Raw genomic sequence first — 130,000 nt, 5'->3', positions numbered from 1 at the left:
AAAGGATGCAAAGAAAAGTATGTTTAAAGCATTTATAACTCAAAATTTTGAGAAAAAAATATAATTGATATTAATACATTTGGGAGAGAATGAATGTAAAAAATGTAGAGAAAGTAAGTACAGCCTGTACTGTGGTCACCTTAAACTCTTTATTGTGGTCCTTGAGAAGTAGAATAGCATCACTGAAGTATCCTGATGAGTACAGATGGGCCAAGCGATCATGAGTTGATGTCAGTGGGGTCTGCCACGAGGTCCAGTCAGAATTGTTAGTGGACAAGTCCTTTACATTAACCTCAAAAGCAGCCGACTGCTCAAGCTCGATCTCGACTGGATCTATAGAGGTCCCCCTACAGTAAAAAAAGCCAAGTTACTCTTTCTTAACAGTGAATATATTTGAGGAGATCTGAATCACACCAGTTAGTAACACAGAAACTGTAGTGTTAAACAAACAAGGGTTACACAAATAATTTTGCATAGAAAAACTACGGTTCAACTCCTAGTCACATGTCTTCTTTCATCATGTAATGAATCACTTCAGCCATGTATTTACCTAGTTGTATTTTCAGGAAAGGGGAGCTATGCTCATGGTGTCCTGTCTTCATTTCTCATTTTATCTAGACTGTTTTTAAATTCGTGTATTGTTTTTGCACACACCACTTTCTCATCTAACTTGTTCCAAATGTCTATTACTCTGTGGGGAAAGCTGTTCTTTTTCAGATCTCTTCTATAACTGTCTTTCTTGATTCTCTTTCCGTGTCCTCTTGTATTTCTACTATCCCATTTTATTAGATCCTCTCTATCAATAACTTCCATGCCTTTCATGATTGTATAAATAGTTATCAAGTCTCCTTTCTCTCTTCTTTGCTTCAATGTCTGTAGCTCAAGTTTTGTCAGCCTATCCTCATATGATAGTTCTGAGGGTGTTGGTACCAATTTCGTAATTACTCTTTGTATTCTTTCAAGTTTTGTTATACATTTTTTTTTGTACTTGGTGACCACATCGTTGCTGCATATTCCAATTTTGGTCTTATCAAAGTGACTAGCATTTTTTTCATCATTTCTTCATCCAGGTATGTAAATGCGACTTTGATTGTTCTTATTGAATTATTGGTTTCTCCAATTTTTTTTTTATATGTTTCTCAGGGGACATATTATTCATAATAATGAAACCCAGGTCCTTCTCATTTTCCACTTTTTTTTTTATTTCTTCCTCTCCCAGTTTATATGACCCCACTATTCTTTTATTGCTTCTTCCAAATTCCTTCATACTATACTTCTTAATATTGAATTCCATCTCCCACTTCCTACTCCATTCCCATACTTTATTGAGATCACTCTGCAGCGACTCACTATCTTCTTCAGTGTTCACTTTTTTCAACAGTTTTGTATTGTCTACAAAGAAGCTCATATAACTTTCAATTCCTTTATCCATATCATTAATATATATAGGAAACATTATTGGGGCCAGAACTGTTCCTTATGAAACTCTACTAATTATTTCATCCCAATTTGAGTGTTTGTCTCTTATCATTACTCTCATTTTTCTTTCATGCAAGAAGTCTTCCATCCACTTCAGTAGTTTGCCCTGTATTCCTCCTGTAGTTTCTAATTTCTTTAGCAATTTATTATGTGGCACCTTATCAAAAGCATTTTTCAGGTCTAAAAATGCGCAATCAGCCCAGCTATCTCTTTCTTGTATTATATCTATCAGTCTTGAATAGAAACACATCAAGTTTGTGACACATGATCGCCCTTGTCTAAATCCAAATTGTGTTGTATTTAGTACTTTTTTTTCCAAATGCTTTACCGATCTAATTTTGATAATTCTTTCACAAATTTTAGCTACCGTACTTGTAAGAGAGACCAGTCTATAGTTAGTAGGGTATTCTTTGTTTCCTCCTTTATATACTGGTACTATATTTGCTCTTTTCCAATCTTCTGAAACTTTTCCTTCTCTCAATGAACTGTTTATTACATTATGTATTTTGTCTGTTAGTTTGTTCCTGCATTCTCTCAAAATCCAGTTTACCATTTCATCTGGTCCATGCGATTTTCTAACATTAAGATTACTCAAGTGATTAATTCTTTCTTTCCTTGTTACTTCTATCTCTTTCATAGGGGGATTTTCTCCTCGCACTCCACATCTCTAAGTTGTATGTTCTCGCTCGCAAACACCGATTTAAAAGGCATGTTCATAATTTCTGCCATTTCTATTTCCTCTGTGTATTCAACTCCTCCTTGCCGTAGTTGATCTAATTCTTGTTTGTTTTTCAGTTTGTTGTTTACAAATCTATAAAATAGTTTTGGTTGATCTTTACACTTTTCTATGACATCTTTTTCGTATTTTATCTTTGTCTTCTCTGCACACTTGTACATATTCTCTATAGCTAGTATATAATTTCCATTTTTCAGGTTTTTTTGTCTTTCTTCCATTTTATCCAAGCTTTATCCCTTTTGTCTTTAACTCCGTACATCTTTTGTTGTACCAACACTTTACATATCCTTTTTCTTGTTTTTGTCTTGGAACATACATCTTTTGCTATGGACTCTTCATTCTCTTTATTATTATTCTTTAATTCCTCATCCTTTACTTCTTTTAACCGTCTTTTTAATTCTTCTATTTCTTTATTTAGGTTTTGGTTGCTCTTCTTTAGTTCTTCCAATCTATCAACTCTTTGTGTAATCCGTGGAAGTTGACTGAACCTAACCTCCCACTGTTCGTTCTTTTACTCTAGTTTTTCCTCTAGACTTGCTAATCTGGGGAGGTTGTCATCTCCCTCATTGAATCCATGGTAATAATTATCTTCACCTTCCATTGCGCTGTTCTTATCTATATTTCAAATTTTTACATTTTTACTAACCTCTTCGCTTTCACCTCTATCGTCTGCGCATCTTTTGTTGACATTCCTTCTGACTTCCGGGGCCCGTTCTTCCCCTTCCTTATTTCCTTCCATTTTACTCAGTAATCCCTCCCCTTCTCCTTTTTTTCACCTTCCCACTACACCACGAACTTTCCTCTTCCCTACTGATACAACACAGGTATGCCCTCGTCGTTAAGATCCGCGTTTTTTTTTAAGTCCAATCTTTAATGTCACTCCGTCTGTCGAGTGTATTTACCTAGTTGTTTTACCTAGTTGTATTTTACGGGAAGGGGGAGCTATGCTCGTGGTGTCCCGTCTTCATATCTCATTTTACCTAAACTGTTTTTAAATTCATGTATTGTTTTTGCATACACCACATTCTCATCTAACTTGTTCCAAATGTCTATTACTCTGTGGGGAAAGTGGTTCTTTTTCAGATATCTTCTATAACTGTCTTTCTTGATTTTCTTTCCGTGTCCTCTTGTATTTCTATCATCCCATTTTTTTTATATCCTCTCTATCACTAGTTTCTATGCCTTTCATGATTCTATAAATAGTTATCAAATCTCCTCTCTCTCTTCTTTGCTCCATTGTCTGTAGCTCAAGTTTTGCTAGTCTCTCTTCATATGATAGTTTTGAGAGTGTTGGTGCCAATTTCGTAATTGCTCTTTGTATTCTTTCAAGTTTTGTTATACATTTTTTTTTGTACTTAGTGACCACATCGTTGCTGCATATTCCAATCTTGGTCTTATCAAAGTAACTAGTATTTTCTTCACAATTTCTTCATCCAGGTATGTAAATGCCACTTTGATTGTTCTTATTAAATTATAAGTTTCTCCATTTTTTATACGTTTCTCAGGTGACATATTATTCATAATAATGACTCCCAGGTCCTTTTCATTGTCTACCTTTTTATTCCTTCTTCTCCCAATTTATATGATCCTACTATTTTTTTTTTTTTTTTTTTTTTTTTTTTTTGCTTCTTCCAAATTCCATTGTACTACGCTTCTTGGTATTGAACTCCATCTTCCACTTCCTACTCCATTCTCATACTTTACTGAGATCATTCTGTAGTGACTCACAATCTTCTTCCGTGTTCACTTTTTTAAACAGTTTTGCATCATCCGCAAAGAAGCTCATATAACTTTCAATTCCTTTATCCATATCATTAATATATATAGCAAACATTATTGGGGCCAGAACTGTTCCTTGTGGAGCACCACTTATCACTTCATCCCAATTGGAGTGTTTGTCTCTTATCACCAATCTCATTTTTCTTTCATGCAAGAAGTCTTCCATCCACTTCAGTAGTTTGCCCTGTATTCCTCCTGCAGTTTCTAATTTCTTAAACAACTTCTTATGTGGCACCTTATCAAAAGCTTTTTTCAGGTCTAGAAATACACAATCAGCCCATCCATCTCTTTCTTGTATTATATCTATTAGCCTTGAATAGAAACACATTAAGTTTGTGACGCATGATCGTCCTTGTCTAAATTCAAATTGCCTTGGATTTAGTACTTTTTTTCCCAAATGATTTACACATCTAGTTTTGATCATTCTTTCACAAATTTTAGCTATCTTACTTGTAAGAGAGACCGGTCTATAGTTTGAAGGATCTTCCTTGTTTCCCCCTTTGTATATTGGTACTATACTTGCTCTTTTCCAATCTTCTGGAACTTTTCCTTCTTTCAATGAACTTGTAGTGGTTTGGTTCGAACAAGCCAGGGAAAATGAAATTCACTTTGGTCTCTTATTCTAATCTCTTTGGTAAAACCACAAGTAATAGCCACTGGTTAGTGGATCTGATCAGTCGTAGCTGGACGGTGAGCCTAACGTCAGAGGCGGTGGCGGCTGATGACGGCGAGGCTCGATGGAACTGCTACAAGCGACCAGCTGCATGGTTGTGTGCATCTGAGCGCCTTGGCTCCGAAGCGGGTATGGTACCAACAGGAGGCAGTATCCTGTCGTGGAGCGGGGCTAGGTGGTGGTTGAGGGGGGGGTTCCCTTCTCGGCAAGCAACTGGTTGAGCAAGGTCTTCATGTCGGCGACTTCCTGCCGTAGTTGCTGCATACTTTGGTCACTGGCACTATATGACATGGGAATGTTTTCACTCACAGCACTATGGTCGGTAACACCTGGGTTGTCACTACACTTTGCACGAACACTATGCACTGGTTTGTGTACCGAGGTATGTCGCTGGAACAACCTATCTGCTATTTCGCAGTATTGTTCGTCGTCCTTATCGCCGGGTAAAGCTTCCAGGTGTAAGTGGAGGGCGTCCGGCATCTTGGAGAGGTGAATGGAGCGGAGGAGTTCCTTGGGCAATGCCACCTTTGCACGGGTGTTGAGGTTGGCCATACGGGTGTATAGCTGTGAGGGGGTGGTGTCGCCGAGTTCGCTCTGCTGGATATCTCGGTAGAGCTGGTCGTCAGGCCTGGCGCATAGCTTCCGTAAGGCAGTCTTGAGGGCGGCACACTTGCCTTCTTCCGGAGGAGAAGAGACGGCGTTACGGACAAGGGCGATGACGTCCGTTGGTAGAGCGGCGATGTACGCGCCGAAGGCTTGGTGGTCTGGAACGTCACCTTGAGTGGCTAAATAGGCTTCTGTGTGAAGTAGCCAGCTCTCCAAGTCACGGGAGAAACTGGGAAGTTTCACTTGTGAATTTTCCATAATCCTGGTTGTCTTTCACCGGGGTCACCAATTTGTAGTGGTTTGGTTCGAACAAGCCAGGGAAAATGAAATTCACTTTGGTCTCTTATTCTAATCTCTTTGGTAAAACCACAAGTAATAGCCACTGGTTAGTGGATCTGATCAGTCGTAGCTGGACGGTGAGCCTAACGTCAGAGGCGGTGGCGGCTGATGACGGCGAGGCTCGATGGAACTGCTACAAGACTGGACGAGATGTTGTTGCTGCTGCCGTGGCTATTACCATTCTGTCCTGACTAGCCGCCGCTGCCCTATTTAAGGGTCGCTCGCGGCTCAGCGTAGTTGGCAAGAGAGGTCGCTAGCCGCTCGAGAACCATTTGCTGGCTCCTGATTGGCTAGCTCATATTCACCTCTTGCCAACTATGGGAAGTGTGTGACCGCCTGTGGCTGCGTCACTACAAACTGTTTATTAGGCTATGTATTTTGTCTGTTAGTTCATTCCTGCATTCTCTCAAAATCCAGTTTGCTATTTCATCTGGTCCATGCGATTTTCTGACATCGAGATTACTCAAGTGTTTCATTATTTCATTTCTTGATACTTCTATGTCTTTTATAGGGGGAACTCTCTCCTCGCATTCGATATCTCTTGGTTGTGTGTTCTCCCTTGTAAACACCGATTTAAAATGCTTATTTATAATTTCTGCCATTTCTATTTCCTCTGTGTATTCAACTCCCCCTTGTCGTAGTTTCTCTAATTCTTGTTTTCTTTTCAGTTTGTTGTTTACATATCTGTACAATAGTTTTGGTTGATCTTTACATTTTTCTATGACATCTTTTTCGTATTTTATCTTTTCTTATCTGCGCACTTGTGTATATTCATTTCTATAACTAGTATATATTTTCCATTTTTCAGATTTTTTGTCTTTTTTTCATTTTATCCAAGCTTATCTCTTTTGTCTTTTAACTCCCTACATCTTTTGTTGTAGCAGCACTTTACATATACTTTTTCTTGCTTTTGTCTTGGCACATACTTTTCCGCTCCTTTATAAGTTTTCGTCAAAATACTCCATTTCTCTTCTACTGTTGTTTCCTCCTTGTTTATTCTTTCCCAATCAGTTTTTTGAAAGAATTATTTCATTTTGTGAAAGTTTGTTTTTTCATACATCAATCTTCCCTTTCTATATTGTTCGTTTTTTCATGTATTTTTCCTCATTTAGTTCCAGTTCAACCAATATGTGGTCACTTTTACTTATTAATGTTTTATATTCGATCTTGTCCATTATTTCGGGTTCTGATGTGATTATTAGGTCTAGTCTCGATGGTTTTTCCTCATTCCTAGTATTCTCATGTATCCATTGCGTCATTGTATGTTCAATAATCATGCCAAGTAATACATTTCCCCATAGGTCATCTCCATCCTTCACTGTCATCTTTTCCCAGCAGATTTCTTTACAATTAAAGTCACCCATTATAATCATTCGTCCTCTATCTTCCATTATCTTACTTAGTGATATCCTGGTGTCTTCCAACATATTTTGTGTTCTCTCTCTTCCCACGAAGCCGTTTTAGGGGGCACATAATTTACTACAAACTTCCTGCTCTTCCTATCCTTGTCCTCCACTTCCATCGTAATCATCTCTACTCTATTCCTTCCATATGTGACAGTCTTCACATTTATATCCTTCTTAGTCAGGAACATAACTCCACCCCCCTTGTTTTATCTCTCGGTTTCTAATCCAACAATTATATGCACCATGTCCTACACTGTTGGGTGGTAGTGGACCTTTAAATTTTGTCTCTACAATTCCCATTATGTCCGGTTCTTTTTCCTTCAGGTAATCATTCAGTTCGTTCAAGCCTGTTGTTAAGCCATCTATATTTGTGTAAGATACTTTTAATTTTCTGTTATTTCCATTGTATTTTCTGTTTCCCTTTTGTTTTTCTCTGCTATGAACCATTTCCTCACTTTCATATTCACTACTCTCCAATAGAATATCTCTTTTTCTGTCTTTGTTTTTTTCTCGTTTTTTTCCTTAGCTTCTTGTCTTTTTGTTTTCTCATCCTCTCTTTTCTCTTTATTCATTTCTCTTTTTATCCATACCTGTTTGAATTGCTCACTGTCTGCTAGTTTCCCTGTTTTTGCTTAGATATAATCTGCTGTCGTTTGTGACCTGAATTTAACCTTAATTGGTCTCGTCTTATCAGTATTGTATTTTTCGAGCTTATACATTTCTTCTATTTGTTTCCCTATACCTGGTTCATCTTCTTGAACTACCTCTAATATACTATTTACTTTTTGCTTTTCCTCCTCTATTCTTGTAGTCCTATTTAGATACTTCTCTTCCATCCCTAATATAATTATACATTTCTTTTTATCTGCTAAGTCTCTTACTACATTCTCCTGTTTCATCACTTTAATAACTGTGCCTTCAGTTTGTCCTTCATCTGTTGTTTCACTATATCTCTAAATTAAGTTTTGTTATTCTCCTGAACCTTTTTCCAACCCTGTGCTTCTTTTGCTATGGACTCTTTATTCTCTTTATTATTTCTCTTTAATTACTCATTCTCTTCCTTTACTTCTCTTAACTGTCTTTTTAATTCGTCTACTTCTTTAGTTAGATTTTGATTCTCTTTTCTTAGTTCTTCCAGTTCATCAACTTTCTCTGGAACTAGAGTTAATTGGTCCAACCTAACCCTCCATTCTTCGTTCATTTGTTTAGTTTCTCCTCTAGATTTACTAGTCGGGGGAAGGTTGTCCCCTCCTCCCTCTTTAAACCCATAAAAGCAGTTATCATCTCTTTCCATTAAGCTGCTACTATCTATATTTCTACTCTTCACACCTCTGCTTCCTTGATGTTCGTCTGTATATTCTTCCCCCCGTTTGTTTACGATTCTCCTAAGATCCTGGGCCCATTCGTCCCCTTCCTCATTTCCTTCCATTTTCCTCAGCGATCCCTCCCCTTCTCCTTTTTCTTCACTCTCCCACTACACTACGAGCTTTCCCCTTCCCTATTAATACAAAACAGGTACTTCCTTTTCGTTGTGATCCTCGAAATTTGCAGTTTTCTCTGGAGTCCAAACTTCGTTGTCACCTCTACCGACGTGTTTGCGCGCGCGCGCGTGTGTGTGAAGAGAATCACCATTAACGGCGTATAGCAACCGAAATAATTTCCGACAGTCGGCCCGAGAATCCAACACTAGCAAACCGCAAGTTGTGCGGACATTTGGGACCAGGACATAAACCCACTCACGAAATCGGTGGCGTTCTATGTCCTGGGTAAAATCCTCGTAGTTTGTTTAAGTCCTGGGCTCAAACGTCTGCATATGTGCATGTTAATTTTTAGATCTTTACATCCTTGTTTTCAGTAATAAGTTTAGCTTAGTTTTCTTTGCGATATGTATTTCCATTCCCTTTATTTTATTTTATTGGTGACCCTTCTTCACAATGGCGGTTATTAGAGGAGCGGAAGGTCAGCGTTAGATAGTATGCTAACATCTAATCAGTATAATCGAGCTTACACTAATTTCAGACTTCATTCACAACCTCAGCCATTATAACATAAAAAAAAAAAAAAAAATTCTCATCATACATACAACCTTACCAAGCAATAAGCCACCGTGATTACAAAGACTGAGCGTCCCTAAGGGGGCCTAGGTGGAGATCCATCTCAGCTGCATCAATAATGACGGAATAACTTCATTTAAACATCAGACATTCATGAGCTAGTTACCTTTTTTTCTGATTTTTTTTTCATAATGTAATCCCTAGACAGATGATTCAACTTGTATATCACAGTATATGTACACAAGCATGTATCTTCAGTTTTTAACTGTAGTTTTGGTTGGTGCTGTAACAGTACATTAAAGACATGAAATAGATTGCATGGGAAAAGACGGTTTCTTTTGTGATTGCAAAACACCACTGGCTTGTGACAAAGATAAACACAATCTACAAAAGCGTATAACTTACATGGCAATGGCATTGAGGAACATAAGGGGAATCAGCCTGGCCAAAATGGGTTCCATCGTGAAGTATGCCCTCCAAATGTTGGTATATCTGGTACAGCAAAGGAAAAAAATTATTAAATATTTCAATGCAGTACACAACCGCACAACCTAAAATTACCATGTTATCATAACCCGTCTCACAAAAAGTCAGAAAAAAGACATTTATATTTACTGTATATATTATATATATATATATATATATATATATATATATATATATATATATATATATATATATATATATATAATACAGAAACCACAGGGGAATTAAAGTTCGGAATACTAAAAGTTTTCGTCTATTGCGACATCTTCAGAGTATTCCGAACTTTAAGTTCATTGTGGCTTCTGCATGATCATTTAGTCACGTGTTTTTTTGTGATTATTTTTGCAATGCATATATATATATATATATATATATATATATATATATGTATATGTATATATATGTATGTATGTATATGTATATATATATATATATATATATATATATATAATATATATATATACACACACACGCACACACATTTATTTTAGGTGCTGAAATGGTTTGGGAATATGGAAGGAATGAGTAATGAAAGTCTAAGAATAAATGTGGAAAACAAAAGTAGATGGAGAGAACTTGAGATAAAAAATGAGGTAGATAGATGGAGTCAAGGGGTCATTAGATGCAAGAGGAATGTCTGTCGAACAAGGAAATAGGGAGTGCAAAAGAATGGAATGAACTGAGAGTTGTGAATGGATGAGGAAATTATGCAGTCCGAAGTGATATTCCTGACTGTTCTGTAATTTTATTTTATTCTATTTTATTTATTTATTGAGTGAATGAGGGGGAGAGAAGTCTCTATATAACGAAGAAGAGGGGGTAAACCAGTTCCCAATGTTGAAACCTGCTGTGGAAGTGCTGTCTTGTTTTGCTGCCTCTGAATAAGTAGTGGGGGGGAGGACAAGACCCTTTATTCACAAGGAGATAAAATATAAAGGACAACAGATGGATGTGTGAAGGGTGGGCGTATATTTCGGCTGGGCCACCCCCTTTACAATGGGTAAATAGCTTTATGGATTATGTGGTATAAGTATGTATGTTTGGTTCGTTAACACACCCTCCCCCACCCGCCCCCCGGTGAAACTCCTGAGATCCGTGTGGCCACGATCACGACATCCTGCTCAGGCAGCTAAGCATGTGATTCACCTTGGATCACGTGTTGGACTCGTGATCGACAGCTATTTCCCTCCCGGAAGAGAGCTCAGAGCTCGTATGTCCGATCTATGGGTAATGCTATGACCTTACACGACTCGAAGCGCAGCGATACTGAAATAATTTCAGCCCTGGGCAGGATTCGAACCAGGTACCGCCGATACCTCCGTACTGACAGTCTGAGACTCTACCAACCGCGCCACCGAGTCGTGTTCCTTACCTCAGCTGTTGCTGGGGAGAGGGTGCATCTCCAGCACGGATGGCAGTTTGTGGGAATTTTCCACAAACTTGTGGGAGAAATCCGAAGAAATATACGTAGAATTTGAAGAATCATATGTTGCAATGAACTTATTTGAATATATAAGAATTCTTTTTGTTGGGAAAAATGTGGAAATCCTGATTTCGACGTGGGAATTTTGGGGAAAAAATCTCATTCATTTGTGGGAACTGGCATAGATCACAGTGGCAACACTGGTCTCCAGTTTCACGTTGTAAACAGCTTCTTTGACCTTCACGCACCGGGGAGACTGCGCATACTGTATACGTATGGCTTTTAGGACCCAGCCCGAAGCCTCGTAGGAACATTACCCCTTCCTCGTTTCCAGGAGTGTATTCGAGGCGTCCACAGAGACCTTCTAGAGCAGCGTTTCTCAACCAGGGTTCCCCGGAACCCTAAGGTTCCGCAAAAGGTCCCTAAGGGTTCCGCGAGAACAAGTGAGATAAGCTAATGCACCTTTGATTTTTTTAAATTTAATTTCATATACGTAATATAATTAAACACGCACGACATATTCTTGGTTATTGCAATAATGTATTACAGACATCCTATCTAGCCTACTATTACGATGAAAATAAAATGAGAAGGATATGGTATATATATATATATATATATATATATATATATATATATATATATATATATATATATATATATATATATATATATATATATTGTTCAGGGGTTCCTTGAGACATGCAATTTATTCTAAAGGTTACGCAAGGGTAAAAAGGTTGAGAAACGCTGGTCTAAAGTCTATACCAGGGGTCTCCACACTGTTAAGACCATTGACCCATTCATGGAATTCTTAATTGCTCATCGACCCCATCCCTGTAATATACAGATAATGATCTATATATTAATACGCTTGTAACTATGTGTGTGTGTCACGCGGTGACGTCACGGCAATGAAGCCTTCCAAAATTGCTGACGACTGATTGGCTGCGAGCGGTGACGTCACGGCAAAAAGGAGACGACTGATTAGCTGCCAGCTAAGCGACAGTGGTGACGTCAAGGCAATAGAGACGACTTATTGGCCGAGAGCGGTGACGTCACGTCGCTTCAGCGCGTCCGACACGTCACGGTGCAAAGGAATCGAAGTCGTTTTATTCTGGCTAAAGACAGACGATTTTATTTACCCATTTATCACATTCTTTCGATAAATTAAATATTAAAAAAAGGCATTTATTCAAAGTTTAACGTGTTACTTCATGTCGCGTTGCTTTCTGAGCTCCTGACAGAACCTCACGAAAATAAGTAGATAAATAAATAAATACTCGTAGATAAATAAATAAATAAACAGTATTCAAACGTCTATACAAGCTTAATCATAGATTACATGAAGATAATCAATCGTCCATAAATGTTTATTGTGACATGACATAAACGATTAAAAAAATTATTGCCTTTATGATTGACCTAACGAGAAAGAGAGAGAGAGAGAGAGAGAGAGAGAGAGAGAGAGAGAGAGAGAGAGAGAGAGAGAGAGAGAGAGAGAGAGAGAGAGAGAGAGAGAGAGAGAGAGAGAGAGAGACGACGGGAAAATTTGACGACAACGTCGGGAGACTTTGACGACTCCTTATGGAGACTGAAGACTCCTTCGGGAGATTTTGAAGACTCCTTCGTAATACTTCAAAGTGGAATTTCGCGGGTCCTATGTGACATGATATAAACGATGAAAAAAATTGATTGGCTTTATGATTGACCTAACTAGAAAGAGAGAGAGAGAGAGAGACGACGGGAGAATTTGACGACAACGTCGGGAGACTATGACGACTCCTTTTGGAGACTGAAGACTCCTTTCGGGAGATTTTGAAGACTCCTTCGTAATACTTCAAAGTGGAATTTCGCGGGTCCTATGTGACATGACATAAACGATTAAAAAAATTGATTGGCTTTATGATTGACCTAACTAGAAAGAGAGAGAGAGAGGGCGGGAGAATTTGACGACAACGTCGGAAGACTTTACGACTCCTTTTATTAAAGACTGAAGACTCCGGGAGATTTTGAAGATTCCTTCGTAAATCCTGTGGAATTTCCACGGGTCCTGCTAGTAATAATAATAATTATTATTATTATTGCTATTATTATTATTATTATTATTATTATTATTATTATTATTATTATTATTATTATTATTATTATTATTATTATTATTAGTAATAATAATAGTAATAATAATAATAATAATAATATAATAATTAATAATAATTATAATTATGATAATGATAATATCAGTTCTTTTTCATAAAACATTGAAGACCAACTGGAGGTGCAGCTCCGATGGAACTAATACTCCAGATCAGGCTCAAGATATTTCTTATCAACATCAACTGCCTTTCTACCTTTCAATATATGGAGAGCTATCAACTAGTGAGTGTTCCACGCCAACACGGAAACTGTTCCACATTAATACAGAATAAACAAAAGTTCAAATTTTATCTCCAGAGATATATTTTGGATCCCAAAAACCGTTACCAGCCACATCCCTCCGTTGCTCTACGTTGTCTACAATAATTGCGATTGATCAAGTTGCATGTCCGCGTTCTTCTTCAACCCTGCGACTTAGGCACTTGTGCGCACTTTACTACGCATTAGACAATGCAACAGGACAAGAAGGTTGCACAGTGTCTTTCTGGGTGACTTTTAATCAAATAATCAATCACAAGTGAATTATATCAAGACAATGATAAGATGCCACGGTTATCTTACGAGGGTATGTCCAGCTACGTGAGTAAAATCAAACTGCCATTGAGGTGCCGTGACGAGTCTCGTTAAATGTGAATTTGAATAGATAGAAGAAAACTTCACTTACTTTCCTTCAATAATTCAACAATGTGTCTAACATTTAGGTTTAATTTATCTTAGTTCATCATTTATCTTCTCAATATATATCGCAAATGTAATTCGCTATTTGTAGATTCGGAAAAAAGTGTAACCGAAGTCGATTATAATCAAACGAATTTACAACAGTTGGCAAAGATCAGTCCATTGCTTCTTCCCTCTGCATGTTGTCAAAAGCTTCGGTAAAGTGTAAAATTTGTATGGTGGGATATTAATCAGTCAGCGTGCTAAATACAACGAAAATTCTGTTCTCTCGTCTCCGCTATTCAGATCAGTTCTGAAAGTTACCATCAGTGGCGGCGCCCGGGGGGGGGGGGCTTTAGCCCCCCCCAAAAAGTGGCCAGCCCCCCATTAGCTCCCCCAACTGAAATGAGCAAATTGAAAATTTAAAACACTCATTGAAATAATTTTATTAAGTGGAATTTTTAATTGCCAGGGCTAAAGATTTGTCAGCCATCAGTGCTAGCACAACCATTAACCCCCTTCCCTTCTGAAATGAGGATGATATATGTGTATTATCCTATTACTATTAGCCCTCCCCAAAAATTTGCTCAGCCACCCCTTAGCCTCTCCAACTAAAAATTCCTGGCGCCGCCGCTGGTTACCATACATTGTAACATTATCATAAGTTAATTATACTGTCAATTTTATAGGATGGAAACACAAACCTGTCGACAAGAGTGTTGACTATATTTATATGGAGAGCTGATGATCAATGAGTGTTCCACGGCAACACAGAAACAGTACAGACAAAAGTTCAAAATTTATCTCCAGAGAGATTTATTAGAAGGTACCGAAGACCTAAGGACTTGGTGATATCCCAACGGACCAGTCGGGCAACACTTTCACGAGTGGAGATTATGAAAAATAAATAATGCTGATAACATTTATACTGTACTCCACTCTGCTGTCCTATTTCATCTTTACCGCCTCAGCGCAAGACTGTTCCCAAGGTGAATAGCGCCGATTATCGTGAAAAAAATATCTATGAAAGTATTGTAATCAAAGCAAGTAGCCTTGTACGAGTATGTGTTTACAAAGACAAGTCGTGAGGCTGATGAAAATGTTCATCACACCAATCAGACTGCAAAACCTTGCAGTACTTTCACAGGTCCAAGATCGAGTGACTTCCTTAATTTCTTTATAGTGTTTTCATAACAGTTGACCTATAAATTCCAACTATGACTTTTAAGAGACAAATTCATTTTGTGATTTATGAATTAGTTTTCTTTGAATACGAAATATATCTCAATGCACCTAGTTTTAAAGTTTTCAGTGAATTCATTGAAATTCATGACCACGGTGGCAACGTGCCTCTTCTGCGTTTTGTGTATTTTTCGTTCTTGACTATTTTGTATTCATCTATAGTTTCATAATCTCGGAAGTATTGCTACTATAATTATTCTTCATGCAGTCAATCCTTAATGTCAGCGTAAGTGTAAATGGGACCAAGGTAAAAGGAATACTACTATAGTATTCGTTTTACCTTGCATGGGAGAGGGATAATCATTTTCGCTCCCCTCTTTATCCGTTCCAAACCCATTGCACAGAAATCACGCAGAGGCGGTGCAATGCACAAGCCTAGCATGTACAAAGTTTAGGTTCTCGTGATTACTTCCTCTGATCAAATCGTTACATAGTGACGCGACTCTTAACAATTTCATGAAAAGTCCAGCAAACTTCTACCGACCGCTGATGAAACGATTTAGATACCGATTCATACGATATAGCATGTTACATCATTTATATATATATATATATATATATATGTATATATATATATATATATATGTATATATATATATATATATATATATATATATATATATATGAGTGGAAGGGCGGTGAGCTAAACACAAAGAACAGTTGGACTTCGGGAATGTCCGTGTAAGGACAAAACGTCAGTGAATAAAAATCCACTCGTTTGTCTTCAATATATATATATATATATATATATATATATATATATATATATATATATATATATATATATATATATATATATATATATATATATATATATATATATATATTAAGATAGCAGGGCAGGACACACAGTAATGTATTTATATTGCACAAAATTAGGTTTGAGAGGGAAACAGGCAATAGCTGCTTTGCCAACAGTGGTAACAAATGGAATTGACTTAGTGAGCGCTGACACAATTTGTTGTTTTAAGAGATTAGATAAATTTATGGATAGGGATGAAAGGTGATAAGGGACATGGAACTGCCTAGTGTAGGCCTTAAGGTCTCTTGTAGTCCCCTGAATTCTTATGTTCTTGTGTACTGTACCGACAAGTTTCTTGTCTGAATTTTGTATACAGGATAAGTATTTTCGATAGGACAGGCTATTACTTAAACTGGAACGTATTTTTCATAACCACATAACTAAAACACTGTTAGGTACCTGCGTACACATATTTTCATAAATACTATTATTCAAAACATTATTACGTACCTTATTGGATGATGATAATATATATGTACATGTAGGATGGGTCGTAGGTTTCTTTTGCGTATAAGATCTCGAAGACGTAGGTTCCTTGCAAGGGTGCCTGATGTGTTATCAGATGACTTGAGACGCTGTCCTGCTTCGTAGTGCTCGGGAGAGGCAGAGGGTGGGTGGAAGGGTTGCTAGATATCAGGGAACTGCTAGATCAGTGTCAGTATGTCGCCCGGATTTTTGCTTACATTTCAAAATGCCCAGTCAGCAAGAAGCTCACTGCTACCAAAACATTCACATACTCCAAGAGTGTGTGGCTGGGAATGAGGCTGTTGCATCCTGTCTAAGTCATAACAATTATTCGTATAATTACGCAAATTCAGTAAAATGGCGTAGGAGAGGAGTAGAGTTTTCAGTGTGGGGTATCCAATAAGTAGTGGTGGGCAGGTACCGGTAAAGTTACCGGTAACAACCTTAACGATACTTTACTGGTAAAAATTCTGGTTCCGTTAACCGATAAGCTATACCACAACACTCAGAGAGCGGTACGCGCGTCTCGGCTTGGTGGTACTGACGGGACCAGTGTCCCAATAATTTGCCAGTAAACTTTTACCATTAAGCGAGTATGTACCGCTAATGTCTCGGTAAGCGCGTCTCGGCTTGGTGGTACTGACAGGACCAGTGTCCCGCTAATTTACCGGTAAACTTTTGTAAACTTTTACCATTAAGCGAGTATGTACCGCTAAGGTCTTGGTAAATTTTTACAATTAAAACCGTTTTTCGACACTTTTTTTAATTTCTCCAAAAAATTAATGTTATTTCAGTGGTTACAGGTCGTTTTGCTACATGGCCAGTTCGCTACCAACCATTTCGCTACATTGCTCGGTCGTTTCGCTACATCCTTTCGGTCGTTTTGCTATATTGTTCAGTCGTTTCGCTACATTCTTTCGGTCGTTTCGCTACATTGTTCGGTCGTTTAGCTACATTTCGCTACACTGTTTTTTTTTTTCTCATTTGAGATACGACTATGATAGAAAATACAATGTGTGCAGATTTATAAAGTACCTGTAAAATTTGGGCGTTTCGCTACATGGCCAGTTCACTACCAACCATTTCGCGACAACCGCTACATTGTTCGGTCGTTTCGCTACCTGGCCAGTTCGCTACATTGCTCGGTCGTTTCGCTACATTCTTTCGGTCGTTTCGCTACATTGTTCGGTCGTTTCGCTACATTTCGCTACACTGTTTTTTTCGCATTTGAGATACGAATATGATAAAAAATACAATGTGTGCACGTTTATAAAGTACCTGTAACCCTTTGAGCATTTCGCTACATGGCCAGTTCGCTACCAACCATTCGTAACATTCTTCAGTCGTTTCGCTACATGGACAGTTCGCTACCAACCATTTCGCTATATTATTCGGTCGTTTCGCTACATTGTCTCGGTCGTTTCGCTACATTTGGCTACCAATTGACACTTGGATTAAGGCGGCGGTTTGGAGTGCTCCGACGAGATGGGGTGGTGACTACATGCCGGTGAATGTGTCTGGTGTGTGTGTGTGTGTGTTACTTATAAGTTGAACTGGTATTTTCTGTCACACATTTACAATGCGGTTAAAGAAAGGAAAAGGAAAAATTATTCATTGATGTTTGATCTCTTATACAGTATTTTGTAACCATTATTATTACTAGCAGGACCCGTGGAAATTCCACGGGATTTACGTAGGAGTCTTCAAAATCTCCCAAAGGAGTCGTCAAAGTCTCCCGACGTTGTCGTCAAATTCTCCCGTCGTCTCTCTCTCTTTCTCGTTAGGTCAATCATAAAGGCAATGATTTTTTTTTTATCGTTTATGTCATGTCACATAGGAGGAAATTCCACGGTTATTCAACTTTGAAGTATTACGAAGGAGTCTTCAAAATCTCCCGAAGGAGTCTTCAGTCTCCAAAAGGAGTCGTCAAAGTCTCCCGACGGTGTCGTCAAATTCTCCCGTCGTCTCTCTTTTCTCGTTAGATCAATCATAAAGGCAATAAAAAAAATTGAATCGTTTGTCATATTACAATAAACATTTATAGACGATTATCTTCATGTAATCTATGACTAAACTTATTTATTTATTTATCTACTTATTTTCGTGAGGTTCTGTCAGGAGCTCAGAAAGCAACGCGACATAACGTAACACGTTAAGCTTTGAATAAATGCCTTTTTTAATATTTCATTTAGCGAAAGAATGTGATAAATGGGTAAATAAAATCGTCTGTCTTCAGCCAGAATAAAACGACTTCGATTCCTTTGCACCGTGACGTCGTGTCGGACGCGCTGAAGCGACGTGACGTCACCGCTCTCGGCCAATAAGTCGTCTCCATTGCCTGACGTCACCACTGTCGTTTAGTTGGCAGCCAATCAGTCGTCTCCTTTTTGCCGTGACGTCACCGCTCTCAGCCAATAAGTCGTCTCCGTTGCCGTGATGTCACCACTCTTGCTTCGCTCGCAGCCAATCAGTCGTCAGCAATTTTGGCAGGCTTCGTTGCCGTGACGTCACCGCGTGACACACACAGTTACAAGCGTATTATATAGATTATTATGATTATCATTATTATCATCATCATCATGGTTTTCATTTTCTTTGTGTGTGTGTGTACGTGTGAGGTCATAGTATCACCCATAGATCGGTCATATATGAGCTCTGAGCTTTCCTCCGGGAGGGAAATAGCTGTCGATCACGAGTCCAACACGTGGTCCAAAACCATGGTGAATCACACACACACACATACAAATACACACACAGACACACGCACACACGACTCGTGGCTCAATGGTAGAGTTACCGGCTGCCACTACGTCTGTCCGGGTCCGAATTCCTTCCAGGGCTGAAATTATTTCAGTATCGCTTCGCTGCGGGTAGTTACTCAAACTCTCGTGGTCAGGGAGTTGACAGGTGTATATGCGTGTAAAGTCACATCATTACCCATAGATTGGTCATATATGAGCTCTGAACTCTCTTCCAAGAGGGAAATAGCTGTCGATCACTAATCTAACACGTCATCCAAGACCATGGTGAATCACACACACACCACGAGCATAGCTCCCCTTCCCGACACGACTCGTGGCTCAGTGGTAGAGTTACTAGCTGCTACTACATCTGTTCGGGTTCGAAATCCGCCCAGGGCTGAAATAATTTCAGTATCGGTGCGCTGCGGGTAGTTACACAAACTCTCGTGGTCGGGAAGTTCGTAGGTCTGTATCTGTGTAAGGTCACAGCATTACCCATAGATTGGTCATATATGAGCTTTGAGCTCTCTTTCGAGATGGAAATAGCTGTCGATCACTAGTCCAACACGTCATCCAAGACCACGGTGAATCACACACACACACGCACATAGGCATACACACAAAACACGACTCTTGGCTCAGTGATAGAGTTAATGACTGCCACTACGTCTGTCCGGGTTCAAAATCCGGCCAGGGCTGAAATAATTTCAGTATCGCTGCGCTGCGGGTAGTTACTCTAACTCTCGTGGTCGGGGAGTTGGTAAGTGTGTATGCGTGTAAGGTCACAGCATTACCCATAGATTGGTCATATATGAGCTCTCTTCCGAGATGGAAATAGCTGTGGATCACTGGTCTAACACGTGATCAAAGACCATGGTGAATCAGACATACACACAAGTAATAGACACTTGGAACAAGTTAGACGAGAAAGTAGTGTGTGCAAAAACAATACATGAATTTAAAAATAGTTTAGATAAAATGAGATATGAAGACGGGACACCACGAGCATAGCTCCCCTTCCCGTAAAATACAACTAGGTAAATACACACAACCTGCAGTCGCCGGCACGGTTCAACCACCGGACAAGCAGGTAGTGGAAACGGTTAGGAACCACCGACTCAAGTGTCAATTGCATTTAAACTTACAAGTTGATTAGCTAGTTTGTTCCACGCATTTACAATGCAGTTAAAGAAAGGAAAAGGAAAAAGTGTTCATTTGGGTTTGATCTCATATACACTATTTTGTAACCATTATTATCATCATCGTCGTCGTCGTAGTCATCATCATAGTTTTCATGGTATTTGTGCGTGTGCGCGCGCGTGCGTGTGAGGTCACAGTATTACCCATAGATCGGTCATATATGAGCTGTGAGCTCTCCTCCGGGAGGGAAATAGCTGTCGATCTTGAGTCCAACACATGATCCAAGACCATGGTGAATCACACACACACACACACACACGTCGGTCGGAGTGGCAGCGAAGTCTGGACTCCGGTGACTTCTACAAGTTTCAAAGATTACAAGTACCTGTGTTGTATTTATAGGAAAGGGGAAAGCTCGTGGTGTAGTGGGAAGGTGAAGAAAAAGGAGAAGGGGAGGGATTACTGAGGCAAATGGAAGGAAATGAGGAAGGGGAAGAGAGGGCCCAGGAATAACTCAGACGCTATGTAAACAAGAGACGGCCTGGCGGTGAAGTCGATGTGATTAGTAAATATGTAAAAATTAGAAATATAGATAAGAGCAGAGCAATGGAAGATGAAGATAACTATTTCCATGGATTTAATGAGGGAGGATATGGCAACCTCCCCCGACTAGTAAATTTAGAGGAGAAACTAAAAGAAATGAATGAAAATTGGGAAGCTAAGTTTAACCAAATGAAGTCAATTACTCAAAGAGTTAATAAGCTGGAAGAACTAAAGAAGAATCAAAACCTAACTCAAGAAATAGTAGAATTAAAAAGACAGTTAAGAGAAGTAAAGAAAGAGAATGAGGAATTGAAGAGTAATAAAGAGAATAAAGAGTCCATAGCAAAAGAGGTAAATGGTTGGAAAAAAGTACAAGAGCACAATAAAATTGAATTTAGAGGTATAATGAAACAGCAGATGCAAGAACTGAAGACACAGTTATTAATGTGATGAGGGAGAAGAACATAGTAAGACACTTAGCAGATAAAAAGAAATGTATAATTATATTAGGGATGGAAGAGAAGTATAATCTAAATAGGACTACAAGAATAAAAGAGGAAAAGGAAAAAGCAAATAATATATTAGAAGTAGTTCAAGATAAACCAGAAATAGGGAAACAAATAGAAGAAATGTATAGGCTCGGAAAATACAAAACAGATAAGACCAGACCAATGAAGGTTAAATTCAGGTCACAAACGACAGCAGAGAATATCTTAGAAAAAACAGGGAAACTAGCAGACAGTGAGCAATATAAAAAGGTATGGATAAAAAGAGAAAGGAATAAAGAGGAGAGGATGAGAAAACAAAAAGTCTAGAAGCTAAGAAAAAAAAGAGAAAAGAACAGACAGAAAAAGATATTCTATTGGAGAGTAGTGAATATGAAAGTAAGGAAATGGTTCATAGCAGAGGAAAACAGAAGGGAAACGGAAAACACAATGAAAGTAGCAGAAAATTAAAAAGTGTCTTACACAAATATAGATGGATTAATAACAGGCTTGAACGAACTGAATGATTACCTGAAGGAAAAAGAACCGGATATAATGGGAATTGTACAGACAAAATTTAAAGGTCCACTATCACCCAACAGTGTAGGACATGGTGCATATAATTATTGGATTAGAAACAGAGCGGTAAAACAAGGGGGAGATATGTTCCTGACTAAGAAGGATATAAATGTGAGGAATGTCACATATGGAAAGAATAGAGTAGAGATGATTATGATGGAAGTGGAAGACAGGGATGGGAAGAACAGGAAGTTTGTAGTAAATTATGTATCTCCTAAAACGGCCTCGTGGGAAGCGAGAGAACACAGAAGTATGTAAGAAGAGACAAGGATAACACTAAATAAGATAATGGAAGATGGAGGAAGAATAGTTATAATGGGTGACTTTAATTGTAAAGAAATCTGCTGGGAAGAGATGTCAGTGAAGGGTGGAGACAACCTATGGGGAAATGTACTACTTGATATGATTATAGAACATACAATGACGCAATGGATTCAAGAGAATACTAGGTATAGAAATGAGGAAGAACCATCGAGACTAGACCTAATAATCACATCAGAACCTTAAATAGTGGACAAGATTGAATATAAGACACCAATAAGTAAAATTGACCACATATTGGTTGAAATGCAACTGAGGAAAAATACATGAAAAAATGAATATAGAAAGGGAAGATTGATGTATGAATTTTTTTTTCTTTTTATAAAATAAAAGAATTCTTTCTAAAAGCAGACTGGGAAAGAATACACACGGAGGAAACAACACTAGAAGAGAAATGGAATATTTTGACAAAAAATTATAAAGGAGTGGAAAAGTATGCTCCAAGACAAAAGCAAGAAAAAGAATATGTAAAGTGCTGGTACAACAAAAGATGTAGGGAGTTTATAGACAAAAGAAATAAAGCTTGGATAAAATGAAAAAAAGACAAAAGACCTGAAAAATGGAAAATATAATAGTTATAGAAATGAATATGTACAAGTGTGCAGAGAAGAAAAGAGAAAATACGAAAAAGATGTCATAGAAAAATGTAAAGATCAACCAAAACTATTTTACATATCTGTAAACAAACTGAAAAACAAACAAGAATTAGAGAAACTACGACAAGGAGTTGAATACACAGAGGAAATAGAAATGGCAAAAAAAAAACCGAGCATTTTAAATCGGTGTTTACAAGGGAGAACATGCAACCTAGAGATATAGAATGGGAGGAGAAAGTCCGCCCAATGAAAGACATAGAAGTATCAAGGAATAAAATAATGAAACACTTGAGTAATCTCAATGTCAGAAAATCGCCTGGACCAGATGAAATAGCAAACTGGATTTTGAGAGAATGCAGGAATGAACTAACAGACAAAATACATAGCCTCATAAACAGTTCATTGAAAGAGGGAAAAGTTCCAGAAGATTGGAAAAGAGCAAATATAGTACCAATATATAAAGGGGGAAACAAGGAAGACCCTACTAACTATAGACCGGTCTCTCTAACATGTACGATAGTAAAAATTTGTGAATTACCAAAAGTAGATGGGTAAGGCATCTGGAAAAAAAAAAAAAAAACTAAATCCAAGGTAATTTGGATTTAGACAAGGATTACAAAGGATTACAAAGGCAAAGCATGCCGACAGGAGACCTTTTGATCCATATCTAGGTCGGATGCAAAAAAAAAAGAAAAAAAAATCATATTAATAATAAATTAAAACTATAACAATGTAAATAACAATTAAAATACATAAATAAATGCATTGGTATAGTTGAATAACAAACAAACAGGTAAATAGTAATTGATAATAAATTGACATATAACTAATAATAAATGAAAATCAGACACAAATTATAACAAAACAAAAACAAATAATATAACATAAATTATAATAATTACAGCATCTTACTTAGGTATTTATCTAAATGATTCTTAAAGCTTCGAACTGAACTACATTGTACTACCTGTGCAGGAAGTTTATTCCATTCATTAACTACACGGTTGGCAAAGTTGTTTCTACCTACTTCCAAATTGAATCTATTTCCGGACAGTTTGAGACCATTGTTTCTTGTCTGATTCTCATTCAATGTGAAAATTTGGTCACTTTTGATGTTGTCAATTCCCTTTAAAATCTTAAAGACCTGTATCAAGTCACCTCTGAGTCTACGCTTTTTTAGGGAAAACAGATTCATGTGCTTAAGTCGATTTTCGTATGATTTATTTTTGATATTTGGAATCAGTTTTGTGGCTCGCCGTTGTATTTTTTCCAGTCTGTCAATGTATTTAATGAGATTCGGTGACCATACGGAAACAGCATATTCCAAATGTGGACGAACTAACGATTTATATAGCTTGTTAATGAGTGATGGACTTTTGAAATCAAAAGATCGCGCAATCAATCCCAGAATCTTATTTGCTTTCTCAGAGGCTGAAATACACTGCTTGGATGATTTGAGGTCGTTACTGATAATTACGCCGAGATCTTTTTCACTATCCACTTTTGTTAACGAATTTCCAAATAACTTGTAATCGTACTTGCTGTTATTTTTACCTATGTGCATTACCTTGCATTTACTTGTGTTAAATTTCATTAGCCACTTTTCAGACCATTGCTGTAATTTATCTAAATCTTCTTGAATATCTAATTGGTTTGAGTGATCATTTGCCACTCCGCACAGTTTTGTATCATCAGCAAATTTGGAAACAGTAGATTTTAGTCCATGGTCTATATCATTTATATATACTATGAATAGAAGTGGCCCAAGAACGGAACCCTGAGGAACTCCACTTGCAACACTTTTCCATCCAGAAGTTTTTCCATTTAAAACAACTCTCTGTTTTCGACCATTCAACCAATTACTAGTCCAACCTAATAGGCTACCACTTATTCCATGCAAAGCTAATTTAGTAAGTAGTCTTTCGTGTGGGACGGTATCAAAAGCTTTTGCAAAGTCTAGATATACTAAATCTATATTGTTTCTTTTGTCATAATTCGAGACAACTGTGTTGTAGAATTCGAGTAAGTTAGTCACGCAAGAACGTTTCCGTCTGAAACCATGTTGGCTATCATTTATCAAACGGTTACTTTCTAAATGATATTCGATAGCATCTCTGATGATAGTTTCCATTATTTTTCCTACGATCGAAGTCAAACTAATAGGCCTATAGTTATTTGGTTTCTTTTTGTCACCTTTTTTGAATATGGGAGTAACGTTAGCTAGCTTCCATTCTCTTGGGACATCTCCGGATATGATGGATTTCTTGAAAATAATTTCTAATGGAACAACAATCTCATTTTTCATTTCCTTTAAGATTCTTGGATGCCAACCGTCAGGCCCTGGTGTTTTATTAACTTTGAGTTTGTCTATACACCTTTTAATTTGTTCTTTTGTTATATTTACCGTAGTGAGTAAGTTTACCCCAGACTTTTCACAGGTTTCAGTTTGGAATTCACTTTGAGGTGTTTCGTTTACGAATACCGAGCTAAAATAATTGTTTAAGAGATTACACATTCCTTCATTTGAATATTCAAGTTGACCGTCAGCAGATAATAGTGGACCAATGTGATTCCTAACAACCTTTTTATCTCTAATGTAACTATAGAATTCTTTGGGATTCTCTTTGGATTTCTCAGCGATGTTCATTTCGTATTGTCGTTTTCTTTTTCTTATTGTCTTTTTTAAATCTCTCTGTATTGATACATAAGTTTCATAGTCATTAGATGCACCCGAGCACTTATATTTCTTATAAGCCTGTCTCTTTTTAGCAATACTTTTTTCAGTTTCTTTGTCGAGCCACTTTGGGCGAGCCTGATTTGGGGGACGTCTGTCCTTAAAAGGAATGTAAGTTTGAATCATCTTAGTGAGCGTATTTTGAAATATTTCCCACATCTGATCTACAGGCCTTTCGTTTAATTTTGCCTCCCAATCTGTAAGCTGAAGCTCCTGACGTAGTTCTATGAACTGAGCTTTACTGAAATCGGGTATTTTAGAAGCACAAGTATCTATTCTAAAATTGTTTAGGAGTTTGAATCTGACTAAGTTGTGATCGCTATTTGCAACAGATTCACCGACTTCTACATCAGTTGCCATGCTTTCGCGGCTAGTGATCAATAAATCGAGTAAGTTTCCATATCTTGTGGGCTCTTTTACATGCTGAATTAAGTAATTGTCACCAAGAAAATCAATCAAGCGACTACCTATATGGCCATGTTCAAGGGTCATCCAATCAATGTCAGTAAAATTGAAATCACCCATTATCAATAAATCCCGGTTGCAGAAACTAGACAGTTCTTGAAATAACAGTTTGTCGTCTGCTAATGATAATGTCTTTGGCCTATATATTACACCTATATTCATTTTTTGTCCATTTGTTTGGGTTAACTCAACCCACAAACTGTCATATGCATCCTGTTTCACTTTCTCTAAAACACAAGCATGAAAATTGTTTTTAACGTACAATAGAACACCCCCACCTTTCTTGTGGTTTCTATCCTGATGAAAGTGTTTAAATCCCGCAATATTAAATTCAGCTTCGAACTCTGTACCATTTAACCATGTCTCAGTTATTCCTATCATATCGAGATTTTCGCTTTTGACATACGCCTGTATTTCTTGAAATTTGTTCCTAATACTACGAGCATTAAAGTACATAGTTTTAAGAAACTCCTGATTATTTCTTTTTGACACATTTTGAGTTTCAATATCGTGTCTTATATTATCATTTTGTTTTTTATTTATGCCTTGCTCTATATTATTATTTGGTCCTTCATTGACATTCAATGCCTCATTAACATTTCTCCTATCAAAATTAACATTTCCCCCATCACGGACATCTGGTCGATTACGGTCATCCGATCTATTTTGTACATTTTGTCCCCCTACGTCACCGTGATTCACGCCGGCCTCCCGTCGTTCAGTGACATTATGTCCGGCATCCCTTTCTAAAATTATATTTTGTCCTCCAGTGACATTATATCCTACCGTGATATATTGCTCTCCACTATAATTACATCCCATCGTGATCTTTTGTCTTCCACTGTCATTACATCCTATCTTGATATTTTGGCCTTCATTGACATTCTGTCCGGTATCTCTTCCTAAAATTATATTTTGTTCTTCACTGACATTATATCCTACCGTGATATTTTCTCCTCCATTATCATTACATCCTATCGTGACGTTTTGTTCTCCACTATCATTATTTCCCATCGTGATCTTTTGTCCTCCACTGTCATTACATCCCATTGTGACATTTTGTCCTAAGACATTACATCCTAATGTGTCATTTCGTCCTCTAGCGATATTACATCCTATCATGATATTTTGGCCTTCATTGACATTCTGTCCGGTATCCCTTCCTAAAATTACATTTTGGCCTTCAATGACATTATATCCTACCGTGATATTTTCTCCTCCATTATCATTACATCCTATCGTGATATTTTGTTCTCCTTTACCTTTATTTCCCATCGTGATCTTTTGTCCTCCACTGTCATTATATCCCATTGCGACATTTTGTTCTATGACATTATATCCTAATGTGACATTTCGTCCTCTAGCGACATTATATCCTAAAATTATATTTTGTCCTATACTGGTACATTGTTCTACATTAATGCTATACTCTACACTGTTTTCCCAAGTACATTCTATTTCCCCTTCCCTTTGGCCTTCTACCCTAAAAAAGGAGCTGGTTCATTACAAACTCCCACAATGAGGTTTGTAAGAACATCTTTGCCTCTGCGGGTAAGGTGGATCCCATCAGAAGCGTAAAGGTCATGGCGCCTAGAAAAGAGATACCAAGGATCAAGAAAGTGGTATCCCAATTGTGTGCACAACTGCGATATCCTATCATTGATCCCTATGGCTCTACTGTTCCAACACGAACCTGCGTAGATCCTCGGGAGGATCCCACAGACTACGTGACGGCTCCCACGTTCCTTCATCTCCTGAAGGAGGACCTTGTAATTCCGAACAAGCTCCTCTGATCTCACCCTACCTACATCGTTACTACCCGTATGTACAATCGTAACCGTGTTCTTCCGTCCTTGCTCCCTGATGGACCGGGTACAATCAACGATCCCACGGCCCGGTTGACATACAAGCTTGCAACGTCGCTTAGTCTTTCGCTGCAGGATGTCGTCATAGCCTCGAACCATGGAGTCCCCCACCACCAAGAACTCCTGGTTTTCAGCCACTTCATCCTCCAGTAGAGCAAAACGATTGACTAGAGCCAGCGGTTGCTCCACAGGGCACACGTCTACCGAACGCGGGCTCGACAAACGGGACCCCACGGAGCGCCACTCGCTCATGGCAGTGACAGTAGGTGAAGAAGTGGAACGCTCTTTGGGTTGTGGGGAGGGTTCACTCTTCTCACGGAGCGCACTCCTGAGAAGCCGAATTTCCTCCTCACACATCCTGAGACGGACCTCTAGGTACACGCAACCTTCACAAGCCATTTCGCTCCCCCTTTAGCAATAAAAACGGCAAAGAGAAAATACAAATCAACAACAACAAAAAATCAAAGCGGTCTCTAATAAACTAAATACGCGAAGCTTACTCTGCTTACCTTATACTATTTCTCCTACCTTTGGAATACGGTAACAGAAAACTGTTTTGAAATTAAATAGAACCCTGCACTTTATCTTATATCTGTAACTGTATAGCGCTATACGTATACAATTACAAAAACACAACACAATCACTTAACACTATTCGGAGATATAAAATTCACAGGTATTCACTAGCTGGTGTCTGTGCAGAAAAACGAGGTCTCTAGCTGAGGTCACGAGCGGACTGAGCTGAGGTCACGAGTGGACTGAGCTGAGGTCACGAGTGGACTGAGCTGAGGTCACGAATGGACTGATCATGCGTCACAAACTTAATGTGTTTCTATTCAATGCTAATAGATGCAATACAAGAAAGAGATGGATGGGCTGATTGTGCATTTCTAGACCTGAAAAAGGCTTTTGATAAGGTGCCACATAAGAAGTTGCTTAAGAAATTAGAAACTGCAGGAGGAATACAGGACACACTGCTGAAGTGGATGGAAGACTTCTTGCATGAAAGAAAAATGAGAGTGGTGATAAGAGACACTCTAATTGGGATGAAGTGATAAGTGGTGTTCCACAAGGAACAGTTCTGGCCCCAATAATGTTTGCTCTATATAATAATAATATGGATAAAGGAATTGAAAGTTATATGAGCTTCTTTGCGGATGATGCAAAATTGTTGAAAAAAAAAAGAGAAAATTGGAGAAGATTGTGAGTCGCTACAGAGTGATCTCAATAAAGTATGGGAATGGAGTAGGAAGTGGGAGATGGAATTCAATATCAAGAAGTGTAGTATAATGGAATTTGGAAGAAGCAAAAAAAGAATAGTGGGATCATATAAATTGGGAGGAAAAAAAAAAAAAAAGTAGAAAACGAGAGACCTAGGAATCATTATTATGAATAATTTGTCTCCTGAGAAACATATAAACAAGATTTCTGGAGAAACTTATAATTCAATAAGAACAATCAAAGTGGCATTTACATACCTGGATGAAGAAATGGTGAAGAAAATACTAGTCATTTTAATAAGACCAAGATTGGAGTATGCAGCGACGACGTGGTCACCAAGTAAAAAAAAAAAAAAAAAAAGTATAACAAAACTTGAAAGAATACAAAGAGCAATTACAAAATTGGCACCAACACTCTCAGAACTATCATACGAAGAGAGACTAGCAAAACTTGAGCTACAGACATTGAAGCAAAGATGAGAGAGAGGAGACTTGATAACTATTTATAGAATCATGAAAGGCATAGAAACTATTGATAGAGAGGATCTAATAAAAGGGGATAGTAGAAATACAAGAGGACATGGAAAGAAAATCAAGAAAGACAGTTATAGAAAAGACCTGAAAAAGAACAGTTTTCCCCCACAGAGTAATAGACATTTGGAACAAATTAGATGAGAAAGTGGTATGTGGAAAAACAATACACGAATTTAAAAACAGTTTAGATAAAATGAGATATGAAGACGGGACACCACGAGCATAGCTCCCCTTCCCGTTAAATACAACTAGGTAAACACACATAGACACGACTTGTGGCTCAGTGGTAGATTTACCGGCTGCCACTATGTCTGTCCAGATTTGAAATCCACCCAGGGCTGAAATAATTTCAGTATTGCTGCACTGCGGGTAGTTTCTCAAACTCTCATGGTCGGGGAGTTGGTACATGTGTATAGAACACCGCTCTTATCCTTTACAGTAGTCCATATGTCTCTCCCACAATCCTGGCCTTTTTTTGTGACCTCACACTTTTTGTTGTTGTTGTCGTTCCCTAGACTGTCTGTCCGAGCAGTCCTGTTTGGCCCCCAACTCTTGGGGTTGGGGGGTGGTCCCACGACGTAGGCGCTGCGGCTCCATGACCTCACACTTTTTGTTAAACCAGCTGTTTGTGCTCCTTCCTTCACCTGTCTTTGGCACATGTTTGTTCACTCCCCATTTGTAAATGTCAAGATTTCCCGTTTCCTCCCTATTCCCATGGTATTCATAAATTCCTCCCTCTTTGCTTTAATCTGCTTTCCTAAAATTGAGTCTACTTTGCCTGTCTGATTCATTCCTTGGTTCTATTTCCTCATCCTCCAGCTGAAAACCAATTGTTATATGGTCACTTTTTTCCTATAGGGAAAACGTAGTTCAGTGAGCTGACGATTTCTGGCTCTTTGGTTAATAACAAATATCTTGTGGGAATGTCATTTCCACTTACCCAAGTCATATCCTTTATCCACTGGGTCAGTGTTCTCCATTGCTATACTTACAGATGTCAAAATTATTAAGCTAGACTGATTTTTTTTTCTGTAAATGGTAGGCAGCATAAGAATGATCTAAGCTTTTATGGAATTTCATTGAAAACAATTCTTATATTTTAGTAATTAATAGAAACTGTGATCAATGTTTTTATTTTTTTTTTAGAAAACTAGAAGCTTTGATAAAGATTGTCTTATTAACTTATTACTTTATGCCTAAAAGTTACACCATACTGGATTTTCTTTGTGAATACCTAAATCTTTGTCAATAATTGTATGGCTAAAATCTAATTTTACCCTTAGACACATAATTCAACAAGACCATTTAGAAAAAAGTAAAAATACTGTAAAAAAAAAAAAAAAAAAAAAAATTATGTAGAGAAAGAAGTTTCTGAGTTATAGGCATAAAGATGACAAAAAAATTGTTACCGAGATATTGAGCTGAAAAACAAAAAAATACTCTATGAAAAAAAAAAAAACTATTAGCAAAATAGATGAAAATGTATAGATTATGATAACTTAGATATCATAAATGATGTGCAGTGTTTTGTGATATTTTTTTTACATTATTGTATCCCATATTTTTTAGTCTTTTACTGTGGCATTACAGAAATATTGATTCATGTTAGGGTTTTGTTTCACCCGGGATGAGCAACTTCTCAACATTCAACACAGTCCTTAGTTACATAATGATCCACATTAAAAACTTAAAACACTTGAGTAATGTACAGTGAAATGTTACTTTGTGTTTTTGCCTTCACATCTCACTGTCACTTTATGTTGACAGACATGATATTCCCTACTAAGAAAAACATCAAATGTAAATGTCAGAAATCTAGTCTTATGCTATGTCCCTATAGGGACATCACCCACCCGAGATACTTTTTTTTTTTTTTAATTAAACATAGTAAATGATGATGTACGACACTTCACCAGTACAGTACTTTGTGCATACTTCAAATTTTTCCAAGTTTTTGCAAAACTGTCAAACTACAAATATTTTTAGTGTACTGACATCCTTAACAGAGTATTACCCTTGGTACCTTACTTTACTGATTGCTTCCCATTCCTCCCAGTTGACCTCACTGTAATTAAAATCTCCAATAGGGACTAAATTACTATTTTGTTCAATAGTTTTCTTTAGGAAGAGTGGTGTATCATAAAACTTTTTGATATTCAGCTTCATTCCAAGCTCTTGTCTTGGAGGGGACATCTGTCACCATAAAATCGCTTTTATTCTGACCTTTAATACTAATTTTTAGGTGGATTGTTTCAGTCTTGCCATCACTCAGATCTACTTCCACCTTCGTCACTTCTCACCGCAAGCATTACCACTCCATCTTTTTTATCCTGTCTATTCCCCAGGTGTATCTATTGCTACCCAACTGCAGATAAAATATTTTAGGGGAGTTTGTCTCTATTAGACACAAAATATCAGGCTAGTTTATCCTTAAGTAGTCATTCATCTCCAACCTGGCCAATAAGATATTAGCATATGCTCCTCTAAGTTTCCTTTCCAAAATTGCCTTCCATTTTTTTTTTCTTTTAAAGAAACAATATCCTCACTTCACAATTGACAATTTGCCAAAAACTACTGGCTTCCTCTATGAGCTTTCATTAGCATCTTCCCTAGTCCAAATATATGAATATGTATATTTATCTAACTTAAGTATATAGCAAAAGAGCAATGCTTGCTCCTACTCTCCAATTTATTATACCTAGCTTCAATTTCATGTACAGTTCCAACTTAATCTATAACCTTGATTTCCAATTATCATATTAAAATTTGAACTCTTGTATTGTTTGAGCTTGAGATATATCACCTAACCTATTGTATCTATGCATCTACATCCTTTAGACAAGTGGACTTTCTTGTTCCCATAACCAAGTTCCCCCATCCAAAACCAATATTTCTCTTCTTTCAGTGTGATCTATTCTCTATAGTGACCTGAACTCTGTAATCGTAACCCTCTTTCTCTTTGATGTAATACTTTTAGTCTTTCCTCATATATTTTATCTGCCAGGCTGGGAACTAGATTGTTGCTGCTAGGGTGGCCAGATGTCCTCCTTTTGAGCACTTTGTCCTCCATCTGGCGCAACCTCCTTTCTTGGGGTGTGATAAAAATAAATGAATAAAGAATATATAAATAAATATATAACCCTGGGTATACAATTATGTGGGAGTACCCAGGCCAAGGTCAACGTCGGAACTCGGCAGCCGAAGTAGACAGGAACTGGACAGGACCAATGTTGAGAACGTGTGATTGCATGATTCACATCTCATACATTGGGCTGCAGTCCTGAGGTGGCCATGGTGCAGTGTGGTTTGGCAATTAATTTATGAGATTAAGGAGTCTGAAAATGCCTAAAAGAAAGACTTTGTTTAACTCTGAGCCAAAGAGTTTGGCCATCAAGGTGAGGATATAACTAGGTTTTGTTTCTGTTGTAACTTAGTAAGAATACAGGTATTTGTTTTTGTCGATTTCATTAGAAGTGAAATTTACTTTCAGTCTACATATATATATATATATTACTGTATATTATAATCATTGATATGCAGTGTCCTCCTTTTAGGAAATGGCCACCCTAGTTGCTGCCCTTTATATTCTCTTGATCTTGCTAATATCTTTCACTCCGTGTGGGGACCAAATACTACTGACGCATATTCCAGTCTTTGACGTATCAGGGTTCCTATTATTTTTTTCATCATCTCTTCATCCATATAGTGAAAAAGCTACTATAATCTTCTGAAGCAGTCCATAAGTCTCACCCACAATCCTGTTATGTCTGTAAGGTAACAGGTTGTCTTTTATTAACACTTCCAAATCTTTCTCTTTTTTTGCTTTAATAACGGGTTCTCCTTCCAAGGAATAATCTAAGGATAGTCTTTCACAGCTATTGCCCATTTCCAGTTCTTTGCATTTCTTGGTATTGTAATTCATATCCCATTCTTGGCTCCATGCTAAAATAGTGCCTAGATCTTTGTGCAATAGTCTACCATCTTCCTCATGATTTTTGGATCATCTATAAAGGTGTAGGTATAGCTTGTTTGTACTTTCCATCATGTCACTGACATAGACAAGAAATATTGATGCATGCCCGAAGGGATTTCTCCCCATCATCTCCTTTTCTGCATGGGGGGACGGAGAGGGGGGGTCGCCGAATTTATGAAGCGGCCTTGCTGTGGATGTGCTGTGTCTTGTGACACTGCTTCTGACCCAGGGCAGTGGATAGGATGCAGGGATGACCCATCATCCAGGAGGTGCCAAGATAAGAGGGAGGGAGGAGGGTGGAGGGGAGTGAAATATATAGGAAATGGAATGGGTGGGAGTGGTTTCTATGCCTTTTTATTTTTGGCTACCCCCCTTGTGGGGGAAAAAAGCCTTTGGTATATGTATGTTTGTAATAAACCTTGTGGAATTCTGCTTGTTACTGCTCTTCATCTTATCTTTTACTACTGTCCTCATGTATGTTCCCTTTGAAAAAAATTCCATCCATTCAAGCAGTTTGCCTCTCAAGTCTTCCAATTCCTGTACAAGTTGACTGTGAGGTACTTCATCAAAAACCTTGTTTAGGTTGTGGTATACAGTCCACACACCTCTCTCCCTATTGCAGGACATCAATCAATCTGAAGAAAAAGCTTAAGAGGTTTGACACACATAACCTTCCAGATATGAAACCAAACTGACTGACAGTCAGAATGTCTCTTCAAGATATTTGGTCCATCGGTCTTTCACATTTCACTACTGTGTTGGTCAGTGATATCAGCCTATAATCTATTGGCACCTCCTTATTTCCACCATTGTGAATTGGCATCACATTTGCCCTTTTCCAATCAACCAGCACTGCCTTCTTTCAATAAACATACGAGACTGAATCTTGTCTCCTAGTTTTTCCCAACATTCTTTAACATATGATGAACAGTAACTGCAATACACATCATATAATGCAAAGGCTTTTCTTCAGTCTATATTTTGCTTCCATATGTCTTAAAATAAAGTTTTGACAACTCAGGGTGAACGAATCCACACATTACACCTACCCACCCACACATCCTTTGTTCTCAAGACATCATGGAAGGGACAAGTCAGCCACCTCTGCATGACCCACAACTCTCTACTTCTCGTTGTGCAAGATGTAAAATAACCTACACAAAATACATTCATATGAAAAAGAAACTGTGGACAACTGAAGCAACATTGGTGAGGAACATCTGTCTGTCTCTATACCAAGAGCTTTCTTCCCCCTTACAAGGGAAGTACTCAAGTCAAAGGCACATACCTACTCGCACCCATTCCACTCCCCTTCCTCCCTCTCATATCTCCTCATGAATGACGGGTCATCCCTGTATCCCACCCACTTCCCTGGGTCAGAAGTAATGTAGCAAGGCCACTTCACTTAATCGGTGACCCCTCCTCTCTCCATCCCCTCATGCAGAAAAAGAGAACAAGGGGAAAAATCCCTTTGGGCTGCATCAAGATATCATTCACACATATGCACTCCCTACCCGCTATCCCCTGCCTTCCTTGCATAATAGTATCATCTATACACAGCAACTCTCCACTCATCCCTATCTCCCTTGCTCAAAAGATATTTCCTTCTTTCTCAACAACCCCTTCACCCCATCCATCTTATCCTTGGTTGTCCCCTCAAGTTCACTCCCTCCATCTCTGCCTTCCACACTTCTTTTACTAATCTTTGTTCACTCATTCTTTCCATGTGTCCAAACCATACTCTTTCATCACCCTTATCTGTCACCTCCTTCTCCACTCCCACTCTTCTCATCACCTGAGGAACAATGTGTGAAAAAGTAGTAAAGTTCTCTGTCGCTCACCCATTTATGACCACTGCTCACTGCCTGTCCCTCATAGTGACAAAATGTGTAACTTCACTACACCATCACACCTAAACTAGGGCAAATAACCAATGATTGGTTTTCCTATACATTTCCATGCAATCTTACAGTAAAACTTTCTTCTGAGAATGTTGTTTTTTAACCCCAAACAATTACACACCAGAGGTATAACTTACAAAACCCTACGGCGCAGTTATCCGATTAAGTATCCAGTTTGAGATCCTGTCAGGTCCTGAAGCTTGTCACATCCAATGATCTCAAAAGATTGAGCACTTCCTTCATTTATCTCTTCTGAATCTGGATTTTTTCTCCCCTCATTTAATCTATACCTTTGATTTCCAATTATCATATATAGATTTGAAGTCTGTATTGTTTGAGTTTGCATTATATCATCTAAGTTATTCCATGTATTTATGCATTTATAGATGTTTGTGTGTGATATGATGGGCCTCGTGTACTTGAAACATGTACAGCCTAGGTCAGAGAGAGAAATTGTATGACCCATGGTAACCGCATGCTGTGCTGGGCAGTGGATTAAGCCCCATATTTAGGCAAATAATTTTACTAGGTGACATGCAAGTATTATTTTTTTCATACATGATTTGGCTGATTTAATTAAGCACCCAGGTAAAAAGGTTGCCCGCCCTTTGTCTATTTTTTCTTTTTTTTTTAAATGTTGCTGGCTTGCAGATGAGGGAGGGCAGATGTTGGTGTATTTCTCTCTTTAATAGAAAAACTGTAAAGAGTGTGGGACGTAATGGAGTGAGGGGTGTTCTGAGAAGAGTGAATGATTATTGAGTCTATTCCAGGCACCACATACCCTTGAGGTTCCACCTATAGGTGGAGGTTTCCAAGCTGCTCTTGGTGGTGAGCCAATGGACGATCCTTCAACTGGAGATAAGATTCTTTTCAGAGTCCATCTTCCTTCCATCGCCACAATGTCCCCATTTGAAAGCACAATTCCTTGATGCCATGTTGGAGTTCAATGCTGTCAAGAGTTGTTTTCATGTTGTATTCAGTGGCGTGTTTGTGTGATGTAACGTGATGTTAAGGATGGTTTCAGGGTTCTTAACAAAGAGTTGTGTGCCTATCACTCTCAAGTACTGCTTCATGGGGAGAAATTTCAATTCTGATCCTAGATGTTTTATTGGGGTTGTTTTAGAGCAGTCATCACTTATGTCCTTTTTCCAAATACAAGTGAATATAGTTGCTGACTAGTATATACAGCTGGGAATAAGCATAGAATGCTGAAGTCAGAAAAACAGGTGAAGCACTAAAGAAAGTCTGAAGGGTGTATGTGTAAAAAACTATCAACTAGACAAAAGTAGGTACAGTGAGTCCTCATTATATGGTACATATGCGTTCCTGAAAACCTTACCACAAATTGAAATTACCGTATACCGAACCCAAGTTTCGACTTATGGCAGACACACTACCTTCTCCCTGCTCTTTCCTCTTCAAAATATCTAATTTTACCTCTAAAACACGAGTGGATACTGTATCTGTAAATTTTTCTTACCGTACATAGAATCGAGGGTAGTAATTACCAAATACCGTAACTGTGAATTTGCTGGATAAAGAATTACCGTATAAGGAGGACTCACTGTATACTATGGTTAAAAGTAGTAAAAACCATACTGATATGTATGGTGGTGAATGATAGACAATGCAAAGAGCTTGATCAAACTGATATGTACCAGTACAGGGACCAATAATGGGCTTCTGTTGGTCCAGCAATATGGACAGTGCAGCTGTCTATTTTCAAAACCTGTTGATATTCTCACCTGAGGGGTTGACACTCAGCCTCTGGAAGAGCCCACAATCTCTATCAACTTCAACTGTATTTCTTAAGACCTTTTCACAGATTAAGAGACAATCTGGCAAATACTCCTCTCCTTCTACTACTTTCAGTGGATAACTGATACAGTCCCACACTTATACTCCACAGACAACTGTCCAAATTTTCTTTCTAAAATGATCTGTGGAAGGGCCCAAGGACTGTTGTCAGCTACTGCAAGGGTGTGGGGATAAATGTGCGTGTAATAGTTTGTTGAGTGTAGTTGGGAAGGCTTATGGGAAGCTTTTAATTGAGAGGATTAGGAGAGGAACAGAGTGGGTTTAGGAAAGGTATGGGTTATGTGGATCAGATTTTTGTGGTAAGGCAGATATATGAGAAAGCTTTAGTAAAAGGTAAGGATGTTTTTTAGGCCTTTATGGATTTGGAAAAGGCTTATGACAGTGTAGACAGGAAGGAACTGTGGGAGGTTTTGCAGATATATGGGACTGGGGGAAAGTTGTTTTGGGTTGTTGAGTTTTCACTAGTGTAGCAGAGCCTGTGTTAGAACTGGAAATGGAGAGAGTGAGAGGCTTCAGGTAAAGGTGGGACTGCATCAGGGACGTGTCATGTCACTGGCTGTTCAATGTGTACGTGGTTGGGGTGGTGCAGGTGGTGAGGGTAATGGGCAGGGGACTGGAGATGGTTAAAGAAAATGGAGAAAGGTGGGGGTGAGCCAGTTGTTCTTTGCTGACAACACTACCCTTGTGGCAGGGTCAGAGGGGGGATTAAGGATGTTGGTATGTGTATATGAAAATAATTAAGTTAAGACTGATATATGTACATATATATATATTTTTTGTAATTGGTAGACAGCATAAAAAATCATCTGTGCCAACTTTTAAGGAAATCCAATGAAAAAAAAAAATCCTTTATTTTTCTTATATCTTAGTAACTAATAGAAACTGATCTGTTGATTATTTTAGGAAACTAGAAGTTACGAGGTTGGATAGGGTGAGAAATGAGGCGAGAAGCAGAGTGAGGGTGGAAAAGGAGATGGGAGATAGGGTTAATGAAATAGTATTGGGATGGTTTGGATACATGGAAAGAATGAGTGAAGAAAGATTAGTAAAAGAAATGTGGAAGGCAGAAGTGGATGAAGTGAACAGGAGGTTGTGATCAAGGATGAGATGGATGGATGGGGTAAAAGGAGCATTGAGCAAGAGGGGGATGTTTGTTGAGGAAGGAAGGGAGAGGGCAGAAGATAGGGGTGAGTGGAAAATGGCTGTGTATGGATGCTGCTGTGATGCATGGAAGGGGATGGGGGGGGGGTTTAAGGAGTGGTTATGTGTGAATGTTATTTTGGAAAACCCCAAAGGGTTTTCTCCCCATCTTCTCTTTTTCTGCATGAGGGGACAGAGAGGGGGGGGGGTTGCTGATTAAACGAAGCAGCCTTGCTTATGGATGTACTGTGTCTTGCTGCATTGCTTCTGACCCAGGGCAATGGGCTAGATGCAGGGATGACCCATCATCCAAGAGGAGCCAAGATAAGAGAGAGGGAGGGAGGGGTGGTGTATGGGAGTGGAGTGGGTGGGGATGAAATGGGTGGGAGTGGAATTATGCCTTTTGACTTTGGCTACTTCCCTTGTAAGGGGAAAGAGCCCTTGGTATATGTATGTATTAGTGTGGGACCATTTATGTATCATATGCTTATTGCAGTATTAGGAAGGGAGCAATAACCAGTTATCAACTCTTCTTATGTGAAATTGTGGAAGAAATAAGAGTAGAAGTTGATGGAAATCTTGACCTTGGTCCATAAACCAAGGGAGTCCAAAATGGAGGAACAAATATTGATAGATTTTGAGATGGATTTTGAAGATAGATAGCAAGGAGATTACTTTGTTGTCCATCTTCCAAGAAAGAGAGAGAGAGAGAGAGAGAGAGAGAGAGAGAGAGGGAGGGTTATGGAGTGTGAATGAACGATTATGAAGACAATGGCTAACAGTGGATAATAAGATATATAAAGAGGAAGGCAGGCAAAGGAGAGGAGAGGCTGGAATATGCAAAATAAAGGAGGTTCCATCTTACTTCTTAATCTGGTGAGTACAAAAAGAGTGAATGTAGAAGAGGGATTATCATCTTTATGTTTCAGTTTGTAATTTTTCTTTTTTTCAAAAGGTGAGGAAACGAGTCCTACCCTTCCCCTTTTTTTTCAGTCTTGGGAGCCTGATAAACCTACCAGTAATGGCTAAATTGGCTGCCCAATTCATGGGGAGACACTGTAGATGACAAATATATATTACATACACATATATTCATATATCTATGTACATACACAAACACATATCACATATACAATCATACAATCTCAGATTGTGATCCCCTTTATCATAACACTCTTCCTGACACGTGGAAATAAAAACGTCAACCTGACGAAAAAAGAGAAATAAAAAATACAAAATTGTAATGGAATCCTATTCCATGATATTCCTTCTTTGAGAAAGTAAAATTTACATTTTTTTATGAAAAAAGACAAAGAAAAAAATCAACAGTTTTATGGAACTTAATGTCTTGTGCTTTTCAAAATCAATAAAAATATCTGAAAAGGCAATCATTCTGATTCATGTATCCTGTTCATATAATATTACATCTCTTTAGACACTGTCATACTTAATGCACACACATATACATAAAACTATTTGTTTCTTGGGTGTAAAGCCCTACGCCCTTTCAATTCATCTGGAGATTTCTTAACAAACTTTCAAAACCAAAATATAAAATTAAGTACATTGTGCATTTTTCAAATACAACTATGAAATACAATGGTGGGTTTTAATGCAGCACAAGTCATTCCTCTCATTCAAGCAAAGGTGATGGGTCAAGCTTGAGATCTACCATGGGAAATTACTTACAGTCCAAGGAAATACTTTGCACTCTTGGTTCAAGATGGGGAATGTGATCAACTCAAGGTATGTAAAACTGCAACAGGGCTGAGCTTCTGGCAGAGCAAGCACAGCAAGCAAGCAAGCACAAGATCCAGTGATCTTGGGATCCTCTCAAGGCTTGATCAATTGTGTTGTTCATCTTAACGGTACAAGTCACTAGGGTTTGACAACACTTGCTGCTAAAAGAAGCAAAGTTGAGGTGCTGCTGCTCACAGGTGCTCAGACCAGAAGCAAGCTCTAATGTGAGAAGCTTGATGGGATGGCTTGGCACAAACATTAAATGTTGAGGCAATTGCTCTGCACCACAAGCAGCAATGGCTAACAAAAGAGTCAAAGTCAAAGCCCCGCACACTACCACCTATCAAGTTGCTTATACATACTGAATGGGAGAATAATATTTGTTGAGAATAATATCTTAGGAATATAATGACCACATGAACATCAGCTGACTGTTTAGTAGCCAAGTCTCTTTAATGGTCACACATACAAGATCTTGTCTATAAATTGTAAACATATTTGCTGGCATCACAACATTAGCCAAAATATTACTGGTTCTTTCCAATATATCTGCATCATCTTTGGTTCAAAGACATAAGTAATTTGCTGAGCCACTGGAAAAGGCTCTGCACATAATTGTACAATCTTTATGGGAAAAACCAATATACCTCCTTGTGTAGAGACAGTGGCCATGTAATCCTAACACACAAGAAATGGTTTACATAAACAGTGACGAGCTTACCACGAATCAGGTACTCTAGACATGGTACAACCTAACACTTATGTTACAAGTAGTAGCTTCATTGTCTGTTTCATTTCCTATTGTCTTCATGCTGGTTATTATGTTTGCTGGGCTAAACTGGGAGTTGTTGAGTATACAGTGTGGTGATGCAAGGCCACAATGAAAATGGCTTAAGTGTATCGGTACATAACATCACATACCAGAAAAGATCTGTCCCCGGGTAACTGAAACAGATTCTTGAATGGTTTTTAGTGTTATGTGCATAAATTAAGAGGATCTGCAACTACTATGTTCTTGCTATGTGCTCTGTGTTTAAACTGCATCTGTTCAATGCATACAAGTGCAACTTACTCTGGGATTTTTTTTTTTTAACTGGCTACTGGAAATATTCTTTTTCTTAGTTCACCAAAAATGGCTTGATCTGACTGCTGTGTGTTCTTGTGTGTAAAGCTATTGCTGTCTTGTAGGTTTTCATGATGCTATTTCTTTGAGATGGAAAGAAGGCTGGTCACCATGTGCAGTTGGTGGTACTATATTGCAGCATACCATGTCATCATTAAAGTCAGAACAAAGTGTGAACCATCACACTAGGCAGGAAGCACACATTTTCCTACATGACATTACCATGTACTAAAAGCAAAGATCAGGGATTAGGAGTGATCTCTACAGTGATTTGGCTGTGTATGGCATGCATATATATTTCTGTGTAGATGCATGTGGTGAATATAACAACATACCCACCAGAAATGTCTTCACATGTGTGATCCAAAACAATCAAAGAATCAATCACCATCTAGCCCATATATTAATTTCTTTAGAGCTTTATAGGAAAAGTAGATGTATGACATGCCTTTCAAACTCCAGAAATGCTAACCTGAGGATGTAGTAGACAAAGCTATGTCATGGATCCTTGTACAATGAGCAAGCATGCATGCTTGTGTACACACACAAACACACACACACACAAAAAAAACAAAAACATATGCATGTTTCAATCAACCTCCTGACCCAAGTTTCTTGCAAGAGAATCACAATTCCAAGGTAACTGGCAACAGCCATCGAATTGACCCAGAAGTCATTAAAGGAAGATATATTGTGTAGCTTGGGTAAGGATAGTGGTGGAGTATAGGATAAAGTGGTTTGTATCTTCCTTGTGGCGATTCAAGAGGCAACATGAATTTGTAACTACTCCTATTCTGTGCTGGTATTGTTTCAATGTTGGCTGATAGCCTGAATGAAGTTATGTCAGTGTGGTTCTTGGTTGTATGAGGGATTTCTCAGTTGGTCTGAATGAGTCATAGTGAGTACTGAGTTTGGGAGAACACCTTTTAAGAACTATGTGTATCTAATTTTGTATAGATGTGTTGTGAGGTACAAATGGTAGGTTATTGTAGATCTCTGAGGAATATGCTGGTGGTGTAGGTTGTTCCCCTCCCTAACACACACACACACACACACATATGGGAGCAATGATGGCCACCTAATTGAGATGATCTTGCAAGATGGACAGTAGAGCTGCTCACTTTCGTAACCTGGCGACCCCCTAACCTCTACCATGAGGTGCAGCCGGCAATGCCACTTGGTCTTAAAACTGGATCCAGGATCCTACTATATCAACTTCAACTGCATTCTTTGCACCTTTTTCACATATAGAGAGCTGACAATTGGTCACTAGTCCCTTTCTCTTACTACTGGTGGCATAGAAACACTCCCCTGCCAATGCAACATAGATAACAGTCTAAAGTTTCTTCCCAGTGAGATCTGTGGGAAGGCCCTAGGACTGTTGCCAGGTGCTGTGGGGCTGTGGGTTTTCCACTTAGTGCTTGTGACATTTACTTAGTTGTGGACCTATGTATTCTACCTCTCCATACATATCCTTTTCTTCCAAGCACTCTTCTGTCCTCTTGATCTTAGCTTTCCTATCTATTTATCTATTTCCACCAACTCAAAGTACAGGGGCATGGAAGAAATAGAAATATATGAAAAACAAGAGATCAAATGGTAACGACAAAGAAGATTCAGTCAGTTGTGAAGTAGTTGGGAGGTCAAGAAAATGAAAATGAATGGATAACAAGGATGGAAATAGAATAGTCGCCATATTATAAAGTGGTAGGGATACGTTAGCTTTAGCTCATTGGCCCTACAGTGTCTTCCTGCGTTGCCTCCAATCCTAGCAGTGGGCAGGAGGCAAGAATCTTGACCCACAAGGAACCATGGGAGTGTCAAATACGGGCTTGATGGGATCTCAAGTTGGATATAGAAAGAATGTAGAGAACCGGTGGACAGTACATCTATTGATAGAATGTTCACTGAAAGAGAGGAAAGTGCCACTGGAATGGAACTCTGCAAATGTGGTACCAATATTCAAAGGAGGAGACAGGGAGGTATTGCTAAATTACACATAAGTGTCCTTGATCGTGTTACATAAACACAGCAAAGGAAACATGGACTGGAAGTGAAGCGTTTATTCAATGCATGAATAAATTGTAAAAGAGATGGATGAGACATCTAAAGTAAAAAAGAATATTGACTTACTACCAATTTGGGGGGAATGGTTTCAAGCATTTTTCTTTTTGGTTACCTCCCTTGTAAGGTGGAAAAAGCCTTGGTATATGTAGGTATGTACCAATTTGGGCCAAGATGCAGGGATAACCCATCCAGGAAGAGCCAAGATAAGAGGGATGGAGGTGGGTAAATGGTAGTAGAGTTTGTGAGGATGGAATGGGTGGGAGTGGATTTTATGCCTTTGTTTTTTGGCTATCTTCCTTCTAAGGGGAAAAAAGCTTTTGCTATATGTATGTACCAATTTGGATTTAGAGAAGGAAAGTCTTTTGTAACCAACCTGATAAGTTTCTACTTTAGAGTGGATGATGTGTTCCATGAGAGAAAGAAGGGCGAGTTGTGTGTACCAAGATTTAGAGAAGGTATTTGATGAAGTACAGTGAGACTTCTCATTAACGGACATTAATTAGCTGTGTTTGCGGTGTTTTCGCTGTGTTTTTGGGTGGCATAGTGATGGCATGCACTAAACAACAGCTCCAAAACCACTGAAAACACAGCTAATTAACATTTGTTAATGAGAGGTCTTCCTATACCACACTTCTGTGGGAAACATCAACAGGAAATGAAGATTTGATGAAGTACCACACAAAAGTAGTGATAGACACATGAGAATAGTAGCGAAATGAAAGGTTTGACTATACAGGAGTGACTAGTGGAGTACCACAGGGTACAGGACAGGTTCTGGCACCTATCATGTTCCTACTGTATATGAATGAGTGGAATAGACAGCTGTAGAAACAAATTTGCATATGATAAGGTGAGAATGAGGATTGCAAACTGTTACAGGAAGATCTACATAAAGTTTTTGATTGGAGCCAGGAGTGAACAATGAATTTCAATAAAAAAAATGTTAAAAATCTTGGAAATGAGCCCATGGAAGGAGAAAGAAAGAAGTGATGCGAATATACAAAATGGAAAATGAATTAATAACAAAGGCAATGGAGGAAAAGGTCACATGGATTTTGATCAAAGATGATCTATTGCCAAAGTCATATTAAGAAAATAACAGGAGACTTATGATTTGAAAAATATCAATTCTATAGACACACACACACACAAATATATATATTCTCTGGGATGGGAATAGGTATATGAATTTTGACTTGGTTACCTACCTGGTATGGGGAAACAAAGCCCTTGGTGTGTGTATGTGTGTAAATATATATATATATATATACAGGGGTATAGTGGGGGGATACTGGGCTGGATGGGGTAGGGGAAGAGGGGACAGGGGTGGAAAGGGAGTTGGGGGATGGGGTTGATGAAAGAGTATTGGGATGGTTTGGACACATGGAAAGAATTAGTGAAGAAAGATTAATAAAAGAAGTGTGGAAGGCAGAGGTGGAAGGAGTGAACATGAAGGGGCAACCAAGGATGAGGTGGATGGATGGGGTAAAAGGGGCATTGGGAAAGAGGGAGATGTCTGTTGAGGAAGGAAGGGAGAGTACAGAAGATATTGATGAGTGGAGAATAGTTGTGTATGGATGATGCAGTGATGCATGGAAGGGAGTGGGTGGGAGATGGGGGGGGGTTTAGGGAGACTATGTGAATGATATTTTGACACAGCCCGAAGGGATTTCTTCGTCTTCTCTTTTTCTACATGAAGGGACGGACAGTGGGGTTGCCAATTAAATGAAACAGCCTTACTGTGGATATACTGAGTCTAGCTGCATTGCTTCTGACCCAGGGCAGTGGGTGAGATGCAGGGATGACCCATCATCCAGGAGGAGCCAAGAAAAGAGGGTGAGAGGGAGGGGTTGTATGGGAGTGGAGTGGGTGGAGATGAAAGGGATGGGGGTGGAATCATGCCTTTTGACTTTGGCCACCTCCCATGTAAGGGGGGAAAAAGCCATTGCTGTATATATGAATATATATATATGTATACATATACACACACCAACGGCTTTTCCCCCTTACAAGGGGGGTGGCCAAAGTCAAAAGGGATAATTCCACTCCCACCCGTTCCATCCACACATACTCCACTCCCATTCACCCCCCCCTCCCACCCTCGTTTCTTGGCTCCTCCTGGATGATGGGTCATCCCTGTATCTCGCTCATTGCCATGGGTCTGAAGCAATGCAGTACAACACAGCAAGGCCTCTTCATTTAATTGGTGACCCCCCTCTCCGTCCCCTCATGCAGAAAATGAGAAGACTGGGAGAAATCCCTTTGGGCTGCATCAAAATATCATTCACATATACTCCCTAACCCCCCACCCCCATCCCCAACCCACTCCCTTCTATGCATCAATGCACCATCTATACACAACCATTCTCCATTTACCCTATCTTCTGTCTTCTTCTTTTCTTTCTCCATCCAGGAGGTGCCAGGATGAGAGGAAGGGAGGAGGGTGGAAGGGAGTGGAGTGTGTAGGGGATGGAATGGGTGGGAGTGGTTTCTGTGCCTTTTTCTTTTTGGCTACCCCCCATGTAAGGGGGAGAAGAGCCTTTGGTATATGTTTCCATCCATCCCATCCTCGGTCATCCCCTCCTGTTCACTCCTTCAACCTCTGCCTTCCACATTTCTTTTATTAATCTTTCTTCACTCATTCTTCCTATGTAAATACATATACCAAAGGCTTTTATCCTCGGTCACCCTCTCCTGTTCAATCCTTCAACCTCTGCCTTCCACATTTCTTTTATCAATCTTTCTTCACTCATTCTTTCCATGTGCCCTTTGTATTCTCTCAATCTTGCATATATCCTTCACTCTGTGTGGGGACTATACTACTGACACACAATACAGTCTTGGATGTATCAGGGTTTCATTGAGTTTTTTCATCATTTCTTCATCCATATAATGGAATGCCACTTTAAGCTTCTGCAGTAATCTATATGTCTTTCCCATAATCCTGCTGATATGTCTGTCAGGTGACAGGTTATCTTTTATCAACACTCCCAAGTCATTCTTTTCTTTTGCTTTTGTAAGGTGTTCACTTTCTAAAGAAGAGTTTAGGGATGGCATTTTGCCACTATTGCCGATTTTCAGTACTTAGCACTTTTTGATACTGAACTTTATTTCTTCACTTACCATTCTTTCCCCACCTTCACTGGAGAGAGAGAAAAAAAAAAATCTTTGGTCCTCCTACCAATTTTGGTTTTAGCTTCCACTATGAGCTTTTGTGTCTTTGCTCGTTCCTCTTCGTTAGCATCTTTCCTAATCCAAATATTTTTTAACCTTTCTTCTCATGCTAACTTCAAAGACTTGCTGATTACTCTTTTCCCATGGCTTGAGACTTGAACTTGTTTTCATTGGATATGCACAATTTCTTTTATACTTGCCTCAGCTATATATACTATCAATCTAGTCTGTTACATCCAAATCCTTCCCTAGAGTTGTTGATATAATTTCCCTAATCATTTGCATTTCTTTTTCTTGACATATCTTCCATGAGGTGTTGTATTTTTCTTTGCATCCAAAGAGTAAGATGCATCTAGACTTGTCTACATCTCCGACGAGAGATTCTCTTTATTTAACCTCGACTATTTCTTCCTCCAGGCTATCTCTTTACTGTTGTTCCATGATTTCTTTAAAGGTTACTCTATTTCTCCTATCTTCATTTGTTTTTGGCCTATCCTCTTTTTCCTACGTGGTGTTTATATTTTTTCTCTCATTTATTAAAGTTTCAGTTTCCCTTCTCAATTTATCAATCTCCGTTTTTTTGAGCCAAATTTGTTTCCTTTTCTTGCTCAAGTTTATTCTCCAGATTGTGTAATCTAGCTTCATGCGAGGAAATTCAAGTCTCTAAATCTTTCCAACTCTGTAAGAATTTTACTTACCTCCATGGCACAGTATACTTGAGACTTTTCTTCTTTTTCAAATTTATTTTCTGTACTATATTGATACTGCCTCTGACCCAGGGCAGTGCAGGGATGACCCGTCATCCAGGAGGTGCTAAGATAAGAGGGAGGGTGGAGTGGAGTGTATTTAGGGATGGAATGGGTGGGAATGATTTTATGCCTTTTTCTTTTTGGCTACCTCCCTTGTAAGGGGGAAAAAGCCTTGGTATATGTATGTACTATATTGATTAGTTTTTCTAATGGACTTACTCACCTTTTTGGGTGTGAAACCTTCAACATAATTCATTATTAGTGTAGATATAGCAATAACAAACAACAGTTGTGACGCAAACAAACTAGAAATTAAATTTGATCTCCTTGTGTTTTCTATTGTGAGCAGCTTTGGAGATGAAGGCCACAATTTTCCTTCCCTTTCTCTTTTCAAAAGTTGAAATCAGCGATGTTTTGGCTCTACTTTGACCTTGAATAGCTTTGTTTTCCTCCTATCTATTCAGTGTGTGTGTGTGTGTGTGTGCACGTGTGTGTGTGTATGTTTACACCTGTGTTCATGCACATACATGTCCAAAAGCAAGGAGTGTGTACTGCAACTACAGAAATAAAATGAACATCTAAGCGTATATATGCTGCACATCCTGCACAGACAGAACATCACCCAGTTCCTGAACTTGACAGCATGAGCATGACAACATAGACCAGTCCATACATGCAAGGCTCATCAAGCCATCATATTAATCTTTATCTATTTTGCAACAGACACTTGTACTTCATAGCCAGCACCTTAAATCAAGTAGTATTCCCCTGAACAACTTTTCAATCATGAAAATAATTGTCACTCATCACAGACTACTATAATATCTATAGTTGACAAGTCAAAACAGAAATGCCTACCATCCATATCAGACAGTAACTCTTGTACCTTGGATAATTATATAGTATAACCAACCGAAACTTGGAAACAGAGCCTCGGAAAGTATGACAGTAGGATTCAGTGCTCTTCTTTTGGCTCTCCTAAAAAAGTCACCTACATAACACTCACACTTTGTGGAAGGTAACAAAACTTAAGAGAATAGAAAAATGTAAATAAAATTTAGAATGTTTGGAAGACAAAATATAAATATAAAAAAAGAAAGAAAAAAAAAAGTAAAATGAATAAAGTTTGTGTGTGTGTATCTTATGGGAAAGGGAGCTATGCTCGTGGAATCCTGTCTCTGTGTTTGTATTTACCTAATTGTATTATATGAGAAGGGGAGCTATGCTCGTAGTGACCTGTCTTTGTATCTCACAACATCTAGTTTGTTCTTAAATTCTTGTATGGTGCTTGCACACACTATTGTTTTGTCCAACTGGTGTGTGTGTGTGTGTATGTATTTACCTAGTTGTATTTTGCGGGAGGAGAGCTATGCTCGTAGTGACCCGCAGTTGTATCTTTCTGCATCCAGTTCTTTCTTAAAATCATGTATAGTTTTAGAACTCACTGTGTGTGTATGTGTGTGTGTTAGAGAGAAAGAGAGAGAAAGGTAATATTCAATGTAAAATATTTAGAATCCCTGCCACAGGGAATGGAAATAAAATATCTCTAGTATAAGTAGAATCCCTGTCATTTCAAGAAGCTAGCAAGGGATATGATTTGTTAAGGTTGAAACCACAAGTGTTCCACAATACCACATCCACCTTATTGATGCATCTTATTCAATTCACTATCTCACACGCAGAGAGCCAAATTAACTAAATCCTCAACATTTCAATATATATGACACAAAGGAATAAAATAATCACTGAAATATTGGCAACTAACATCACAATGTGCAACTGAGACATTAATGCCACTATTCAATTAAAATATAAATCTGAAATGCTAAACCTGCTGAAAATAAATTATTCTTGTATATACAGCCATATTATGCCAAAATGTACTTACACCACATCCCTTAAAATATATCTATCATTACTCTAAAATCTATAGTGAGACTCCAGACTTCATATCAAGGAACAACCTTCAAATCTCCAACAAGGAGTCCACCTGTGGGCTCGTTCTGTCCACGGCTTCAACAACACTTTGTGGCACCGTTTTAGTGCCTTTTTCACTTCTACTAATGCACCAGGACTTGAAGGTTGTCCTCGAATGCAACTTTGGTCCTTCACATATAAAAGACTAAGAGCATATCACCGGTTGACAAAATTTATCATCAATTTGCTAATTTTTGATTCACCTTCTGTTTCAAGTGTTTTTTTGTTTTTTCAAAAAATCGCAAAATATAAATAAAACTTTATATAGGAAAAGTCTTTGTAAAACCAAGAGAGAAAGAAAAATAATAAAAATAAAAAAGAAAGCTCTTCTTGACTGTTAAGTGGATCTGTCTTACACCACTCACTCTCCAAGGCTTACACCCGACCTGTCTGTACTCTCTCAACAGCTCCTTTATCTGTTCCACTTGGCCACTTTCTCTCATTCTCTTGCTTGCTTGCTTTACACTCCGCAGCTCACACATCTCTTCCCTGCCGAGTCCTCTTTGGCCTTCCCACAGGTCCAGGCTCCGGGTCTGTTGCCCCTCTTTTCTTGCTCAGGGTGACCTGCGAATTCATAAGGAAACCATGTACAACACACAAAGAGGTATTTACAATTCTTTGGACATCTACACACACACACACACACACACTTTCAAAGAACGGACGGCTTGACGAACGCTCTGAGGAAAAGTGCAGATTGAGGATACCAACGCAAAGAGAAGTGCCTTTTTGTATTTGCAGGGGGGGGGAATTGCTCGTGAGGTAGTGGGAAAGTAAGGAAAGAGGAGAGGGGGAGGGATTACTGGGGAAATGGAAGATAATGAGGATGTGGAGGACTTGGCCCAGGCAGACGGGCGGAAGGTCAACATGAAACGACCACCGGATGACGAAATGGCAAATAAAAATGTAAAGATTAGAAGTATAGAGAGGAGAAATACAGTAGAAAGTGACGAGAATATGTTCCAGGGATTTAAAGAGGGTGGGGGGGACACAACCCCCCCCAGACTGATAAGACTAGAGGAGAGAGTTGATAAGGTGATCGAGGACTTGGAACGTAAGTTAGGTAATGTAGGCTCCATTCTCCAAAGAATTGAAAGATTGGAACAACTAGAGAAGGCTAACAGAAACTTAACTGAAGAAGTAGAGGACCTAAAAAGACAGTTAGGAAATGTAAAGGAGGAGAATGAGAAATTGAAGAAGAATAGTAATGAAAACAGTGAGAAAATAGCTACAGAAGCTAAAAATTGGAGAATAACTCAAGAAGGGAATAAGGTTTCATTCACTGACATAGTCAAACAGCAATTGAAAGAACATAATGAAGACTCAGTTATTAAAGTGATGAGACAGAAGGAGAATATAGTAAGAGAATTAGCTGACAAAAAGAAATGTATAATTATATTAGGAATGGAAGAGAAACATAACCCAGATAGAACCGCAAGAATCAAGGAGGAAAATGAAAGGGTAAGCAGTTTATTAAAATTAGTCCAGGAAGATGAACCAGAAATTATAAAGGAAATTGAGGAAAAATTCAGACTCGGAAAATATAGTACAGATAAGACCAGACCAATTAAGATTAAATTCAGGTCACAAACAACGGCAGAGAAAATTCTATCCAAGACAGGGAAACTAGCAACAAATGATCAATATAAAAAGGTATGGATAAAAAGAGAAATGAATAAGGAGGAAAGAGAGGCAGAAAAGCAGAAAAGAATTGAAGCTAAGGCAAAAAACGAGGAAAGAACGGAGTCAGAGAAAGAGAGATTCTATTGGAGAGTAGTGAACATGAAAATAAAGCAGTTCGACATACTAAAGAAAAACATAAGGGAAACAGAGAACACAATGGAAGTGGCAGAAAACTAAGAGTGTCTTACACAAATATAGATGGATTGATAACAGGATTGAATGAACTGAATGATTATTTGAAAGAAAAAGAACCGGACATAATGGGAATTGTAGAAACAAAATTAAAAGGCCCACTACCACCCAACAGTGTAGGACATGATACATACAATTATTGGATTAGAAACAGAGAGAAAAAACAAGGGGGTGGAGTTATGTTCCTGACAAAGAAGGATATAAACGTGAAAGGTGTCATATATGGAAAGAATACAGTAGAGATGATTATGATAGAAGTGGAAGACCGAGATAAGAAGAGCAGAAAATTTGTGATCAACTATGTGCCTCCGAAAACAGCCTCATGGGAGGAGAATGAACATAAAAGTATGTTAGAGGACACAAAGATAGCATTAACTAAAATAATGGAAGACGGAGGAAGAATAGTTATGATGGGCGACTTTAATTGCAAAGAAATCTGCTGGGAAGAAATGACAGTAAAGAGTGGTGATGACTCATGGGGAAATGCTCTACTTGAGATGATTACTGACCATTCAATGACACAATGGATACAAGAGAACACTAGGTATAGAAATGAAGAAGAACCATCGAGGCTAGACTTAATAATTACATCTGAACCTAGAATAGTGGACAAGATTGAATATAAAACACCAATAGGTAAAAGTGACCACATATTGATTGAACTGGAACTTAATGAAGAAAAATATATGAAAAGAAATGAACAATATAGAAAAGGAAGAATGATGTATGAAAAAACAAACTTTGATAAAATAAGAGAATTCTTCCAACAAGAAAACTGGGAAGAAATATACAAAGAAGAAACATCAGTGGAAGAGAAATGGAATATTTTGACAAAAATTTACAAAAAAGGAGTGGAAAAGTATGTCCCAAGACAAAAACAAGAAAAAGAATATGTAAAATGCTGGTACAACAAAAGTTGTAGGGAGTTAAAAGACAAAAGAGACAAAGCCTGGACCGGATGGAAAAAAGACAGAAGACCTGAAAAATGGAAAATATATACTGGTTATAGAAATGAATATGTACAAAAGTGCAGAGAGGAAAAAAGAAAATATGAAAAAGATGTTATAGAAAAGTGTAAAGATCAACCAAAACTATTCTACAGATTTGTAAACAATAAACTGAAAAACAAACAAGACTTGGAGAAATTAAGACAAGGGGGAGTTGAATACACTGAGGAAATGGAAATGGCAGAAATTATGAACAAACATTTTAAATCAGTGTTTACAAGGGAAAATATACAACCTGAAGAGATTGAGTGGAAGGAAAAAGTCCCCCCTATGGAAGAAATAGAAGTAACGAAGAATGAAATATTGACACACTTGGGTAATTTTGATGTCAGAAAATCGCATGGGCCAGATGAAATAGCAAACTGGATTCTGAAAGAATGTAGGAATGAACTGGCAGACAAAATACATAGCATAATAAGCAGTTCCTTAAAAGAAGGAAAAGTTCCAGAAGATTGGAAAAAAGCAAATATAGTACCTATATATAAAGGAGGAAATAAAGAAGAACCTACCAACTATAGACCAGTCTCTCTAACAAGTACAATAGCAAAAATATGTGAAAGAATTATCAAAAGTAGATGGGTAAAATACTTGGAAAAAAACAACGTACTAAATCCAAGGCAATTTGGATTCAGACAAGGACGATCATGCGTCACCAATTTAATGTTTCTATTCAAGGCTAATAGATATAATACAAGAAAGAGATGGATGGGCTGATTGTGCATTTCTAGACCTAAAAAAAGCTTTTGACAAAGTACCACATAAGAAGTTGCTTAAGAAATTAGAATATGAAGGAGGAATACAAGGTAAATTGCTAAATTGGATGGAAGACTTTTTGCAAGAAAGAAAAATGCGAGTAGTGATAAGAGATCAGCACTCAAAATGGAATGAAGTAATAAGCGGTGTCCCGCAGGGAACAGTTCTGGCCCCAATAATGTTTGCTATATATATTAATGATATGGATGAAGGAATTGAAAGCTATATGAGCTTCTTTGCAGATGATGCAAAATTACTGAAAAGAGTGAAAACTGAAGAAGATTGTGAATCACTACAGAGAGATCTAAATAAAGTACAAGAATGGAGTAGGAAGTGGGAGATGGAGTTCAATACAAAAAAGTGTAGTATAATGGAATTTGGAAAAAGCAAAAACAGAATAACAGGATCATATAATTTGGGAGAAGAAGGAATAAAAAGAGTAGAAAATGAGAGGGACCTGGGAGTCATTGTTATGAATAATATGTCACCTGAGAAACATATAAATAAGATTTTTGGAGAAACTTATAATTTAATAAGAACAATCAAAGTGGCATTTACATACCTGGATGAAGAAATGGTGAGGAAAATCCTAGTCACCCTGATAAGACCAAGATTGGAATATGCAGCAACGATATGGTCACCAAGTACAAAAAAATGTATAAAAAAACTTGAAAGAATACAAAGAGCAATTACTAAACTGGCACCAACACTCTCAAAACTATCATATGAAGAGAGACTACAAAAACTTAAACTACAGACACTAGAGCAAAGAAGAGAGAGAGGAGATTTGATAGCTATTTACAGAATCATGAAAGGCATAGAAATTACTGATAGAGAGAATCTGATAAAATGGGATGACAGAAATACAAGAGGACACGGAAAGAAAATAAAAAAAGACAACTATAGAAGAGATTTGAAAAAGAACAGCTTTCCTCACAGAGCAATAGACAGTTGGAACAAGTTAGATGAGAAAGTGGTGTGTGCAAAAACAATACATGAATTTAAAAATAGTTTAGATAAAATGAGATATGAAGACGGGACCTCACGAGCATAGCTCCCCTTCCCGTAAAATACAACTAGGTAAATACACATATATATATATATATATATATATATATATATATATATATGTAAATATATATATATATATATATATATATATATATATATATATATATATATGTATACTCAAGCATTAGCTGCCCGACGTACGATGCTGCGTCATAAAAATCGCATGATAAAAAATAAAGTCAGTGCTCAATCGTTCGTTCTCTTTCACCCGTGTATTTTGATAACCATAGAAAATATGATGAAGCCAGTTTAGAGAGAATGGAGGTTACGTAGGTACAACTACAATAAATATAATAAAGATGCCGACATCGGCATCATCGTGTACCCACTTGCTCCTCATGCCGCCTACGTAGGCATCACCGTATGGAAGTGGTTAAGACTTACAACTTGCTGCCATACACTACTTTTGTGCACCTTACTTTTATCTACATTTGCCTTCAACTTTTAACTTAACCTCTTTGATGAGTTGAATATTTGCATGCAGTGTTAGGCTGCCTGATGTATGATGATTTGATGATGCATAAAAAATGCACATTATCAAATATAAAGTTACAGTATTAATACTTGTCTTTCACCCTGAATACTGATAACTACAAAAAACATGATCAAGCCTATTCACAGAATACATGGGTCACTCAGCTACAACTACAAAATAAATATAAACTGGAAGCCGACACCAGCACCCTCATATACCCACTCACACCTCATGATGCCGACGTCGGCATGATCATATGCTAAGGGTTAAAATTTACTTTCAATTATTGTATACCTTCCTAAACTTTGTCATTAACTCCCTTAACCCCTCCTCTGACCCTGTCAAAAGTGCAGTGTTGTCAGCAAACAACAACTGGCTCACCTCCCACTTTTCTCCATTTTCTTTATATGTCTCCTGGCCCCTGTCCTTACCTCCCATACCATCCCATCCATGTATACACTGAACAGCCATGGCACCATGTTATTGTGTAGTATTAATTGTACAGTAGCATGCAGCCAATACTTTAGGGACTGTCTTGGGGTGCCTCTGCAAACTAGAGCCACATATCACTTGTCTATGGAATAAAATCTCCCTTCCTCCAACCAGTTGGTGACATGGAAACAGATCTACACTACGACACTATTTGAGACTAATAGAAATAATACAAGAAAGGGATGGATGGGTGGACTGTGCCTTTCTAGACCTACAAAAAGCATTTGATAAGGTACCACACAAGATACTAATAAGAAAAATAGAATCAATAGGGGAAAGATACAAAGACGGGTCACCACGAGTATAGCTCCCTTCCTGTATAATACAACTAGGTAAATACCTTGTTATTGTGTAGTATCAATTGTACTGTAGCATGGATCCAATGCTTTAGGGACTGCTTAGGGGTGCCTCAACAAACTAGAGTCACACATCACTATTCTAAGGAATAAAATCTTCCTTCCTCCAACCAGTTTGTGACGGGGAAACAGATCTACACTAAGACAACACAATACCTTACCTGTGACTGTGCTGTGAGTTGGAGGGAAATGGCTTGGGAATTAAGTTTGTCTGCTAGTAAAAGGTCCCTTAGTCCTCGCATTTTGGCTGATGCAAGGTGAACTGGGGGAGATCTGTGCATCATCTCACTTGGGTCCACATCCTGGAACCATAACATTTCATTATATTAATGTAGCTCATTGGTAAAATAAACTGTTATCCCACCGTCAGAAAAGAAGAGACTAATGTCGAAAGTTCTGTATATTTCGATCACTAATTGTGATCCTCTTCAGCAGAAGAGGATCCCAGTTAGTGATTGAAATATACAGAACTTTCGACATTAGTGTCTTCTTTTCCGATGGTGGGGTTAAAAGTTTTTTTCATCATATACTGTTCCTCTCCTTCCATTCCCTTTGAACAATCTGCTACTATACAGAGTATAAACAGTGTCTCAAAAAATGCAATGGAACATACATCTTCTACTAGATCTAGACTTCCAATATTGCCATTCTGGTCTTGAGACGCTGCAGCACTCCCAGATTCTTTGACGCGTGTAGGTAGCAACGTTTCCTCATCATCAACATCCACATCTGCAAATCAATGACCAATACATTTCAAATGTATTTATACTTATATGATAAAAGTTGCTAGGCTGGATAGAATTAAGAAATGAGGAGGTGAGGAGGAGAACGGGGGTGAAAAGGAAGCTGGAAGATAGGGTTGATGAAAGCATTGGGATGGTTTGGACATGTGGAAAGAATGAGTGGAGAAAGATTAGTAAAATAGGTGTGGAAGGCAGAGGTGGAAGGTGTGAACATAAGGGAGCGACTAAGGATGAGATGGATGGATAGGGTAAAAGGGACATTGGCAAAGAGGGGAATGTCTGTTGAGGAAGGATGGGAGAAGACAAAAGATAGGAGTGATTGGAGAATGGTTGTGTATGGATGATGCTGTGATGCATGAAGGGGAGTGGGTGGGAGATAGGAGGTGAGGGAGTATGTGTGAAAAATTTGTTGCAGCCTAAAGGGATTTCTTTTTCTGCATGAGAGGATGGAGATGGGGGTTTGCCAATTAAATGAAGCAACCTTGTGGTACATGTGCTGTGTCTTTTGACACTGCTTCTGACCCAGGGTAGTGGGTGAGATGCAGGCATGACCCATCATCCAGGAGGAGCCATGATAAGAGGGAGGGAGGGGGGTGAATGGGAGTGGAGTATGTGGAGATGGAATGAGTAGGAGTGGATTTAATGCATTTGTTTTTTGGCTATCCTGATAGCTTAATGATAATATTCCAGCAAAGCAACTACAGAACAGCTGCTAAGAACATTCAAACATATTTTGATCATCTATATCAGTGGTTAAGACAACCAACCAATTGAAAAAAAAATCAGCTTCTATCTATATACATACCTATACCAAAGGCTTTTTTTCCCTCCTTATAAGGGAGGTAGCCAAAAAACAAAGGCATAAAAACCACTCCCACCCATTCCATCCCTATCACACTCCACTCCCCTCCACCCTCTTCTTGGCACCTCCTGGATGATGGGTCATCCCTGCATTTTGTCCACTACCCTGGGTCAGAAGCAGTGTTGCAAGACACAGCACATCCACGGCAAGACCACTTCGTTAAATCGGCAATCCCCCTCTCTGTCCCCTCACACAGAAAAGGAGAGGATGGGGAGAAACCCTTAGGGCTGCATCAAATTTTTCTCACACATATTCCCTCACCCCCCCATCCTCCACCCATTCCACCTCATGGATCACAACATCATCCATATACAACCATTCTCCATTCACCCCTGTCTTCTGTCCTCTCCCGTCCTTCCTCAACAGACATTCCCCTCTTCCCCAAAGCCCCTTTTACCCCATACATCCATCTCATCCTAGGTTGCCCCCTCATGTTCACTCCTTCCACATCTCTTTTACTAGTCTATAGCATGGACTTTTTCCCCCTTACATAGGAGGCGCTGGCTGAGTGGGCTAGGGCATCGTTACTTGCGGCGAAGGTCGAAGTGAGGGGGGTTCGAATCCTGCCACCTGCGAAAGTTGAACCAAGGGCATGGTTCATTAAATTCCATGGTACAAAGCCCTCTGTAAGGGGCACCATCCTAGCCTCCCGATAGGGGGGAGTGTGTGACATTAAACTATATCACATAGGAGGCACCTAAGTCAAAAGGCAAGTACCCACTCCCACCCACCACAATATCATCTTAGCTCCTTATGGATGACGGGTCATCCCTGTACCTTGCCAACTGCCCTGGGTCAGAAGCAATGCAGCAAGACAGAGCACATCCACAGCAAGGCTGCTTCACTTAATTGGTGACCTCCCCCCCTCTCCATCCCCTCATGCAGAAAAAAGAGAAGATAAGGAGAAATCCCTTCAAGCTGCATCAAAATATGATTCATACATAACCACTCCAAACCCTGACTCCTTATATCCTCCCTTCCTTGCATCACAGTATCATCTATACACAGCCATTCTCTGCACACTCCTATCTCTTGGCTTCTCCCTTCCTTGCTCAATAAACATTCCCCTCTTGCTCAATGCCCCCTTCATCCCATCCATCCACCTCATCCTTGGTCACCCCCTCATGTTCACTCCACCCACCTCTGCCTTCCACACCTCTTTTACTAATCTTTCTTCACTTATTCTTTCCATGTGTTCGAACCATCCCAATACTCCTTCATCAGCCCAATCTCCCATCTCCTTCTCTCCTCACCTCCTTGTTTCTCACTCTATCCAACCTTGCAACCCCTACCATACTTCTCAGACATTTCAAAAGACAAAGACATAAAAACTACTCCCACCCATTCCATCCCCTACATACTTGCATCTTGTCCACTGCCCTGGGTAAGAAGCAGTGTCGCAAGACACAGCACATCCACAGCAAGGCCGCTTCATTAATTCAGTGACCCCCCCTCTCTGTCCCCACAAACAACAACCCAGTATTTCTTCCTTGAGTGAGTTATGGGCTGATCCAGTGGCTATTGGTGGTTACCTGGGAGCTGCAGGTCACTTGAGATTTGGGAGCAATAGATTGATTTGCTAAGTCATCAATGTCCTTACGTGATTTTTCTGAGTTTATATCTAGGTGGGAGTGGTTTCTATGCCTTTGTTTTTTTGGCTACCTTCCTTGTAAGGGGAAAAAAGACATTGGTATATGTATGTATATTTTGACCTTGGTATTCATACTTACCTCCCGTGTCTACACAGTAGACTTTGACATGCGACCTGATATGTGCTTCAAACTTGGCTATAGTGTTGACAAGTGCTTTTGCCCATCCTATGTGCAAAAGCACATAGGATGCTAAGTCTTTAATGTCCTTACATGATTTTTCTGAGTTTATATTTGGGTGGGAGTGGTTTTCTATGCCTTTGTTTTTTGGTTACCTCTCTTGTACGGGAGCCTTTGGTATATGTATGTATATATTTTGACTTTTGATTATCCATACTTACCTCATGTGTCTACGCAATAGATTTTGACATGCGCCCTGACATCTACTTCAAACTTAGCTATAGTGTTGACAAGTGCTTTTGACCATCCTATGTGCAAAGTCTTTAGTGTCTTTGCTAAGTCTTTAGTGTCCTTACATGATTTTTTTCTTTTTTTCTGTATGGGGCAGAAACATGGAACATAAGAGAAGAAGAGAGAAGGAGTTTGAATGTGTTTGAGATGAGGTGTCTGAGAAGTATGATGGGGGTTACTAGGCTAGATATACAGTGAGAGATGAGGAGGTGAGGAGGAGAACAGGGGTGGAAAAGGAGCTGGGAGATAGGGTTGATGAAAGAATATTAGGATGGTTTGGACACATGGAAAGAATGAGTGAAGAAAGACTAGTAAAAGAGGTATGGAAGGCAGATGTGGAGGGAGTGAACATGAGGGGACATCCTAGGATGAGGTGGATGGATGGGGTGAAGGGGGCTTTGGGGAAGAGGGGAATGTCTGTTGAGGAAGGACGGGAGAGGACAGAAGACAGGAGTGAATGGAGAATGGTTGTATATGGATGATGTAATTGCATGAGGTGGAATGGGCGGGTGGGTGGGGGGTGAGGTAGTATGTGTGAGCAAAAGTTGATGCAGCCCGAAGGGATTTCTCCCTGTCCTCTCCTTTTATGCAATGGGGGGATTTAATGAAGCGGCCTTGCTGTGGATGTGCTGTGTCTTGCGACACTGCTTCTGACCCAGGGCAGTGGACAAGGTGCAGGGATGACCTGTCATCCAGGAGGTGCTCAGATAAGAGGGAGGGTGGAGGGGTGTGGAGTGTATTCAGGGATGGAATGGGTGGATATGATTTTATGCCTTTCCCTTTTTGGCTACCTCCCTTGTAAGGGGGAAAAAGCCTTGGTATATGTATGTATGTATGTACATGATTTTTCTGAGTTTATATTTGGGTGGGAGTGGTTCCTATGCCTTTGTTTATTGGTTACCTCCCTTGTAAGGGTGAAAAAGCCTTTGGCATATATATGTATATTTTGACCTTTGAGCATCCATACTTACCTCCAATGTCTACACAGTAGATTTTGACATGCGACCTGACGTCTGCTTCAAACTTGGCTATAGTGTTGACAAGTGCTTTTGCCCATCCTATGTGCAAAACAGGGGTAGCTGATCCCTCTTCCCATCCACAAATGCCATCATAGAACTTGAGCAGGTAAGCGAAGCACTCAGGGTCCTTCAAAATAGAGCGCGCTGATATTCCTGAACTCACTACACGCATTATGTGGGGAATCAGCTCATTAGCGGTTTCCAGGAACTCCTTGTAAATTTCTTCATCGTCTCGAGAATAATTGTAGCTGAAAAAACAAAAAAACAAAACAAAGATAAAACATGTTTTTGCATTTCAAGCAGGAACATATTCAAGATTTTGACAAACCCAAAGAATGGCCTAAAAAATGGCTCATGAAGTTCAACTGAAGTGTAAATCTATGCTTCTTTCATCTAATTAATCTTTAACTGCAGAGTGAAATGACAAGGTATGAGAGAGGAATACCCTCAGAACTTTCAATTCCATCACACTATTTCCCATGTAAGAACATAAGACTAAAGGAGACTGCAAGAGACTACAAGGCCTACACTAGGCAGCTCCGCATCTATCACAACCTGCCATCCCCATCCATAAAGTTGTATAATCGTTTTTTAAAACAACTGATAGTTTCAGTGCTTACTACATGGTTACTAAGTTTATTCCATTCATCAACCATCCATTTCTTCCCTAGCAAAATTGCCAGTTTATCACCAGCATACCCCTTTCATGGGCTTAGTCTATGTACTACTCCAACACCTGTTAAGGCACTTCCTACTTCTCCCCCTCCTTTCCTCTCACGATTACCTCTTCTTTCAGTTTTCCACTTCCATTTACATTCACTCCTTTATAATCTAAAGAGAAGGAAAGAGGCAAGCTTATGGGGAACGGTTGCAAAGAAGAAATGAGGAAGCATATAAGAGGCACAGACTAAAGAGGATGGGAGCAAAATCCAAGGTGAGGGAGATCAATCAATTTGTTACTCCTGGTCTTTCTTGCAGAAGACCTGGTGTCTCAGGGAAGGTCCTTGAGTCACTCAGAGAAGATATATTGTGCTCGTGTCTAGGGATTGTTAGTGTGGGGTTTTGTAGTAAGAGGTGTTCTGTGTCTTTACCGTGGTGGTCTGGGCATCTGGGGTAGTTTGTATCGGTGACCTGGCATATTCTGTGTTGGTACTGTTTCAATCGTGGATGGTGTCCTGAAGACAAGTCTGCCAGTGTAGTTCTTACCCCTTCCTGTGGGACTTCAGTCTGGCAAAGTGTTGGTGGAATACCGAGTTCAGTGGCTTCTCTTGAATGGCTTGTTCTGTGATTTGATTGTATATGACTTATGTACGGTAGATGTTTTATGTGTCACTGGTAGTAGGTAATTATGTCTGAAAAGCATGCTGCTACCTATCTACATACTAAAAGGTTTCTGAGTCTTGTGGCATTGCTTCTGACCCAGGGCAGTGGACAAGATGCAGGGATGACCCGTCATCCAGGAGGTGCCAAGAGGGAGGGAAGAGGTTAGAGGGGAGTGGAATATGTAGGAGATGGAATGGGTGGGAGTGGCTTCTATACCTTTGTGTTTTTGGATACCTCTCTTGTAAAGGGGAAAAAGCCTTTGGTATATGTACGTAAGTAAAAAGTTTCTTCCCCTTTTATAAGGGAGGTAGTTAACCAAGGGTTGCCTCCACTCCCAATCCATATCACAAAGGATTTACAAAGGCGGAGCATGCCAACAGGAGACCTTTTGGTCCATATCTAGGTCGGATGGAGAGAGAGAGAGAAAAAAAAAAAAAAAAAAAAAACATATACCAAGGCTTTTTCCCCCTTACAAGGGAGGCAGCCAAAAAGGGAAAGGCATAAAATCATTCCCACCCATTCCATCCCTGAATACACTCCACACCCCTCCACCTTCCCTCCCATCTTAGCGCCTCTTGGATGATGGGTCATCCCTGCACCCTGTCCACTGCCCTGGGTCAGAAGCAGTGTTGCAAGACACAGCACATCCACAGCAAGGCCGCTTCATTAAATCGGCGACCCTCCCTCTCCGTCCCCCCATACATAAAGGAGAAGACGGGGAGAAATCCCTTCGGGCTACATCAAATTTTGCTCACACATGCTACCTCACCCCCCTTCCCCCTACTCATTCCACCTCATGCATCACAACATCATCCATATACAACCATTCTCCATTCACCCCTGTCTTCGGTCCTCTCCCGTCCTTCCTCAACAGACATTCCCCTTTTCCTCAAAGCCCCCTTCACCCCATCCATCCACCTCATCCTAGGACGTCCCCTCATGTTCACTCCCTCCACATCTGCCTTCCATACCTCTTTTACTAGTCTTTCTTCACTCATTCTTTCCATGTGTCCAAACCATCCTAATACTCTTTCATCAACCCTATCTCCCAGCTCCTTTTCCACCCCTGTTCTCCTCCTCACCTCCTCATTTCTCACTGTATATCTAGCCTAGTAACCCCTACCATACTTCTCAGACACCTCATCTCAAACACATTCAAACTCCTCTCTTCCTCTCTTATGTTCCATGTTTCTGCCCCATACAGTGCTGTTGGCACAATCACTCCTTTATATAGTGTCCTCTTAGCATCCATTCCCAACTGTCTATTCCTCATTACACTTTTTAATCCACCAAGGCATTTACTCACTTCTCTCAATCTACATTCTACCTCCACCTTCACTCCACCTTTTCCTTCCACATTTGCACCCAAGTATGTAAAACTATCCACTTCTTCCAGTTGCTCTCCCTTAATGCTCACTTCCAGACTACTACCACTTTCACCCCTTGTACATCTCATCACCTTACTTTTACCCACATTTATCTTCAGCTTTCTTCTATCACACACTCTCCCAAACTCTGTCACCAACTTCCTCAATCCCTCCTCCGATCCTGCCACAAGTGCAGTGTCATCCACAAACAACAGCTGGCTCACCTCCCACTTTTCTATTAAATCTATTAAATAAAAAACTATAATTATGTAAATAACAAATAAAATACATAAATAAATGCATAGGTAGAGTTAAATAATAAACAAACAGGTAAATAGTAAATAATGATAAATTGACTTATAAATGAGAATCAAACTGACAAATGATAACAAAAAACAAATAATGTAAAATATTTTATAATATATTATAATTTATAACCATTACAGCATCACACCCAATTGTTTCCCCTTTTATCTTATCTCCAAGAGGATGAAAGGCCATCACTATCCTCTACCGCTGCTAAGTCGAAATCAACGTAGCAAGACACAAAGCATCCATACCTGGGCCAAACAGCCTCAGCTGGTTTACCTTTTCCTTGTATTTTACCTAGTTGTATCATACAGGAAGGGAGCTATGCTCATGGTGACACATCTTTGTATCTTTCATCATCAAGTTTGTTCTTAAATTCTTGAATAGTGTTTACACACACTGTTGCCTTATCTAATTTATTCCAGGTATCGACCACTCTGTGTGGGAAGCTATTCTTTTTCAGATCTCTTCTATAATTATATAATTATCCTTTTTGAGTTTCTTTTCATGTCCTCTTGTTTTTCTGTTGACCATCTCTATCTAGGATTTTGGACTCAATGACCCTATTGCTCTCCCCATTCTTAGAGAAACTTACTTTTTAATTACTGATGCAGCTCTTGCCCAGTATTTCAATGCTTGCTTATACCACTTGTTTCTGTAGCAGTAGCCACCCAGATATGTGTATGGATACACATGTTGATTCTTGTAGTCCCTTATGGCACTAAGAATGGCATCCTCGTATAACTTGGTGGGAGGGGGCCGACCTTTCGTTGGGGTCATTTCTTCTAAATCACCCAAATTATCTGCAAAATAATAAAATTGGCATAAATAAATCTCCTTTGCATAAGGCTTTCATCTAAATAAAACTAAAATATATTTGCAGAACCATAACTAGAAAAGGAATGACATGCTTGGACCAAATGACAGGTACCTTTCAATGATGGTCCAGTGAAACATATATAAAGGTATTATATCCCCACTACTCATTTTCATAAACCAGGAGGTGCCAAGATAAGAGGGAAGGAAGAGGGTGGAGTGGAGTGGAGTGTGATGGGGATGGAATGGGTGGGAGTGCTTCTTATGACTTTATACATACATACATACATATACCAAGGCTTTTTCCCCCTTACAAGGGAGGTAGCCAAAAAGAAAAAGGCATAAAACCATTTCCACCCATTCCATCCCTAAATACACTCCACCCCCCTCCACCCTCCCTCCTATCTTAACACCTCCTAGATGACGGGTCATCCCTGCACCTTGTCTACTGCCCTGGGTCAGAGGCAATGTCACAAGACACAGCAAGCCTTTGGTATACATATGTATGTATCAACATTTCATCAACAACTTCTATCTGGGAGTGAAGCCTAGATGAACTGACAGTCTCTGGACTGAGATCAAGATCTCTATTAACTTTGTGAATATCCTTCACCTTTTCACATAAGGAAAGTCAGCAATCAGCGACCGTTTCCCACCTCCCCTTCCTCCTCCTCCTACTATAAACTATAAAAAACTATATAGAAACCTCACACTAATACAACCCAGAGAACAGTTTAAAGTTTCTTCCCAGAAAGATCTAACAGAGGAACTGAGGCTGCAGGTTTCCTGCCAATTAAACTCATGGGAACAATCATCACTACTGACAGACTACCTGAGGCTTTGTCATTTCTCCATAATTCTTCTTCCCATTGTGCTTTATGAAACAAAAATAAACCACTCTCAAATATCCTATAGTACACTTCAGTACAGCTATGTCTATCTATAGGTAGACACACATAATAATAACATGTATTCACAAGCCTCTCCTTCCCTTGCTCAACAGACATTCCTCTCTTCGCACTCTCCATCCCATTTTCTATCTTTCCCTCAAGTTTCTCTCTGCTTTTCTTTCTTCACTTATTCTTTCCATATGCCCAAACCATCCAAATATTCTTTGATCAACCCTATCTGTCCGCTCCCTTTTCCACACCCACTCTCTGCCTCACCTTCTCATTTCTCCATCCTTGCAACCCTTACCATAATTCTTTAACACTTAACCTCAAACACAATAAATAAAAAAGTTATGAGTGACTGTGGGCAAAGGTACACACATATAACAAAAGCTTTTTTTTTTTACCCCTGACAAGGGAGGTAGCAGAACTATATATGCCCTTCTCCTATCCACCTGGACACTTTCTTCCCTTAGACACACATTAAGCAATCTCACCAGTCATCCCACTACAATTACTCCACCCTTTGTCAGACATCCCATATAACATCCAACCATTCCAGATGTCTTCCTAGTTTTCATATCTTTAAATGCTACTTGTGTCCTCATTTTTGCTACATCCTCTTCATTCTCCTCCCATCACAGTCATCATCCTAGAGTATACATAATGAATGATGCATGAGGGGGAATGGGCAGGGGATGGGGGGTGAGGAAGTATGTATGAGAAAAAATTTGATGCAGCCCGGAGGGATTTCTCTCCGTCTTCTCCTTTTCTGCATGAGGGGATGGAGAGGGGGGGGGGTCACCGAATTTATGAAGTGGCCTTGCTGTGGATGTGCTGTGTCTTGCAACACTGCTTCTGACCCAGGGCAGTGGACAGGATGCAGGGATGACCTGTCATCCAGGAGGTGCCAAGATAAGAGGGAGGGTGGAGGGTGGAGGGGAGTGGAATATACAGGAAATGGAATGGGTGGGAGTGGTTTCTATGCCTTTTTCTTTTTGGCTACCCCCCATGTAAGGGGGAAAAATCCTTTGGTATATGTATGTATGTATACATAATGAAAGCTATAGAGGCAGATGTGTGTGTTTGGGGGGTGGGGGGAGATGAGTCTTGTTCTTATTTCTAATTAGTTTTGCACAAGAGCTCCCATCAGTCATTATTCTAAGGCAGCATTTCTCAACCAGGGTTCCCCGGAACCCTAAGGTTCTGCAAAAGGTCCCTAAGGGTTCCACGAGAACAAATGAGATAAGATATAGCATTTTTTATCTATTTTTCTAATTTCATATATGTAATATAATTAAACATGTACGACATATTCTTGGTCATTGTAATAATGTAATATATACATCATCCTATCTAACCTATTATTACGATGAAAATAAAATGAGAAAGATATGGTATATGTTTTTTGTTTTTGTTTTTTCTGCGCAGGGGTTCCTTGAGACATACAAATTTATTTTAAAGGTTACACAAGGGTAAAAAGGTTGAGAAACCCTGTCCTAGAGTTTACATAATGAAGGCCATAGAGCCAGGTGTATGTGTTTGGGGGGTGGGGGGAGAGACGAGTCTTGGTCTTATTACTACTGATTAGTTTTGTACAAGAGCTTCTGCAAGCCTTAAAGAAGCCCTTATGCAAAATTTGTTAGGAATTACCTTGGACTACGATTCTTGACTTCCTTCAACTGCCCTTATGTTGGGTCTTTTTTCCCCTTGTATGGGTGGTAACCAAATCTAAGCATATATAAACATCATGTACATGGCAGTGAATTACCTATTGCCATTGGATAACTACTGAGGTGTCCTGCATCATACAAGACCCATAGCAAGGCCTGCTGCAACAACATGACTTCTTCCGAGTCTGTGGTCGCATTGATACCTGGATTTACACTGGAAACTATGGCAGCCACCTGTAAAACATCAAAAACATGAAATAAACCTGAAATCAATTCCAATTACATAATTTCCACATAATAATGCATAAAACTTGGTCCCTCTTTAAGAGAAGGTCACTTGTTCTATATTTAATCCACATACATCCATAAACTTAATGGATGAGAAGTAGAAGTTTTGTTACACTGTACTGTGGTCAGTCCCCATCTTATGGGGGAACATTAGGGGAAATCCTATAGCCGAGTCTGTTTTCTCCCACCAAACAGGCACAGCCTGCCTTTAACCAGGCATCTATGGGAATGTCTGAGTGGATACACAGAAGGCTTTAAAGTAGGGATATTGTTGTGTTTGTGATAGCACATTTTACAATTAAGCAACACTTTAACTCTTTTGCATACAGCATTAGTTTGGAAGTTGTGTTCACATATAGGTTCTGGACTGCAAAAGTATTAGGCAATCATTCTTTCAAGGTCTTTAGTGACACTTTGTGGGACCAGTCATGTAGCATTCTTTCATGATTTGAAAATTCAAATCTCCACTCAGAGAAGAAAGCTGATCACTTTCAAAAGATGTGGGATCCAATGTTCCATTCATGATAATAAAAATAAATTGATATAAACACTATTAGAGAAAAACAGATAATCAGAGAAAGGACAGAAAGAGAGAGAGAAAGGAGAGAGAGAGAGAAAAGAGAGAAGAGAGAAAAGAGAGAGAGAGAGAGAGAGAGAGAGAGAGAGAGAAAAAGAGAGAGAGAAAGAGAGAGAGAGAGAGAGAGAGAGAGAGAGAGAGAGAGAGAGAGAGAGAGAGAGAGAGAGAGAGAGAGAGAGAGAGAGAGAGAGAGAGAGAGAGAGAGAGAGAGAGAGAGAGAGAGAGAGAGAGAGAGAGAGAGAGAGAGAGAGAGAGGGAAGGGATGTAGAAAGACAACTATATTATATCTGCAATACCCAACCTATCCTTGGGGGCTATATCACGAAAGAGATTTAAGGAAAAAAGTATAACAAAGAGATAGGTTTTAAGAAGTTGTCACTTTTTTATGGACATTTGTCTCAATTAATAAAAGAATGCTGCAATAATGGTTCATTGGGATGTCACTGTAATCCCACACATTGACTACATAAAACAAAGCAGTCAACATTCTTCTTCAAGAGCAGATTAACCTACAACAAATGCTGTGTGACTGGTCTATAGAAATACCACTAAAGCCCTCAAAATATTTACTGTATTGAACTTATATAATCAATACCCCCAATATGGGAGACCAATTCATGCTGCCTAAAAACTAAGCCTGCTATGCATGCATGTCTATATTATAACTATAAATATTTCTATGATCTATTACGTGAATCTTGGTACAATGAGTTACATACAAATAACTGACTTAGTGGTTTAAAAAATAATAATAGAGAGGAAATGGTAACTACTGTACAACAAAATAAAGCCTCAAATCATATACTCAACTGGTATGGCTACAGTTCAACATCACTGTATATGTATATAATATAACAAACCTCCATGTGTCTGTTACAAACAACAGGTCTGCCATTGACATATAACCAAGACTTGTGGTAAACATCTTCAGTCACTGGTATACCTCTCTTGTCCTCATTCCCTTTACCTGCAAAACATGAACACTTATGAAAAAAAAAGTATAAAAGGAGTTCAGACATATGTTTTTAATAAAAACCCGCACCAATTTTAACATGTACAGTAATTAGTAAAGCACTTGCATATCCTAATTACAATGACTGAAATGGAAATTCTATGTATAAGTGGATATTCTAAGTGAATATTATGGAAAGAAATCAAAAGGTACTTCTGTGTGAGTAAATAATAATAATAATAACAATAACTGTTGTCTCAAGTTTCAGTGAGCGAAAAACCCACAGCCCCACAGTGGCTGGCAATGGTCCTAAGGACCTCCCACTGATCTCTCTGGGAAGAAACTTGGGACTATTATCTGCACTGTATTGGTGTAGGACTGTTTCTATGTCCCTGGCTGAAAGTAATAGAAGAAGGGGAGCTGTCATCAGTTATCAGCTCCATGTGAAGTAAGGAGCATCACTGGCATTACCACATCAGCTAACACCACCTAAGGATCTAACTAACTATGTGAGACCTCCCACTTACTGGGTAGGTATATTTATTACACCACAGTCACCTTCAGCGACCACCCGCACATCTTCCCCCTAAGGCCCCACCTGCTAAGGGCCAGTTTAGGTGTGTGCACCAATACAGGATCCTATTCACTGCACCATATTACTTTTTTGTTCTCATGAGGAAGGACCACATAATGAATCACTATTAGGTTCTTGAAGTGCAGACTATTGTGGCTTTTAAGCTACAATTACATGAATATACAATTACACATAATGCACCATCATGCAAGAGTGTTTACATGTGAGTATAAGTAAACTAATTAACTGTGTCACTGTCTGCATTGCCATGTGTTATATATAAGAACCCCACTTGCTTGCATGTATTTTGTTGACAAGCCACGACATTAAGTGTTATCTCCTTGCTGCTTCCTACAATTATTTTTGCATGGAGCCAAGAATGGAAAATGAATTATACTATAAAAAAAATGCAAAGTACAGTGAGACCTCTCATTAACGGACGTTAATTAGCTGTGTTTGCGGTGTTTTTGCTGTGTTTTTGGTGCTGCTGTTTAGTGCGCGCAATCACTATGCCACCCAAAAAACACTCCAAAACACAGAAAACACAGAGAATACACCGCAAAATTAATGTCTGTTAATGAGAGGTCTCACTGTAATGGAAATGGGTAATAGCCTATTTTTAAATAATTCCTTGGGAAATGACAAAAGCAAAAGACGAGAAAGATTTGGGAGTGTTGATAAAAAAAAACTTGCTGCCTAGATCAGAGAGAAAGGTGATATGAGGAGATCTCTAATATACAAAATTCAAATATCCAAAGATTTGAAGGTACAAAAAGGAAAAAGTGAGGACAATTTTCAGTATAAGAAAGGTATAAGCTTTGATGATATGAAAAGAAGTATGAAAAAAATTACGAAAACATGATACTGAACCAAGTCTATAGCACAAGCAACCACAGCAAAACTTCACGAGTCATGCGACACCCTGCCTCCCTCCTCCCTTACCCTAGCAATGTACAGATTTATCTAATTGTAGTACAGTACTACCTCTCATTAACGGACGTTAATTAGCTGTGTTTTCGGTGCTGTTGTTTAGTGCATGCAATCACTATGTCACCCAAAAACCACTCCAAATCAACTGACTATTCACATCAACAGACACCATTACGCACATTTTAGTCCGTTAATGAGAGGTAGTACTGTATACAGGAAGGGAGCAATTCTCATTGGGTCATGGGTCCTGTCCCATTTTTTTTTTTTTTTTTTATCATACTTAGCCTCAAATTCATGTACAGTTCTAACATAATCTATAACCCTGGTTTCCAATTATCATATTTAGATTTGAACTCATGCACTGTTTGAGCTTGGGCTACATAATTTCCTAAGATATTTCAAGTATTTATGCATCTACATGGAAAACTGTATTTTTTTTCCCATCCTTTAGACATGTGTTCTTTCTTAACCACTTTGGTACGATGACACCTACATAGGCGTCAAGAGGCACGAGTGGGTACGTGAAGATGCCGACGGCGGCATCTTGATTATATATTTTTGTAGATGCACAAAAGTTGAGAAAAAGGTGAGAAAAATTTGACGCAGCCCGAAAGGATTTCTCCCCATCTTCTCCTTTTCTGTATGAGGGGACGGAGAGGGGGGGTTGTCGATTTAATGAAGCGGCCTTGCTGTGGATGTGCTGTGTCTTGTGACACTGCCTCTGACCCAGGGCAGTGGACAAGATGCAGGGATGACCTGTCCTCCAGGAGGTGCCAAGATGAGGGGGAGGGTGGAGGGGAGTGAAGTGTATTCGGGATGGAATGGGTGGGAGTGGTTATTATGCCTTTTTCTTTTTGGCTACCTCCCTTGTAAGGGGGAAAAAGCCCTTGGTATATGTATGTATATATGTATGTATGTATGTATGTACAAAAGTTACCCTTGGATTCTGTGAACTGGTTTGATCATGTTTTGTGTTTATTACTAAGAGTAAAAGAGAATGAGTAATATGGCAGTGACTTTATCTTTTATAAAGTGAGTAGTGTGATGCAAATTACATATGGCAGCCGATATTGTGTGCAAGAATTTGAGTCATACTGAAGTGGTTAATTTGCCCCCATGACCTCTTAAGGGGGTACGCGACACCTGGGAGGGGTGAATTTGGTCAAGATATGGCATTTTTCAAAACTGTGTTCAAAATGTTCGTATACCATTTAGAAATAAATCCCGACAAATAATTTTCCAGCCGCGCGCAATTTAAAGGTCTTGGGTGAGGTTTAAAGGGACAGAGTTAAAGGCGCAACCCACACTAGAGCGAGGCGTGCCATTTAGGACCTTCAGGCGCATCGAATAACGTTGAAATTTGATTGAATTTACGCTCGCCCAGTGCTTCAACGGCCAGTACGATGGTGGAGGGGAAGGGAGGAAGGTGGAGGGAGAAGTTTTGCCAACTTTGAGCGAAGCTAAGCGTCAGTTACCGGCTAGCTCTGAAAGGAAGAGTGCGCATGTCTCATGAGCTCTCATTGCAATCTATTACTTTAGCTAGTACATATTACTCTTTAGTACAGTCATCATGGGTAGCAAAAAGAACAAAAGAACATCCACAATGACAAAAAACAGCAGTCAAAGACAGCTAGCCAAGACCTCACCACCTCTCCACCACTGCCCTCACCTGCACCTCTGTGACAGTGACAGAGGTAAAGGACAACATTAGACTAAACAATTCAAAGAGGAAGATTAAATCCAAAGAAGAAAGCAAGAGGAAAAAGATCAAGGCTATACAGGAAGAAGAGAGAAGAAGGGACATCATATGATGTTGGAAGGGGTGCCCTACCAATATAGATTGGTGAGGGGAATCTGATGAGGAAAGAGAAGGCGCCCACTGCTGGAAAATAAACCTCTTTACAATGATTTAGATACCCTGAAGACCCCCAGCAGTGAGGTTTCATATGAAGAAACCGCCAAAGGTGCAAAAAAGCAAATTATATGATGGTGTCGTCTGTGCGTCGTCACTACTGTGATATACTTATACTTTAGTTTTTCAGTATTTAAAGTACTTATAATTAAAATATGTTGATAATTTTTACTGTACTTACTTATTATATAATAAGAATTAAGCCATGAAAAAATCAGTCAAATTGGTGAAACAATAAGCAAGTTACAGATATACAGGTAAACGTCGACTTACGATGGCCGCGACTTACGATTGTTCGACTTTACGATGACGACGACGACGACGATATGATAATTTAACCCCTTCCATACGGTGCCGCACACGTAGGCGTCATGAGGAGCAAGTGGATTCGCGACGCTGCCATATCGGCGTCTTGATTATATTTATTGTAGTCGCCCCTGTGTTTTTACATTCTCTCAAATGTGCCCTAAATCCCATTCTCTGTGGTTTTCAAAATTCGCGGGTGAAAGAGAGAACGATCGATATAAGCGGTGACTATATTTTATGATGCGAGTATTATTACGTCACGTCGTACGGCTGGCATTGGCTGCTGCCCGCGAGATTTAAGTCCGTACTGAAAATACATATTATAGTGTTTGAATATGGTAAAAAGGATAAAAATAATTAAATAAACTACTGTACATGTTTAATAGGCTATATTCAGTATCTCTGGTGGTTAATATACAGGTAGGCTAGGTACAGTGACCACGGAACAGAGTGGGGATCGACTTACGATGAGATCGTCTTACGATGGCTCTATCGAAACCTAATGCCATCGTAAGTCGACGTTTACCTGTATTTATATTTCAAGTTGCCATATCTCCGTTCGATATTTTTTTTACTTTTTTTTTTAATCATAAAAAATATAAAATACATCAGATTTAGATGAAACTTACAGGGAATATTACTTTTAGTAACTGCTAGGGCCGATCGTTCGAATATTTTGAATAGGATGAAAGAGTTCGGAGTAATAATGGAAACAAGACCAAATTTTTTTATTTTTCACGATTTTTGCCGGACATTAAAATTGAAATGCCTGTATGCAAAAGTATAAAGGAAACTGTTCAATTACTCAATGACCGGCCCTAGGTGTGCCTACTGACTAATCATAGCCAAAATATAAAACAAATTGGTCCACGTATTATGGTGCTGTGCACTTTTAAATGTCGCTACTGGTATACGTACATGTGTACATACATCATTCTGTTTCACCTAAAATGTAGGCAACATGGATACCTATTTACCTGAGAAGTTTCAGCTCTTTACTCTAAATAGTTTAGAAAATGACCTCCAGGTGTCGCGTACCCCCTTAAAGCCTTCCCATTTTTAATCAGATCTCTTCTGTCAATGCAACCTATGCCCTTTAGTGACCTGAATACTGTTATCACCTCCTCTTCGATCTTTCAAAAATGGCAGACCCATTGTTATTAGTTTTTCCTCATATGGTTTATCTGTGCGGCTGGGGACCAGTTTGGTTCCCCGTCTTTGTATTCTTTATATCTTGATTACATCCTTCAATCTGTGTGGGGACCATACTACTAACGCATATTCCAGTCTCGGATGGATCAGTGTTTCAACGAGTTTTTTCATCACCTCTTCATCTATGTAGTGAAATGCCACTTTGATTTTCGGTGGCATGTGGTGTGCCTCACTAAAGTTGTCTGTTTATTCTAACTTCTGTATCTTATTAATAAGTAAACACCAGTTTAAAGTTCATTTATCTTTGATATTACATCAGTAGATTTAAGTGCTTCACTATCTGTCTAGTATCTTGGGGGTTACTGGGGGATTCCTGGAACGCATCTTCACATTTTCTTAGTTCTTATGAGATTAATTGCTTCAGTATATGAATGATCAATATACAAATGTATAAATGTATGTATTCTTTTCCTATAGAGGGGATTTCTTGTATTCAGGTCATTAAAGGGGATAGACTACATTGACAGAAGAGATCACTTGATAAGGGATAGGAAAGGACTACAAGACTACATGTCTAGAGGATATGGAGAAAAAAAACTCATAAAACAGAAATAGATCAACTTTGGCAAGTTAAAAAATTAATCTTATCAATACGGTACGAAAAATATCAAATGAGGATAAGCTCAGTGAAATGTTGAAGGTACAAAAAGATTGATTATCTAGTTAACAGAAGGATACATTTAACTTTAAAAGAGACCATGGAACATCGGAACCTCTTATGAGAGATAGAATAAGACTAGAAGTGTCATCGTTTCATAAAGTATGCTGGGAACTTGAAATGTAATACAGTAGGTTAAAGAAACTGACTCCGTAATTATGGAAAATGACTCGGATGGAACTGATCAGATTGACGTGTTTAGTTTTGGTAAGTATAAAAGAATTGGCTTATTTCTAATGAAAACAAAATTTAATTTGCAAGCCATAGCAAATGATGTATTCAGCAAAATTTTAGATTATCAGAAGGAAATATAAAAAATATTTGGATGAGGAAAGCACACTCCATTTAATAGATTTTTTCCTTTGTAACCATGACCTCTTGATACCTTCCTATCTCAGATCAAGAGGTCACTTTTGTCCACTCAACTCAATGCTCTGAATATCACAATCAAGTCCCCTTTCTCTTTGATCTTTTAACAATGGTAGGTCTAGTCTCTCCTTGTACAATTTATCTGCAAGGCTGGGAATCATTTGTTTTCTCCTGATCTCTGGGTGCAGAAGGCACGTGGCCAACATGTTTGGGTATGGAGTCTATTCTGAAGTCAATTTTGATAGTGTTTTTTCTATAAAACCTATGATTTTTTTGTAACAAGCAATATATCACATTTTTCTAAATGCAAAACAGAATCGATTCCCAGATGGGTGTAGAAAATCATTCATAATTACAATATAAGACAAATTCCTATATACACGTACTACTGTATACATTCCTTATGATTCTCCAGGACTTTTTTTCCGGAATTTTTCCTATTTTTCAGACTGCTGATTCTTGATTGGCTATTTCCCTTAAGGCGGTTATAGCAGTTCTGTAATCAACAACACATACATACATACATATACCAAGGCTTTTTCCCCCTTCCAAGGGAGGTAGCCAAAAAGGGAAAGGCATAAAAACACTCCCACCCATTTCATCCCTAAATACACTCCACACCCCTCCCACCCTCCCTCTCATCTGAGCACCTCCCGGATGACGGGTCATCCCTGCACCCTGCCCACCGCCCTGGGTCAGAAGCAGTGTCGCAAGACACAGCACATCCACAGCAAGGCCGCTTCATTTAATCGGTGACCCCCCTTGCATATAAGGAGAGGACGGGGAGAAATCCCTTCGGGCTGCGTCAAAATTTACTCACACATACTACCCCCCCCCCCCCCCCCCGCCCATTCCTCCTCATGGTGGGTTTATGGGCATGTTACCAATATTTTTGTTCCTAAAATTACTGCAACCAGAACTTGCCTGAGCTATGGACAATTCAAGTTGACAGGTCAAAGCCCCCCTTTAGTACGCTATATAGAGGGTTGAGCATACGTATGTACAGTACTATACATTCTCATATGATGCATGTTTTTAGTGTGAATTGTCTATCCTGCTATACCTATCTGACAGGATCCCCTAAATCATATTAAACAATGTAATTTTAAATAATGCAAAGCTAATCTCACAAATGGGTAAAATCCAAGGCAATTTCAGACAGGACAAAAGCTGTTTGGATTGCATGGCTGTGGGGCATACTGGGAGTGACATAGTTCAGTACTCGTATGATACTAGCTTTATCACATAATGCCGAACAAGTAATGTGGCATGTTGCTACAATGGACAGCAACAACTAGAAGTAGAACCTGTGATTTAGGAAACGAAGCATAAGCATACGACCGGGCAGGTTCATAAGATCTTGCTAGCCATGGAGAATGTTAAGGAAGATGAATTTCCTTAGTTGCGGGAAGACGAAACTCATTATACTGAAATGTGTATGCAGTTCTAACAGCAGTGACACAGGATTAGAACTGATGCAAGGGTACAAACAGAACCTAATCACTTGTTAAAAAAAACAAGAGGAGGAAGATGCCAAAGATGATGATGCCCTGTCTCTGATTCCGGAAGAAGACTTTGACGAATTAATGTCTAATGTACAAAAAAAATCAAACCAAACACAGATAACACCACTCCTTCACTAACAGAAAGTACATACATACATACCTATACCAAAGGCTTTTTCCCCCTACACAGGGGGTAGCCAAAAAGAAAAAAGGCATAGAAACCACTCCCACCCATTCCATTTCCTATATATTCCACTCCCCTCCACCTTCCTCCCTCCCTCTTATCTTGGCACCCCCAACAGAAAGTAAAAAGAGAATTAAAGAAATGTAAAAACTCCCATGCCAGACGCTCATATAAAATCTCCAATATCCACCTAAAACACCTCAGCCCAAAAGCAACAAATTCTTTATCTGATATCTTCAACCATTCCTGGTTGAAGAACTATTTGGAAGAGAGCTCATCACATACTACTCATATTAAAACCAAACAATTCACCTGAAAACTCTAGATCTTACATACCAATCTCACTACTATCCACCATCTTAAAGTCAATGGAAAGATTAGTAACAGAGAGCCTACTAACTGCCACCCTCCCTTAATCAAGATGAATCCATACAGACAGGTGGGGAGATGAGATACAAAAGTTAGTAGGAATGATGTGGCACAGGCTGGCACAGCCATGTGATTCATGGCACAGTTTGTGAGAAGACTTTTTTTCAGCAATGCACTCAAAATAGCTGATTGACTAACTGACTTGGGTTATCACTTTGTTCAGTTTTTCTTCATTGGAGGAAAAACATGCCTGACAACATTTCTTGACATTAAACTTTATCCCATGCTCTTGTCTTAGGTAGTGTGTACGCAACCACGAGACCTTTTATGTAGTTCATTAGTTCTAAATTTTCAGATTTATTGTTTCAGCCTTAACTTCATTTAGTAGTGCTTCATCTACAATTATGTCACTTCACACAAACATTACACCACTTCCCATTTTGCCTCTCCTGTCATGTCCTTGGACTGTGTATCTACCATTCCCCCACAATGAATCAGCATTTCTTGGTAAGTTGCAGTTTTTCCTTGACTATGCAGTAGCCGACTGGAGATTGTGAACGAAGATGGAGAAAAGTGGGAGGTGAGCCAGTTGTTGTTTGCTGATGACACTGTGCTTGTGGCAGGGTCAAAGGGGGGGGGGGTTAAGGCAGATAGTGAAAGAGTTTGGGAAGGTATGTGATAGGAGAAAGTGAAGATAAATGTGGATAAAAGCAAGGTGATGAGATGTACAAGGGTATAGGATGCCAGGGAGTTGTAAGTCTAAAAGGAGAGAGGTTGGAGGAAGTGGATAGCTTTATGTATTTGGGGTTGCATGTGGCAGGAAAGGGAGGAGTGGAGGTGGAGGTAAATTGTAGATTGAGAAAAGCAAGTAAATGCCTTGGGGGATTAAAAAGTGTTATGAGAAATAGGCATTTGGGAATGGGTGCAAAGAGGAGATTGTATGAAGGGGTGATTGTGCTGATGGCATTGTATGGGGGGCAGAGACTTTTAATTTAAGAGACGCAGAAAAGGAAAAGTTTAAATGTGTTAGAGATGAAATGTCTGAGAAGCATGATAGGGGTTACTAGGTTGGATAGAGCAAGATATGAGGAGGTGAGGAGGAGAGCGGGAGTGGAAAAGGAGATGGTAGATAGGGCTGATGAAAGATTATAATTATCAGAATAATTTGGATACATGAAAAGAATGAGTGATGGAAGATTAGTAAAAGAGGTGGGGAAGGCAGAGGTGGAGGGAGTGAACTTGAGGGGATGACTGAAGTTGAGATGGATGGATGGGGTGGAGGGGCATTGTGCAAGAGCAGAATGTCTGTTGAGGAAGGAAGGGAGAGTGCAGGAGATAGGGATGAGTGGAGAGTGGCTGTGTATAGATGATAAGTGTTGTGGGAGTGCTTTGTTTGAATGATATTTTGATGCAGCCCAAGGGGATTTCTTCCTGTCTTCTCTTTTTATGCATGAGGGGATGTAGAGGGGGAATTGCCAATTAAGTGAAGTGGCCTTGCTGTGGATGTTCGGTGTCATGCTACATTGCTTCTGACCCAGGGGAGTGGGTGGGATTCAGGAGCTAAGATGAGAAGGGGGAAAAGGTGGTGGTTGGGAGTGGGTGGGAGTTGGTACGTGCCTATGACTTGGCTACCTCGCTTATATGAGGGAAAAAGCTTTTGGTACGTAGATGCAGTACTGACGCAGTACAAACCAGTTGTGTGAACAGGGCATTACATGTGGATGTGCTTTGTTGTAGTAGATACCACGGGTCACATGAAGAATTGTCACTCCAGAATGCTCACATGAAGAATCATCAACCCATGAGATCCCACCTGAAGAACTGTTGCCCCAGGTTGAATGAGGGTTTATGCTTGTTGTCATCAATCATCAACTTATACAATCAAAGAATCGTAAACCCAGAATGGCCCACACGAAGAATTGTCACCCTGTCGAAGTCTGGGGCGACAATTCTTCACGTGATCTGACACCACCACCTTTGCCTTGAGTACTAAGCCATGGCAGTCACTAGTAGCCCCTGGGATAAAAGTTCTCAGCCACAAAGTGAATAAATGGCCCTTTCCAATTATATACATTCTGTGACTTTTTGCCCTCTCTTCTTAAAATTATTTCATTCAGTTGAAATTGAGCATTCTGTGCTCCCACGAACCTCATACTCCACGCTGAGCTCGTTCAACACAGGTGATTTCATTTATATAAAAAAAAAAAAAAGGATCTACCTAATATCGCCTTTACTGTTCTCTCGCTCGGAACTGTGCAGGAAAAATAAAATAAAAAATAAAACAAATTAACTAAATAAATAAATAAATAACAAGGACCTCTCCATCAGTTGTGAGAGCCCCTCCCCGTACCTCCCCTTTCGTGGAGACCAATTGCAAGCCTGCTTTTTTTTTTTTCCGTGTGCACTACATCTACGCACATCAGTTTGCTCGGCTGCCACCCTCGACGGTTGTCCTTCACCATCTCACATATCGACGGGAGATTTTACCTGAAGGAGGAGCCTCCTCGGAATCGTGATTTCCGATCAAATGAAGGTGGGGTGGGCGACGTGGGCGGGTCCCTTGGCCGAATAAAATAGTTTCGCGTTTCCAAAAACAAAACTTTTGGATGACGTCACTGTGTTTATGGGGTTACTTCATTCTCAACAGTGGCATAACCCAGACATCGTCTCTTGAGTTTTATAATAGAAACTGTTCCAGATCGCCGCGAAGTCGGGGTCCGGGCAGCCCCGATTAAAAATATTAATAATGATAATAATAATAAAATAAAAAGCCATGTCAGGCACTCGTCGTAAAAAAAAAATAAATAAAAAAAAATAAGGCACTCTCCCTGACAGCTATCGTCACGTAATCTCTAAACCTAACATGAATTGCGTCGTTAGTTGCCCTTCTCCATCGTCAATCGTCAATAACAATTCCCGTTTTCTTTTTTTTACGACCTAGGCATGGGGTAGCCAATCCTTGGCATGCACGGAAAACCACGGGAAACCCTTAACTCGAAAAGAGAGCGAAAAAATATATAAAATTCTTTCACTTCTTTGGTTATGATCATTGGTGTTCCGCATGCTGTACTAGGCGGCAGGGGCGAAACGAGGCCCTTTTGGGAGGTAAAGAGGAGGGAGGGAGAGAGGGAGGGGGCCCATGTAGGCTTACAATTTTACTCCGACTTCACGCGATACAATTTTTTTTATCAAACATTTGGCTGACTTCGGCACCCGTAACTTGGAGAGAGAAAAAAAAAAAAAAAAAAATAGATTCCCACCCGTGACCTACGCGTTAGTTAACTTCGACGACACAATTCCCGTTTCTGTGTATACAACAAACCTTCCCACACCTCTCCTCCACCTCCACCCTCCCTCCCGACCGCCACTGTCAAAAGCCGCTGGGTACACGGGCCCTGTCATTACGATGACCTTTAGCACGTGACCTGGGGTCATTCGCTACCGACCTACGATCCTCGAGGAGGTCAGAAGAGTGGCACGTAGAGCTCCCGCGTACTCTGCGAAGGTCCCGCGGCCGCGTCTCCCTTTCAAGGTTACAAGCAATCAATAACAGCGAGGAAAGTTGGGGAGGGAGGGAGGGAGTTCCCCCGAGAGGGGATGGGGTCCTTGCTAGGGGGACGATGGGAACGGGCCAGAGGCACCGAAGGGGGCCCCCAGGGTTCTTCCTTCCCTGTGGGTGAATGGGGAAAGGGGAGGCGTGACCCAGAGTGACCTGGGACGGCGTGGGTGAACTGGCGGCTGACGCCAATCGATGCAAAGCTCATTCGAGGCGTAGGAGTAACGGGGAGTTCCCGTATATAGGCCAACTACGAATCCTGGCCGGGTGACTAGGCCAGCGACTTGGTGGATCTACTCCGGGTACTGGTGACGGGGGAGGGAGGGTGGGATGCAGGTAATATCGAGGCTTTGAGTAATATCAAAAGCCCTGCGCCCAGGCATCAACCCCTTTCTCCACGATCCACGAAAATAGATCAAGTAGCTTTTCGTTACCGTGGGATTCGCACGGGGTAATAAAATCGTCTGGCGGCACCACAGTATGTGTGTATGTGGGGGGAAGTGTCATCTGCCACGGAAAATATTTTTTTTTCCTCTTTAATACGCATTGGCCGGCTACTGCGACGCACTAGGCATCGACCAGGGACTGACTACGCATTACACGCGCGAAAGAGAAGGTTTGGGCTACTCTACGGTCGAGTAGCGTCGTTGTCGTAGTGTGCGAGGAGGAAGAGGAGGAAGAGGAAGAGGAGGAGGAGGAAGAGGGCAATGGGGCCCTGAGGAAGAAATCTACCTGCCTTGGGGTAGGTAGGGCGACGGGGGGGGGTTAACATGGGTAAGAGAGGCGACGAGTACTGACGTAGTTGTGATTGAAGGAGGATTGTTACAGTGTGATGTGGAGATGGACAGAACCGGTGTAGTGGTTAGACAGAAAAAAATAGAGTGGTGGTGGAGGATTGAGAAATGGAATGAGTGGAGGTGGATTGAAGGGACAAGAAATGGCGGGAAAGAGTGATGACGTAATTACGTTGAGGGACGGAGAAATGACGTCGTTGAGCGGGGAGGAGGAGGAGGAGGAGGTGAAGAAGAGGAGGGTGCCGGTGAGGGAATGAGGAGCTGCTCGTGGTGGTGGAGGAGGAGGAGGAGGAGGAGGCCGTGTTGGGGGTGAATGGAAAGACTGGATATTTCACATCGATTCTCTCACCAAGTCGGTGATAGTGACACCATATAACGTTTTCGCTACAACCGAAGCTCCGCAAACTGTGATGAAGACAAGATCCTAGGAGCTGTTGCAAGTACAGAGGAAAGTGCCAACCACCCACCCACCCACCACAGGGGGTAAAATGATATAAAATAAATAAATAAAATAACTATCATCTGCCCCTTCTCCGCCCCGCGTTGGCTACCAAGTGAGGACGATCGCAGCGCGGAGGCAAAGCCTGGCACTGGTCCAACCGACATTGTAGAGTGCCACGGCCGACGAGGGTGTAAACAAACAGCTTTAATGCCGTGTAACAACACACTTGACCTACTTTGCCCTCCCCCCTCCCCCCGACGCCAACCGATTTCAATCGGGTCAAGGGCAGGACGGAGAGGTGGGCGGGGAAGGCGAGGGAGCGGGAAGAGGGAGCGCCTTCTCGCTACGTCACACCGTTCTCGATGACGTCTCGGGCAGAGGGTCCCAGGTAGGCAGCAGCAGCAGCAGCGGCGACGGGAGTTAGGTCAGGTCCACAGCCTCTACTGCTGCTGCGTCACGGTGCATCGGGTCTAGCTCAGAGCTAATACCCAACTCCTCCTCTTCTTGCTGCCCACCATCGCCTCCAGTCGTTTTGGGCACCCCGGTTGCTTTTTCCGAGCAATCGTCCCCAGGACCCGAACTGACCCATCAATGTGGTCGAGGAACACATTTTTTTTTTTTTTTTTTTTTACCCGGGATGGGTGTGTGTGTGAAAGCTCAAGGTAACCGCATGGCAGTGATGGATATAGTGTGGGATCGTCCATTTCTCCGTTTGCCCCACGCGTTATTGGACGATTTCTTTATTCGATTAATCTATTTTAATACTTTCATAGGAGTGGAGGAGTGTGGAAGTAAGAGTTACCTTCTCGTCTGCGTAGCCTTAGTCCCTTATTCGACGACGTTGGGGCTTCTCTCACGACTAAATTAAACACTGCCAGATAAGGTTTGCAGGAACAGCAACACCACCCCCACCTCCCTTATAAGCGTTAATTACCAGAGATAGGCCAAAAACCTGCGGAAGGAAAATATTTCCTCAATTGAATCAAATCACCTGACGGCATCCATGCCAAACGACTGAAAACTGACCACATTTTTCAGTGACCTTGAATATCTCATATTATATATATATATATATATATATATATATATATGTATATATATTCTCGTACCCCCATCCAATATAAATACAATGCATACATATGAAAAGATTTAGATACAAACCTTGCCGGGAAATTATTAGATATATCCAATTACTGAACAAGGGTATTTTTTCTATTTCACATTAGAAATGTCAATTAGTAAGATACAACGAATGCAAATTATGCTTTCTCATGGTAAATATACAGTGCCATTGCACTAGCTATCACATCTCGTACCCCAGGTTAACCACTGGATTAAGTGATCTAATGCCACCGACGAAATTCGACCTCTTTCCTACGGACTTAGCTACCATCAGACAATTCCATTCGCCTGAACGACGGCACGACCTTGGTCTCAAACGACTCGATGGCGCAGTGGTCAGAGTTCCCGCCTGCCACTACGGCGGTCCGGGTTCGAGTACCGCCCAGGACTGACATATTTTTAGTATCGCTGCGCTGCGAGTCGCTACTCCAACTCTCGTGGGCGGTGGGTTGGGTATGTATGTGTGTGTGTAAGGTCACAGCACTGCCCATAGATCGGCCATATACATGAGCTCTGAGCTCTCTTCCGGGAGGGTAGTAGCTGTCAATCACGAGTCCAACACGTGATCCAAGACCATGGTGAATCACACAGACGTCACACGTCTTTGCCAATGATGACCTTCCTCTCCTCTGTCCCGGCCGACTCCAGAACCTCCTCGAATGGTATACGATTTAACTCTTTAATTCCCCGCCATCTTCTTTTCTTTTCTTTCTTTTCAGGTGAGGGACTGTCCTTCATGGAGACGAGGTCGAGAACACCATCACAGAACAGGGAGGAGAGGACGAAAGGACGAGAGGGAGAGAGAGAGAGAGAGAGAGAGAGAGATAAATGGGGGGAGAGGGAAGGAAAAAAGGAGGAGGAAAAGAGGGAGAGGGAGGGAGAGATCAGGGGACAGTGGGTAAGATGAGAAGGAGGAGGAGGAGGAGGAGGAGGAGGAGGAGGAAGAGGAGAGAGAGGAAAAGAGAGGGTATGAGAGATACGTGGGGCGGGGAGAGGGAAGGAGAGAGGAGGAGGAGGAGGAGGAGGAGGAAAAGAGGGAAAGGGAGGGAGAGATCACGGGACAGTGGGTAAGACGAGGAGGAGGAAGAGGAGGAGGAGGAGGAGGAGAGAGGGTAAGAGAGATAAGTGGGGCGGAGAAGAGGGAAGGAAAAAGGGAGGAAGAGGAGGAAAAGAGGGAGAGGGAGGGAGAGATCAGGGGACAGTGGGTAAGACGAGGAGGAGGAAGAGGAGGAGGAGGAGAGAGGGAAGGAAAGAGAGGGGAGGAGGAGGAGGAAAAGAAGGAGAGTGAGGGAGAGATCACGGGACAGTGGGTAAAATGAAAAGGAGAAGGAGGCGGAGGAGGAGAGAGGGAAGGAAAAAGGGAGGAGGAGGAGGAAAAGAGGGAGAGAGAGATCAAGGGACAGTGGGTAAAATGAGAAGGAGGAGGGAGAGAGAGAGAAAGAGAGATTAGTGGGGCGGGGAGAGGGAAGGAAAGAGAGAGGAGGAAAAGAGGGAGAGGGAGGGAGAGATCAGGGGACAGTGGGTAAAACGAGGAGGAGGAAGACGAGGAGGAGGAGAGAGGGTAAGAGAGATACGTGGGGCGGGGAGAGGGAAAGAAAAAGGGAGGAGGAAAAGAGGGAGAGGGAGGGAGAGATCACGGGACAGTGGGTAAGACGAGGAGGAGGAAGAGGAGGAGGAGGAGAGAGGGTAAGAGAGATACGTGGGGCGGGGAGAGGGAAAGAAAAAGGGAGGAGGAAAAGAGGGAGAGGGAGGGAGAGATCACGGGACAGTGGGTAAAATGAGAAGGAGGAGGAGAGAGGAAAAGAGAGAGGGTAAGAAAGATACGTGGGGCGGGGAGAGGGAAGGAAAGAGGAGGAGGAGGAGGAGGAGGAGGAGGAGGAGGAGGAGGAGGAGGAGGAGGAGGAGGAAGGGAGATAGAGAGAGAAAGAGTGAGACGCAACAACCGTGGTGAAAACTTGCCCCTATGCTATCCCAAGGGCTTCAGCTTTTCAGCTGACCTCTACCCTTTGGCTTTGCAACACTTATCCTCCGAAGCCTCACTCATATGGACTATCGAGTGCATTGGTGTCATGCAGTCAATCCACTGGATGCTCAAGAGCACACACCTATACACCTGAGTCACAGAATTCTTTAACCATTGGAGACTAATCGCCCACTCAACGATGAATGTTAATCACTTCATTTCTACCAGAGTTCCTCTCGTCTCACTGGGTGCTCAAGAAAACACACCTATACACCTGAGTCATGGGATTCTTTGATCATTGAAGACTAATCCCCCACTCAACGGTGAATGTTAATCACTTCATTTCTACCAGAGTTCCTCTCGTCTCACCACCTGTGGAAGTCCTCCTCTTCGGCGCCATAACGTCTCCGAGGGCTAAAGGCATTGGTTCATTAATGCCGATCAAATGTAATTCTTCCGAGTCTTCCACGTGCTCGATGAGAAGCAGGAGGAAGAGGAGGAGTAGGAGGAGGAAGAAGAGGAGGAGGAAGAGGGACAAGGGAAGAAGGAGTAAGTGGAGGGGATAGGAGGTGGAGGAGGACTGTGTAACCTGGCCCCTGCTTGAGTCGGCTCTGGCCATCGAGGCCACGAGTCCACGACACCACACCAGAGGTCAAAATCGATGCTCTGGCTGTACCCTCTCTTCCCTCTGCCACACACACGCACACACACACACACACACACACCACCATCGAGGAACTCCGGCTCCTCCGACCATAGCGTAGGCCTAATGGAACTCTACTTCTCTGGTTTGAAGAGTTCTCGGGGGTTCTTCAATTCTGCAGAAGCTTTCCACTTCAATGCCGACCCATTCTTCAGCAGCGGGTGGCAGGCATCCTGTTTTTTGCTTTTTCCCCCTCCGGTCAGGCTATTTCATTCCCCTCCGCGATGTTGCCCTTCACCAAGGCAGCGAAGGAGTTCCCACATGGACAGAATTCACTTGAACAAACATTCTCCTCTTATCATCTGCATCAAAGGTTGAACATCACCTCTCACTGAACAACCATCTTTTATGTTTAAGTTACTGACAGCCTAGCAATTTCATTAATAGAAGGATAATACAAAGAAATGGTTTGGATAGCCTTGCACGTGCCTGAGAGCCTCTCACATACAGCCTCACCGCGTTCGACCGTTAGTCCTGCGATCCAAGTTCAACTCTAGCCCCTGAGCTGAAAATTTCAACATCGCCACATTGTGAGCTGGCACTTCAACTCTGGTGGACGAGGAGTTGGGTGCGCGTGCGTATAAGGTGCATTACCCATAAATAGTACCATGTGTCAGCTCCGAGCTCTCATCCGGGTTGGTAGTAACTGTAGATCACGATTCCAAGACGATCTAAGACCGTGATGAATCACACATATACATACGAAATCATAACAGGTTTTATTTAACTTCTTTGATACGATGAAGCCTATGCAGGCGCATAAGGCGCGAATGGATACGATGATGACGTCGTCGGCGTCTTGAATACATTTATTTTGTAGATAGCTAAATGACCCCCGAATTCTGTGAACTGGCCTGATCACGTTTTCTGTGTTAATCATTACTCAGTGAAAGAGAACGAGCAATACAGCAGTGACTTTATATATGATAACGCGAGTTGTGTGATGCATTGTACATTAGGCATCCAATGCTGCGTGCGAGAATTTTACTTGTATTGAAGAGGTTAAAAATAGGAAGACCCACTGCAGGACCAACATCATACCCCTTGAGAGATGATACAGCCTCTGCACTTCCCCACAGTGGCTTAATCTAGCTTAGTAAGGTTGTATGGAAGGTGCAAAGTACACGTGAAGGGTCCAGTGTTGGAATGGTTGCGCATGCAGTTGGACACAAGTATAATCGGCTCATTCACACTGAGTAGGTACCAGCATTGGAATGCGGAATTGGTATACAGCACCTTTGATGTCCAGCATTATTGAGGGATTAAAAAACAATGAAAGAGTGATTCTGAACAATCATCCATCCAACCCTTATGGGGTCAAACTTGGGTATCCTATATTCAAGGCAGGAACACTACCCACTAATCCGTGAGGTCTCCTGGTCACAACAATTAGGTTAACACACCCACATCCAATTCATGAATACCACTGGAACTGAGAGGAAATGGGACATCTTTGCGTTTACAACTTCAGGGACGGAAGAACACATGCCAAGAATTAGTGGATCAAGCAGAAAGACAGAGTGAGAGAGAGAGAGAGAGAGAGAGAGAGAAAACAAGCTAGGGGCATGGCTTGGAAACATACAATCAAGCTACAAATGACTACATAGGAATCTGCACAGGGTAAAGAAGTTTCAAAAAGGGCATCATAGGTAAATGCAAAGATGAACTAAAACTGTCTTAAGGGTTTATTGACAGTAAATTGAAATACAGAAAGTAATGTCAACCAAATACTTGGTGGCAAGGTACAGTACTACCTCTCATTAACGGACGTTAATTAGCTGTGTTTGTGGTGTCTTCGCTGTGTTTTCGGCGTTTTTGGTGCCATTGTTTAGTGCTGTGCAATCACTATGCCACCCAAAAACCACTCCAAATCAACAGATTATTCACATCAACGGACACCGTTACCCCCCTTTTAGTCCATTAATGAGAGGTAGTATTGTATTTGAGGAAGCTTCAGTTCAAGTGCAAATAATTGTCTAATCACTCTTAACAAAGGAGAGAAACTGTGTAAGCAATATGAGTTTAGAATATTCAAGCAGAAAAGTGAGAAGAGTGCTCAATCTTTTGGGATCACTGGATGTGAGAAAAGCTTAGGAGTCTGATGGGATCTGCAATAGATACCAAGAATGTAGGAAGCTATTGCATTGTAGGATCCGTTGCCTAATTGTGTGGTCATTGAAAGTAGTAGTGCCACTGGATTCAAAATGGGCTAATGTGGTACCAATTCATAAAGGAGGGAGTAGATACCACTGGATTACTGATGTCATGATAGATTTGGAGAAAAAAATGAGCAAGGCATTAACAAATATTTTCCCCTGGTATCTACAAAGGAGAGGCTAGATATGGTACTTGATTGTGACCCGATCTTTAGTGGGGATGAGGTTAGTAGACTTAAAGCTACAAAATCCCTGGGTTCGGACAAAAAATTTCCAAGTGCTTAAAAGTGTAAACTTGAAATCTGTGACTAGTTAATGGAAATATTCAATAAGTTGGTAGATATTGGTTTTAAGCCTATTGCTAGGGGGCAGGCAAACATTCTTCTTGTTTTTGAAAAGGGAGATAAATCGTCTATGTACAACTAAAGGCCAATCAGTTTGACATCAGTTCTATGTAAAATGAATCAACAATAGGTAATAAAATTAGAAATCACATCAACAGACATAATTGGATTTGTGATTCACACCATGGGTTCCCTAAGGGTAAGTCATGTGTAATCAATCTATCTTTTTACACTATTGTCTTCAAGATGTCAGATAACAATGATAGTTATGAGGTGTGACTGAGTGTACTTTGTCCTGACTTCTAACAAAATGGCACATGGGTGGAGGGGGGTTGATACTGTGCCCCTTCACAAACATGCTGGGGGCAAGGCCCTGAAGATTTCCCTGAAGGCATTAAGGCTTGTAAAATGTCAGTTGGACCTTAACCCTTCTACAACTGCAAAGGATTTGAAGGAAAAGAACCCTAAGCTTCTCAGTGGTTTTCCATCACGACAATTCAGGAAAATATTCAGAAGGGGTTAAATTACTAGAAAGTGAAAGCATGTGTGAAGCCCCTTTGTCACTACGAAACAAAGGTGCTGCTGTGCCCAATGTGCCAAGGACCATTAAGACTGGGACCTTGTTCTGTGGCGTAAGGTCTTTTGGACCGACAAAGCTAATTTTTGTGTAAATGAGAGCAAGGTAACAAAGGTGTGGAAGTCTACTACCGCATTAGTGTGTCACCCACGCTTGACAGTGACAAGCGTTAAGTACCCACCCCATCTTATGATACGGGGGGCCCTTGGCTATGGTGGTTTGGGGAACCTTTTAATACTCCCTAAGGGCCAGACTGTCAACTCTGAGCACTATATTAACCTTCTACAGGAGAATTTAGGGGAGTGTTTCACGAAAACCAGGTGCGAGATCTTTCAGCAGGATGGCACCCCTTGCCACATCTCAAGGGTGGCCAAAAAGTGCTCAGTGATAGTGAGGTCGACTACACTAAGAATTGGCCTCATCAGTCACCCAATATTTCTCCCATAGCAAACTTATGGGGCATCATGAAAGCATGCCTTCGTCAGGAGGACATGTCTACAATTCCCAAGCTTGAGATAGCCATCCGTAAGGTGTGGGAAGAAATTCCCGCTTTCCACTGTCAGAATTTGGCCGATTCTGTTCCCAAGAGACTCCAGCAGGTCATCAAGGTCAAGGGCTTCCCCACCGGGAAGTAGTATTGATGGCATAACTGTTTAACTATTTTTTGTAATTTTTAAAATAAGTTGATAGAAAATGTTTGCGTACATTTCCCGAGTATGCAACACAATCCACGCTGACTGTATGACCTCCACACAGTGAAAGGTGTAAACAAGATTGACAAAACACAGAGAGCAGCAACCAATCTGGTTACCAGCCTCATAGAAAAAATGTACAAAGAAAGATTGAAAGCAATGAACCTACCTACAAAGAAAATGGGGACAAATTTGAATGAAGTAGTTTTTGAGGGACCAGTTTGTTGAGTAGTCGGAAAAGCATATGGGTGTTAAATGAGGAAAAAGAGGATAGGCCAACAACATATGAGTATAGGAAAGATAAAGTAACCTTTAGTGAGACCATGGAGCAACATGATAGCCTAGAAGGAATAGTTAAGGTTATAAGAAAAAGATAATCTTATCAGAGATGTAGTTGATAAGTCTAGATCAGTGGTTCTCAAACTTTTTCGTGAGCGACCCTATTTGGAACATTTCAATCCTTCACAACCCAGAATAAACCAAAGAGAAACAAAATGGACAGTGATATATACACTTTACTTTGGAAAAAAGTAATGTGTACAGCTTTTCTTTAATAAAACTAAATTAACAGAATCCATGGCACTGCTTTTCCTTCAGAAAACTAAATTAATTAGTCAAGTATTTGAAATATTCTGAAATCATGAGAATTTTCTGTGTCCCTGTGACCCATCAAAATTGATCTTGCGACCCAACTTTGGGTCGCAACCCATAATTTGAGAACCACTGGTCTAGACGCATCTTATTCTTTGGTTGCTAAGAACAACACATCACCTCATGGAAGTTATGCCAGGAACAAGAAATGCAAATTGAATGAAATCTTCAATCTCTTAGATGTCCAGTGTGCACACACATTTTAGCCATAGGATGTCAGACCACAACCTCTTGAGACATTCTTGCAGGACCCCCTGTCATGTCGGACCTCACCCGTGGTCAGTTTGGCTGAGCACAGAAGGACACCTGCGTTCTCCATTATGCCTTTACTTTTTTAAGAATCCTTTGGAGCTATAGGGAGAAGGATATCTAGTCTTATCCTCGTTCCATTTTCTATCGCCTCATACAACTCAAGTGGGAAGACTTGTTGGCAGTATTCTTTTCCCCCACTACAGGGTTAGGAAAAAAAAAAAAAAAAAAAAAGGAAATGAATATTCAGAGAAATGGTAAAGGACAGTAACAAGGAGTGGGGGACAGAGCATAACGGAGGGACAGTTGCAGTATAATAAAGTATCATCATTTCTCTATGAACAGAGATTTCCTCTATCACAGAGAAAATGATGTGTGGCTCTGGTCTGTAGGGGACATCCCATATAGACCCTAAAGTACCAGCTGTATGCTACTTAGCCACTATAACATGCAGCCAATACCCAAGACAGTGTAAAAGAAGAGAAAGAAGAGATATGGGAGAGACTGAAATCAATATCTGAGTTCCACCAGTCTCGTTGACTATAGGGTCATTTCTATTTTCAGTGTAAGTGATTTAGGTCACAATACGCAGCTTCTAAACCTAGTTTTGAGCAACCCACCTGATAGCCCATCTCTTTCAGCTTCTTCAAAAAGCTCTTCGTACCTGAGAAACTTCTGTTTCAGTCTATCTGGAACTCTATCAGAACTGTTTTGAGGCACTGCCATTCTCTGTATAAATCTATATTCTCCTGATATATGGGTGACACAGAGGTCCACCACAAAACCAAAGAGACGACCTTCCATGAAGTTTACACATAATTCTTTGAAGGGGTATTCCTTCATTAGACACCTGATGTTCCTTGGTTCCTTCAAATATATATTCCTTCAAATTCCTTAAAATATATAATACAGTGAGTCCTCCTTATACGGTAATTCTTTATCCGGTAAATTCACAGTTACGGTATTTGGTAATTACTACCCTCAATTCTAGTTACGGTAAGAAAAATTCACAGATACGGTATCCGCTAGATATTTTGAGGAGGAAAGAGCAGGGAGAAGGTACGTCTCCATATCCTATTATTACATGTTATAATGGGTTTGGTATACGGTAATTTCAATTTGTGGTAAGGTTTTCAGGAACGCATATGTACCGTATAGCGAGGACTTACTGTAATAATAAATAAATAATATGGTATACTTACCATGCCATGTGACTTCGACTGTGTCACGAGCTTTCTCCCCAAAGACAACCCAGGTATGGTCCTCTGACAGGGCCATATGTACATCATAGTAGCCTAATGCTTGACAGGCAGCCACAACTGCTAGTGTTGTTCCAAAGCAGTCCAATTTTGCACCTGACATGAGACGAAAGACAAACTGGTGAGCAGAAAGCAAATGGATAGTGATAGGCTTACTTAAGTATGAGTTACCATTTTTCTATCAGTTTAATTGGCACTTACGTATCAATTACTGGATACTTTTTCAGTTTAGTTGGCAGGGTTATATACCGGTATGAAGTCCAGTATCTGTTGTCCAGAAATGACTCGTACATCTTATGCAAATAAAATCTATTAGTAACCTGATATAACCTAAATTAAAGTACATTCTTTAATTAGCTAATGTACCTTCATATTCCATTCCAATCTCCTTTATGATAAAACTATCTGGAACAGATATGTTAACCCAACTTGAGTGTTCAGTCCATGACTTACTCAATTGGAAAAAAAAAAAAAAAAAATCTTCCTTCATATCACATACCAATTGCAAATAAAATCAAGTACCCATGGTCATGATTCTTGGTCCAGTACTATGCAAATACAATCTCAGTTGTAAGGTTATTAGTACCAGCTTAATTTTTCATACAATATCTGCTTTATAAAAATTCTAATTTTCCATACAGTAACTGTCTTGGGACTAATAACTGGTAACTTCAAGTGGTGATTCTGAAAGACAGACATAAGAGATTCCTGTATACTTTGTCATGTATACATTTGTGAAGGGTTAAAACCAAACCAGAGTTTCTATAAATGGTCACTTATTATTCCACACAAATCTGTGGAACCTCCAATTGGGAAAGTTTCACTCTGCAAAATGCTGTTGGTTTGGTCCACTCCTGGGTATCCAAGTTCAAACTGCTGATCTAGCATTCTTTTGTAGATAGTAGCTATCAGTTAGATTTAATCTTAATTATACATTGTGGTTTATATTGTTGAATGAAGGTTTATATTAGTAAATGTATGTGGTTGTAATGGGGTGGTCAACCATGCACACATACAATAGCCGCCATTATGCTGACGTCAATACTTATGCCACAAATTGGAAGCCATTCATAAGGACATCGTCAGGCTCTCGCATATGGCTGGGTTCAAGGTGGATGAAGATGATGTAAATTAATTGCTACAGTCCCATGATAAGCCACTCAGCAATAAAGATCTGAAGGAGATGCTCACAAGAGTTCTTTGGAGTGGGAAGGGTGACAGCACAGGAGTCTATTTGGAAAGACCGTGGGGATAGCACAAGCACGTAGGTGAAGTAACGTACTCTCTGGTGTATGCTCCCGATTGATGATGATTATTTACCTAAGTGTAGTATGTAGGAAAGGAGGAACACTTATGAGGTCCTGTCACTTACTCTCCAATTTATCACACCTAGCTTGAAATTCATGCACAATTCAAACTTGTTCTACATCCTTATTTTCCAATTATCAAATTTGCCTTACAAAGAGAGGCTTAAGCACCTTAACTTACACTCTCTGGAAAGACGCAGAGTGCAGGGGGTGATCTAACAGAGGTGTTCAAGTGGATCAAAGGCTTTAACAAGGGTGATGCAAACAAGGTCATCACATTAAAACAACAGGGTAGGACTCTCAGTAATGGTTATAAACTGGACAAATTTAGATCTAAAAAGGAAATTGGCAAGAATTGGTTTACTAATAGGGTGGTCAACGAATGGAATAAACTTAGTAACCATGTAGTAAGTGCTGAAACTATCAGTTGTTTTAAGAAATGATTAGACAACTTTATGGATGGGGATGACAGGTGGTGATGGATATGGAGCTGCCTAGTGTAGGCCTTATGGTCTCTTGCAGTCTCCTTCATTCTTATGTTCTTCATGTAATAATCTAGCAAGGGCCATATCTCCTTCTAAGCTGGTTTAGTATTTGTACATATACATGGGAACCTGTATTTCTTCATGCCAATTTGATCTCATGACCTTTTAAAGCTCTCCCATCTCTAATTAAGAATCTCTTCTGTCAATGTAGTCTATCCCCTTTAGTGACCTGAACTCTGTATTCATATCATCTCTCTTTGGTTTTTCTATGTTTGCTTTTAGTATCTCCCCATATGGTTTATATGCTGGGCTGGGAACTAGTTTGATTGCTGCCCTATGTATTCTCTCAATCTTGCTTATACACTCTGTGTAAGGACCATACCAGTGACACATATTCTAGTCTTTGATAGCTCAGGGTTTCTTCAGTTTTTTTTCGTCATTTCTTAATCCATGTAGTGAAAAGCCTTTTTAATATTTTGCAGCATTCCAGATGTCTCTCCCACAATCCTGCTGATTTGTCTATCAAGTGACAGGATGTCTTTCTCCTCATTTGGTTTTGTAATGGATCCACTTCCTAAAGAATAGTTTAGAGATGGTTTTTTGCAGCTATTGCCTATTTTGAGTACTTTGCTTGCAGGAAAAAGCCAATGCACAGGTGTACAAGGAATTACCGCACCAACATGCAGTGCCCTATCTGCGTGCTGCTGCTTCTCAACCTGCAATATCTATGCAGGATAACATTCCTTGCCACAAGGCAAAGCTGAAGTAATTTTTAGCTGACCAAGAAATCAAGGTTCTAGACTGGCCTGTGCAGAATCCAGACCTGAATCCTATTGAAAATACCTGAGCAATAGTGGGAAACACTAAAACAGTATGGGAACTTAGGGATATTCTTCATGATGACTGGTGCCAGATATCTGTTGAAGAGTGCTGTGCATTAGTTCATTCCTGTGGCAAGAGATGTCAAGGTGTTACTGATAACAAAGGTCTTCAACACTATACACTAATAATGTTACTTATAAATGTATTAAGAAATTTTCATTTTGTCATTATGTCATTGTATATACAGTACTTGCTTTCTTAGTCTCTGCATCATTCTAGGCAAATAAATTTTAAGATTGAATTGCAAATATACTAATAATTATCACAGATAATTTCCTATTCCTTCAAAATTTGTCTAGAGGTAACTGATCCTTCTAGGTTGCCATGTTCCGATTTTTGAAATCTGGTCTTAACTATCAAGGAAGATATTAGTAACTTTAATATGAAATCACAAGTGTTCTGGACATTTTGGACAGTACTGTATATATATATGTACATATGTATATATATTTCTCTCCGTCCTCTCATTTTATGCAATGGGGGGATGGAGAGGGGGGGTCGCCGATTTAATGAAGCGGCCTTGCTGTGGATGTGTTGTGTCTTGCGACACTGCTTCTGACCCAGGGCAGTGGACAAGGTGCAGGGATGACCCGTCATTCAGGAGGTGCTAAGATAAGAGGGAGGGTGGAGGGGTGTGGAGTGTATTCAGGGATGGAATGGGTGGGAATGATTTTATGCCTTTTTCTTTTTGGCTACCACCCTTGTAAGGGGGAGAAAGCCTTGGTATATGTATGTATGTATATATATGTATATATATATATATATACATACATACATATATGTACACAAGGTGTTCGGAATAAATTTGACAGTTTCCCGATGGAGAGGAAAAAAAAAAAAAAAAAAAAAAAAAAAAGGTCACATCTTGGCCAAAAATTTATGTATTCTCAAAAATTCAAAGTGTATCTCTTAGAGGATCTTTTGCCAAATACAGCTCACTCAAAGAAACCACCCTGAGCCTCCACCATGGCCTCCAGGTGGGACCTGAACCTGCAGCATGCAGCCTTCACAGTGTCCTTCGAGAGATGCCTGAACACCAGTTTCATCCTGGCAATCAGCTCGTCCTTGGTGTTGCAGGTGGTACGATTAGTGTCTTTTTCAACTGCGCCCCACACATAATAGTCCATGGGGTTGCAATCAGGCGAGTTGGGGGGCCAGATGTTGGGAATGGTGAAGTCGTATTAGTTCTCAGACAGCCACTTCTGAGTCCTGCTACCACACATATGGTCTTCCTGCAGCCACCCTCTCCACCCAGCACTTGACAACAGTGGACAGCAACTCAATAAAGCCATCTAAAGTGGGTCTGAGTTCTTCTTCAAAGATGTGGAGCGGCATGGTGTGGCCTTGACTGGAAACACACCCAAAGACCATCACAGTTTAAGGGAACTTGGTCTTCATGCAGACTGTAGGCTAGCCACCTGTTCTGCACATTGTGCAACTGGTCCTGGCAGAAGTTCTTCTTATCTGAGAAGAACCAGAGCATCCCTGGCTTGACTGGGTGTTTGACATTGTTGAGGAGTTTCTTGGCTTACGTACATTGGTTCTCTTGGGCCTTGGTGGTGAGTAGCTGGCTCTTGTGCCTCTTGTATGTGGAGTAGCAAAGACCCTCATTCAACATTTTCTTCATAGTCGCCACTCAAACGCCCATCTCTTTCGCCAAAGTCCGCATTGCCTTGTCTAGATCTTACTGCACCTCTTTTTTGCATTTTTTCGATGAATTTCGTTGTGTGGACAGTCAGAACGCCTGCTCTCTTCCAATATTCTGGTGCTTTCCAGTCATCCATGCTCTCTAGCTCTCACACCACCAAGAGTACACAGAATCAGATATACATTGCACTTTACTGCTATCAAATCCTTTAAATGGTTCTGAAATGACAAAATATCAAATAATTATCAAATTTATCCAAAACACCCTGTGTATGTCTTTGTGTATACATATATATATATATACACACACACACACACACACTTCAACGAATGGACGGCTTAGAAGACGTTCTGAAGAGAATTGAAGTTTGTGGATCCCAACGCAAAGAGAAGTGCCTATTGTATTTACAGGGTGGGGGGGAATTGCTCGTGGAATAGTAGGAAAGTAGGGAAAGAGGAAAGGGGGAGGGATTACTGAGGGAAATGGAAGGAAATGAGGAAGGAGTAGACTTGGCCCAGGCAGACAGGCGAAAGGTAAACAAAAGGCCTCCCGATGACGACGAAATGTCTAATAAAAATGTAAAGATTAGAAGTATAGACAAGAGCAATACAGTAGAAAGTGATGAGAATATTTTCCAGGGATCTAAAGAGGGTGGGGGGGACACAAACCCCCCCCCGACTGACAAGACTAGAAGAGAAGGTCGATAAGATGATCGAGGACTTGGAGCGTAGGTTCGGTCATGCTGACAGTATTATACGAAGAATTGAAAAATTGGAAGAACTAGAGAGGGCGAACAAAAACTTAACTAAGGAAATTGAAGAATTAAAAAAACAATTAAGAGAAGTAAAAGATGAGAATAAAGTCTTAAAGGAGAATAATAAGAAGAACAAGGAGGGTTGGAAAAAAAAATCATGAAAATAGCAAGGTTGCATTCACTGACATAATCAGACAGCAAATGAATGAACAAACTGAAAACTCAGTTATTAAAGTGATGAGACAGAAGGAGAATATAGTAAGAGACTTAGCAGACAGAAAGAAATGTATAATTATATTAGGAATGGAAGAGAAACATAACCCAGATAGAACCACAAGAATCAAGGAGGAAAATGAAAAAGTAAGAAATTTACCAGAATTAGTTCAGGAAGATGAACCAGAAATAATGAAACAAATCGAAGAGAAATTCAGGCTAAGGAAATATAGTACAGACAAGACCAGACCAATCAAGATCAAATTCAGGTCACAAACTACGGCTGAGAATATCTTATCCAAAACAGGGAAACTAGCAACAAGTGAACAATATAAAAAGGTATGGATAAAAAGGGAAATGAATAAAGAGGAAAGAGAGGAAGAAAAACAGAAAAGACTTGAAGCAAAGGAAAAAAACGAGATAAGAACGGAGTCAGAAAAAGAGAGATTCTATTGGAGAGTAGTGAATATGAAACTAAAGAAAGTCGACATACAAGAGAAAAACAAAAGGGAAACAGAGAACACAATGGAAGTGGCAGAAAACTAAGAGTGTTTTACACAAATATAGATGGATTAATAACAGGATTGAATGAACTGAATGATTATTTGAAAGAAAAAGAACCAGACATAATGGGAATTGTAGAAACAAAATTAAAAGGTCCACTACCACCCAACAGTGTAGGACATGATGCATATAATTATTGGATTAGAAACAGAGTGAAAAAGGAAGGGGGTGGAGTTATGTTCCTGACTAAGAAGGATATAAACGTGAAGGGTGTCACATATGGAAAGAATACAGTAGAGATGATAATGATGGAAGTAGAAGACAGAGATAAGAAGAACAGAAAGTTTGTGATAAATTATGTGCCCCCAAAAACAGCCTCATGGGAAGAGAGTGAACATAAAAGTATGTTAAAGGACACAAAGATAACATTAAACAAGATAATGGAAGAGGGAGGAAGAATAGTTATGATGGGCGACTTTAATTGCAAAGAAATCTGCTGGGAAGAAATGACAGTAAAGGGTGGAGATGGCTCATGGGGAAACGCTCTACTCGAGATGGTTACTGACCATACAATGACACAATGGATACAGGAGAACACTAGGTATAGAAATGAAGAAGAGCCATCAAAACTAGACCTAGTAATTACATCCGAACCTAGAATAGTGGGCAAAATTGAATATAAAACACCAATAAGTAAAAGTGACCACATATTGATTGAACTGGAACTTAATGAAGAAAAATATATGAAAAGAAATGAACAATACAGAAAAGGAAGAATGATGTATGAAAAAACAAACTTTGATAAATTAAGAGAATTCTTTCAAAAGGAAAACTGGGAAGAAATATACAAAGAAGAAACAACAGTAGAAGAGAAATGGAATATTTTGACAAAAATTTACAAAAAAGGAGTGGAAAAGTATGTCCCAAGACAAAAACAAGAAAAAGAATATGTAAAATGCTGGTACAACAAAAGCTGTAGGGAGTTAAAAGACAAAAGAGACAAAGCCTGGACCAGATGGAAAAAAGACAGAAGACCTGAAAAATGGAAAATATATACCTGCTATAGAAATGAATATGTACAAATGTGCAGAGAGGAAAAGAGAAAATATGAAAAAGATATCATAGAAAAGTGTAAAGATCAACCAAAACTATTCTACAGATTTGTAAACAATAAACTGAAAAACAAACAAGACTTGGAGAAATTAAGACAGGAGGGAGTTGAATACACTGAGGAAATGGAAATGGCGGAAATTATGAACAAACATTTTAAATCAGTGTTTACAAGGGAGAACATACAACCTGAAGAGAACGAATGGAAAGAGAAAGTCCCCCCTATGGAAGAAATAGAAGTAACAAAGAATGAAATATTAACACACTTGAGTAATCTTGATGTCAGAAAATCGCATGGACCAGATGAAATAGCAAACTGGATACTAAAAGAATGCAGGAATGAACTGGCAGACAAAATACATAGCATACTAAATAGTTCCTTGAAAGAAGGTAAAGTTCCAGAAGATTGGAAAAAAGCAAATATAGTACCTATATACAAAGGAGGAAATAAAGAAGAACCTACCAACTATAGACCAGTCTCTCTAACAAGTACAATAGCAAAAATTTGTGAAAGAATGATCAAAAGTAGATGGGTAAAATATTTAGAAAAAAACAAAGTGTTAAATCCAAGGCAATTTGGATTCAGACAAGGACGATCATGCGTCACCAATTTAATATGTTTCTATTCAAGGCTAATGGATATAATACAAGAAAGTGATGGATGGGTGGACTGTGCATTTTTAGATTTAAAGAAAGTTTTTGACAAAGTACCACATAAGAAGTTGCTTAAGAAATTAGAAACTGAAGGAGGAATACAGGGCAAACTACTAAATTGGATGGAGGACTTTTTGCAAGAAAGAAAAATGAGAGTAGTGATAAGAAACCAACACTCAAAATGGGATGAAGTAATAAGCGGTGTTCCGCAGGGAACAGTTCTGGCCCCAATAATGTTTGCTATATATATTAATGATATGGATGAAGGAATAGAAAGCTATATGAGCTTCTTTGCAGATGATGCAAAACTACTGAAAAGAGTGAAAACTGAAGAAGATTGTGAATCACTACAGAGAGATCTAAATAAGGTACAAGAATGGAGTAGGAAATGGGAGATGGAGTTCAATACAAAAAAGTGTAGTATAATGGAATTTGGAAAAAGCAAAAACAGAATAACAGGAGCATATAAATTGGGAGAAGGAATAAAAAAAGTAGAAAATGAGAAGGACCTGGGAGTCATTGTTATGAATAATATGTCACCTGAGAAACATATAAATAAGATTTTTGGAGAAACTTATAATCTAATAAGAACAATCAAAGTTGCATTTACATACCTGGATGAAGAAATGGTGAAGAAAATCCTAATCACCCTGATAAGACCAAGATTGGAATATACAGCAACGATATGGTCACCAAGTACAAAAAAATGTATAAAAAAACTTGAAAGAATACAAAGAGCAATTACAAAATTGGCACCAACACTCTCAAAACTATCATATGAAGAGAGACTAGAAAAACTTGAACTACAGACACTAGAGCAAAGAAGAGAGAGAGGAGATTTGATAGCTATTTACAGAATCATGAAAGGCATAGAAATTACTGACAGAGAGAATCTGATAAAATGGGATGACAGAAATACTAGAGGACACGGAAAGAAAATAAAAAAAGACAGCTATAGAAGAGATTTGAAAAAGAACAGCTTTCCTCACAGAGTAATAGACAGTTGGAACAAGTTAGATGAGAAAGTGGTGTGTGCAAAAACAATACATGAATTTAAAAATAGTTTAGATAAAATGAGATATGAAGACAGGACCCCACGAGCATAGCTCCCCTTCCCGTAAAATACAACTAGGTAAATACATATATATATATATATATATATATATATATATATATACATGTATATTCATATATATATATATATATATATATATATATATATATATATATATACACACACACACACACACACTTCATTAAAAGTGATGGCTAATCAATTGTGCATTTATTTTCTTAAAGGTATTTTCCATATGCCTTACTATGGACTTATGTTTCTTTGAAAGGAGATTTATGACTTCACTATAGGTAGTTATATTTACTATATCACAATTTTGGGTTCAAGACCCTTCTTCAGTAGCTCTGAAATATTCTTTCTGGTCAGGAATGAGGGAACTGTGAAGCCCTCCCCTCTACCTATACTGGCATGACGAAAATGAGGTTATTCTGTCACCTTTCATACTATCTGACATCAGGAGCTACTAAAAACCATTTTAAGAGAAGTCCATGGCACAGCCCTAACAAGAAACATCCAAGAAAAAACACCGAGATTTTAGAAATATGTACAGATGATAGATGCCTCCCAATCTTAGCAGCATTATACATTAAAGAGTTGAGCCCAAATCTAGATATACAAGCAGATTACCTTTGGGACCTCCCAAGCATGAGACAAATTGCCATAAGCTCAAGCATGAGACATAATACCACAAATCTAAGTATGAGACAAAACACTACAAGCCCAAGCTTATGACATTTCATCACTACCTGACCTCTCTCGGGTAACCAGTAACCTACCACACTAAAGAGCAAGATTGTAAACTACAGTACAGACGCTCCTCTACTTACGTTCATTTGTTTTACGTTTTTATGTTTGAACTGGCTGTAAACAAATTTTTGATGAAAAAAAAAAGTGAAATTTTGAGATTAGCGTGCTCTCTGTAGTACGAGACGTTCAAACGATACTTACGCATGATGCTGCATCCATTGTTTACATGGCACAAACGACAGACTGAACGTGCCTTGCCTCCTCCTCCTTTTCCTCCACCATCTCACTTTATGTTGCTTGAATTTAATTTATTTGAAATTAATGTTATTATTTTACAATGTTATGTTTATAATTAATGATTTAGGGGTGTTTTATAAGATACGGTAACAGAATTTATGGATGTATAGTACAGCATAAACGGTAATACATTACTGGAACGTACAATAACAACTTACATTCATTTTCACTTTATGTTCGGCCGTTCGGAACGTAACTAAAACGTAAGTTGAGGAGCGTCTGTACTGTATAAAATGTAATATATTTACATAATTCACCTGAATAATTCTTATCTTGACCAGAAAGAATATCCCCAAAGCTACTGAGGAAGGGTATTGAACACAAAATTGTGATATAGAAAACATGACTACCTATAGTGAAGTCATAAATCTCCTTTCAAAGGAACATAATGCTGCAAGATGATTGAAGAAATTATTCAATCCTTTAGATGTCTAGTGTGCACATGCGCACATTAGTGCAGGATGAAATGCCCGACATTTCCAAAGAACTCCCACTGGACCACCTATTATGTTTGACCTCACAGCGGGCATTTGGGCCAAGTGTGTCCGACTTCATGCTGTCAAATGGGCCAAGTGTCTGGACACCTGTGCCAGACATTATCAATTGGAAAATCTACATTGTGGCAACAGCGACTACGGATTAACAGATTCCATGTGCTAAGATACATAAGAGATCTACATTCCAGTCAAACATAGTCACTTCTGAACTCTACGCTCTTCGCTGCAGTGCCAACACTTATGAGACAATGCTCCATGTCCAGCATCTACTACAGGCAATGCTCCTCATCCAGCATCTACTACAAGGCAACATTCCAATGCTCCTCATCCAACATCTATTACAAGGCAATCCCTTTTTTCTGCATTGTCCAGCATCCATAAGTTTATATGCACTCAAACATTTCAAAGAGATCATCCTTGGTTATGACATACACATCTACACGGACCATCAACCTATCTTGCACCTCTTCAAAGGAAAGAATCTTTGACATACAGCATCACAAAACAATACTAATGAACAAACATGAACCCAACCCGTCAGTATTTCAGCTCATAGTCCCTATGGAACTCGTTCCGGAAGTTCTGAAACTTCTAAACGATTCCTCCATTGCCGCACACCCTGGCAAGGAGAAATGAGTTACACAAGCCAGGTTGCACTACTTCTGGTTAACCACTTCACTCCAGGCCAAAATCTTGTGGGCAGCATCAGCTGCCAGACGTACGATGTTGTGTCATAATACTCGCATCATAAAAAATAGTCACCGCTTATATCAATCGTTCTCTCTTTCACCCGTGAATTTTGATAACCATAGAAAATGTGATGAAGCCAGTTTAGAGAGTATGTCAGTTACGCAGGGACAACTAAAATAAATATAATCAAGACGCCGATATGGCAGCCTCGTGTATCCACTTGCTCCTCATGCCGCCTACGTAGGTGGCACCGTATGGAAGAGGTTAACCATGAGGAAGGATATACACTCCCATATTGATGCTTGTCACTCTTGTGTGACTCACAAAGGTCATTTCAGTGGTCATGTTCCAATCTTAACTTATCCTATTCCTTGTAAACCATTCGACACAGTCGCTGCTGATCTCCTTAAGTTACCAGTTACACACAACGGAAACCAATACCTCTTAGTCTGTGTTGACTATTTTTCACAATTCTGTATTCTTTCACCCCTACCAGATAAGACAGAACATCACTTGGCAAAGACCCTTATTGACAAACTCATATATATGGCCCTTCGCTATGCCCAAAACTCTAATTTCTGACAATGGGACCGAGTCAATGAGATTCTTTTAAACATTTGTAATTACTTTCAAATCACAAAATGTAACACTATTGCTTCTCACCCTAGTTCAAATGGCTTAGTTAAATGCCAGAAGAGAAAGATTCTCAATGTTCTCTGACATCTTGCTTCTGATCTTCACCCTTCTTGGGATGAACATGTCCCCATGATTCAAGCTTGCATTAATAGTTCCATTAACAGGTCAATATTAGAATCACCTCATTTTGTCCTCTTTGGTTCAGACAAAAGGCTCCCATATGACCTTCTTGTTTCAGAATTACCTCCCATCTACAATTCCAATGGATATGTCAAGGTCAAAGTAGCAAAAAATCGGAAATTTCAACAATCTTGTCGAAAGAATCCATAATACTCTTCATCTGACTAGAGACGAAATGGTCTGTCTACAAAATAAATCAGCCAGAGCTTGTACCTTTGAACTTGGAAGACATTGTTTACATCCTCAACCACACCCCCACCTCAAAGCTCTCCCCTAAATTCTCTGCATCCTATCGCATCACTGGAACCGAGTCAAATAAAAAAAAAGTCAAAGCACTCAGGTTGCTGGAACTTACAGAGACAGTATTGCACAAAGATCATATCAACACAGTTCCCTGTGGCCTCAAAATAGAGAGTGTTCCTTTGCCAGTTCATGCTACCCCTACAATAGAGGGCCATCACCAATCCTCTCCACTGCTTCCTCTTACCCCCTCCCCGTTACAATCTTCACAGTTGAGTGACAGCTTCACAAGTGTACATTTTGCCAAGGTGAACGGAAGTAATGTCTATTTCCACATGTTTATAAAATTAAGTCAATTTTATCTTAATCATTAGTATTTCCTGATACCACCACTGTTCCAACACTATATGTATCTATCTCCATGCCAAAATTCTTGTAGTACTTCTTATCTTCCTTAACTTCCTTAAGCACTTCCATACGGTGACGCCTACATAGCCGGCATGAGGAGCAAGTGGGTACTCGATGATGCCGACGTCGACATCTTGATTATATTTATTGTAGTCGTACCTACGTAACCTCCATTCTCTCTAAACTGGCTTCATCATATTTTCTATGGTTATTAAAATACACGGGTGAAAGAGAACGAACGGTTGAGCACGACTTAATTTTTTATAATGTGATTATTATGACGCAACATCGCACGTCGGGCAGCTAATGCTGCCAGACGTGCGATGTGCCCCGGAGTGAAGAGGTTAAGCATTGATCTCACTGTGGTCAGTGAGTGGTAGCTGTTGGAAGATGATTGAAGAAAATATTCAATCCTTTAAATGTCTAGCGTGCACAAGCGCTGATGCATGCATTAGTTACAGGATGTAATGTCTGATGTTTCAGGAGAATTCCCATGGTGCCACCTATTGTGTTTGACCTCACAGTGGGCATTTGGGCCATGTGTGTCTGACTTCACACGGTCAAATGGGCCAAGCGTCTGGACACCTGTGTCTGACATTGCCAAATGCAAAATCATCATACGTCCAATATATCTTTTTATGTGTTCCCATTGATTGTAAATAAATCATCCATGCATAAATATTGAGTGTCTATACTCAATTCATGCACTGTACATTGCAGACATAGAGTAGACGTAGATAGTAAAGAATAAATTGTATAGATCCTTGTTTTGGCAACAGCCACCATGCATAGTTTAATAGCACCATTGGCAACCGCCAGAGTTTTCCTCAGGAAATGTTCTGAGATATAGATCAGTCTAGATGGAGAGAATAAAGCCACAAACACAACTTCATTTGTCTCAATACCTCAAAACCCACTGTAGATCACAAACGCAAAACTATAATAAGTCTATAGTAAGGCATATGGAAAATACTTTCGAGAAAATAATAAATACACAATTAGCCATCTCTTTTATCTAAGTATGCATAAGAGAAAATTACTGTATACATACACATATATACAGTAATCCATGCCTAAATTGGATTAATTATGGGGAATTCCAATCCAAGATATAAAAAAATCTGAGCTAGCAAGGTAAAAATCTCAGGTATTGTCCCAGGGGTTAGTGCAATAACAATAATAATGATGATACATACATACATATACCGAGGCTTTTTCCCCCTTACAAGGGAGGCAGCCAAAAAGAAAAAGTCATAAAAACCATTCCCACCCATTCCATCCCTAAATACACTCCACTCCCCTCCACCCTCCCTCTTATCTTGGCACCTCCTGGATGCTAATAATAATAATAATAATAATAATTAAAATTATCGTGATAATAATACTGTACTATTGTTATTATTATTTACTATTATTATTAAAGTCTATCTGAGTATCCAAAGGCATGAAAGTGAGCAACTTATCCAATATCTAAGATATTTGGCTCTGACTTAGGATTTGATGTGTGTATTTACCCAGTTGTATTTTATGGGAAGAGAGCTATGTTCGTAGTGACCCGCTTTTGTATCTTTCAGCATCCAGTTTGATCTTAAATTCTTGTATGGTTTTTGCACTCACTGTGTGGGTGTTTATGTAATATATATATATATATACACATACACAAAACTAGTATTCAGTGGGCAAAATATTACAGTTAAACATAATATGCTTTCCTTTACAATACTGAAATCAATAATATTGTCACAAGTATCACATCACTCCACACCTTAAGCAGTACTCATGACAACTTTTATAAAGATATAAGCTATAGCTACTCTTGGGTAATGTTACTATTTTTCCACTACTTCCTGAGGGCACTAGCACATTACATAGATAAATTGTCAATATAGTTTTCCATTGGGCAATGCTTTTTCACTGTGTGGTGTTTTTAGACCAATTTGTTATTTTCACCATATGGTGGTTAATGGCAACTTTGTGTAGCATTATCTACCAGTTGTGATAACACACCAACTTTTTCCTTTTCATAAACTGTCTGGGTAGGTATGAATAAAGTTTGGTTAATTTCAGCCTAAACTCAAGATAACACTATAAGAAAATCAACCTGAAATCTTAAGACACCATGTTTTATTCAACCCACCCATATTTTTCTGCTGAATCAATATTTTCATCAGTATAAAACTAAAATGACTTTCCTCCAGGATGACACTAAAAATCTCTGGCAAATAACCAAATGTGAGGATGTATACGAAATGCAGGGTGACCTGGATAGGGTGCAAAGATGGGCCGATAAAATTTACAGAGATGGACTTGACCATGTAGATGAGAAGGATCTTGGTGTAATTGTGGACTCAAATTCAAAATTTGATCAACATATTCTCAGTAAAATAAAAAAAAAGCTATCGCCATGATGTGTCTTATCCGATGTATACTCTCATTCAATCTCACCTGTCCAGCCTGGAATATGCAAGAGCTGTCTGGTCACAATGACACAGAAGTTTGGCAAACAAGATCAAGGAAGTTCAAGTACAAACAACTAAACAGGTGGATGGACTCCATCATTTTGACTACCTGGAATGACTTAGATCTCCAAACCTGCCTACAATGAAATTCAGATGCTACAGTGGGGACATGATTAAGACTTTGTCGCAATTAAATCATTATAATGAGGAGATGGTTCCTGCATCCTTTTGGCAACTAGACTGGCCCAGTCATCAGCACATTTGGCAACTATAACAACATATTCCCATTGAGAGCTTGTATTTACCTAAATAATCTTATTTACCTAATTGAAAAATACAGGCCCTCTCTCCTACTCTTTACACAACACAACAAAATAACTTCTACTATTGGACGGTATTAACATGGAATAGTCTCCCCTCAATGGTTGCTGAAGTTGTATCATTAAATTTGTTATATAAAAAAAAAAAAAAAAAAAAAAAAACGATAAACACTGGAATAACAATGAATTTAAATTTGACTCAACCCAACCACCATAATAGTCAGCCCTCAGTCAATGCATGGAGCACCAGACAAACACTGCATAGTTCTTGATAACTGGACAGCCATGTATCTAACTAATTAGCATACATGAAATGGACAAATGCTCATTAGGTCCTGTTTCCCATTCTCTAACTTTCTAATGCACCTAGACTCAAATTCATTTACAAATCCAACTTAACCTATATCCTTGATTTCCAATTATCGTATTTATATTTGAACTTGTGTATTGTTTGAACTTGGGCTATATCACTTTCCACATATTCATGCACATATGGAAAACTATTTTTTCATATCCTTTTGGCATGTGGGCTTTCTTAATTTACACCCGTGATCACTCAAAGCCCTCCCATCTTTAATTAGGAGATCTCTTCTGCCAATGCAATCTATCCCCTTTAGTGACCTGATTACTGTAATCATAACACCTCCTTCTCCTTGATCTTTCAAAGTTGGTAGACCCAGTTACCAGTACTTTGTCTTTCTTTGTATAGTTTATCTGCCAGACCGAGGACCAGTTTGGATGTTGCCTTTTGTATTCCCTCGATCTTGCTTACATCCTTCACTGTGCGTGGGGACCATACTACTATGTACTGACGTATATTCCAATCTTGGATGGAATGTCCAAATACGAGTGAAATGAATAAATACTAGTATTAAAAAAAAATAATAATAAAAAAATAAATAAATAAATAAATCAATCAAATAAAAAAAAAATCAATAAAACAGAAAATATATACAAAACAAATAAATCAACAAACACACAAAATCCTAACCCATTTTTCATAAACCTGTCCTACTACATTTAATATAATGAGTGATATACCACCCAGCCATGTATCTACTAGAATAAGCCGTATGGTGAAAATAATGTGTCATGATTATTGCTGTGCAATGAAAATAATCTCTTGCCTTAATTCAACATCTTGCCCTTATTAATTTTCAAGATATTTCCCTTTTTTTTTTATAGAAAATTAACCCATTTTCATGTCAAATAATACGAAAACCAAAATCATTTAAGAATTCGCCTCACATGATGTCAATCTCTTATAATAATTGACCAATTCTGATATGTAATCTTGCATTCACTAGTACTCTTAGCTACTATTCTAAAGCAACAATAATCTAGGTGACCATTTTTACCCCAACACTATCAGTAAAATTTGTATGAAAATACCAGTCACAAACTTATAAGAAATCTTGTGAATGTCTTGACATATGGCCTTGACATCTGGTTTACATTTTCTTGTACTATCTACATAAAATTTTAACATATTTTTCAAGAAATAATCAATATTCCTTTAAAACTCTTGCCCTTACATTCTCTGACCATCGAGTATTAATTCTGGTTTCTCGTTCTGGCAATTTCCAGTGACAACTTTAAAACAGCTTGCACTTTCAATTGAGAAACCTGCACCCATTCAAGACCTAATATTTTATCCGTCGCTCTTACAAATGGTACATAACGCAAATCTACACTTACCTGTCATATAGCTGTAAATTGACTGCAGATGTGCCCGATCCTTGTAATAACTGCTTGATAGAGTACACCAAACAACATCCGACACTCTTTTCACAAGTTCACGGGTAGCGAATTTCGGGCTCCCAAACGACGCCACATCTACGTGGGCTTTTATAATGGCCAAAAACCTTTCGTGTAATGCTTCTACACTATCGTATTCGACATAGGGTAGTCTGATTCGCCCATGGTCGTCGTCACATTTACTCCCGACATCATCCTCAATATCAGGAAGTCCGTCCGAGCTAGCGCGGGAACAAGTAAGTGTGTTCTCAATATAACCCACCACTATAGACAATATCGCAAGATTTGGTTCTCTGTTTCTGGCCAAATGTAGTCTGAAGAGCTTCGCCACTGAGTCAATGTCTTTTAATGGGAATAAGGCCTTTTCCTCGTCTGATAGTCTAGCCATTTTGTTTACACAGGGGATTCTACGTCACAATTATCAACATGTTCCAATAATACTCATACGTCGGAGGCTGCGTTGTGTTCGAATACGATCACACTGAAAAATCTATCTATACCCAGCTTCACAATATTCGAACAGATAACCTGAAACACAAAAAATATTTTGTTTAAGATACATTTTTATAAAAATACAAACAACAATTACTATAATTTAAGTCATCATACGATGTATGTTATTACATCATGTTTCGGACGTCTGATACAATGGCTATATAACTGTACTTAGTGACCTCCATGTTTCGTGTAGTAAAATAAGGGGGGGGGGAGTGTATTAAAAAATATATATAACAACAACTTGTATTAGTAAATCCAGCGTCATGACAGGAATGGGGGCATCTGCAAGAAACAAGTAATCTAAAGATTACATAAAAGTAAAGGATTTAAGTGCACTATTGAAATAATAGAGATTAAATTAATTGGCACATATTCCCATTTGCACGTATAAATTACAATTATCTAATGGCACGTTATCATAAATGAAAATGTTAATATTATTAGCAAAACATTAAATAAGAAGTCTTCACCAATTTTTAAAAGACTTTTAAGTGTAACCTTTAGGTTCATATCTGTGTCGCGTAAATGTACTGATGCATTCTGCTTAACTTCCTGCATCATATGCATATGCAGAGTGCAATGTCACTTAACAATTACCTGTTCGGAGAATAACTAATGCTTCTAGCTTGAGACTCAGTTGATATACAACAGCCTACTCCTATTCCGTGGCCCAGGGTTGATGGACGAATATGGACTGGTGACAGGAACCCACGTGCAACCTCTAAGCGGGTGACAGGCAATGTGAGTCATGATTGCGCCACGCCACTGCCTTCTATGATAGTGAAACAGCAGCAGCGGCTAGTACAACAGCTGTGCACATGCGTGGCTCACGTCATCTCAACATTTTATTCTATTGCCATACTATATTGGCTGTGTACCGCTATATCTTCGTTCTTTTATGAAGAACAATGTTAAAGTTTCCAAGTTGAACCGGTGGATGTTCGTCTACAGCAAGAATGCTACTTACCGAAAAAAATAGGTAAATAAACAAATAAACGCATAAATAGGAAAAAGACTTAACGATGGAAACTGACTATGTGTTATAATATATATTGACGCTGCAATAATCAAATCCTGACGGCGACGCTATGCTCGCAGTTGCAAAATATGTATGTGCGGTGAAAGTCTGGGTGTCAGAAATGAATAGTAATTCAACGATTATACTATTATTAATAATAACAGGAACTTTACATTATTGAGCTAAGACAAGAGATGCGTAAGACGTAAAACTTATCCTGTACATTTGGGGAAACCTTTACATACATACACACACTCATACACTGACAGCTGCAGAAGAAGCGTTTCATTAAATGGATAAAGAGACAATGAAAAAAAACACACATAGAAACTGATTCGGGGCCATGTATACCAATAGGCATAGTAGGCCATTAGCTGCGTAGGGCCCACAGGTAACTGGGAGTCCATTGGAACTAATTTGTCACGCAAGAATGGTAAAAATGAATAAATAAATAAATAGATAAATAAACAAATAAATAGATAAAAATAACAAATCGTATTTCTTGCCTTACATTGTAATAGTATGATGTTGTGTAGTATTTGTTGTCATTTGACCATGTGATAAACAACAGTAATTTATATGAACATACGCACGCACGCGCGCGCGCACACACACACACACAGGGAGTCTTGATAAAAGACAACCTGTCACCTGACAGACATAGCATCAGGATTGTGGAAGACATATGGACTACTGCAGAAGATTAAAGTGGCGTTCCATTGTATGGATGAAGAGGAAAAAAAAAATCATCGAATCCCTGATACGTCCAAGATTGGAATATGCGTCAGTAGTATAGTCCCCACACAGAGTGAAGAATATAAATAACATTGATAGATACAATGGGGTCGCGACCAAACTGGTCTCCAGCCTAGCAGATAAAACATGCGAGGAAAGACTAAAAGTCCTGGGTCTGCCAACTTTGAAAGATCGAAGAGAAAGAGGTGACATGGTTACAGTGTTCATGTCACCAAAGGGGATAGATTGCATTGACAGAAGAGATGTGATAAGATGGGAGGGCTTTAAGAACTCATGGAAGTGAATTAAGACCACATGTCGAAACGATGTGAGGAAATAATGTTTTCCATACAGATGTATAAATATGTGGAATAGCATAAAAGGTGATATAGTCCTAAGGTCAAACAATACATGAGTTCAAATCTAAAGATAATTTGGAAACCAAAAATATAGATTAAGTTGGAAGCGTACATGAATTTGAGGCGACAGGAGCCAACAGGCGTTGCTCTTTTCCTTTATACTACAATTAGGGAAATACAATTAGGTAAACATACTCACACGTGTATATATATATATATATATATATATATATATATATATATATATATATATATATATATATGAGAATAGAATCACCAGTGACGGTGATGTCGATGTATATATATATATATATATATATATATATATATATATATATATATATATATATATTTATATATATTTTTTTATATATGACGTAAGCGGAATAGGAAACACAGGAGTCTTAGTCTTGAGTTTATTCCTGCCTAGTTTCGCAGGTATGCTTTTTCAAAGGAATAGGTTTACAAACGGGCTGTGGACCTCACCACTAGTTTCGCAGGTATGCTTTTTCAAAGGAATAGGTTTACAAACGGGCTGTGGACCTCACCACCTCCCCGAGTTACCATAGTTGGTGACGAGTGTGAACATTACATTGTGGCTAACGTAACAATGATGAAATTTTACAATTAAATATGATAACACTAATAACAAAGAAATTATTAATAGTAAATATAACAATAGTAATGATAACAATGATATATATATATTTTTTAAATAATAATATTAACAATAATAATAACAAAAATGATAATAGAATAGAAGTAATAATAATAATAATGATAATAATAACAATAAAATAAAAGTAATAATGATAATAATGATAATAATAATAATAAAAATAAAAATATGATAATACTAATAAAAACATTAATAGTAATTATAACAATAATAGTGATAACAATGATAATAAATTTTTTAAATATTTAAATAATAATAGTAACCATAATAATAACTAATAATAATAATAATAACAAAGATAATGAAAGTAATAATAATAATGATGGTAATAATAATAAAAATATAATGATAATAAAAATATAGATATATATAATGATAATAATAGTAATAATAATAATAATAATAATAATAATAATAATAATAATAATAATAATAATAATAATAATAATAATAATAATAATAATAATAACAATGATAAAAATAATAGTGTTGAAAATAAATAGTAACAAATAGTATTAAAAGAATAAATCATGATAAAAAAGTTGGGGCAAGGTAGCATGGTTATATTATTTGTTTTTGTTTTGTTATAATTTGTCTGTCTGATTTTCATTTATTATTAGTTATATGTCAATTTATTATCATTTACTATTTACCTGTTTGTTTGTTATTCAACTATACCAATGCATTTATTTATGTATTTTAATTGTTATTTACATTGTTATAGTTTTAATTTATTATTAATATGTTTTTTTTTTTTTTTTTTTTTTTTTTTTTTTTTTTTCATCCGACCTAGATATGGATCAAAAGGTCTCCTGTCGGCATGCTTTGCCTTTGTAATCCTTTGTAATCCTTTGTAAAAGGAAGAAAGCTGGAGAGGGTAGGCAGAAGTGGGAAAAAGGTATCTACTTAGGGTCGGGGGGTCTGGGAAGCCATTCTTGGAGGGCAAGTGTCGCGGTAGATTTTGTCCATTTCAAGTCACCAGTTCTCTTGTTTGTGTTTTTGTGGTTGGCAATGTAAAGTGATTCAATTATTTTCCGTTGTTTCTTGTGTAGTCCTTTAGCTAGAAAGGTGGAACCCTCCCAGTTAGGTAAGTGTCCCTCTGTGTCAATGTGGTTCACTAGAGCGTTGGTTTCTCGGTGGTGTCTAATGTCCGCTTTATGTTCCCTGAGTCTGTTGTTAAGTCCTCTGTATGTCTCTCCGTAGTATGCACAGTCACATCCTTTGTAGGAAATTTTGTAAACGATGCTATTGTCACGGATAGTCTTGGTTCTGTTGGTGGTCAAGTGCCCTATTTTCTTCCCTGTGTCATTTACTATGATGAGTCCTGTCTGTCTCAACGTTTTCGAAAGCAAATATGTCCTCTCTTCACTTCCTTTCCTCTGTCTGATTTTAATTGCTTTCCGTAGTGACGTCCCTAACATGCCCTCTGGGTACCTTAGGTTCCTGAATGCAGCGGTTACGTAAATGACACAGGGAAGAAAATAGGACACTTGACCACCAACAGAACCAAGACGAACCGTGACAATAGCATCATCAACAGTGGATACAACAGTGGAAGAGAAATGGAATATTTTGACAAAAATTTACAAACAAGGAGTGGAAAAGTATGTCCCAAGACAAAAACAAGAAAAAGAATATGTAAAATGCTGGTACAACCAAAGTTGTAGGGAGTTAAAAGACAAAATAGACAAAGCTTGGACCAGATGGAAAAAAGACAGATGGCCTGAAAAATGGAAAATATATACTTGTTATAGAAATGAATATGTACAAACGTGCAGAGAGGAAAAGAGAAAACATGAAAAAGATGTCATAGAAAAGTGTAAAGATCAACCAAAACTATTTTACAGATTTGTAAACAACAAACTGAAAAACAAACAAGACTTGGAGAAATTAAGACAATGAGGAGTTGAATACACTGAGGAAATTGAAATGGCAGAACTTATGAACAAACATTTTAAATCAGTGTTTACAAGGGAGAACATACAACCTAAAGAGATCGAATGGAAAGAGAAAGTCCCCCCTATGAAAGAAATAGAAGTAACAAAGAATGAAATATTGAAACACTTGAGTAATCTTGATGTCAGAAAATCGCATGGACCAGATGAAATAGCAAACTGGATTTTGATAGAATGCAGGAATGAACTGGCAGACAAAATACATAGCATAATAAACAGTTCCTTGAAAAAAGGAAAAGTTCCTGAAGATTGGAAAAAAAGCAAATATAGTACGTATATATAAAGGAGGAAATAAAGAAGACCCTACTAACTATAGACCTGTCTCTCCAACAAGTACAATTGCAAAAAATTTGTGAAAGAATTGTCAAAAGTAAATGGGTAAAATATTTAGAAAAAAACAACAACAACGTGGTAAATCCAAGCAGGGCCGTTTCTAGCTTTGTGGGGGCCCTAGGCAAGAGGCAGTTAGGGGCCCTCAAAAGTTAGAGAGCTAGACAGATTGGTATTTCATTTATACCTGTGAAGTTTGCCAAACAGTAATTAAACGATTTCTATATCTTTTGATGGTGTTAAAGGATGCAAGTAACTATTACACCATATTTATTTATTTAAACATTTATTTTAACTTAACATCACAGTCTCTGAATACAAACCACACTTCAAAATATTGGTAACTTAACATCACAGTCTCTGAATACAAACCACACTCCAAAATAGTAGTAACTTAACATCACAGTCTCTGAATACAAACCACCACCAACTGCATTGTATTGGGCTCAAAATCTCTGCTTTCTGGCTTTTTTTTTTTTACTAGCAAAATCATCAATGATATCTTCATACAACACGTCTTTCCCCACTTCATGGTTGATGCTGATTATTGCAAGACCACTGAGTCGCTCCTGCCCCATAGATGATCTTAAATAGGTCTTGATGAGTTTCAGCTTCGAAAAGCTCCTCTCTGCTGAGGCCACAGTCACAGGCAGAGTACAGGCAATTCTCAGTGCAACCCACAGATTGGGATACAATTCCTCAAAATGTTTTTTGTGGATAAAGGTGAGGAGCTCAAGAGCAGTCATTTCGTCTGAGGGCAAACTTGGTAAGTGTTTAACTTCCATAGCCAGTTCCTTTCCATCAATGTCACTTTCATTTCCAGAGGTTAATGTCTTGCATAGTTTGTCACACTGGTTGTTCAATGACTGATCATCCAGTTTCTGGAAATTGAGCAGCACTCCAAATTGGTCTCTTACTTCACTCAGAGTTTTAAATCTATCAGTTAAGGATTGAATGGTAGTGTCAACAACAACATTAAAGAATGTTATTTCTAGCCTCTTCATTGCAGATCTCATCTGCGGCCTCATAAGCAAAGTGTCTTTTTGTACTTCTTAATCTCTTTTCTTTGAGTACAGCCTCTACATTCATTTTCTCACACATATCTTTAGCAGAGACTTGAGCTGAAGTGAATCCAATTCTTCTGTAGTTAGTCAGAGATGTTTTCGCTTTAGTAAGGAGGTCAACTGCCACATCAAGCTGCATTTTAGGAGACTGCAGGAGCTTACTGACATGGTTCACAATGTGTAGAATGTCATACCATATGACTGTGCAAATGATAAATCGGTATGACCCCACCTCTTCTGCCAGACTTTGGGCTTCAACCTTGGTCAGAGGATCAGACACTTCCCTGACCTTCAACAAAGCTTCCCTTATATTAGAGGCCTGATACCGCACAGCTTCTATGCTATTAATACGGCTCTCCCATCTTGTGTCACTCCAGGTCTTGAGTGCAACAGTGACATAATCTTTTAGGATTGCCCATCTTTGTGGTGAGGCTGAAAATAGGTTGTACAGTTTCTAAACAGTGCCGAAATAGCTAGTGGCATCTATTGAAGCTGTTGCTGCATCAGATATCATCAAGTTTAGGGAATGTGCTCCACATGGAACATAGAGTGCACGAGGGTTCTTCTCAAGAAGTCTGGCTTGAACTCCTTTGTTTCTCCCTTTCATGTTGGCACCATTATCATATGATTGTCCTCTGCAATCTTCAAGGAGAATATTCAGTTTCGTCAGTTTCTTTATAATTAGAGATGACAAACCAAGACCTGTTGTTTCAGAAGCTACAAGGAACCCCATAAAATGTTCCTTAATTTCTGGTTTCTTGTCCATTTTGACAGTCCTTATGACGACTGACATCTGTTCTTGATGGTTTACATCGGGAGTACAGTCCAAAATAATTGAATAATATTTGGACTGTTTAACTTCAGTCACCATTGTGTCCATTATTTTAGTACTGATTGAAGCAATAAGTTCATTTTGGATGATATTTCCAAGGTAGCTGGAATGACTGAACTGGCCACTCTCAACACGCTCAATGTGCTGCTTCATGACAGGATCAAATTTAGCAAGCAGCTCCACCTCTTTTAGAAAATTCCCATTATTCTGCTGGTGTAACGTGTTTGATGAACCTCTAAATGTAAGATTTCTCTCGGCTAAGGATTGGATAATGGCGATTAAGCGAGTCAGGACATCTCTCCAGCGCCTCTTTTCAGCCTCCAATAGTGTTCTTTCAGCTTGGTCTATTGTCTTTCCAGTTTGCAAACGGAGTTGTAAATCTTTCCAGGTTGCCATGTGCGCTATGTGTGCTGGACTGCTTTCATGACTTTTCAAAAGTGTGCCTATGTTTTTCCAGTCTGTCAGTCCTTCTGTCACTAACTTTTGTTCTTTGGTTGAAAATAATTTACAACAAAAGCAATAGAGAGCATTTTTTGTTTTTGAGTAGATAAGCCAAGTCCGCTTCATCTTTTCTCCATTAACCAATGTTCTACAAAAATAATGATAATGAAAACTTCTTCCGTCTTCTTTTTTTGGGAAATGTGAAATCAGAACTAATCTGAAATGGCCCTCTACCTACTGCATCCGTTCTAAATGCATCAGACAGAATGGTTGGCCAGTTAGCAGGATCTAGTGGTTTAGAATAAATGGGAGGCTGCTCAGAAGTAGATGATGCCTTCTGTGGTTCTGGGGAATGTGGTGGTCTTGGTGGCAGTACAGCTTCCTGGACAGATCCTGATGAATGTGATGGCACTGGAGCATCCTGTTCAGGAAGTTCAGAATATTCCTCTGGCTTGCTGTCTGGAGCTCCAATATATTTTAGAATTGATCCTGCAAAATTACAAATTTCCTTAGATGATTAGGCGTTAGTCTAAAATAATACTCACCATTCAGAAAACATAATAAAACCAAACTTTAATATGTTTCTTTAAATTATTAAATAAACGATAATGAATTACCTTTTTCTTTTTACCATTTTTCTTCGTCAAATTTCTTTTTCTTTCGTTTCTCTGCTCCGCTGAGATAAATTCGTTTTGATGCCATTACGGGAATGATGATTGGCGAGTCTTAGAGTCTAATGTAGGCCTAGCACAATTTTACATACACGATATTCGAGTAGAATAAATATGATTATTTTTATCAGTGTAGGCCTAACACAGATATCTGTAAAGTGTAAACCTTTTAAATACCCCTTAATAAAAATAATTCTACATACACGAAATTCGGGTAGACCTGAAAGGTGAACAGATGGGTGATTGTTGAGCCTGTGGTTATCTTAATATTATATACGAACTAGAGAAACGGACCACACGACAAACGGAATAGAATTCATGTATTTCTGTCACTTCCTTTTGAGCTAACCTCGGTCCTGCCATCTAGTGTTTTTTCATTAGGTAGGTGAAGTGAGAAAATAAATAATCATAATTTTGATAATAAAGAAATAAGCGAATAAATGAATAAGGGATTGGATAAAATATCGATACAAAATCAACAAAATTGAACATATGAACATATATGAACATTGAATATTGAAAAAGGTGGAAAAGGTAAACATTCCATAGAATACAAACATTTCCTATTGTGCATACAAATATAATAAAAGGAATTCCAACTTACAGTCACAGAACACACAAACTTACAAATTTACACTATCAGAAGCTAAGCATGAAGCGACCAAAGAGTAAACAAGAACGCTGGTGATGCCAATTCCAGTGACAAATAAAGCCAAACAATTGGACAAAGAATAGTAAGCTAATGGCCAAAAAGAGTTTGTAATCAACAATTAGTAACATCTGTAGCCATAAGCCCTAGCTTAGTGAACACATAAATGAATAAATAAAGCCAATTAATGCTTACCATATTATATCTTTAGATTAAATAAGATATAGGTGATTTTTAACAAGATAGTATTTTTAGCAGACGATCAAAACATTTCAAACAATAACAAACACTGCAAGAGGCGTGTTGTTTATTTGCGTCGGCGAGCGGGAGAGGCACAGGCTCATATTTGACCTTCGGTAGCGTTACCTAGCCATTGGGCCGGCCGGGGGCCCCCTGGTAGGTTGGGGGCCCTAGGCAATCGCCTATACTGCCTATAGCTAGAAACGGCCCTGAATCCAAGGCAATTTGGATTCAGACAAGGACGATCATGCGTCACCAATTTAATATGTTTCTATTCAAGGCTAATAGATATAATACAAGAAAGAGATGGATGGGCTGATTGTGCATTTCTAGACCTAAAAAAAGCTTTTGACAAAGTACTACATAAGAAGTTGCTTAAGAAATTAGAAACTGAAGGAGGAATACAGGGCAAACTGCTTAATTGGATGGAAGACTTTTTGCAAGAAAGAAAAATGAGAGTAGTGATAAGAGACAAACACTCAAAATGGGATGAAGTAATAAGCGGTGTTCCGCAAGGAACAGTTCTGGCCCCAATAATGTTTGCTATATATATTAATGATATGGATGAAGGAATTGAAAGCTATATGAGCTTCTTTGCAGATGATGCAAAACTACTGAAAAAAGTGAACACGGAAGAAGATTGTGAATCACTACAGAGTGATCTAAATAAAGTACAGGAATGGAGTAGGAAGTGGGAGATGAAGTTCAATACAAAAAAGTGTAGTATAATGGAATTTGGAAAAAGCAAAAACAGAATAACAGGATCATATAAATTGGGAGAAGAAGGAATAAAAAAAGTAGAAAATGAGAAGGACCTGGGAGTCATTGTTATGAATAATATGTCACCTGAGAAACATATAAATAAGATTTTTGGAGAAACTTATAATTTAATAAGAACAATCAAAGTTGCATTTACATACCTGGATGAAGAAATGGTGAAGAAAATTCTAATCACCCTGATAAGACCAAGATTGGAATATGCAGCAACGATATCATATAAATTGGGAGAAGAAGGAATAAAAAAAGTAGAAAATGAGAAGGACCTGGGAGTCATTGTTATGAATAATATGTCACCTGAGAAACATATAAATAAGATTTTTGGAGAAACTTATAATTTAATAAGAACAATCAAAGTTGCATTTACATACCTGGATGAAGAAATGGTGAAGAAAATTCTAATCACCCTGATAAGACCAAGATTGGAATATGCAGCAACGATATGGTCACCAAGTACAAAAAAATGTATAAAAAAACTTGAAAGAATACAAAGAGCAATTACAAAATTGGCACCAACACTCTCAAAACTATCATATGAAGAGAGACTAGCAAAACTTGAACTACAGACACTAGAACAAAGAAGAGAGAGAGGAGATTTGATAGCTATTTACAGAATCATGAAAGGCATAGAAATTACTGATAGAGAGGATCTAATAAAATGGGATGATAGAAATACAAGAGGACACGGAAAGAAAATAAAAAAAAGACAGCTATAGAAGAGATCTGAAAAAAAAACAGCTTTCCACACAGAGTAATAGACAGTTGGAACAAGTTAGATGAGAAAGTGGTGTGTGCAAAAACAATACATGAATTTAAAAATAGTTTAGATAAGATGAGATATGAAGACGGGACACCACGAGCATAGCTCCCCTTCCCGTAAAATACAACTAGGTAAATAGAACTAGATAAATACACACACACACACACACACACACACACACACACACACACACACACACACACACACACACACACACACACACACACACACACACACACACACACACACACATATATATATATATATACCGCTATAATTCGACTACATAAAGATACAGAAAAGATCAAGATCGAGAAAGGAGTACGGCGATAAATTTCACCGAAACTATTTACAGCTTGTTTAGAAGATATTTTCAGAATGTTGAGCTGAAAAAAAAAGGTTTAAATATTAATGACGAATATTTGAACCACCTAAGATTTGCGGATGACATAATTCTTATTTCAGAAAGAGAAGACTTGCAAGATATGCTGAGCGATCTAAACAAGGAAAGTCTCAAAGTTGGTTTAAAAATGGATAAAAGTAAAGCCAAAGTAATGTTCAACACGAAAGTTCAAAGCAAAGAAATTGTAATTGATGATGAGAGTCTTGAGGAAGTTGAAGAGTATAATTATTTAGGCCAGATGGTGAAAGTGACAAATGATCATGATGATAAAATAAAAAGACGCATTATAATTGGTTGAAAAGTGTTTGGTAAGTATAATAAAATCCTGAGAGGCTTTCTACCTTTATGTTTGAAACGTAAAGTTTACAATCAATGCATTCTACCAGCAATAATTTACGGGTGTGGTGAGACTTGGAAGCTGACGAGGGCGATAGAAACAAAGCTAAGGACTGCACAGAGGAGAATGGAGATATCAATGATGGGAATAACACTGAGAGACCGAAAGAGAGTAAGTTGGGTGTGAGAGTAGACTAGAGTGAAATATATTGTGGAGGCAGTAAAAGAGAGGAAGTGGAATTGGGCAGGTAAGTTGGTGCGAACGACTGATGAGCGATGGAGCAAGTGTGTTACTGAGTGGACGCTGCGAGATAGGAAGCGTGGAAGAGGGAGACCAGACAGAAGGTGAAGAGACGAGATCGAGAAGTTTGCAGGAGTGACGTGGTAGAGGATGGCACAGTCGTGTGATTCATTGAATGCTATGGTGACCTTTGTTCAGCAGTGGACTCAGGATGACTGATTTGATGATATATATTGAATATCCCACTATGGGAGGAAATAAAGTTATTTGAATATATATATATATATATATATATATATATATATATATATATATATATATATATATATATATATATTGCGATCAGTGTGATTCTCTTCAGCGTGGTTTACCAAGGGTGGGTACATAAAGTGGACACGGGGAGGTAAGCATGCTAATGCGTGGTCCGTTTGAACCAAAGTCGTGATGACCCAATGGTAAAACTGACCCCGGTCATATGTTTGCGGGACAGGTGGTAGGTTCAGGTCTGGGCGGACAACCTGACTTATAATATTGTTGACGGCCAAACTGGTAATAGTGTCGGGGGACTATTGTCCTTTTGAAGTATTAAAATTTAGTTGTTTGGTCAGGGAGGACTCAACAGTTTTTCTTCTGTAGTTACAGTGAGATTTGTAAATTATATCAGCTTTGTCCCAGTCCATACGGTGATTTACTTTAGCAGTATGGAGGAATACTACTGAATTTTCCTGGCCGTACTTAATTCTATTTTTATGCTCCCTGGTTCTTGTGGGAAGGTCCCTTCCCGTTTGACCCCAGTACACTTTAGAGCAGTCTCGGCATGGAATTTTATAGACGCCTGAACTGCTAATATTTTTAGACCTATAGTGGAATTTTATTATTATTATTATTATTATTATTATTATTATTATTATTATTATTATTATTGTTGTTGTTGTTGTTGTTGTTGTTGTTGTTGTTGTTGTTGTTGTTGTTGTTGTTGTTGTTGTTGTTGTTGTTGTTGTTGTTGTTGTTGTTGTTGTTATTATTTATTATTATTATTATTATTATTATTATTATTATCATTATTATCATCATCATCATCATCATCATCATCATCATTATTATTATTATTATTATTATTATTATTATTATTATTATTATTATTATTATTATTATTATTATTATTATTATTATTATTATTATTATTATTATTATTATTTTAATGTTAGAGTAATTATCATGGACGTTTGCTGGAATGACTTCGTATCAAATCAGAGACTATATTATGAGACTTAGTTTAGGCCAGTTAGCAGCATAATTCGTGACTGTCAATTCCGTCTATATGGGCATGTGACACATTTCCTTGATGTTGATTCTTCTCACAGAATTGTTCTCGCAAGAGACAACCCTTGATGGAGGAGACGAAGAAGACGAATCTTGCTCGGAGACCGTGGAGGACTGGCGCCATTGTGTGAGGGAAACAACGTACTCCCTGTCGTATGCTCCCGTTGATGATGACTGATGACAATATCGTGTTGTTGACGAAAAACTTTTGGAATTCATGGTGTTAGGTGGGAGTTCAGTCTGTTCATTGATAGGTTATGGATACAGATTGGCATTTTCGAACCTGAGAGAAATTATAGCATCATGCTAAACAGTATCGAAGCAAATGTTAGCTGTTGTACCGTAGTGACTATAGAGGGTCAGTTTTCACTGGCGATATTTGAAGACAAGTTGGTCTGTCTCTTTACTCTTTATAAGTGATTTTTTTTTTCTAAACCCAACCATTTTTTAATTAATGCTCTATCAACACAAGGCTTTTCTCCACTTGTAAGGGAGATAGCCATCCATCGTCCGTTTTCCTATTATCTTAGATTCTTACGAGTGAAGGGCCATATCTGCCTCATACCTATTACCCCGGTTAGAAGCAATGCAGCAAGACAGAACATCCACAGCAGGACCCACATGATGGGCGACTTTCCCTCCTTGCCCCTCATACGTAAACAGAAGACGACGAGAATTAGTGATAATCATGAATTATAGATATTTCATAACACTGACTCAGTTTTTTGCCGGGGATACCAACATGAGATGATAAACAGTAAAAATATACGGATTTGAAGCAGGGCAATATTCGGAAGAACCGCGAGTTGATTTCGTGGATCTGTGGGTTGCACATTTGATGGGTTAGGAAGAATCTTTAGGATATTGTGTGCATCAGAGATAATTGTGTAGGGTGATGGATGGGGGTTTGTGAATGAGGTGTAAGGCGGCGAAAGTAACAGAGGTTGTTGGTACAGACTGACGCAAAGTGGCGGAGGGTAATCCACATTCTCTCTGTGGGGAATACTTCTGCATAATCAAACCCGCAGTTAAAGCTGAAACTGTCTGTGTAAATGCTAATAGCAATGGAATGAGAAGATAAATGGGAAAGAGACTAGTCGGGTTATGTTAGATGATACTTATTATTTTCCATTACTTGGTAGGGACAAAGGTATAGGAATGAATAACCATGATTAGAAAGACATTGCCACTAGTGTCTAGTGTGGATAGCAAATCTGCCGTCCTTATACCGAATATTCGGTCATATTAGGAAATTCTGTCGAATCCTTGAAGGGTTGAGGGCCGAATAAAGTGGAGACGATTGGAGAAGCGAAAAAAAAAAACTCGATGAGAGAAAAGAGATGTTAAAGAACATGTGGAGTCTTTGCAATCGAAAAAAAAAACTGATGATGTTATGTGAGCTGTGAAGTAAGTTAGTGTTGTATTAACTGTTAAGGAGTTTCCTACTGTTTTGAAGATATGCGATGCTGATTGGAAGATTTTCCATGTTGCTCAGGAGAGAGGCTATGGGAGTTGTGGGGATGGAGGAGAGTTTGTAAGTGTTGTAAGGAAGAGTGGGAAGTGATCGTTATGGTGTTGTTCTGGGACCATCTGAAGTCAAGGAGGTCAGATGCGCGCAAAGATGGGTTGATCGAAATATAGTTAAGGGTTTGAAGGTAGATAAGCAAGGGTTTGAAGGTAGAAGGCTTAAATTGGGTTGCCCGGTTTAACATTGTCACGACCCACACAAAAAAAGTCAAGGCCGTGCACAGTTCGGACGAGTGAGAGAGTTCAGCCAGGATAAGTAAATTCTTCGATAAAATTAAATATTATTACACGAATAAAAAATACACATATAACATAAATGGCCACAGAATACGAAAGCATATCAATAAACGTTACATGAATCAAATGGATTATCACTTACCAAGTTGAGTAGCTGGGTGTGCTCTTGTATGCAGCACGTAGGAATAGGTGGGCGAAACGAAGTCTTGATTATGGTGTAGACAAGTCTTGATTCTGGTTGCTTGAAGTCGTACCAATGGCCGACTCTCCAGTCTAGGGAACATATGGGTTGTTTGAGGTGAGAAGCTGATGCACGATAACTTCTGGTAGGTGAATCTTCTGGTAGTCGGGAACACGAGATATTGGTTGATGTTTCGTAGTTGAGAAATAACAAAGAGAGAGAGAGAGAGAGTCGAGTCACATTTAGCCCAGCAACAGTCTGGAGATGTCCGAAAGAATTCGGAAAAACACGAAGGCTTGGTACTTCGCGTGGAGATGGGCAATCGTTGTGGTCCAAAGAACTTGTTTAGCGGAGTTGTCGTAATCGACGAATGTAGAATAATTTTTACGTAGATTCAGATGAACCCTGGGAGTCTGCTTCTTTTCTCGTCTTCTCTGTTCTTTTTCTCGCTCTAGATCTCTCTGCTTCTCTTCTCTATTGTTTTTTTTTCTATTAATTCTATGTGTCTCTCTCGGGTCGCTCTCTCCTTCGCCTTTTAAAGCCCGAGAATGGGAGCTTACGTTTCCGGGATGCCAAAATGTATCTAAGTAGGTAATTTAAACAGTTTCAACCAATGGGAAAACAGAATAAGCTTTCCCGCCAAATTATATAACGTTTCACCTGAGCTTGGCGTTATGACAGACGTAATGAGGTGCGCCCCAACAAACGGATATTGCGCAATGGGTTATATTTTAAGAAATACAACAAAAAATCATAACATATATTACACATCATATTCACGCAAGGCGTGCCTAAGATACAAACAGGAGACTTTATTCACACAAGGGCATAACACAGCACAACCACAAGATTCTATTCACGCTAAGGACGTGACAAACATTAATTGGACATAGGGAGTGAGAAGTAAGTAACAAAGTTATAAATTTGTTTCGTGGAATTGTAATAGTGTCTTCTTGAAGGAGGTGTCGGGTGTTTAACTATACTAGAGGGATATAGTGGTGTAAGGAGATCGAATATTGTTTCTGAAATGATTTCCTTTGCAAACGGGGAAGGTGAGAAAACAGATGGAGTGGGTGATGTGGGAGGTTTTCGTCGTTGTTGTTGTTGTGAACTGTAGTTTACCAGCGCTTCTATCCTTGTGGACAATCTCGCGCCGCTGTCGTGCACTGTCTTATTTTTCATTTGTTGGTTTAGTTAGTGGAAGGTATTTATAGTTTGATCAATTGTCCTGTTTTCTGTCGGAAGCTGTGGAGAGATGGTAAGAGGAGTTTGGTCGCAATAGCTTGAAGAGGGATGTAGAGTGTGAGTGGTATAGATGAGATACGTGGACGTACCAGAATTACTGTTCTTCCATATTTGGGTTGAGAATGAAAAGGGGAGGGAGATATAAAGTATAATAGTGGAGGAAATGTACGTATACCTAGTTGTTCTTCTTGTAGGCAGACAGAGTTAGGTTTGAATCACTTGAAAAGAAGAAGTACATTTTACAAGTTTGGGATGTATTCACAACCATTCTCCAATATGACTGGGTGCATCACTGTTAGGTTGGCCGGATACAACTGTAGATATGGACTGTTGGAGGAAGGTTGTGTCACCGTTGTCGGATGGTCTCTCAAGGAATATGGTTGTTGGCAGGTCTTACTTTGGGAGGTATTGTGTTGCCGAAGATAATTCACTGTATTTTCATCCTTGTTGTTTTGGAAGGTGTATATTTTCAATATGAATGGGTGGGCAGTCCTTTGCAAGGAGTGTTTTGTGGGAGGAAGGTCTGAAGATAGGAAGTTTAAGTCTGGTATGTAATCGTTCATTCCAGTTGGATCTCGGGGCACTGGGAGGTCTAAGAGTCTACTGTTGCTTTTTACGGAGCCATGCGGGTCTGGTTTGTTCTTTGTGTCGATTAGGTTTGAGATTTGGGTCGTTGGATTGGTGTAGGGTCGCGGTGGATTACTTTGTCACCTGACAAACGTACTAAAATCGTGGATGAAATATAGAAGCTATAAACGAATAGAACGTGGTTTTGCAGTACAAAGACAAGGTGATGATAAAAAAAAGTCACAGAATGTCTGATCCACCCAAGAGGAGATGCAGTGGCGGTATGGTCTTTGCACAAAGTGGAGAATGTGAATAAGATCGAGAGACTGCAGAGAGCAGTGACCATATTATGTTTGTCTTGCAGGTAATGTAGATACAAAGACTGAAGCACTGGACTTAACACGAATGAAAGAAAAAAAAATGAAATGATGGTGGTGTCTAGGTCATTAAAGGGAGTAGATAAAACTGACATAGAACATCTGGTTTAGGACGGGAGGGCGACACAAGGTCATGGAGACAAATTGAGAGAGGCTACGTCTCTGAATGATGTTGAGAAAAATATAGATATATGGACTTATTAAATAACTTAAATCAGTGTTTCTTAACCTATTACAACCCTGCCTCCCCTGTAGTCAGGTCTAGGCACTTTGGCACCCTCTAACTCTGGTTAACATCCGACAACTAGAAAGATAAAGGAAAATGAAGTGAATTAATGACATGTAGTCAGCACTTCCCAGCACCCTCTAAAATTGGTTTTAGCACCCCAGCTTAAGAAACGGTGACCTAGACGCCGAAGCTGAAACCATAAGGGAACTCAAAATTAAGTATAATACTTGGAGAAAAAAGACAGGATCGCAATAATGGGATCTCTTTCCTGTATATTACAATTCTATACACCCAATCAGGTAAACACATACATATAGACACATGCACTCATGCATACACACGCACCTACAGCTCTAAGAAGTTAAATGGGCTAGTTTTGAGTATTGGGTGATAGGGTGGTATGGGGTCCAGGTCAACGACGGTGGACATATCTAAATGTACTCAAATAGTTTACTTAAAATGAGTGGTGGAAAGCTATACACGATATTTACCAATTAGAATGTAAATATAATCTAAACAGTCAAAATTATGGCGACCGCAGATGGAAGTTGTGCATTGGTCATTGGCGGTGGACCCGAAGTGGATAGCGATTATGGAAGAACTATGATTGTGTTGAGTAAGTTGAACAAACCGAAAAAAAGAATGGGAACTGTGCTGCGGTGACGGAACAGTCCACCTAGCGGCCGGAAAGATCAGCCGCTTGAACGTAGCAGCTGCACCCGGCCCAAAGCATTCCGTGTGCAACCTGCAGCTCCCCCCCCCCCCGCCTCCCGCCCCAGCCGATATAAAAGGCTGCGGAAACGGCCTCTCTGGGTCTGTAAGTCCACGAGCTGCCGCCTGGCCTGACCTCCCTTCACTGTCTATAAGTCTTGTTGCTGCTGCCGGGCCAGACACTAAGTCCCCTGCCTCTTTAAGACCTGTGCTGCCGCCGAGCCAGAACTTTCGTCCTGTGGTGCTGCCTAGCAAAACTCCTTCTACTCCATGTGGCGCACAAAGTCCTGTGGCTGCCACCAGGCCGTGTCTTTTTTCAGTGTTGTAAGACTTTACGCTGCTGCGGGGCATCACGCTCTTTCCTTCTCGTGCACACGAAGTCCTGTTGCTGCTGTTGGGCCGTGCTCTAAAATCTTTCTATCTTCTTCAAGACATCGAGTAGCGCTGATCGTGGATCTCCCGGAGTTCTCGACAAGGATCTAACGCTCTTTCCTTCTCGTGCACACGAAGACCTGTTGAAGCTGTTGGGCCGTGCTCTAAAATCTTTCTATCTTCTTCAAGACATCGAGTAACGCTGATCGTGGATCTCCCGGAGTTCTCGACAAGGATCTGTGGGACGACGCCCCAGGGGAGACGCCGTGGCGGCTGACGCCCATCGGTCGCACGTCACCCGCCAGTACTACTCTCGTAGGCCGCCACCCACACCCACTGGCCAGAACACTCGCCGAAGGACCCCCAGCTCAAAGCCATTCTAATGCCAGAAGACTCACAATCTACGGTAGGGACCCTGTGGGACCCCACGCCCACAACCCCCACTGTTACCTTTTGGTGGTTTCGAAATGACCTGAGGGCAGGACACCAAAACTCCCGCAGTGATTTGACTGATATTGACTTCCTGGGTGTGACAATAGTATACGCAGATGGCAGATAGGCGCGGGGGGGGGAGGGGGGGTTAAGCTACGTGCAGGTAGACAGTTAACGACCAACACGAGAAAGAAAAGAAAGAAAGAAAGAAAAAAAAGTGGCTACGTGACACCACCTGGAATTGGCTGCGAGGGCATCCACCCATCTCGCCTTGCTCGCCGGTAGCACGGACGCTGCAGTTCTATCGGGATGGGCCTTACTTTAGCTGTTAGCACATAGAAAAGTACTATTTCACGGGACAAGATAGCTACTTGCCACCAACTCATGTTAACGTACACGTTGGCTGTTCATTCTGCCCAGCTTGCTGGCTTGCTCGTGTATTACACTAAATGTCAGACTAGGAATATTTCCAATGGCTAGTGTTGTCTTTTGAATGTGCCGGCTGTATATGTTTGTTGCTGATGTAGATGTCATTTCCTATTGTAATAGATATATTTAGCCTTTGTCGTGTGTTTGACTGTCTTCCCCTCAACCTGTCGAGAGTTGTTTGGATTGGGAAAGGTGGCTGTATGGGAACTTGCTCGGAGAGACTGAGAACTCTGGCGACGACGTGTGAGTAAAGCAACGTGTTCCCTGTCGTATACCCCCAATTGATGGTGTATATATATATATATATATATATATATATATATATATATATATATATATATATATATATATATATATATATATATATGTATATATATTGTAACTCCTGAAGATGACCACTGATTGGGTCGAAAGACGTCTAGAGTAAACAACATGTACCTTGGAGATTCTATCAATACCCTGACCTCCAACCTCCGCTCTCTCATTAGAAATATCAAGAGTACTTCTTACAAGTTGAACAATGCTAATACTGCTGTATATATATATATATATATATATATATATATATATATATATATATATATATATGTATGTATATACATATATGTGTATATGTATATATATATATATATATATATATATATATATATATATATATATATATACAGTATATGTGTGTGTGTGTGTGTGTGTGTACGACAGAGAGCTCATTGTTTCACTCACACGCCATTTCGAGCCCACTTCTGAACAACGAGATCTATCTCATACCATTTCATGACTCGTACGACTGCGGCGCCGACCTCTGCCATGTCACTCTTGCAAAATTTAGTATCACGTCTATCCACCTTCTGTCTGGTCTCCCTCTTACACGCTTCCCATCTCGTGGCGTCTACTCAGTAACGCATTTGCTCTATCGTCCATCATTCATTCACGCTAACTTTCCTGCCCATTCCCACTTCCTTTCTTTGACCGCTTTCACAATATCTTTCACTCCAGCCTGCTCTCTCACTCAATCTATCCTATTCCTGTCTTTCAGCGTTATTCCTGTCATTGATCTATCTATCCTCCTCTGTGCACTCCTTAGCTTTGTCTCCATCGCCATCGTCAGTTTCCAAGTCTCACATCCGTATATCATCTATCTATCTATCTATATACTAAGGACTTTTCCCCCTTTATAAAAGAGGTAGCCAAGTTAAAAACACTCACCCACTACCACCCACTCCACTCCTATCCACCATCATTTCCTCCCTCTCATCTTGGCCTCTCATGGATGGAGGGTCATCCCTAACTCCCGCCCACTGCCTTATTAGGGCAGAAGCAGTGCAGTAAGACAGACCACATCCACAGCAAAGCCTCTTCATTTAATCAGCGACCCTTCACCAACCTTTTTCGTATATCATATGTGCCGTTATAGTAAGTGTAAACTTTGCGTTTCAAACATAGAGGTAGAGATTCTCTCATGACCTTATTGTTACCACAATTTTTCCAACCGATTGTAATATACGTTTTTAATTCATTATCATGATCTTTAGTCAGTTTTAGCATCTGGCCTAAATAATTGTGATCTTCAACTTCAAGACTCACCATCGATTATAATCCTTTACTTTGAACTTTCGTGTTGATATTTGTTTGCTTTTAATCATATTCATCTTGAAACCTACTTTGAAACTTTAGTCGTTTAGATCACTCAACATATCTTGCAAGTATTCTGCTGTTTCTGAAATAATAATGTAATCTTAGGTGATTTAAATATTCACTATTAATCTTCAAACCTTTCTCATCCCAACTCAACCTTCTGAAAATCTCTTCCAGGCAAGCTATAGATAGTTTGGATGAAATTGCTTAACCTTGCCTCCTTTCTCGATCTTTATCTTTCCTGTATCTTTATGTAATTTAATTGAAGCAGTAACTTTCGTATACATTTTTCTAGAATCCTTACAATGTGTTTATTTGCATCCTGCTTGCGTAGCGAGCCAAAGACCTCGTACTCTACAAAAGCTAAACAAAGAGGTATTTTACATTCTGTCATTTTCTTGATTAGTTTATTTATTTGTAAGGATCTTGGAAAATACTTTATATACATTTGATAAACTAATCGATCGGTAGTTACTGATGTCTTTTCGTTCTCCTTTCTTGTGAAGTAAAATCGGTATAGCATTGCACCATGATTCTGGAATGCTTTCTTGACGTAAACAGTGGATATATTGCTGAGCTAATTTGCAGCGCGTCTTTCAGAAGATCTGTTGCTATGCCATCTTCCTAAGGTGCCTTTCTTTGTTTCATACTTTGTAGAACATAAGATCATAAGAATAAAGGAGACTGCAAGAAATCATATCCATTATTATCTGATAGGTGATAATCCCACTCCATAAAGTTATCTAATCTTTTCGTAAAACAACCATTTGTTTCAGTGCTCACTAACTACCTGGTTACTAAGTCTATTCCATTCGTTAACCACTCTAATGGTAAACCAGTTCTTTTCTATTTCCTTCTTAAGTCTAAATGTGTCAAATTTAAATCCATTACTACGAGTCCTACCCTGCTGTCTCAATATGACGACCTTGTCTTCATCACCTTTGTTAAAGACATTGGCCTATTTGAATATCTCTATTAGATCATCCTGCACTCTACGTCTTTCCAGAGTATGTAAGTTAAGGTGTCTAAGCTTGTCTTCGTAAGGTAAATTTCTAACCCCATGTATAATTTTGGTCATTCTCATCTATACTGATTCTAGTGAATTAATATCCATTCTACAGGTTTGAGACCAAAACTGTACCGTATTCAAGGATGGGTCTAATTGTCGCCATAGTTTAATGGTTACCTCTACACTTTTGTAATCGTCCTAGCAATGAATCCTATTGCCCTGATAGCCCTGTTCCTGACACCGATGCACT

General features: G+C 39.3%; 3 protein-coding genes across 4 annotated transcripts in view; all 3 read right to left on the bottom strand.

Moving 5' to 3' along the window:
* LOC143027622 (BTB/POZ domain-containing protein 6-like) overlaps positions 1-16,449 on the bottom strand; it is a 24,082-nt gene extending 7,633 nt beyond the window's left edge. Inside the window, exons 1-3 of the mRNA XM_076188992.1 lie at positions 16,290-16,449; positions 9,478-9,564; positions 140-347 (exon numbers count right to left, since the gene is read on the bottom strand). Coding sequence (XP_076045107.1) covers positions 140-347; positions 9,478-9,533 — 264 coding nt within the window. The 5' untranslated portion in view covers positions 9,534-9,564; positions 16,290-16,449. The remainder of the gene's footprint in view (positions 1-139; positions 348-9,477; positions 9,565-16,289) is intronic.
* Positions 16,450-45,591: 29,142 nt separating this feature from the next.
* On the bottom strand, positions 45,592-108,760 carry Mnn1 (menin 1). Of its 2 annotated transcripts, XM_076188989.1 has the most exons (10): positions 108,584-108,760; positions 107,429-108,016; positions 90,568-90,720; positions 68,006-68,112; positions 66,379-66,514; positions 63,497-63,704; positions 59,855-60,150; positions 55,832-55,947; positions 55,380-55,520; positions 45,596-49,753 (listed from the first exon to the last, which is right to left on the bottom strand). In XM_076188989.1, the coding sequence occupies exons 2-10, from the start codon at positions 107,874-107,876 to the stop codon at positions 49,664-49,666; spliced, it is 1,695 nt and encodes a 564-aa protein (XP_076045104.1). In that variant the 5' UTR covers positions 107,877-108,016; positions 108,584-108,760; the 3' UTR covers positions 45,596-49,663. The 2 variants fall into 2 exon arrangements, with proteins under 2 accessions (XP_076045105.1, XP_076045104.1); XM_076188990.1 differs by lacking the exons at positions 107,429-108,016; positions 108,584-108,760 and adding an exon at positions 90,826-90,919 and having other exon boundaries at positions 45,592-49,753.
* A 4,571-nt stretch (positions 108,761-113,331) lies between these two features.
* On the bottom strand, positions 113,332-117,179 carry LOC143027620 (zinc finger MYM-type protein 1-like). Its single transcript, XM_076188988.1, has 3 exons — positions 116,274-117,179; positions 116,017-116,143; positions 113,332-115,888 (listed from the first exon to the last, which is right to left on the bottom strand). Exon 3 carries the CDS (start codon positions 115,523-115,525, stop codon positions 114,581-114,583), a length of 945 nt encoding a protein of 314 aa, XP_076045103.1. The 5' UTR covers positions 115,526-115,888; positions 116,017-116,143; positions 116,274-117,179; the 3' UTR covers positions 113,332-114,580.
* Between the last annotated feature and the right edge of the window lie 12,821 nt (positions 117,180-130,000).

This window comes from Oratosquilla oratoria, chromosome 8 (assembly GCF_046742065.1).
Source record: "Oratosquilla oratoria isolate Oo_2021 chromosome 8, ASM4674206v1, whole genome shotgun sequence".
Lineage (NCBI taxonomy): Eukaryota > Metazoa > Arthropoda > Malacostraca > Stomatopoda > Squillidae > Oratosquilla > Oratosquilla oratoria.
Note: the sequence above shows the minus strand (reverse complement) of the source record. Positions and strands in the feature narration are given on the sequence as shown.

Coding starts and splice junctions, on each gene's coding strand:
- Mnn1 (XM_076188989.1), bottom strand. CDS start 107,876: ATGGCTAGACTATCAGACGAGGAAAAGGCCTTATTCCCATTAAAAGAC. Junction 55,948..59,854: donor CTACTGTGTAGACATTGGAG/GTAAGTATGGAT, acceptor ATTGATTTGCAG/ATGTGGATGTTGATGATGAG. Junction 55,521..55,831: donor GTCTAGATCTAGTAGAAGAT/GTATGTTCCATT, acceptor TTATGGTTCCAG/GATGTGGACCCAAGTGAGAT.
- LOC143027620 (XM_076188988.1), bottom strand. CDS start 115,525: ATGAAGCGGACTTGGCTTATCTACTCAAAAACAAAAAATGCTCTCTAT.